The 124,710-nt window shown below is 40.6% G+C and overlaps 1 protein-coding gene across 1 annotated transcript; it reads left to right on the top strand.

The window, feature by feature from the left end:
- Positions 1 to 18,588: 18,588 nt before the first annotated feature.
- TMPRSS15 (transmembrane serine protease 15) lies at positions 18,589 to 120,721 on the top strand. The gene is made up of 26 exons (XM_019476106.2): positions 18,589 to 18,735; positions 20,895 to 20,962; positions 22,425 to 22,576; positions 24,275 to 24,319; positions 26,216 to 26,257; positions 26,732 to 26,773; positions 29,747 to 29,866; positions 37,892 to 38,000; positions 42,255 to 42,364; positions 48,291 to 48,428; positions 48,903 to 49,052; positions 54,692 to 54,797; positions 55,282 to 55,432; positions 57,039 to 57,180; positions 75,799 to 75,888; positions 77,798 to 77,923; positions 78,418 to 78,558; positions 82,875 to 82,985; positions 85,286 to 85,418; positions 102,829 to 102,924; positions 108,946 to 108,995; positions 109,321 to 109,495; positions 113,774 to 113,955; positions 114,232 to 114,327; positions 118,114 to 118,253; positions 119,140 to 120,721. Exons 1-26 carry the CDS (start codon positions 18,634 to 18,636, stop codon positions 119,293 to 119,295), a joined length of 2,973 nt encoding a protein of 990 aa, XP_019331651.1. The 5' UTR covers positions 18,589 to 18,633; the 3' UTR covers positions 119,296 to 120,721.
- The last annotated feature ends 3,989 nt before the right edge of the window (positions 120,722 to 124,710 follow it).

Genomic DNA, 124,710 nt, shown 5'->3' with positions numbered 1-124,710 from the left:
AAATCCACTAATGGCATTTTGAATACCAATTCTCTTGCTTTTTAAGCTCTATTTATTAATAAATTAGAAACTATTTTCAAAATAATAGTCTAATAATCATAATTAGTTTCATACATTTCCCAGGTCAGAAGAAAACGCATGAAATTACACAACAGTTTTAAGAAATCATTCATTGCTTATATAGTTTCATCATCCTATTATTTCTCCAATCTTTATGGTTGCAAAAAAGGCAAATACAGTATGCTGTTTTGTAGGCACTTTATCTAACCTATTCCATGCTGGAAAAGAGTGCCCTTTTTTATTTGTATTTGATTATGCACATGCCTGAACATAGCATAAGTCACTTTTCATTTCAGATAATGCTACTTTTGTTCAGTGTGTGTGCATATATATATCTTTAGTTGAGAACAACCTTCATCTGTAGATAGGAGATTTTTATTTGTCATAGGTAGACATGATCTCAAAGTTGTAAGTATCAAAACTGAAATACTGAAATGTGATGTTTGTTTAACCAAGGCATCAATATCCATTGTCTAATCCTAGTCCCATTGAAGTAATTTTTGCTATTGAGCTTATTGTGGTCACCATTCCTTACCTGGTATACAGACATACTTGTATCTTTTTTCTGTTATGATTAATTTTACTCTGTGTTTAAACTTTTCTGTACAACTTTGTCATTGAGAAAATTCAAAAATGGTAATTTAGATTATACTATATTCATTTTCTTCAAAAAGTGTCAGTAGTCTGTAGAGAAATTTCTCATAATTCTTTGCTAGTGTTCTCTAATATAGTCTCACAAAAGTAAACATGTTTCTCACACTAGATTATTGATTTCTTAAGGAGGAACTGTCTATCAGGAGATATATGATGGGTTTTTAGAAAATTCCTTAAAAAAGAGAGACTTGTTCAGACTGCATGTTAATCATAAAAGATGAGCAAAAAAAATGTAGGACTCAAGCCTAACATATTCTGAGTACTATTTAAAGTTCTGTGTATTCTTAATGTCTGCTGAAATTAGGTAAAAATTGGGGTACCCATATATCATTAAAATATCTAATCCTTAGTAGGCTGCGAGGCCAATTCTGATGATGTACTGGAATAAAAGATTTAATGGAATTACACTGAATTTACACTAGGACATCTAAAGGTAAAACTGATCATTGTTGTTTTTTTAGCCACAATGGGAGAAACTTAAAAATACAAATCCACTCTAAGTCATCTTCTTACCCAAAATACCTAAACCCAATATGAATTCAGAGTCAAATCTCATCATTTTATTTCTAAAACCAACTCTTTACCCCTTCTGTCTCTATAGATCCAGCACAGGTGGGACAGAGGGAACTACTTTTCTACATTTGTAAGTCATTAGGAGTGATTACTTTTATTCCAGATGCGTATTTGTAATTGTTGATTGTGTGTGAATAAAATATTGCAGTTCCCAAATATGTTTGTAGTGTTGGCAGTTAGCAAATCACCTTGCTTGTTCATGGGATAAAATGTTGATGCTCACGAGAAGTGAAAAATTAAAAGGAATTATTTTCCTGATTATGGGAATTTTTAGCTTTTTCTAGCTTGTTAAAATGTTCTAAATCAGTACTGCCTCAGAATACTGGAAAAGTCCATTACATATTTGGATTTTAAGTGAAAGAAGAAACTAAAACTAACCAACTGTACAGCCAAGGTGCGTATGGGAATATTTTTAAACTTAGGAATCCCTATGTGTCCTTCTTTCTTCTTTTTTCTTTGTCTTGCATTGAAATCTCCAGTTTTTTCCCCATTCTCAAAGAGAGAATATTGAGCTGGATAGAACATTGGTCTGATACAATACTGCAATGCCTTTGTTTTTAAGATGGAAATATACCAGGGAAAGGAAATTAGGTAAAGGTTTTAGAATTTTTCTTTGTAGTAGTTTAGGGATTTCATTTTATTTACTTTTTGGTGCATTTGTCTTTCTTTTGGGCAGATGTCAAAATACAGAATTAGCCATCAGTGCCTGTAGTTCTGCAGGAATGCTGCAAGTTTTTACTCTTAAAACCAAGACCACTACAATATTTCAAGGGAAAACAGTAATAATGGTCACCCATATATTTCTGTTCATCCATGCAAGATGTTTTTGTATCACTAACTCTCAGGAGAGGTGATATTTACCAAATATACATAAATAATGACCAAAATGTGAACTGTAATGTTCATAGTAGTCCAATTATATGAATCTCTGATTCAGTAATCTATTTACTTTGTTACACATTCATTTTAGGTGGCCCCTGGGGCTCTTAAACCCCATATTGTCCATACATTAACACCTGAAATTAGTTTTAAGTATACTTTACATGGCTTAAAGTGATGCCAGTCTAGGGCAGGTTTACCTCTGATCCATATTACCCAGCTTATGTTCCGTTATTGAGTGACCACTCCCCACTGAGCCACCCAAGTTGCAGTCCTGCAATATCCCACAATGCAGTGTCCCATCCCCCACCCTTCTGTTCTGTGTAGACAAACTTTGCACCTCTGGAACTCTACTGCCCAGGGGGTGATTCTGGCACCAAGCACCCTTTCCCATACCTGGGGATGTGACCTTCTCAGCTTCTGAGTGCAAACCCATGCAAACAGCCTGCAGAGCACATACTAGCTAATCAGGTTGAAGGGCGTAGATGGGTCCAGTGTGACCGGGGCAGGGAAACAAGGTAGAGGGCTGGATCTGGTCCCCATGAGCTGGAGCTTCCATTCTGGGGCAGAGGCATTAGCTCCTCAGCACTCTTACCCCAGGAAGCACAACCAGCACCTCCACACCCAATCCTGAATCCCAATTTATTAAAACATTAAAACAAGAAGCTCTTTAATTTATTTCCTCTTTATTTCTTTTTAAATTCTTTTTTTTTCCTTACCTCTTTTTATATTGTTCTTCAGTGGCGGAGTTCCTGCATTTCACCACCTTTCTTCCACCACCATTTCCTTTTTACTTCCTATGACATTACCCACCTTGTCCCATTACCTCTCCACCTTCCAACTTCATGTTCCCACCCACCCCAACCCATCTCTCATGAACCCCCATCTAGAGTAAAGATAGAAGCCTGCCCTGGCTTACCAGCCCTGGGGTGGCAACTCACGGCTTTAGCTCCTAATCAGGACTCTGCTTGCCAACCCTCTAGTGGCAAGTTACAGCTGTGCAGGTCAGGGACTGTCAAAGATGGTTTTTAGCCTTAAAGTGTAACTGTTCCAAACTTAAGCTACCACTAACACTGATCAACATTTGAGCAGCCAAAGTGTGACAAGGCCCTCTGATAAAGCAGCAAACCTATATTTTCAAAATCTAAGCATGTTTTCCTCATTGTACCATATCAGTCAGAAAATGTCAGAGCCATTATTTTAACTCTGACCCAAATAAAAATATGAAAATACTCCATATTTTCTTAGTAATTTTATTTCTCCATCATTTTGTCAATTGTCCCCTCTAGGTCCAAGAAGCTAATTGAATTACCACAGAGGTCTAATCTGAATTTCTGTCCACAGGAGGTGTTTTAAAAAATAGAAATTATCTCTTGCTCAGCAGCATGTATTTCCTCTGTCAGCTCTGGATGTTGCAAGAGCAACATTTTATTAAGAAATGTTAATACAACAAAATAATAAACAGCTGTGTGCCTCTGAACCTCCATACTGCCCAAAACCAGACTGGATCTTCATGGGCTGGATCCTACCTCTGCATGGATTAAATTCAGCTCATGTACCATAGGTTTTCGGCACCTGTTGTAGACTGGGTCATACTGGCTGTGTCTACATGAGATGCTACACTGCACAGTTGACTAATCTACTGCACAGTAGAGCCTCACCATATACACATGCAGGCACTTACTGGGCATGTCTACACAAGATGCTATGTTGCTGTAGCAGTGAGCATAGCTTATTGCTATGGTGGCATAGCTCACCGTTATGACAATGTAGCATCAGCAGGCACTAACAATAATGCCACTGCTACTGTGCAGTAGCAATGAGCTACTATGCAGTTGTTCATTATCACTGTGCAGTAGGGTTGAAAACGACCTGTGAGCTGCCAGGACTGTGCAATGCCAGCAGGTACTGGGCAGTCATTTAGTACTTGCTAAAGTACTAAATGATTGTGCAGTACCAACTGCGCATTCAGGAATATGTGTAGATGCACCCACTGCACAGTAAATTAGTCAACTGCACAGTAAATTTACTACCTGCATGTGTAAATTGACTGCGCAGTAAGCCAAATAGCATTAACTGCATGTGTAGATGCACCCACTGAGACTTACAGATTAACTATTTCAGGAATGAGTGATAGCTGAAGAAACAAATGCAGGTTTGCATTAGATTCTGAAGCAAATACTCTTCCTTTAACACAACAACAAAAGAAATATAGGTCTGTTCACCACTTTATGCTTCAGTTTCTTCTCACTTTGGGATTTAGGTTCAGTAACTTCTGTGGAGTCCAGGACCCTTCCTGTCCTGTATATCTTATCTAAATCAGGGAGTTTTTCTCTAACTTCTGCAATCACCTTCTCCCTGTCACCACTTCGGCGAATAAAAAAAGGTCCTCTTTTGGTCCTTTTCCTGATCTTAGTGGCCCGATTTTTAAACCTTTGTTCTTACACATCTCTCTCTTTGTCCCTTTTTAGGTATTTTCCATGCTTCCAAGCTTTACCCCTTCACAGAGAAATTGGAGAAAATGGTTTTATCTAGGAAAAAGGTGGTACTTTGTTCTGCTAAGGCAAGATCTATTCAGGTGTTTTCAAAGTGAAATATTCTCAGACACTGCTGCTTTTTTCATATCCTTAGTACTGTAAATTTGAGGTAAGAATCTAATAACAGACTTCCATAAGATCTAAGGAAACAGATATTTCATAGCATTGAATAGGTATATATCTGCTGTATGCAGATTGTCCAAATTATCCCTAAGATACATGGACACTTTGTATCGTTCACTGTGGTATTCACACTGCAAAGCCCATTATCAGAGAACAATGACGCTCCTTTAGAAGTTGTTTCATTCAGGTTCTCCAACCACTCATCTGCATCTAGTATTTTTTCCAGAATTGTAAATTCTGGGCTTATAAGTGTATCCTAGTAGATTGACTAAGGTGTTGGGAACTATACAAGGCTAAGACTAAGGAAGGAAGGAAAAAACACACACCTACCCTTTTTGTTTCTTAGCAGACTTCAGTATTGGATTTTAAAATGGAAATCTGCATTCATAGGAATGTTGCCATCCTTATAATCTATTTCCTGGTACTTGGGTTTGCTGCTCTTTTTAAATCATTGATACATTAGTTACATACTTGCTTTCATACATATTCAATCTGAGCATGAATGACCTTACTATTTCCTCTTGACCTTTTTCTTTTACCTGATTTACCATTATTATTATCAGTGAAGATAAGAGGCTGATTTCCTCCCATGTTTGTTATATCTATCTATTCCTGTTTATCTTTGACAGAGAGCACTTTGGGCTCATAAGTACTTGTTATCCTCCAGTCCATGGCACATTCTTTTTAGTCCTCCTGAATTCTAATTGGTTGTTTTGATGTTTCACCTTGTTTTTTGCCTTCAGATTTTCTTATGACCTACTTATTCCCTTCCTATCACTTGTCACAAAATACTAAGCACATAGAAATATTTGTTCATTTGATCATTCATGAAAGAAATCACAAGTGGAAACATTTAGGATAGAATTCTGACACCCACTTATGATGAGTAACTCCTAGCTCCACAGTTAGTTCTTCTACAGTCAGGGAATGGAGGGGAGAAGTATCTGATGTTCTGTCAAGTATTGTGTCTTGCTACAGATATGGAACCATTGCTAACAAACATTGAACAAAGAGTTGAAGCTGTGTAATGTCAGGTAAAGTGTAAATATAGTCTACCTAATCTTCTGCTTTTGGATCTGGCACTGTACCTCAATGCAGGCTTTTAGCATTTGGCTAAGCCTCTGCTGAGTATAGTCAGTTAAGACTAGACCTTTTTTTTACTGTTCTGCAAAATTGTTGGAAAGGTAATATATTCCAGTTTTGCTTTATGTGCAATTTTTTTTTCACCCAGCTGGCCTTAATACTTACAGCTGCTTATGACAGCAGTGCATTTTAATTACTTCCCTGATATGGATCAATTCACATTGAAATAGATTAGTTTTTAGCAATTCATTCGAATCATTTCATTTAACAGTTAATTTCAGTTTCCATTTCTGAACTCTCTTCAGAGTTTGTATAATGTCTGTGGGGTTTTGTACCTTATTTTTGTCATAGGGATACTGATAGCTGGAATTTAATTAAATTGTGAATGCACAAAACATTGTTTAGCCTAGTTACTGGCTTATAGGTGATATGAAACTAAAAATACTCAAAACCTATTCTTTAGAGCATGCTCTTTCTTATAAAGTGAATGTATCAGTTACTTGATTGCATTCAGTTACCCATTCTCGTTTCATTTTTGTGCATTACACACTCCATCTGTTCTTACTGCCGCTAAGCAACTCTGCTCCTTAACAATCTTGTACGTAAAGTTTTAGGATATCTTAAAGCAAACTCCTCAGCTAGAACCGTGAATGGCTGGGGATCTCTCAATGTGAGATAGTCCATAGATTTCACCTCCCAGTGTATAATTAATAGCTGTACATGTGTATATGGGGAGGAGGTAAATTGTTTCTAATGTTCATGGTCAAAAATGCCAGAATCTTACTGGAAAATGCAACCATTGCTCCTTTATACCCTGTTGTGAGTTAAATATCAACCTTATTAGATCTTTTACTTGTACTGATCATCTCACAAAATCAGACCAATTACCATATTTATTGAAATCCAAGACACAGTTTCCACCCCTATTATTCACCATGCAAGGGGGGAGACAACACTTATCATAGATTTGAGTATGACCTGCAGCACATTGTTACTGTAGCTCCAACTCGGCTCCAGCTCCAGTCCAGACCCAGGGGAGACAACATGGTGTAGAGCCAGGGGAATTAAAGGAAGATCACATGGTGCTTGGTGAATGGAGTGTAGGCAAGATCGCATGATGGGGGAAGGGAATGCAGGGGAAATTGCAATGTGCCAGAGAGGGGAGCACAGGTGGAGGCTGTGCAGAGGCAGGATTGCTGCTGTAGATCTGGCTTTGTCTCAAGCCCCAACCCAGGACAGAGGCTGGTGCTGGGGTTGTGGCCCAGGCTAGACCTGTGGCCTCTGCTGGTGCCTGGCTGTGGCCAGAGCCATAGCTGATGTACAAAGTAAGCAGCAGCAGGCAGGAGTAGTGGCAGGGGTCAGGCATCATGGGGAGGCAAGTGGCAAAAAAGACAGTTGCCAGGGAGGCAGGTGCCTCGGGTACACTCTACCCAAGGATGTCTACTCCTCCACTGCTGCTTTCTCTATAAAATCAGTGTGTGGGGGGGGGCAATAAACTTAAGGTGAACCTCCAATAAAATGATAAATTCTTACTTTTCTATATAGACAATCTTATTATTAGGTGGTCATTTTAAATTCAAAGCCATTTTGGATTTTGGTAAATATGGTATTTGCTGGATGTTTCTGTATCCTAAAAGACCAGGGACTGAACAGTTGCTCAATTAGCTATGGTAATGTAGTGTATCACACAGGATTTGAAGATCACATCTTCTTGATTCTTGTTAACTCATGCATACTGCCAGCAAAATGTTAAGTTTCAAAGAGTTGTGTTGTGATAACAGAATTGTTAGTGATGCGTATCATGCCATTGCCAGTCAGGCAATAACAAGGCAGAAATTGGGTGTGTCAAAATGAAGAAAGTGTATTGTAAAAAATGGCCATAACTAGGGCATTTCACCATGTATGAGGTGTGTTAATAAAGGATATGTCTATAGAACCTCTGGCTGCAGTAGAGTGTTGCCATTAAAGCACACTCCACCCATTCACTGCTCCTTTACATGAACTAAATGCTGAAAAAATGTAATGTGACTGCTATTAGTGTTGCTTTGGGTGTGAGCCAAATATCTTCTCATTTATAATTTTGGCGGACTTGATATGCCCAATACAGGAGGCAGTGGGCAGCAGTTCTTCCTAGTACACTCAGAGGCAATATAGATACATCCTAGCAAACCATGGTCCTGATAAATCCTCATCAAGTTCTGAAGCTGAAAAGGATATAGGTCTATATCTCTTACTTGTCCTACTACTGTAGTTGTTAGACTTTACCATTATAGCAACCTTAGAATACAGTGTTTGGATGTGAACCATCATTTGGTGCATCCTGTTTTACTTTTAAGGCTTGAGAGCAGGCAGAAAGGTAGCCTGCAGGTTTGGGCTAGCCCTAATGAGGCAGTCAGATGACTGCAGGAGAACCCTGGGATAGGAGAATAGGGTTTAGCAACCTCTATTTTAGGTCTAGGTTCTCAGGACTGAGGCAGCAGTCTGCTGCCAGCAGCCAAAAGAGCAACACCCAGCTGAGCTGTTGCTCAGAACATCCTTGGAGGTAAGGGCAGGAGCAGTGGGGATGACAGGAGGCTCCTGGTCTTGGGTATGACTGAAAACTACACCATGCTGGGGAAGGATGGTCTGGTGGGACTACCTGTGGTGGGGCAGTTCCTCAGAAATGCCAGGCCAGTTTCCTCCCCAGTGAAAAGCAGGTAGGGGTGCCTTATAACCCCAGCCCCTAAATCCTGGTGGTTCACTCATACCTAGGGTCAGGCCTGAGGGCCAGGCACATTGATGGACACCTGAGCCTCATGGGGTGTAAGACCCTGGAGGCCCCAGCAAAGGGGGCAGATTGATAGAGCAGCCCCAGTGAGGGGGCAGACATTTGGTGGCCTGCACAGAGTAGGGTGTGCTGTTGTGACCTGAACAACTGTGCTTGTTGAGGGTATAGAGTAGGGTTGTAAGGGCGAGCTGAAGGGCTGCACCAGGAGGTGTGTTGAGTAGGGCTGTAGAGGCAGCCTGAAGGGCAACACATGGGCCAACCCCCACAATTGTGCAAATATATGAAGTTGCCCAGTGAGGGGCTAGGGACAGAATTAGGCCTGTGTGAGGCAAAGCTGGAGCCATGTAGAGTAGGGAAGCTCGAGCAACTCGAAGAGTTGTATGGGGTCCAGTCAGCATGAGAGTAGGCAAGCCCGATGGCCTGAGAGGGGCTGCTCAGGGGAGCAGGGCAGGTAGAGGGTAGCCCAGTGATGGGTGGTATGAAAGAGGCCTATTGAGAAGGGGGTGGCATGAGTGTGCCCCAGGGAAGGGCAGAGTGCAACAGACTTGGCATAAGACCAAGTCTGCCTCAGCCTTAAGCCTGAGGTGTAGTAATAATCTGGATACCATCTGTGAGGCATGGGGCACAGTGTTGGAGTGGTATGGAGCCATGTACAGCCCACCTTGGCATTGGGGCATTAAAATGGGCAGCCTCCCAAATTTAGCATTGGTTCATGAAACCAGCAAATTGTGGCAGATGAGACTGGGCAGACTGCCTTAGAGAAATGTGGGTGGGCCGAGGTTGAGACATGGCCCTGAGTTGGCCCCCTGTTACAGTGATTTAACCCTAATTAGGTTTAAGAGTAACATCTGTACCTAGCCTCTGAATCTGAAGTCTATTTTAAAACTCCAGTTTGTAAGAATCAGCAAAAGTCAGTTAACAGGTTTTCATCACAGGTGCACTAATTCATGTTTTCACCTTTCTTCACAGCAGGCTGCACAGTAAAATGGACATATCATTTAGATGTCCAAAAGCAGCTGCTACAAGAAAGCTCAGTTTCACTTCATTTTGGTAATGGAGGTCATGCTTGTGCATGTAACCAAATCATTTCCCCACAGATGGATTAACATATTTTCAGGCTCTGGATGTGTTTCTTATAGATGGGAATTAGAAGAATTATCTGAATTCACCACTTTCCTTGTTTCTGTGTCAGCAACCTCTCTTCTTTGTGTGACAGTATGATTACAGTGGAAAATAAAAACATCACAACGAGGTTGTAAATCCCACTTGGGCTGCAGATGTTGTTGGTACAACATAAACTAACTGCACAGAGAAATTGTTAGGACTTCACTCCAGATGTGTAATATATTTCTTTCAGAATGACCTAAACAAGTCCTTGGCTAATAGGATTGGGGAGATAATTATCAAAAGTTATCAACTATCCAGTTGTTAAGTGTAATAGCACAGCATATCATTTCTGGGAACAGATCTCCCATTCGTCTTTAGTTTACACTTGAATATTGTGACTATTGTAATGTTGGCCTTGCCCCAGTTACACTGTACACTTGTTTTTAAATGATTGTCTTTAAAATGTACCTGACTAAAAATAATCTGCTTTATACACCCTTGATTTGTATTGGCCTAGGGGTAAAAAGGTGAAATTAGTTCAATTCATTGCCAATTACTTGCTATACTCTAGTTCTGTCATACCCTTTAAGGACAATAATTTTAAAACAATCGTATAGTATTTAAGTAGAGCAAGGCCAACACTACAGTAGTTATGATATCCAAATGTAAACTAGAGTATAGCAACTAATTGGTAATGAATTGAACTAATTTTACCTTTTTTTCTCCTAGGCTAACACAAATCAAGAGTGTATAAAGCAGGTTATCTTTAATAAAGACAAGGAAGTATTGTGTGTTACTGTTTTATATAGCATTAAGATCTCAGTTAGACTGTTGTCTACAGTCTTCATCAACTTTGTTCAAAAAGATAAATTTAAGCTAAACAAATTAATAAATTCAGGCAAGTTTTACTTTTTAATAGACTGAAGTATGGAAGACCATTCCAGAACAAAATAGTAGAAGCAAGTAACCTGAACTTCTTCCAGATGAATTGTTTTAAGCTTGTGAAAATGAGAGCGTGGTATCATGGATTTGGGCTTCTGCTGGTTGCATGGAGGAGGCAGAAAGGATTTTTGTATGTATTATTTGACTTCTGTTTCTTTCTCTGATTTAAACTTGTTTCCTTCACAGCATTGCATATGTTGTCCTTGGCTAGAGGTGGGAGATGATGTAGAGTGCCATGGTCCTTGTAGTGAGGTGGTAAAACCTCTCAGGTCCCTGGCTGGTGTGTCGTCTTCACATACTCAGATTAGAAATGACCATATATGGAGTCAGAAAGTAATTTTTTCCTTAAGTCAAAATTGAAAGGGCTGTCTTTTATAATTTTTTGCCTCTTTATTATATAGCAATGAGCCACATCTTAGGATCATCTGAGCATATTTTACTAACCAATCACCTGTAATTACAATGACCAAGGCACAGATGTCAGTCTTGTCTCCAGCTTCTCTTGTTCTCTTCCTGTGGAACACTGTAGGCATTTTGTTTTACTTTATTTAAATTTAATTGGGTCTTTGTGACTGTGCTATGTGAGAGGAGCCAAAATGTATGCATGCTCTTAAGGACCATTTTGACCAAATCTTTATAGCCTGATTGTCTGCAAGTGCAAGGTACTGAACTCAATGGCCTTGGGAGGTCCTTTCCAGCCCTACATTCCATATGTTAATAGTTTGCCATTAAGTTACAACATCCCTATTTTATTATTTTAAACTGGACATTGATTGCTAAAGTAAGTAACCAAGTTATTTAGAATGTGAATAGTAAATGTTCACATTTGATCATTTGAATAATGGTACTGAATTCATTCAGTAAAAAAGATAAGGTAGTGTTAATTCTTTCACCTGATGGTATAACTGATACTCAAGTAGCTATTTGATTCATGCAGCTAACCAATCCCGTGCAATTTCTCAAGTTCATAGTTCTTCATAGAAGAGAGAGCACATGTTAAAAAAAGGGGGAGGGGGATTGGGTGGAGAATCCTATCTTTGAAGAGTCCAGGCAAGATGGGGAAAAAGGGAGACTAAGGCTGAAAAGTGTGTGGGAAGATGTGCATAACTGTATATGGAATTAACAATGAAAAAATGGAACAAATAAACAGAAACAGTACATTTTGCAGTTATGGCATATCATCCAGTGTGAAATAGTGCTGTCATCATGAAGTCAATTTACAGCAACATCTCAGAAATTGAAAACTCTTGGGGGAAGTAGGTGGGAAATGGATGATGCTGTTTGAGCCATCTGTGTAAAAATGGTGCCATTTAACTAGTACCTCAATAGAAAACATGGTTTTCCAGCTTTAGTTAAAAGATTAATTTATGTCCTTGACTTATTTCCCTCAGACTTTCTAATTTGGCTTTTAGGATGACTGCAATCACATAAAAGTGTCCATGTAGAAAAGAGCTGATGCAGGAACTGAGCACTGCCCACTTGGCAAGCAAAACAGCTTTGTTCAGTGCATGGTTGTGAACTATCAAATTAGCAAATGGGTATATGGAGTTTTTAAAGTGCTTTCCCCAGAGTGAGGAAGTGAATGAGTGCTTGTAAAAGCTGCTCACCTGCCTAATTTGCTAGGACAATGGATTAATAGAGGCCTTCAGCTAACAGGACACCACAGCTATCAACATTGATATACAGATATCAACATTGTATATTTACAAAGCTTTCTCTCTCCTTCCTATGCTCTGCTTTTTGCATATTCTTTTTACAGTATCTAATGAAGTGAACTTTGGCTCACATAAGCATGTGCTCTCTATATAGATCTTATTTAATTAGTTTATAAAGGTGCATATCTACCCTACCCTCTGACTGACTTTAGACTAACATGGCTAACTACCTCTCTCAACATTACAAGCAATAGTTAAAAAAAGCTTGCATTAAATTTGTTACTAACTTAGCTTTTGGGGGTTGCCTATTATTTACTACCAAAATCCTCATGTTATCAGAATAGAAAATTTAATATTTGCTTAAAAATGTGCTTCATTGGAGTAATCATGACCAAAATTGGAGACCTTACAAAGATTGTCCTAGGCCAAATTTGAATAAACCTAGGAATACAAAAACATTTATGCCATTTGTCCTAAACTTTTAATGGAGCTGAACCTTAGATGACTGCAGCTCTACTGTTTCTCACTTAATTAGTCTGTGAGTTCACTGTGTAAGCATATACTCAGGATTTTGGATGCAAGAAGTCTCCATCTGATATTATTAATTCTTTGTAATTGGTCACAATGGCAATGTTTTAGGAAGGAAGAAGAAGGAAATTGTATAGAGCCAAATGCAGAAGCCATAGCTCAAAATTCACTCAAACTTATTATTTGATTAAAAAGAACATTTTCTAATGTGAGCCTCATATATCACATCATACCAAATAAAGGCTTATCTTTGTTAGAGTTTAAGGTATTCTAATACTTTGCTTCTGATACAAAGTATTGGGTATCCAAATCCCTACATCATTTTGAGACCGTGACAAAATCTCCAAATCCTTGGAAAAAAAACCTGCAGAGCGTGACTACCTCAGTGAATTAGAACTAGTAAATTAGAAATTTAGCATGAGTTAAAAAGTGAGAGGGGCATGGGTCCCATATTAATCAGTCCTACTCACTGCAGTAGGAAAAAGAGGGTGGGGGGGTGTAGTTCCAAGAATGCTGTACTATTGCTTGTAAAAGGCTGCTTTAGTGAAAACTGGGAGTAGGGGGTGCTTGTACATGTGATTAAATTGCCCCTTTAAGTGGTTTAATTGCCCTTTTATAGCAGTTTAATTGCGTCACACTGTACATGTGCAGCGGCATATTGCAATCTAAATTACTTTGTTATGCAGCAAACTAAAACACATCCCGATGTCTTTTAGTTTGCTACCTTACAAATTGTAACAATACATCCATACCTGATGGATGCACCATCCCCGCCACCTTCTCTGGCTACCAGAACACCCAGCTTGCCCCTGGGGCAGCACGGGGAAGTGGCAAGAGGGCAGCTTGGTATGTTGGCGGTCAGAGAAGATGGGAAGGACAATGTACAGGGCACTGGAAGCCTGGGGGTGCTCAGGGAAACTCAGGCTTGGTGGGCTCTGTGCACAATCCTTGCCACCTTCTCCTGCCTCCAGCACGCCCATCTACTCTCCTGCTGCCTTCCTGCACTGCCCCAGGGACAAGCCAGCCCATTCCCAGTTGGGCAGTCCCAGGCTGTTGGAAGGCAGTGAGGACCATGCATGGGCTGCTGGAAGCCCAATCAGGAAAAAAAATAGCAGCAAGGGACATGATGCTTTTTTTTCTTTTTGGCAGAGCCTGCTTGCAGCCGGGGGGTGAGCTGCCAGTGTGCCCTGAGCTCTGGGGGGGGGACCCAGTCCTTCCCTGCACAGCAACACTGCTCCCCTGGGGCTGTCCAGGAAGACTGCTAGTGGACCGGGTGCTGCCCCATCTCAGAGGGAAGGCCTGGGGCTCCCCACAGCTCAGGGCCCATTTGCAGCTCACCTCCCATCCACGGGCAAGCTGCACTAAGAAAAAAAAGAAAGCAAAAAGGACTGGGCCCCTCACCCTAACAGTGATGGAAGTCCCTAAATTGAAACAGTGGCTTTTTAATCGTCACAATTGAAAACTGACCATTTCAATTTAGGGGAACTAAACTCCCATCACGTGTACAAGCAGCCATGGAGACTGTAAGAGTATGGAGACAAATAACCTAGAAAGGTTAGATTGTAGGCTGGAAGCAGGTCAGAATGAGACCCTGATAAGCCCTCCAAAAGGAAAGCATTAAACCAGGAGCTTGTATTGTTTCAGTGCTTGGACATTGGTTCCCAAAAGGAAAAAGTCTTTAACTGATCTTTGGAATATTGGACTGTGTAGAGTTAATACAATTTAGAATGTAGATTAAAAGAGTTGCAAAACTCCACCCAAAAAAGTAGATATTTTTCTCCCACTCCATGAGCCTTCCTTGAGTTTGAGTAATTAAATTCATATGATAAATATAACAGAAGTTTCTATAAACTTCCAAAGCAAACAGTTTATATGACCTGCTCTGGAGAATATGAGAAACTAAATATATAAATCTTGGTTGGGTTTCTACTGAAACTTCTTCTTGTAAACAGCTTTGATTATTAATGCTCAGTGGGTACCTCTCAATGATCTAGGAGATGCTTTCCAGTTTTGTGTACTTATATACATTTACCCTAACAACAATTAACCAGAGAAAAGATTAAAATATAACAATATATACCGAAACTTAAATGTTATCTCTTTTAAGAGGAAGTTGTTTTTTAATCTTTATGATGGTTTAGGAGTGATATAAAATAGAGCATAGTGACTAAGCATAAATAAAGATAAATAATGTAGTTAATTTGCAAACCTATCCTATAAATATCTGTTTGTGTGGATTACTGTCCTTCTCATGAGCATGCATCTTTGTGGCCAGTCTTAATTGATATAAACTTCCACAAAAAAAATGAATCTGAGAAAATCATTAGCTAAGAAAAGCATTCCTCTCAGCAACTATGAAATCTTGTTTGCTGTTCTGCTTGCAGTTTTTGTGTGTGTTTGTGCTGGATTAATTACACTTTCGTGGTTACTAATCATGGAGTTTCAACAAGGTAAGTAATCAAGATTTAACCTTTACAGGGTTTCAAAGCCAACTGTCTCAGACTGTTGCAGCCACTGTAATTATTTTCCACATTTCGTGCTCTGCCTTTAAAATTGTTACTATATAAAAAACCCAAACAAAACAAAACAGAAAAAGATTAATTACTCTTCTCCTCTGAAAATTAGTAGGTTTGAGAGAAAGAAAAATGTAAGAAGGACTTGAAACATGATAGAAAGCTTGATTAAGCCAACCAACATACTCTAATTGACTTCAGGAGACTTAGAAGATCCATTTAATTTAAATTATAAACTCTATGATATTTGGACATGTATGTTACAATGAACATTTAAAAGCTCTGCTGCATTTTGGGGGTTTGCTTATTTTCCAAACAAAGGAGACTCTATTTTTTTTAAAATTGTACTTTTTTTGCCTGAATCCTGTACAGTACTGAGCAATTTCGTATTCAATCTAGTTGCCTAAATAATATTTTGATATTTGTTCTATCATGGTTACCCTCAGGTTATATTCTTTATATAGTATGCTCTTAGTAGTAGGTATTCATATATATTAAAGCCTTTGGTAATCAAGCCAGATTAAAAAAAAAACATAGTTCTTGTAAAAAATTTTCAGTGGAATAGTTTTGGATTGTACCACATTGAATCACGTTGCCTTTTTTTAAATTAGATTTTTACTGGGAAAGTGAAAAAACAAATAGTTTTTTCTTGTTGTTGAAACATTTCATTTAGTGTTTATAGTAAGCATGTTATATTTGTTATTACATTACATTTTGTGTGACATTTATACTTTGTTGATAAGCAGTTGCTTTGATAAAGTTGATTTTTTTTAATGATGTCAAAGTGAAACAAATTTATATTTATTTATCTAAATTCTGTGGATTTTCTGTTCCAAGAAAAGTCATAATTTCAGCTTTTTATCTTAATTTAGAGCTGAAACAAACCTAATTTTTTCCACTGGACATATTTCATTTTTTGATTGGTTCTAGTCACAGTATAGAAGAATGGCCCAGAACTTCAAACCAGGATTTTCAGCACAATATAAAATGGTATATTCTCGCTGTTAAATAGAATAGAGGGGGAAATATGATGAGGAAAGTGGATAGGTGAAAGAATTAGAAAATAAATCTTTTTTTTTTTTTTTTATGGAATGTTTTTACTGCAGGAAAATCTAAAGTTGGTATTAATGAGAATGGCGCCAGCGAAGCCACCGGTGCTATATTGACATACTCAAGCTGAGCTGGCCCTCAGACTATTACTTCCATTTACATCAATGGCAATATACCTTTTGCCTTAAATACAAGCAGGATCAAGCTTTTCAGCTGTGACAAAAGTACTGTGTTGGATATTAATGTCATTTCCAACATGCAAAGGTGCATTTCAACAGGGAATAACAAAAGATGGACCATGCACAGGGTTCAGCTAAAAAAAAAAAAAAAAATTAAAAAAAAATTAGTGTGAATTTAAAATTACCAGTGCCTTCATTGACCAAAACAGATAACAAAAGGCTGACAACACAAAGGCCAATCTTGCAGTAAATATCATGTAGTGGAATATTAATATTCAAAGGAGAAATTATTGTATTTTATGTAAAAGGATGTTTAAATCCCATTTCTCTATCCACAGTCAAAATACAAAGAGGTAAAATTTATTCTTTTGGAGAAGAATAGCAGCATGATATTATAACAAAGTGACTGTCCACATCTACACAAGAGTCTGACTGCGCAGTAGCTTGTTACTACTTTGTAGTAGCATCACATGGCAGGAAGCATGATGTGACACTACTGTGCAGTAGTAATAAGCTACTGCACAGTCAGCATCATGAAGGAACCGTTTGGTGATGCTACTTCCTAGTAATTCCAGTTACTGTGCAGTCATTTAGTACTTGTTTATACAAGTATTAAGTGACTGCACAATAATGACTGTGCAATCTTATGTAGATGTGGCCACTATATCCCCATTTAGTCTCAAGTAAGTCTGATTTTAAGACTTGCTTGGGATTTCAAAGGTGCCTGTTTCTTGAACTGGGCCTCAGGGTATGTACAGCCATTCAGGGGGGTTAGGGAGAGGTTATATCAAGTTAAAAATGGCCACCCAATCTAAGGCAAATTGGGATAGCGAGGCTAGTGGGAGGGGGCTTTTGAGGGATCAGGGCAGCAAGTAGGGTCCAGGGGAAGGGATCCGGGGGACAGGTGGGGTCCCTGGCAGGGAATGGGGAGGTTAGTGAGGTCCACAGTGGCAGGCAGTGGCAGCAGAGTGATCAGGTGGATTGGGGGAGAAGTGGGGTTCATGGGAAGTTGGTGGGGTCTGGAAGGGTTTGGCAGTATCGGGGGGCTTGCAGGGTCTGTGGAAGGCTTGGGATAGAGGGGTTTCTCCTCCAGCCCCAGAGAACAGAGGCTATTTTTACCCCACCGGTGAACCAGCCCTTGCTATCCTGCCCACCCCTCCCCCCACCCCAACTGACTTGTTTGGCTTCCACTAGTGGCAAATGCTGGCTTGTGACATGTGGGGGTTGGTGGACTCAGGATACAGTGGGGTGACTGGTCTGTGGAGGGGGGTTGTCTGTCTCGGGGTGGCTGGGGGGATGAGGGGCAGGGAAAATTCCCCAGTGGCAATTGTACAGAAGTTCAATTAGATCAGTCTCACTGGACCCAATCTAAGTTAGACTACCTCAGAGGTTCAGTTAACTTAAATCCAGTTGGCCTTTTTTAGATGGATCTAATTGTCCTGAACTTCTGTACAGTTTACACTTAGATTCACCTAACTAGGGATTTAAGTGTAACGTCCACACCTAGGTTAACTGAATTATATCAGGTGGCCATTTGTAACGCAATCTAACCTCCCTGGATTTCTGTATGTACCCTCAGTATGGTGCAGAATTTCACTTTGTATAGACAATAACTTACTTTATTACAACATAATGGCATTGGGTTTTAACAGTACTGGTTAGGGTTTTCTTTTTTTCCTTAAATTATTTAGTTAAAATTCATTTGAGCAATAAGCAAGGGAAAAAGAATATAAAAGCATATATGTAAACAAGATTTATGCTATGTTTATACTGTCCTTTTGGCAACTGAAAAATATTTATGATTTAAACAAAATCAATGTAATACAAAAATACCTTTAAATTAAAAAAATTGAAAGAGAATCAACAATATACTCTCACTTGCATTTCTACATAGTTCCACACTTTTAATGTTTTCTTTTGTATTTGGCTGTTTTGTCTTTTTAAAATAATCAAAATGAAGCAGGTGGAAATAGTCACACAGCCATGGGGTCATTTACAATAAAGGAGGGAACATCATTCAGCACTAGTTTACAACAAAGATCATCACCTGTCTTCAAGGTCCTTGCCTTCGATATTCAACAAATGGTAAGAGCCTATCAGACTATGGTAGACAAGGTTCTTTGGATAAATCTGACATTTTTTACCAGACCAGCTAAAATAGTTGGAAAAATTTTTATTTGAAAGTTTTCAAATACAAACACCCTTCTTCAGGCTGAGGAAGTCTGCAGTTGTTCTGTGCTCTTCCGGGATGGGATAGAATAGAATACAAGCCAGAGGCCAGTATGCAAGGATGCCAGTTGGTGAAAATGCAAATTGATGCTGTCAGTGGGTGAGAAACAGGGGAAGCAGGAGGGGAAAGGGGAATGTAGACCTAGTGATAAATATAAGATGGTAAATAGTACAGAGATTACCTGGGGTATCAGATATTAAGCAGGTTGTAATGTGCCATAAATCCAATGTCTATATTTAGTCCATGCTTTTTTATGTCCAGTAGGCTGATGAAGTGACATTCGTAGGCTCATCTGCAAATGGTGTTTTGTAAATTCCCTTTGAGGATTAGAACTGAGAGGTTGGAGAAAGAGTGGTTGTCCTGTGAGAAATGTGGCCCCAAAGTAATTGGGTATTCTTGTCTTCGATAGATTTTCAGTGCGTGTTCATTCTGGTATGCAGTTGTTGTTTGGTCTCTCTTACGCGTTTTCCATCTGGGCATTTGGTTCACTTGAGGTGCAGGTGTAAGATTCAGGAGCATTGATGGTTCTGTTATGGGTTGTAGTTATTGTGGGGATGGGGGAGATATGTTGACAGGTTTTGCATTTCTTTTCATGGCAGTCTGGATACATTTGGTATGCTTTGGACCATAGAAAGCTTTCTTCTGGTAATGAGGTTCATGAGGCTGTCTTGTTTAAAGGCTAGGATAGGTGGTTCTGGGAAGATCTTTTTAAGAATTGGGTCTTCATTTAGTATGGGTTGCAGTTGTTTGAGGATTTTCTGTATAGGCTCCAAGGAAGGATGGAATATCATAATTAGAGGTGCGCGATTCATGGGGATTTTCTTCCTGTACTGCAGCAATTTTTCATGTGGAATCAAGGTGGCTCTTTCATAACTTCAGTGTCTCTCTGGAGGAGTGTCCTGGTTGAGTGAAAGCCCTTTTGAGATGTGTAAGGGACAATCATGGGTGTTCTCCTCAGTGCAAATTTGGTGGTACTGGAGAGCTTGGCTGTATAGTACAACTTGCTAGGTGTGTTTAGGGTGATTGCTGGTTCTGTGCGGATATGTATGTTGGTCTGTGGGTTTCTTGTATATAGTGGTTTGCTTTTTACCATTCTGGATACTGATTGTAGTGTCTAAAAAGGAAATGTTGGTGCTGGAGTATTCAAGAGATGGAGGGGTGATTATTGAATTTCTGATCGAAATTAATCGGTGATTGCAGGTTTTTGTTCCAAATTATAAAGATGTCATTGATAAGTATAGCAAGGGTTTGATGGTGCAGTCCTTGAAGAAATCGTCTTCCAGGTGACTCGGAAAAAGGTTGGCATACTTTAGGGCCATTTTGGTGCCCGTATCTGTGCCCATGGTCTGGAGGAAGTGTTTGTTATTAAAAGTGAATTTGTGTGTGAAGATGAAGTGTATAAGGTCAGTAATATCTTTAGGTCTGTCCTCTGAGTTGTAATCTTGTTCTTGTAGATATGTAAGGCAGGCTTGGATGCCGTCCTGGTGTGGGATGTTGGTATATAAGCTAGTAACATTCATGGTGGCTAGGAGGGTGTTGCTGGGAAGGTGGTTGATGTTTGTAAATTTTTGTAGAAAGTCTGTGTCTTGGACAAAACTTGCTCTTTGGGTGACAAAAGGTTTTAGGATTGATTTGATGAAACCTGATATTTCTTCAGTTAGGGTCCCGTGGTTGGATATAATAGGTCTGTCAGAGTTCCCTTGTTTGTGGATTTTAAGAATCATGTAAAAAGTCTATGGTTAATTCAGGAGAGCATAATAGATAGAATGATCTTAAATGCATTAATTTCCTAAAGTAATCTGTGGTTGGTGCCTTTTTGCCTTCCTCTTTGTAACTGATATTTCTGTTTCTCAGCCCAGGCAGGCAGAATTCAAAATATTTAAATCTGTAAATTGATCAAGTTGTGAAGAAAAATTTTGAGAAGGAAAAATTGTGCACTGTTAAAACTGTAATTGCCATGTGCATTTGGATATTCCTCAGTAATGTACTTTCTCAGAGATTTTTTTTTCTATAGATAAATGAAGTCTTTCAAGCAAGTCAGTTGAAAAATGAATTTAAGAGTTCTGAAGTTTTGCAGTTCAAGTGAGTATAACATAATTAATATTTTTAGTTAAAAGTCCTCACTAGAGCAGTAATATCAAGGTTTCTATGTATCAGGAAGTCCTTGGGAACTCTTCAGTTCTCTCCCCTTTATCTTCACTCAGTGAAAAGCAGTGTAATTGTATTTTTTTCTGATAGCACCTTTCAGAACATATTGATGCTGCTTCCCTTGTCCAAAGAGATGAGGTTATCTACTAATTATGTCCAGAAAAATTCAGTATTGCAGTGAAAAACTGGAGGAAAGAAAATGGGGAGGAGTATGTTGCAGAACAGATATATATATGGTTTTTGTGAAGTTCTGTTGAATATTCGGACACTGCAGTGCTCCCAGACCAGGAAATATTTCTGCTAACCTCAGCAGACTTTGGATCACGCTCCCAGTGTTTTGTAAAGGCTCTCTCTTTTTCTTTCCATTCTGAAAATACTTAAAAAATACTAATTTGGCTCAGAAATCATTTTCTGCTTGACTCTTTTCATTAAAAAGTGTTTACCCTTTTGGGCAATCTGGTTATTATTTCACCCTTGGAACTCAGCTAAGTCACAAAGATAGCAATAATAGCTTTTGTTTGCTCAGCACAGCCTAGAGGTTATCAGAACATTTAAGAAATTAATGAAAAGAGGTTTTTTTTCAATACATTGCAAACTGTTCTTAATGCAGTGATAGGATTAATCACTGCCTATTGAAGTGTGTTGTTGAATCTGTGGCAACCTGCTGCCATAAATGCTTTGAAACAAAGATGGTCACTGCTATTTTTTCAGCAGAGGGAGAAAATCTTCCTGTCTTCAGTAAGCAAAACAATGTATTGACATATTAATTTAATCAAAATCTTTCTACAAATATAGAATCCTTTAACAGGTGAGGGATGGGTAGTGTTTAAGATCAAATCCTTGACCCATGGAGGCTGATGGAGTTTTTGCTCTTAATGGAAGTTTACTGTTTCCTGGTTGGCATCCAAGAAATCAAACAAAATCTGAGTGATCGTGGAGTCCACCTGTGGTGTGATTAAGCTTTGGATCCTAAAAATGTGTACTTTATAATAATATATAATGGCTTTTACAATATGGGCATGTCGATGATATCTCTTATTGTAATGTTCAAAACACCAGACCCAAATCCAGTTCAACTTGGTACAGAAATGCAAGGTCCTGCTGCTTTTCCTCTCTTTCACACCAGAGGGACTCCATGGGTGCCTATAATATCAATAGAGTGACTTTGTACTTATGTGGGTAAAAGAAGAATTGAGTTCCTGCCTTGTTCAGTAACTCATGAAAATCAGGCCTTTTAAGGTGTTTCAAATTGGCCATCCATTATATCACAATGGTTTGTATTTAAAACTGGAACCTATTAGAATGAGATTCTTTCTAGGTGATATGTCCAATATTTTATTTGCTTGGTATATTTGGTAACAAATGTCTTTTGTTCATTATTTCTTGTATTTGGCAGAAATGGCAGTGTTATTGTGATATTCACCCTTGCCTTCACACAGTGGGTGTCTAATGAGAAAATAATTAATGAAATGGTTTCAGGTGTTGAAGCAAAGAAAGCCAGCTTTTTGCATACAGTTAACATTGATGTGAAGAGCATAACAATCACAGGTATTGCTCAAAAACAATTGCTATCTTTAAAATCTGGAAAAGCAGAGTTATATGATTACAAACTTTGATCTCCAGTTAGCCATGGGATCACTGCAGGACTACAGATCTACTCCTGTGTAACTAGCTCCTACATCACAACCTATAAATAGTAATGAAATGCCATCCAGTTAATTTATGTTTTTCACAGTAGTCACCATTTTATCATTCAGTGCCCTTATTGGTGATATGATTGAGTCCTAACAAAGTGACTTCCTAGGTATTTATGGAACAACCTACCCAAGGATACTGATAGGCTCTTGTTTAGAGTAACCAAAGTGCTTTATTTCATTTGTGGGGGCAGATGTAGGGAAGAAGGGCAGCTTTAAAGTGGGTTATCAGCTAATGGGAAAGGAAACAGGGTTTAGGTCTTCTCTGATCCTGGAAATGGATTTAAACAGAGAGGAGAGTCTCTGGTGACTAGGCAATGAAACAGATGATGTTAGTTTAAGTTCCATAAAAATATCAAGGTGACAATGGATGTGAGCAAAGAGAAACAGATCAGGGCCTGATCCAAAGAAAATCTTTCCTTTGATTTCAATGATCTTCAGAACAGGCCCTCGCTGAGGAAGAGGATAAAATGTGATTTGAATCCCTTGAAATGGGAGCTGATTAGCTGACATTTTAAGACCTACTGGAGATAGTATTAAGTAGCTACTGATTGTAAGAGGAGTGGGACATCTGGTGCGTAATGTTTCTTACTTTATTCTAATGGCACATTTCTTGTTAAGTACTTTAGCTATTCAAAGGCTAAATTCAGAGTCTTGACATCTTTATTTCTCTTGACTACTTTCACCATCCATAAGTTGTTCTTCTAAATAGCTAACTGCATATCGCTGTGGGAACTGATTGCTCATTACATCCCAGAAATGCTGTAGAAGAAGATTATGGTGGGCTTTTTAAAAGGTTACTATCTCAAATTGTGAACTTTGGAGTAGTCAGACTTTTCTTTCTGGGAGCCATTAAAAAAAATCTGCTAGTTAAAAGGTTCTCAGCTGTGTATTTCAAAAAGTTTTGGAGAAAAAAATCAGTATCTGGAACTGAACATTCAATTAATAGTAACCACGAGCCTTCATAGCCTTTTATTTCAAAATAACACAATCTGCAAAGAAATGGCTACTTTCCATTTTGTAAATAAGTAAACTAGTGCCTACATGATCACAGTTTCCAGAGAAATGGAAAGCAACTCCTTTTTCTACAAATTATTGTCAGAACCTGTATTAATTTCAACTCATTCATTGATTTAAATATTGTTTTATATGATACAGGTGCAACAAAAAGACCTGTGATCTGAATAATATCATCTGAGATAGTTATATGGCTAGTTTGTTGTAGGTATGGATTATCCCTAGATAAAGAAGCTTTCTGTATAAAGTCCCAAGGAGGGGATAATAAAGAAGGATTGAGATGCTTATGTGAAGAGAGAGAGGGGAGAAAAGGGATGATATGAAGCTGGATTCCTGCGTAAACTGATGGAGAAGACAATCTTGCAGAAGTGCAGGACAGACACCAAAAGAAAAGTAGGAAATTACTAATGGTTCCACAGGTCATTCAAATAAAGAAATCTCAACTGTTTGAAGTGTTCCCCTATTGAATGAAGAATTTCAAAATGCAAAACTGTTTCTAGAATAATAAATTTATGCTATACTTGCTTTGTTGCAGCAACTGCTGAAAATTTCACTCCAAGCTACTCTCCAACCTCATCAGGTCAGTCTCATAAAACAGAAATTGTTTGTGTACTCAATAAGTTATGATACCTAGGAAAGGAGTTGTTTTTATTCACCAGATATAAAACAGCATAGGTTCCAGTTTATAACTTCATCTTCACGTGATATCCTAGCTTGTTTGAGGAAAATTTGTGTTTCATAAGGAAGTCTTTGGGTTCTAGTGAAACTAGAGATAAAACAATTTGCTAAAAGTAGTAATGAATTTAAATATTTGTTAGTCTGCTGAACCCAAATTAACCTTTTGGAAAATTGAGGTTACAGTTCTTGTTTTGTTTTTGTTTTTAAGACAGAGGCCTTTTTATTTTGAGAACTGATTAACTTAATAGCTTTGCTGAATTTAGCTTTGCTGAATTCTATCTCCAGTAGAAACTTGATGGAGTTAGGGACACTTAGATTTACTTTAACATAGGGATACTGGCATAACTGTTGAATCAGAGAAATTCAGTGATGAGCTGGGAGGGTCAGATACAGAGACTGAAATAAATGTTTGTGGTCTAGAGTCATCAGAGTAGCCTGACTCTGCAGGAGATTGCAGGCAGCGAAGATTGTCCTTTTGAATGACTGACTGCTACATATGATGTAGAAATTATAATAGATGGTATACACTTGATTGAGAACTCAGGGCTGTCTTTCTTTAAAGATCAAGTCTCTCTCTCTCTAGAGCTAAAGGAGAATCTACATCATAACAGTTGCTGTTTCCTAGCTGGAGATTACTGTTATCTCATGTACATACTTAAGGACTCATTGGCAGCAATTCATGATACATGGCAATAGTGCACATGTACAATAACCTGGCAGTAAGGAGAGGAAGAAGATGATTTATGGTAGGCCTGTGCAAATAGGGAACTATTTGATTCGGGTTTGGATGCCAGTGATTCAATTCAGAACTCCAAATCAGTTTTCTGCTTCGATTCAGCTGAATCGGCTCCAGTTCAGAGATTTGGCCATAGGGTAAAATGTGGAATCAATGAAATATCTATAACTTTGTTGTTTTTTATCCAATTTGGATGATGGTAGCCTCTGCTGAGAGCATGAAGCCTGCCAAGTTTCAAGGAGATAGGTGCAGGAGTTTGGGGGAAAATATACCTCAAGCTGCTGACAGGTAAAACTTATGACATAGATGACCTTGTGTGTGTTAAGGCGCAGTAGGGTGAAAGCTGCAGGCCTGCTCGCCCCTTTTGTGGCCACAAAGCCTGCCAACTGTCAAGGAGGTAGGTGCGGGGCTTCTGGGTTCTGGGGCCCTGCACCTCTAGCTGCTGATAGGCAAAACTCATGACATGGGTGCTTGTGCAACTGACTGTCTCTGTCTTGGAGCAGTTGATTGTCTGTATTGATTTATTTCTTCTCCTTAGTCTGTGGTTTTGTAGGTGTTAATCCTCACTCATTAACTCATTATCTAGTAGCTACTAGCTAGCTACTGTGTTTGAGCTGGTCTCTGAGTGAATCATGATTGATTGCAGGGGTTTAGGTTGTAGCCGTGTTGGTCTAAGGATATAGGCAGACAAGGTTCCTTGGGTGAATTTGATATCTTTTATTAGACCAACCCAAATGGTTGGAGAATAGTTATTAAGCAAGCTTTCGGGTTCAAAAACCCTTCGTCAGGCTCGTCAGGCTCTGAATCATCTCTGAATCTGAATCATGATCTGAAGCTTTGCACAGCTCTAATTCATGGGCCCTGGGAATCTCTGCAATGTCATGAATAACTGGAAGAAAATAAGCTATTATTAGGAATGTGGTAGTGTTGTGATTGACTACACAGCCAAGTTTTCAAATTTTCAGACTGTTTTGAGCTTTACTAATCTATCATGTAAATCTATTCTGCAAGATATATAGTTATGAAGACTGAACCTAAGGTTGTCTACTTGTCTTGTTTTAGCAGATCCTGTGTTCACTACAATGGCCCTTCCAACAACTTCAGGTCAGAACTCTCGCTGATCGTGAGAAAACAAGATAAGTGTGTTAATAGAAGAACCTGGTTATCTGGCTAAAGTTACACAAATCATAAGATCTAAAACCAGCATTTGTTTTTTTGGGGGGGAGGAGGGGAGCGAGTTGTATTTATTCTGGATTTTGACCTTTTAGAGTGAACTTTTTCAACCTTTTCTGTCCAACTACATTTGCCAAAAATTTACTTTAAAAAGTGAAGCTGGCATTCTCATATAATAACCTGGCACGTACAGCTTGGATTTTAAAAACAGTAAAAACTGTGTGGCTTGTGAAATGGCAGCACTTTTCAAATCCATCCAATGAAACAAATTGCATCTACAGGATCCTAGGGAGGAACAACAATTCTCTAATGGAAAGAGGGTCTCTAAAACAGAAGGCTTTTGTGAAAAGGGGGCTGTGCTTCTGAAATATTTTAACCTTAAAGCCATTTGGTTTGTTTATGCAGGTTCAGCAGAACTCACTACCAGCAAATCCTTAACAACTTCAGGTTAGTAGTAGCTTGTGTGTTACTGTGATTTCCATTTTGCATGGAAGACTTTGGTATCTGTTTAGTTGTATACATTATGGGGTCGTTCTTAACTCTCAAAGTCTCTTTAATTAAATTGGGAGGCCCAAGCACAGTTTGCAGGATCACATCGCATACACAGTATCCATTTTTGCTAATCATGGACTATATGAGAGATTTTGAAAAGCACAAGTAACAGTTAGCTCCCACTAGTTTTCAGTGGAAATTAGGCACCTACCTGCTATTTGAAAATCTCTCACAGATTCATTAATTGGTGAAAAGAGTGCAAAATGCAGACACATTTCCAGAAATGTCTGGGACTATATAATTTTATCTATTAGTTATTCAAACTCCACTGTTATTTAAAGAATCCTTTAAAATAGAACAATTAATAGAAAGTGTAAATGTTTTTGTCCCCAGCAGATGGCACTGCAGTTTAGTTTTCTGAGTTAACAAAACACATGGAGTTGAAAATGTTCTTTGTGAACACAACATGGTTATTCCACGTTTTTTGCACAATAAGTGCATGCATGTGGTGGGTATGTGGTGTAGTTTTGTGTTTGTGTTCTTCTGTGTGTTTGAAATAAATTATGTTTAGACATGTCAGCAGGGAGACATCAATACCATGGTGCAGTTCATGTGTTTTGTTTTACATTGTGTGTAAGGTTGCAGAGCTTATCCCTGGTAGCCAACCAAGAGAAAGCTGTAGTCCCATAGAGCATTGTCAGTGTCCAAGCCAACCTTCCCATTTCGCATAAAATAACTGTTATTACAAACAATGTGTATGGACTACTATCTGAGTGCTAAATGGCAGATAAACTTGCCAATAGTATCACTAAGCAAGACAAATATAGGGGGAAATAGCCTCCAATCTACATACTAGTTAATGGATTGAATCTCCAAGAGTTCTAGCTACCAATCTTCAGGCCTAGTCCTATTCCATTATTGAAACTCATAGAAACTTAATGGGGACGGAACAGGACTCCTGGGCCCTGAACCTACAACTGGATGGACATCTATGTCTATGGGAAGCTGTGCTACTGGGTTTCATACAAGCATGCGTTTCTACCCACAGGTGTCTGCTGGATGGATATCTAAGCCTTAGTTTGTAAAACTGAGCAGAAAATTTTACAAAAAGAGCTTTTTCTCTGTGTTTTCTAACATTTCCAAGGCCTGTCCCGCATGGGTTTTTCTCCTTTATAGGGCAAGTCAAAATATGAAAATTCTTTAGTCTGAAAAATTACTATTTTTAATTAAATGATTGAAGGTGAAGAAATTGAATTTCCATATGACTCAAATCAAAGGCTTTTCTTGCAGAATGCTTTATTTTGATCCATATAACCCATAAGGTATGCTCTGAGGGATGAGAATATTTTATATTGTTTTAAAAGGCTTTCATCTTTGAAGCTTTGAAATATTCTACTGGCCTTTTATTCTGAGCATAGATCCAGTTCCATAGAGTTAATGAAGAGTCTTATTCCCAAAGCAGATCAAGTGATTCCAATAAGAGTTGAGACAAATGAAGATCAGCCTTGTAGGCACTTCCATTTAGGTATTGCAATGCTTAAGAAATAGGTGGTGTTACTTAGGAAGATGAGCTAAATACATATGGTTAGGGTCCTAGCCTTCCTTTAGAGTCAATGGGGAGAGTTTGTCACCACTGAAGGGTGATCCAGAGTGCTTAGATCACGATGACCTATCATTTTTTCATCAACAAAAAATGAGTGAAAGGTAAGAGCTGCTAATGAGGGATTCCTTGAGTCTAAAAAGGTTGAGAGCCACTAAGTTACAGATAGACCTGGCCAATAGGAAACACTAGGCACTCTAGTATATTTAAACTTCTGTCTCTCCCTACAGAGCTTAGATGCCTAACTGAGGACTAGATATAGGGTGCCTCTGTCATCTTTTGATGCAGGCTTGCCAGAGGTTAGGTGTCTATTTGACTTCTGCTTGCAGGGAGGCCCACATTTTCAGTTAACTTCCCAGTGGCTGGAGTACTCACCCAGAAAGTGAAAGATCTAGGTTCTAGCTGTGCTCAGATTGAAAGGGTTCAAACCCACCTCTCCCAGTTACTGGGAGGCTGGCCTAACTATAAACCTATAGCAAAACCTTTGTGGGTTCACTCTTCACTTTTCCTATAGGATCAGAGCATCAAAGAATGCAATTTTATGGGACTGGAAGGACAGCAAGAAAGGGAGGGCATGGCTGTAGCCCAGAGATGGTGGTACTCCTCTGATATGGAGTAAAACAGGTTTTTCATTGTCTAATATAAAATGCATGCACACTCTTGGCAACAAGGAATACGTTCTGACATGTATATGAAGCACTTGTATACTTTTGTGGGCATAATTCTTAGTTCCAAATTAATAAAGCTTGTTTTTCTGAACTTATTCAAATTGGATTGATCATTATCTTTCTGGTGTGTATACAGTTATAAGTGATTAACTTCTAGAACTCTAGAAGTGATTCTCAGCCAGGGTGCTGTGGCAACTTGGGGTACTGTGAGATCCTTTTAAGGGTGCTACAAGTTTCTATGCAACTTAGCACTGTTTAGTGTGCAAACACCTACACGAGTCACAAGATAATCCCAGACATTTCAAATAGGAATCCATAATGTCAAAAACATTCTGACCTGTCATGTTCTTTCTAAGCAATTTTGAGACAGAGAATTGCTCTATTATTTTCCTGTCATCAAAAATGAATGAAGGCTAACATCTGGTATTTTCCAAGGAGTTTTTTGAGTCTAATGAGAGGTGCCTTGAATATAAAAACACTGAAAACCACCAACTTAAAACCTGTAAAAATATAACAAACAGATACTATGATTTGAGCATTCAACTCGAACTAATGGACAAATATTTATAATAAGATTTGTTTTCGACTTCAATAGGTAACTCTTTCCTTGCTTATAATGTCATTTTTCTGTCTCCTTGTGTTTCATTATTTTTATTTCAGTGAACTGTTTCCCTCCTGATGAACCTTGTGCTGATACCATGACCTGCATAAAAAAAGACTTATTTTGTGATGGAGTACCAGACTGCCCAGACGGTTCAGATGAAGCGGAAAAAAGATGTGGTAAGAATGTAAATTAATCTTTACCAATCAATCTTTAAATCTGTTTGAACTGCTCAGTATACTATACAGTACTCGATATACTCTTCCAAACCCAGCCAATTAAAAGTACGGTTAAAGGTAATTTTGTACTTAAGATCATGTGTAAAGATAAAGTATATTCAAACAAATTTGTAAGGTGTAATGATAGGAGGCAGTCAGCTGATTGTCAGGCACCTAACCTGCTGGTACAGGGGGAGCCCAAGGTCATGATCTGGGGCCAATCCCACTATTGCACCTTCTGCCACGCACATGTGCCATGGTAGGAGACACAACTGTCTGGTTCACAGACCAGATCCAATTGAAACTTCAAATGAATATCTATCAGGGGCCTTAAAAATCTTTCCCTAGTATCTCAGACATGTTTTCCCTCTAATTAGAGGTTTTTTATTGGAGTTGGTCAAATCATGCAAATAATAACTAAAGAATACGGCCTTGGAATAAAGGCAGAAAACTTGTTCTGCTGCCTTTTTAAATATATTAGTTATTGTTATTGGGTGCATCTACATGTGTAATTAATGTGAAGAGAGAGAAGCTCCAGAACTGTTTGAATTGGAGTACACCACTCCCAAGCATAGCATCTACATGTGTACCTAAGACAGCTGCAATTTGAGCCTGGGCACAGCAGGCCCAGGGTGGCAGCAGGCTTGGAGAGCCATCCCTTGGCTCCGGGTGGCAGCGTTGGGTGGCAAAGTGGCTGGCTGCGGCACAGGAGTCCTGAAAGTGTGGAGCCATGTGGTTACATGGCAGGCAGGACAAACCAAGAACAATTTATGCCCACGGTCACCTTCCATACGTGCATTTAATCTCAGTTAATTACTCCACTACAAGATAGTACTGTCCCTATCTCACAGTGGAGTTAATTGATTCACTACACCTTAATACCAGAGCATGTGTAGATGGTGATGCTTTACTGCAGAGCTAATTAATATACAGGCAACCCCCGCTTAACAATCTTAATTGGTTCCTGAAAAAGGGAGCATTAAGAAAAACAAGTGTTAAGTGAAACTGAAAATATTTGACCCAAGATGGAGACCACAAGTGTTATAATGAAACTCACTGAGCGCTAAGTTAAATCAGTTATTAATTTAAAACGAGCGTTATAGCGAAACAGCATTAAGTGGGGGTTGCCTGTATTCTACAGTGAAGTGAATGTGTAGATGCACACATTGAGTACTTTGATACTAATCGCATTATTTCAAAATGTTGACAAAATCAACTTCAGCACAATTTTTCACAAATCTTAGGAAATTTCACAAAGTTTTAGTCTGAAACTTTTTATGTTGGTTGTATTTAACCTCGTCTAGCTCATTTAATGCTGGTGGTCCATATTCTTTAATTTTCATGCCTTCTTTTTGTTGTATATCACTAGGATTTTTCAGTTGATCTTATTTTTGCCATCTACCTGTTTCTGGCTATATACTTGATGTATAAGTATGGTACTATTGTAAAGGAAATTAGTTACCTTTATTACTGTCATTATACATTAAGTACAAGCCCGGTCTTTTATTAGTACTTAGATTATAGCATGCAAAACATCTTATGTTCAAATTCTTCCAAAATCTATTTTAATTATCCATGTACCTGATTTTAACCTATCATCATGGAAGCAACTAGAAACACAGTATCTTTGTTATTCTATCATAAGAAAAAGTTGGATTAATAGCTTTTAGTCCCCTGTGTATAACACTTATACAGAAAGAAAATGAATATACAAGAGGATGTTTTTAGAATTTCTGTGAAGAGTTTTATCTGTAAAGCCTCTGTTTGACTAGTGGGAATTGTGCTGCTAAAATCCTTCATGCATTGAACTAAAATTTTACTTTTCAAAATAAGGGTACATTAACTGTATTTTTCATATTAAGTTATTTTGATGTCTTGTTACAGGAATATATGTGTGTGTATTATTAATGTTGTATAGGGTATATATTTATTAAGCTCTGGATGGGATTTTCCAAACAGATGAAGCTGAAATGAAATAAGAATATCTTTCTTCTTATTTCAGGCTAATATAAGAAACTTTTAAAAGCCTTAGCTTCTAAAAGAAGTAACAGTATTTTCATTGAATCACGAGAGGAGTATTTTGTATGTAAAGAGTCCATATTGCATTTAGATATAAACAATTATTAGATATATTAAAGAACCTAACACCATTTCCCAAAGCATTCACGCAGTAGGGACATCCTTGTCCAGTGCAAAGTTACTTCTAAAAGTCAGAAGCAAATTTACTCCAGAAAAAGTAACTCCTTTATATGCATCATATGTTGACTCCCCTTGTCAATTTTACTTTGCAGTAGCTATTTGCTCCCCATCCCTTTCATGCACACAAACATGCACGTATGCACACACACACACACACACACCATGGCTAGGTGCTGTAATAGTGCCTACTTTAGGCAACCAACTTAATAAAATATGGAATAAAATCCACAGTAAGCTTACTGTGTCTCTGCACTCTAAGTTGCATCAAAATAAAAGACATTTTTGGCTTGCCACTGAGTGATAAATCCAGGTTGTGTTCACAAAGTTTGCTTATACTTTGTAAAGACATGACAGTTAACATTTTATTTTTTTTAAATGAGAGGATCTGGTACAAACTTTGACCATAAAGCTTCTTTTAAAAATCAGAGCATTATTTCTCACTCGAAGGATGCATCCAGACAAGTGTGCAAGACCCAACTGTAGTACCACAAACCACATGCGCCACACACTCACACATTTGCCGCGTGGCTATTTTGCAGCTCAGTGTCTTTTTTTGACACCAGGAGATCCTAGCGTCAAAAAAAAAAACTGTGGCAGAAAAAAGTGGGGCATCACACATAGCAGCAGGGTGCACCACCTGAAAGTGGAGCCTGGCCAGCCAGAACCATGCTCCAGCTTCTGGCCAGGCTCTGTGCACCTGGATTGCCACTTTTGGAGCCCTGGGAGGCCCCAACTACCCCAGGTAAGGCAGCTGGGGCCAGCCTAGGTGCTAGTCCCAGCCTCCCCTACACCACCCAAAGTAACTTGTTGCATGCCAAATGTACATGCAGGGGAAGTCCCCAGGGACACGTAGCAACAAAATTGTGTGCTGCTCCTATTTACCTTTGGTAAAATGCATATGCACACTCTCACCTACATGTGCAATTGGCATGCAGCAATAAATGTGTACATGTTTATATCAGGTGTATACACATGCATCCAGGACCACAGAAGTTAGAGCTAGGGTGGAGCAGCCCTGAGCTGACAACAGGCTCATTGGGGAGGAGGGAGGCAGAGAGTAGGTGGGGAGGTTAGCTGTAGGCTCCAGGTCAGGGCATCAGGCAGTGGAAGGGCTTGTTGTGGCACAAGGGTGCTACAGTGTAGGGGCTAACTGGCAGGCAGCCCCCACACTGTAGCACCCTCATGCCCCAGCCAGTCCCGGTCAGCAACTACACTTTTGTCGAGGCAGTGTAAATCTTTGTTGAGGCAACGTAATCTCATCCTAGACAGTACTGTCCTATGGAGTTAATTTACTGTGCCCTAATACGGGCACACTAAATGACAGATGATGACACTTTACTGCAGATCTAATTGTTCAGCTCTGCAGTAAAGAGCACATGTAGATGCACCCATAGTAACATTTTTCCAGATCAGAATGTATAGACTAGATACAGAGTCCATAATTTGTTATGTCTTTGTCTTAAAAAGAAAAGCACATCAATAGCATATTGATAAAGAAAAGATTAAGAGTTACAATAAACTATAGGGTAGAAGCTTTGATGTCCTTTTCCTCTTAGTTTCTGCCTGGTGAATCAAGTATCCAAACTATTCTTTTTAGTTCTGTTTCCTTAAGAACTGTAGTTCAGAGTCTTATGGAAATAAAAGTCTGGCTGGAGGACATGTGCAGCCCATTGCCTTCATGTTAGATTTTGACTCTTAAAATTTGTGTTCAAAAGTGAAGTTTTTCCAAGCTTCCATATTTAGACGTCTTAACAGAGTTTGCAGAGCCAGCATAGAGAATGGCAATAAGCCAGACGCACATTTGGGACACCTGCCAAGTTTTCCACCCCTTTGATTTTTTCTCACTCATATCCCATCCCTAGAGTGACTTAATACAGCTGTATAATAGCTAAAATTGTCTGGCTTTTCAGAAGCACTGCAGAATTTTACAATGAGATTTACAGCTGACTTATAATTCTTGTTACAAGAGCTCTTGCACCCAAAGGCACTATTTCCTTTTAAACAACTAAGTTGTTTGTTTTTTTTCTTTTCCTCCTGACTTATTCCCTGTAGTACTACTGAGTGCAGCATGTGCTAATGGTTTAAAGATGCAGTACAGGATGGAGGAATTCTAAGTCTCTTCCTGCCTTTGACATAGTTCTATGAATTCCATAAGCTTTTCAGCAGAGATTCAGACAACAGGTGACCTAACATACCCTTATTTTCTATTTTTATTGATTAAAATCGTCATGTAGTACTTCTTTCTGGCTCTGCTTGCTATGGGAGACAGCAACTATAGGCTCTGCAGAGAATTGTTAGAAATGGCAATGTAGGGGCTCAAAAGATGTGTGTAAAGTCTGGTCTGCATTCATTAATGGACACTTCCATCAATGCAACAGCCCTAACATCAGTGTGAAGAAAAGTAGTCCAGAAGCTCAGCCCTAAAGGCATGATTTCTTCCAAAGGCTGTAATAGCTATGTTCTTGTCTGCAGCCATATTTTGTCTGTACCTCCTTCTTGGTTTCACTACCTGGCTAGAAATAAAAAAAGTAAAAAATGAAATAACCATAATTTAGCAAACTATACCTTCCTTAGCAGAGGAAGAGCACTGCCAGGGAAATTAAATGGGATTGATCTTTCTCCTTTGAAGTCAGTTGGAGTTTTGCCATTGGTGTCTTGCCAAATGAGGCATCATAAACCCTACGACTTAAACCCAGATCCCAGGGTAAGTGTCTGAAGCTGGCTGAAGACTTGTGTGCTGGAGAGGCATTGAGAGCCATCTCCATGAAACCCCACACTGGACCGGAATGATTTCTTCTCTTCCTGGAACTAGAGCTTTCCTGAGACTCCAACCATGAAGTAGAAATGTCATGATGATAGCCCTGTCTGTTCTTTGCTCTGATCAGCATACCTTATCTCCCCACAGAGGGAAGTAGCTGAAGCAGCACAAAGTCTACAGAGAGGGAAGGGAAGTCAGAAGGGCCAACTCCACCTAGCTACTTTAGAAACTAAAACTAATTGTTAGAGAAATCTCCTGATTGCAGAAGTGGCAGTGGTGTTTGTTTTTGTTGATTTTTGCTTTAATCCCTTTGGAGTGTAGTTCTTTTATAGTCAGACTAAGGTCTATGGCAAGAGTGGCTGGTTTTGGATCATATGACAAGATATTGATTTAAAGAAATGAGAATGGGAGAAGAACAAAATAAATTAATTAACAAAATATCCTGCATGTTATTCAGCTCATAACTTTATGCTATTGTCTGTCTTTCTCATCAATTTTGGCTGTAAAGTCTATGAGAAAGGGGACTATCTTGTTACATATCTGTGAAAAAGTACCATATTAGGGGGCACTGGATAAATAATAATGCCCTATAGGTGCCTCTTTTATGAAAACAGATATAGACTCCTTTCTCTTTCTCAGGCCAACCTTGGTGTACAGGGCAGAAATTACTCAATTTGGTGCTGTCTGCCATTTTCTCCTATTTGCATTGGCTCCATGTCATTAAGATCAGCTCTTCTTCCCTCTCTACTAAGGATTCTTCCTAAGGGTTTTTGCAAAAACCCTTGTCTTGTTACATTCTTTAATTTGCAGTTAATGGCTCCCCATAGATCCTTTATGTCAATATGCAGAAGACTGCCCTAAACAGATCTAGCATCCCTGTATGATTCTGGAGGGAACGAGTCCTGGTTAGTAATTTTGCAACTCTTCATTCTTTCCAAGAATCTTTTTCTGGGCATTTGTTTCCAAAGTGTAAGCAAGTCTTTCTGGAGCCCCCTGGCTACAGAGATAGAACTAAGCGTACATGCCAGTAAAACAAATACGAATAGTATTCTGTTAATTAATTAATATATTGTCCTGTTAATAGAGGCAATAATGAACAAAAATTAAAATACATGACAATATCATTCCTATAGTAACACCAAGTAAAAATCCAGAAGTGTCAAATGTGCTTCTGTTCTGAGAACTGACTACTTAAAAATGTCAGCCTTTTATTCGGACCTATTTTCTCTGTACAGCAAGAACCAAATCCACTTTCTTTACTCTCTACAGCGTATTTATTTTTGTTGTCAGTATATGCAGTCCAAAGATTTGGGAGAGGGAGATGAAGTCTATTTTGACTCGTGCATCATCAGCAGAATGGTTAGTTAAGCAGGTGGTAAAGAACTGGTAAAATAAATGAGAATTTTAGCCATGGTTGGGGGGGAGAAGTTTGAGTCCCATGTTCTTCAAGCACTTTTAGTAGTGATGGCTAGATTTAACTTTGTACTTACAGCCTGAACTGATATAGGTCTGAAAGCCAATGAGAGATTAAAGATATAGACCCCGAATTGTCATCTTATGTAGTCGCTGTTCAGAGTGAGACCATATTTCAAAGAAATATTAATGTAGCTCTCACTATTAATAATTATTAGAGATTAAAATTATATTTCTGGTATTAATGCAAAACTCTTAATTGTTCATCAAACTGAGAAACTTGCTTTTGCCCTCTTTGATTAATCTTGAGATGGGGAATTTTAACATATACTAAATATACTCTGCAAATTCAAAACAAAATCCCAGAAAGCTTAAATAATACAGCACTTTTTTTTTCTCTTTTTTTAATTACCATAAATGTTCCACATAGTTATTCTGAATATTTAGTTTAATTTCTGTGTTTGATTTTTAATAACAAATATCCTATAGATTTCAAAAGCGCATATGGGAGAATCTATCCAGTTTTTATTTGGATTTTTGTTTAAATTCATCGATTTGATTTTATTTTTTTTAATAATAATAATAATAACAACAACATCCATCTAAAAGTAAGGTTTGGGAAATCTGTTTCAGCATTGTTTGTAATGGATAAACGAATTGGGTGTCTGGCTGATTCATTTCAGTGCTATGTAAAACAGACAGGCTGTTAGCATCCAGACAAGTGAACCACTTCAGTTGGTTTTCTTCATGTTGGATCAAATCAATCCTGGTGGTGTAAACATAACTTTATGACTTGAGAGACAGAATAAGCATCATGGGAGAGAAACTCTTATGGCAAAATCCTTCTTCCCCACAAGCAATGTTAATAGTAATAAAACAAGGACTGATTTTAAAATGTGGTTGGATCAGCAGGGATTTCCCTAATTAAAGTGTATTTTACATGTGTTATCTTTGAGGTAAAATGGGATGGGATGGTGTAGTAAGCGACATATCTTGAGGAAGGGACTGCAGCCGGCTGTAGGCAGGCAGTGTGTGCTTACAAGCCTGTCTTGAAGGACTGGGCACAGCTGATAAAGATAATTATATCTGGCCCTGTGAGAGTTGAAAGGCTTCTAGGGTCCCAAGAGAGAAAGAAGAACAAGTGACAGGGAGAGAGTAGGTAGGCCAGCTCCCAGACAAGCCCCAAGCACCACACCACTGTTGACTCTCTCAGAGTCTGCGGCCAGGACAAGGGTGAAGGACTGAGTATGCTGGAGTTAAACTGACAGAGTAAAGAGTGCAGGCTAGTGGGTGCAACACCAAGCCCAGGCAATCTCTTTGGGTCTGGAACAGGGCCATAGGGTGAAAGAATGCTTATTGTTTGTATTGATTCCTGTGGGGAGCGAGGTAGCCCTGGAGAAAAAACAAGACTGTTTGAATGAACTATCCTCAGCCACTACAGATAAATTGTGAGATCAGGAATTAGAGGTGGGAAAAAACTGAATGGGTTTCACTTCTCTATCCCTACCAGCACTGCATTGTTATTTATATAACACTTTCTAGTTGTTGAATGGTTTATATTCAGGCAGTACTTCTGATTTCCATACTGTTATTTGACAAACTTTTTTTCTTTACAGCCACAACTTGTGATGGAAAATTTGTGTTAACTGGCTCTTCTGGGTATTTCAACTCTCTTAATTATCCAAAGCCCTATAATTCAAATATTATTTGCCGATGGATTATACGGTAAGCAGTTTCATCGTGTTTTGTTACCTGTGCTCTCTCTTTGTGAGGCATGGTGATTCCCATTTATTCCTTTATTATACTTCCAGTTATTATATCCTGCAAAGTATACAATAAATTAAAACAAGGCACCATTTTACCACTAAATTGCTATGCCAGTCTATAGCATGATGTGGTCTTTCATAAAAGTATTTCTTGAAATATTACCTTCAAAATAGTTATTTTAAAACTGACATCATTGGTAACAGGTGGGATTTTCAGAAAATACCAACATGATTTAAGTGAACACATCTCATTTGGAAAGAAATGGGTTTTGTGCTTCTAAGTCATTTGGGGCCATATTTTTAAACGTATTTGGGCATCAAACATCAATTGAAATCAATGGAGTTAGGTGCCTAAATACCTTTAAAAATATGGGTGTTAACTTGTCATGGAAATCTTATCATCTTTTCACCAGCTGGCTCATTCAGAAGTAGTGCTTTGAGGAAAGGCAGTGATTCAGTTATGGCTTTGTAAAAGATAGTATACTGATTTTCCCCTTTGAGAATTCTTAAGTTGGGGTAAGACTCTTCAAAATAGAGCAAGGAAATTGACCACCCAAGTCCTGTTTAAACTCAGTGCCACTTAGCTCCTAATTCCCATAGGCTTCTTTAAAATTCCAAGCCTTTGAGAGTGCTGTAGTAAGTCAGGTACTCCATTTCCCCTTTTGTCTTAAATGGGTAGTAATGAATTTAAGCCTTTTGATTTCCTTTTGATGTACGCAGTCCTTCCTCTCAAGAGTGAGGGTTGGGGTGCTTTGAGGTGCCCTCCCAAATCCTGTCCATCTGTTATACACTTAACTGTTTTTGTTAGTTTTGCATATAACTATTTAGTCCCTTGTCCTCCCCACAAAGTATAAAAGTCAAACTCCATCCATGTTTTCTATTAAACTACACTATTTAAATACATAAGACAAGCATGGCCCACTTATCTATGAAAGATGTAATGACCCAAAGGTCTCCCTATCAAAGTCAGCATGGTCTGTCTACAGGAAGGGACTGTTGTGGCATTGAGGCCACAAACCTCAATGCAGGCCTGGAGTAAGATACTCCCCATGTAAATACTTCATGAAATATTACCTTCCTGACATTTTACCTGTAAATTTATATGAACTTAAAAAACAACAAATCAAATTAGTTTGATTACATTTTCCTTTATGGAAATGCTAGGATTATTTTGCAAAGTGAATGAACAGAGTAGCACAGATGAAATGAAAATGTAAGAAATTGTCCTGGTATCTCATGGTTTACCTTGGAATGCCACAATTTAAGGAACAGTCAAAATATAGACTTCTTAAAGTTCATGCTTTATTTCCAACAATGCCTTAATGATGCAAGAAATTTTTGTAGCTGCATGTTGCTAAATTAGTAAAATAACCTTCTAGTTTTATTCTTCAGTACTCTGGCTTAAAAAAAAAATTGAGAGCCTGAAAAGATCAGTGGGTGCCTCCTAACCCAGAGGCTGTTTTTTCTTTAGGACACAATTGTTTCTTTAGGGAATCTTTTGAATTTTTCACTCACCATTGGGATTCATGTTGTTATTCATTTTTAAATCCTCTTTTAGAAACCTTTAAAAAATCAACTTGCAGTACAACCAAGGTTGATCTTTCTCTATCCTCTTCTTTACCAAATAACCAGAAAGCCCTACTGTGAGCCTTTGAGAGAAGATTTTACATTTTCTCTTTTCTTTCCCAACCAAAGATGTAATTTCATAATAAAAAAATAAAAGAGAAGCACAACAGAAACTTGATTGCAATTGTGTAGCCAATTTTTCCCCACTTACTTCTCACAGTTTTCTTCTTGGCCTTTTCATTTTCATATATGATTCTTCACGATTCAATCTACACAAAGATGCAAAAGAAAACTAAAAGGAATTACAAGATACATAAATACCTGTTTTATACTTCTGTCCTTAAGGTTTCTGGCATTCTGGCAAGACTGCTGTCATTAAAACTACATTTGGACTTTTCTTGGGAATTGCAGTCTCGGAGAACTACGAATTCGGGGTGGTCTGAGAAAATTAGTTCACTTGGACTGTGGATTTTTGAAGTTGTAAAATGTTTAATTTTAGAAGGGTATTGAGAGGATCATTTAAAAATATAATACAGGGTATGAGATTGGGAAAATAGGGAGGCATCTTTGGCTTACATTTGAGAATTTCTTGCATTATTAAAACTACTCAGGGAAGGTTATAGGCAAGGAAAAGATTATAGGCAGCCAATTGATTGGACAAACTACAGGGTACCTACACAGCATGCATCCAGAATGTGTTTAGCACACGTTGGAGCAAACTTGATAAATTGAGGGTGCTGGAGCATGTTAATTAACTTTCTTCATCAGCTTCCATGTCATGTCTACTTAGTGTCCCCATACTTCAGAATGGCAGAGGGGGCACTTGATCTAAAGCTCATCCAATGAGCTTTAGTTTAAGTGCCCCAGCCACCATTTTGAAGTGTGGGACATTTGAATACACATGATGCTGTGGACACTTTAATTGGAGCAGCTCTCATAGCCACTCTAAAGTGCTCCCTCTGCCCCCCCCACCCCCGCTCTGAAGCACATGTATAGATACTCAAATTTTATAAGCTTCAATTTGTTTTTGGCACAAGATGTGTTGTGGATATAAGGCAAATTTTGATAGTTTTACTCATGACATTCTGCAAATAGTTCCATTTGACTTAAAAGAGGCTACTTTACATGGTAAAGTAATCCTTATAATGAGCACTGTTTCTAAAAGTTTTGTGTAAATTAATGAGCAGTTTCTGGAGAACTGCCTAGCTGAATTTCTTATTCAAAATTATGCAAAGGTTCAAGCCCTGAAAGACGTATTATGCATACATAACAGTTTCTCTAGAGTTTTTACTCTTATGCTTACACAGGGTTCATGCTCTTTCTCTTTTGCCATTGTGTGAAATCTAAAGCTTAATCTAAAATAAGTAAACAAATAAGTAATTAATTCGTAGATTCAAGGGTCGGAAGGGACCTCAGTGGGCCATCTAGTCCAACCCCCTGCCCCTGACAGGCAAGAAAAGGGTCGCCAAATCTGGGATCATGTGATCCCAGCCAGGTGCTTGTCCAGTCTCCTCTTGAAGACCCCCAAGGATGGGGCAAGCACCACCTCCCTTGGAAGCACATTCCAGATCCTGGTACCCCTGGCTGTGAAGAACTTTTTTTCTTATGTCCAGTCTAAACCTACTCTCCAGTGGCTTATGGCCATTGTTCCTTGTTGTTCCAGGGGGTGCCCTGGTAAACAGATCATCGCCTACTTTGTGTCGCTCTCCCCTTATGAATTTGTAAGCCACCACAGGGTCCCCTCTCAGCCTTCTCTTGGAGAGGCTGAAAAGATTAAGGTTCCTTAGCCTTTCCTCATAGGGCCTTCCCTGAAGGCCTCTAATCAGATGAGTGGCTCTCTTTTGGACCCTCCCCAGGTTGTCCACATCTCACTTGAACTGCGGCATCCAGAACTGGACACAGTACTCCAGCTGCGGCCTGACCAGTGCTGTGTAGAGAGGGAGAATCACCTCCCTGGACCTGTTTGTGAAGCATCTACGGATGCACGACAAGGTGCGATTTGTTCTGCCGACTGCTTCATCACATTGATGACTTATGTTCATCCTGGAGTCAACAGTGACTCCAAGATCTCTTTCTGCCTCAGTGGTGCTAAGAAGGTTGCCCCCCAACCTATAGGTATGATGGCAGTTTTTTTTTCTCCCTAGATGCAGCACCTTGCACTTGTCCTTATTGAATTGCATCCTGTCGCTCTCTGCCCACTTCCCCAACCTGTCAAGGTCAGCCTGGATCTGGTTACTCCTCTCCAGGGTGTTGGCTTCACCCAATATTTTTGTGTCATCTGCAAATTTGGACAGGGTGCTTCCCACCCCTTCATCCAGATCACTGATGAAGATCTTGGACAGCACCAGTTCCAGAACAGACCCCTGCGGGACTCCAGTGCACACATCTTTCCAGGTTGACACTGGCCCATCCCCCACCACCCTCTGAGTGCGACCCCTGAGGCAGTTTGCTACTCAGTCCACCGTATAATCATCCAAGGCATATCTCCTCAGTTTATTAATACATTTAATGCAGTTACTATATAATTTCTGAATGGTCTAGTAAATAACTGTTGTACTTGTGGGTTTGATTTTTTTACTATAGATGAAGAAAATTACTGCTGAACATAATCTTTTTGTTGTCATTTTTTTCTTTTTGGCTATAATAGTGTGAATCAAGGGTTAGCCATTAAACTAAACTTCACCTCTTTTGAAACGCAACAATTTGGAGATACCTTGAATATTTTTGAAGGGACTGGACAAAGCAAGATTTTAAGAGGTAATGTCTGAAAAATATTTCTACCTGATTATATTTTGAAGTGAATAAGATCCATTCATATATTTGTCCAGCTATCTCTTTTATTTAAATGTATTTATTATTCTAAACGACAAGCTAAGGAGATTTTATAGAGCATCTATGATAGAAAGACGTGATTGGCATGTTTTAACATACCCTTTAGCTGTGGCCCAAATGAGCTAGTAGATCAACTGTTGCATGCTATTTAACGTTGTATTGTATTTAAAGATTCTGTCCACATTTCACCATAATAAATATAGTCAAGGCACTCCCATGTTATGATGAGGGTTTCTGCGCAGATTTGGGGAGAAAAAAAAGATAGGGGATTCTTTTTAAATTATATTCATCTTTATTTTTTGTGGGCAAAAGGCAATCCATACCACACATGTTGGCTGGAAGAGTATAGTAGGAATACATGGTACCTAAAAGGAAAATTGTCCCTAAGCAATATTATCCTACTTTGGAAATAAAAACAGTCCAAAAATGTCATCTTTGAAATATACTGGTTAATTTCGTGAAACTGGATAAAGATTACAGATGAAAGAAGAGAGAATCTAAACTCATCTCAGCTTTAAAGAGGAAATCTGGTTTCCAGGATTTGCTTCCCAATAGATATCCTATAATACAGTATAATTGTATACTAAGATTTAGTGTCAGCTTCCTTCTTTCCTTTGACCTCAGTTGGCTATTGAACCATGTGGGGGTTACTATATAACTGCATTGATTATTATATTAGTTCTTTAGTTGCATAAATAATTAAGATGTTTTGAGAGTTTTCTATCAAAGATCATTCATGTTTTTAATTGCATTGTCATTGTCCTTGCACTTTTTTACATTTTTATGACAGATGCCTATACCAGAAAATGGAGTTACAAACTATTAAACTTTAATTTATTCCAAAATTTGTGCATAAATTAGAAAACTTTGGGTGCATCCACACATGCAGATGCGTGCACTTGCAGCAGCTAAAATAGGAGCAGCACAAATTTGAGCCGAGGATTTTTGCCTTAGTGCACATGCCCAGACATGCACTTTGGTGTGGGGCAGGTTGTGGCACTTGAGGCAAAATAATGCTGCCTGGCTCCTCCTGGATCTGTAGCCAGCAGGAGCTGAGCCTGGGGCAGCACCTGTGCTGGCCCAAGCAGTATAAAAAGCTGCCTTGGTGAGCAGCTCATGGCTAGTTGCTCTCAGGAGCTTCTGGGGCCCAGCCACTTGGTATCTGGGGCACTACCTCTTGTGCCAGCTGAACTTCTGAAGCAGCCCTAACCGAGAGCTCCCTGCACCATTTAGCCACTGCAGCAGTCTGGCAGTGGGGGCTGCTGCCTGGCTGTGACCTGCTGTGCACCTGTGACAGCATGTGGCCCCAAGGCTGCACACCTGCCAGACTCATATGGGGGCTGCACAGCCACAGCAGAGACATCTGCACCCCTGGGCCAGCTGCCAGGGGGATGTGGCTACACAGTTGGCCTTTGCAGCGCTACTGCCATGTATTCTGCCGCCCTGCCATCTGGGCAGCTATTGACCAAAAGATGTTGTCAGAGTGGTGGCCTGCTTTGAACTGTCAAAGCATGTCCTCCTGGCCACATACATACGTACACACATACTAGTTGGGCAATGTTTTATTGATATATTTATCATTTTAAAGCCTACCAGGCTTTAAATTTGGAAGCCTACCAGTGTCTTTGTTTATCATAATAAAATAAATTATAAATATTCATATGTTTTGATGTCTGATTTTGATTTTCTTATCATAGAACAGTTGGAACTTCCCCCAACCCCTTCACTAACTAGGAAGTGAGAACAGCTGCTCCTGCAGTGACAGCTCCTGCCAGCAGGTGTCTGGCAGCTAGGCATGTGATGGGGAGATGTGGGGTTTGCAGGTGGGGGGTCAGAAGAAGTGTAGGGGGATTGTGAGGGGACTGTGTGAGGGGGGGATGCTCAGGAGGGGTGGATCCCCTGCCCCCTTCCAGGGCACAGCCCCCCCCACACAGCACATGGGCTGCCCCCCTGCAGGGCCCACATGCTCCCCCCTGCATGGTGCACAGCTCACCCAGAACAGCAGCAGCCAGTGGGGCATTCAGGGTCTCCTGACACAGCTCCCCTCCCACCACCATGGGGCGTGGGGCAGTGCAGCTTGTCCCCTGCTGCCTGTGCCATATCGTGTGGGCCTGGCCTGGGGCCATGCACCTTCAGGCAGCTCAGGGCTGCTCGAGCTGTCATGCAGGGCTCTGCACCACTTGTGAGGACTGCCTGTCATACTGGGCTGGGTCCTACACATGGAACCAGCCTGCCCTGACAGCATGCAGGACCTGGGCATGCAGGACCTGGCCCAGCACGACTGGCAGTCCCCGTGAGTGGTGTGGGGCCCTAGGTGACAGCCCGAGCAGCCTGGAACTTAGTGAAGGTGCACTGGATACCAGGCAGCCGGGACTGAGCCTCCCTGCCTCACACTGTGCAATAGGCCTGTGCCAGGAGGCCCCCAATGCCCTGAAGGCTGCTGTTGCTGTGGGTGAGCTTTGGGCTGTACTGGGGGGGCATGTGGGCCCCGCAAGGGGTGGGCAGGGGACCCACACCCTCCCTCCCCACCCACTACATACCTGGAATGGAGCCCAGGTCCATGTCACTGCAGCCTGCATCGCGGTTTGCCCTGCATGGGCAGGCAGTGTGCTGCAGCATCGGGGCAAGGGGCAGGCATAGAGATGCTCTGGCTAGCTACTAGAGCATCTTTTTGGTGAACCTGAGCCTTTGATTGCCCCACGTTTTTTCTTTCTTTTTGATACCTGGATATCCAGTTATCAAATTTTGAGCCTGTGCTGCAAATATGCAGTGTGGGGAACATTTTTTTAGTTCCCAGTGTGCCCCTTGCCGCATCTCAAACCTCTTTGAGACAGTATGTCAGACTTACAGAGGCATGTGCAGGCTCATCTGGATGCACCCTTTGGGAGAAAAACGGGTAATAAAATCACAAAAAAGTTCTGTTACAGGATTATGCAATATGTACAAGTATTAAAAAAAGCATAACTTGAGATATTTAGTGACACAAACATGAAGTGGATGAATCTGTATATAAACATTTGCTGTTATGAAATATAATAAAAGCATAATCATTTTAATTATTATATGTGTTTTCATGGATATAACATGCCTGTCAGATAATTAATGCCTCTTTAAAAGCACTGTTTGAAAAAATAAATGCTGAGGTAATCTATGTCATCAGAACTTACGTGAGATTTATTAGAGTTACTTAAGAAATAGGTATAGTTGAATACAATTTTCAAAAACGATAGAACCCAAAATGTCATTGAAATCCACTGAATTCTGTATCCTTGCTGTCACTGAAAACATACCCAATGTCCACAGCTGTACTACTTTCTCCATCTGTTTCCAATATACAGTTGTCATTTGGATATAGATTTAGTTTTTCATCTGTTTCTGAAATGAATTTGGCATGTGTAGTTCATTAGAGATTTGCTTTAATATAGTTTTTTGTTGACAGGTTTCCAGGCACCATGAGCCCAAGTGCATACTTCTGCATAAGTTTCAGTTCCATTTTGCCATTCTTCATATATTCATGCACACCATCTGTGCATCCATTTTTCCCATTTTTGACGGACACCATTTTAATACTATGATTAATGGCTATGTCAAGTGGATATAATAATATCGTCAAGTGTCCTGAAATGCTGACCATCTCAGTCTTGTCTTTATAAAATATTTAGTATCACAGAAATTAGGGTTGGAAGGGCCATCAGGAGGTCATCTAGTCCAACTGCCTGCTCAAAGCAGGACCATCCGCAAATATATCATCCCACCCAAGGCTTTGTCTAGCTGGGTCTTAACCTCCAAGGATGAAGATTCCAGCACCTCCATGGGTAACCTGTTCCAGTGTTTTACTACCCTCCTAGTGAGAAACTTCTTCCTCATATCTAACCTAAACTTCCCTTGCTGCAACTTGAGACCATTGCTCCTTGTTCTGTCATCTCCCACCACTGAAACCAGTCTATCTCCATCCTCTTTGGCGCCACCCTTTAGGGAGTTGAAGGCTGCTATAAAATCCCCTCTGTCTTCTCTTCTCCAGACTAAATAAGCCCAGTCCCCTCAGTGTCTCCTCATGAGTCATGTGCTCCAGCCCCCTAACCATTTTTGTTGCCCTCTGCTGGACTCTCATCAATCTGTCTACATCCTTTCTGTAGTGGCGAGGTGGGTGGCAAAACTGGACACAGTTCTCCAGATGTGGCCTCACCAGTGCTGAATAGAGGGCAAGAATGATTTCCCTCAATCTGCTGGCAATTCTTCTAGCAATGCAGCCCAGTATGCCGTTGGCCTTCTTGGCAACAAGGGAACACTGTTGGCTCGTATTCAGCTTACTGTCCACTGTAACACCTGGTCCTTTTCTACAGAAAGGTTGCTTAGCTAGTTGGTCCCCATTCTGTCCTTATGCCTGGGCTTGTGCCATCCTAAGTACTGGACTTCGCACTTGTCATTATTAAATCTCATTAGATTTCTTTTGGTCCAATCGTCTAATTTCTCTAGGTCTCTCTGAATTCTAGCCCCTCAGTATATCTACAAATCCCACAAGTTTGGTGCCATCTGCAAACTTGTTGAGGATGCACTCCATCCCATCTTCCAGATTGAAGATATTGAACAAAACCAGCTCCAGGAGCAAACCTGGGGCAACCCACTTGATACCAACTGCCAACTAGACATCAAGCCATTTATTACTACCCTCTGAGCCCAACAATCCAGCCAGGTTTCGATCCACCTTACAGTCCATCCATCCAACCCATACTTGTTTAGCTTGCTTGTTAGAATGTTGTGGAGGAAAGTATGAAAAGCCTTGCTAAAGTCAAGGTATATTATATCTACTGCTCTTCCTGTGTTCACAGAGTCAGTCATCTCATCATAGAAGAAAATCAAGTTGGTTAGGCATGACTTGCCCTTGGTGAATCCAAACTAACTGTTCTTATTCACCTTCTTCTCATCCAAGTGCTTAGATATATATTGCCTGAGAACCTGCTCCATGATTTTTCCAGGGACTGAGGTGAGGTTGACCAGTCTGTAGTTCAAGCTTTCCTTGACACCCTCTTGGATGTCAGCTCGCATAGAATCCATCACGGGACAGCTTTGTAGATTTAAAAAAAAATCCTCCTGGCCACTTATATGAAAAGTTTTCAGTCTGCCTGCTTCCTTTCATGACAGATAAGGCAAATGATTTTTTTTTTATCTGCTGCCACTCTCAAACGCAGGTTTCATCTCTAGGGTCTTGTCTTCCAGAATGTTTTCTATGTTTTAAAGCATAGTCTACAACCTACCTTAAATTCAGTTGAACTCATGATTTTCTTGGAGCCACTTACATTTTCTTTCCAGTGGTCAAGTAGTTAGCATCTGTGCCACTCCCTCCACTGCAGGTTTCCCAGGCTGATAAATCTTCAGCTATTCTATCCTGCAGATGTCTCTTCACTCCCTTTGCTCTACAGTAAAAAACAAAAAACAAAACAAAACAATCTACTTGATGGAGTATACTTTATATTACCTGCACATGTGTATAACTGGTGCTGCTCAAATAAGTGTTTTTGAAAGATAACCCTCAGATTATATTCACATAAATATGGTAGGATGTTGCTGTTTTTCAGTAGCTGGCATGCGTGTTGAAGTTTAAGTGAGATGGGTGTGTGCGTGTCTGACTGCTAAGCTTAACACTACAGAAGTGATTGGATTGTAGCCACCTACCAAATACTGTTTTTGGTTTTGTGGGAATATGAGACAGAGCCACTACTAGAGTGAAGGGAGATTTACTTCAGCACTGAAAGAATTAGTTATGCTTTCTCCCTTTTTGGAACAGAATTGAACATTGTAATTTGCTCAGAATTACTTTCAGTAATAAATTTTTTTTTTAATTTATTCTTAGCATCACTACAGGGAACTAATCCTGGTGTTGTTCGCATCTTTTCTAATGAAGCCACAGCAGAGTTTGCTACAGACTATTCTGAAAATTACAGTGGCTTTAATACAACATACAGCATATTTAATACAAGTGAGCTAAGCAGTAAGTATTCTTTTTCATTTCTCATTCACAAAGTTTGATGAATCTATATTTTCAGCTTGATGAAGAGAGAAAATTGAGATGAGGAAAGCATTTGCATGACCTTGATCCTGTAACTAGTTCAATGTGGGAGAACCTTTGTAATTCTTCAAAGCTCCATTGACTGCATCAGGAGCCTGCTTCCTGCCTTGGCATGTGGAGAACTTGTTGAGCTGTGAAGAATCAACAAAGTTTTTAATCAAGGGGACTAAAGTCCTTGAAGTCGGTGTTCTCAGTACTGCAGCATCAAACTATAAAGCGAACATATACACCGTCTTGTCTCTAATGTTGCTGTTGAGAGGAGTGAATCCAAAATATCTGTGTGCTCTAGTCTTCCCAGGCACTTTTCAGCATTAATGCTCCTGTTTTTGCTTAGTAAAGCTGAATGAGACATACCTGATGAAAAACATTTTACTTATCTGCTAACGTTATTCACAGATAATGAGAAAATTAACTGCAATTTTGAAGATGGCTTTTGCTATTGGACTCAAGCATTCAAAGATGATGGTGAATGGGAGAGAATCAGTGGACGTACCTTGCCTTTAATGACTGGTCCTAATTTTGACCATACATTTGGGAACCTATCAGGTACAAATAACAATGTATCACTGACAGACAAGTTTCCTTGGGTAAATATGATATCTTTTATTAGACCTATGTCCTTATACCAACATGGCTACAACCAACACTGATATATTAAAAGGAAAACCATCCTTTTCAATACAAGTCAAAATATATTTTAAAAATAAATTGGTAATCTAGGGGGGAAAATTCATCCTGTTTTGGAAGGAATGAGGTATTATATTCAGATGTTGTGTCAAAAGTCCTGAAAATTAAAGTTTTAGAAAACTTATTTTTAATTGTATAATATGTCCAGTTTAAGAAACACACTTACATAGTTGTTTGAAATATTAAGTATTGAAGGGATTAAATAATATTACCATTGATATGATTTATTATTATCTTGCTCCTTAAGATACTTATCTGTGAGAAGTGTCATGGATCACACAACAGATTTACTGCAAACAGGTCATTTATCCATACATTTAAAGAATGACAGATACATATAAAATGCAGTATGACTTGCATAAAATGTTCTCGGATTTGTTATGAAGGAATCTGCAAACATCTAAATATTGACTTAGTTTGTGCATACACCCCAGAAGTCACAGCCTCTCCCCTCTTACACATTACATGTAATGCACAACTGGTTATTTGCACAATTATTTTAGACCAGCATCATGTGCACTGGAGCCAGAAGTCCCACAGCTGAGGGGGGTCTGCAACCTGGAAGAGCTGTGGGGTGGATAGAGTACCCTGCAAGCTGTGGGAATTTCAGTTTTGGTAGCCATGGGGTACTGCCAGGACCAAGAGTCCTCAGCTGTGGGACTTTTTGTCCTGGAAGCCATGGAGCACTGCCACAGCTGCAAATTCAATCAGCTGCAGGACTCTTAATAAGGCATGATAGGATATGATGCTGGATCCCATAATCATGCCTTCTGCCATGAATGTGGTATTGCAGGAGGCACAATTGTGTGGATTGCATATCATATCCTATCATGCTTCTGCCTGAATATCTAGAGGGGCCCACACAGATGCATTTACTCACTGTGCCTAAAACAAATTTCACATCCCTCCCCATAACTGCTGTAGCAAAGTAATTTCATAAAAAGTTCCTTTTAAGCAAATGGAGAATATTTTGAAGTTGTGAATCTTCATGAATTATGAATGGCAGTGCTGGAACACTGATTCTAAAGCTTTAATGCTAGAATCAAAAGTATCCTCATGCTATCTGTCAATGCAGTCAGAACTAACAAACATGGTTTCTGTCCCACATTGAATATTGTATGTTAGATCAAGGATTAAAACACGTATTCAGGGATGATTTAGCAATTGGAGAAGATTATGATATATGCAAGGACAAAATACTTACCGAAAAAGGAAAAAGTAGCTAATAATATTTGGCATAAAATGAACAATCCCAAAACAGTCTTAAGAAGATTATCTTATTTTCAGCCTCAACTCCTGCAATACAAATATGTTGAAGGAACATTACATTCATTTAATAAAACACCTGGCAATGATTTTTGGAGCTATTGAAATTTTTCATTTATTCCCAACATTCTCCGTTTAACTGCGCTGCTTAAACTGACAGTCCTATATGCAGTGTTGCTACTATTTCGACATTCAAATTTCTACTGCCAGTTTGATATAAACCTATATGCTGACATCATGAATATATAGATATTGAACATGTTCAGTAAGACTGGCTATTTTGTTTGCTTCCCCCCCCCCCACAAGAATAACAAGAGAGTTCATCTTCATTCAACGAGCCTATTTCAGACCTAGACTAGAAAAGATTTACTTTCAATTCAAATCAGGTTTATTCTTTACTTCACTTGGTTCACATCACATTATATTACATGTTTTGGCATGAGATGCGATACTAATACATGCTACATAATAATACATTACAACAGCAAAAAGTCCAAAGGAAAGCCCCATGTATTGTCAGATAAGATTCCAAGATAACCGATTTCAGGCATTCGGAGAATTAATGGTACAAAGGTCAGAAAGAACAACATTGCTACAAGTAACTAGAGACCTTTCTCAGCAGTCATGCCATTTTTTCCAGGAGTTGTCCCATTTACTTATTCCTAAAGTTCAGATTTTCAATATGACCTGCTCTAAATCAATACAAAATGAAAGGTCTCATTTAGAGGTCGTATTGAAAAGCTGACCATCAAATGTTCTTTCATTTACTTGAATTTTCCACACACATGAAACTGTCATCGAGCAAGTAAAATTTGGGTCCCTGAAAATTTTGCCATTGACTTCAAAGGGTCACAAAAGGACATTTTTCCTAATACTGTCAAACTTTTGTGGAACTAGAGTGCTTCTCCACATAATCTTGCTCCATTTCACAATCCTACTTAACAGCAGTTGCTTCAGAATCCTAATCTCAAAGATTTAATTCAGACAATACTGGAAAATATACTCCCAAATGAAATATTGCTTGTGTTGATGTTGTTTCCATCTCTTAGAGTCTCAGTGACTACAGTCTCTCTCATTCCTATCTGATGTAATGAACTGTATGAAATGGAAAGCAATCCCCCTATAAAGGTCTGAACATGTGCCAGAAATGCAGACACACTTTATTTACTTCCTGTAAATCCAGCTTGGCTCCACTGAAGAAATGACAGAAGCCCCCTGATTTTAAGGGAGCCAAGAGTCCACCCTGGTATGGTTCCTAAGAATATCCTTCAAGTTAAGAGTTAATTTAAAGACATGAGAGAGAAATAATTTTTTAGAATTGTGCATAATCTTATAGTTACAGGGCTGTAGGTTGTAGCCGTGTTGGTCTAAGGACATAGGCAGACAAGGTTCCTTGGGTGAATCTGATATCTTTTATTAGACCAACCCAAATAGTTGGAAAATAATTATTAAGCAAGCTTTTGGGTTCAAAAACCCTTTGTCAGGCTAAGGAAGTTTCAGCAGTTGGTGTGTGCTCTTCCTGGATGGAATGAAAAGTAAAGAAGCCAGCGGCTGAGCTGGTATGCATACAAGACAGGCAGTCAGTGAAAATGTAGATTGAGGAGTCAATGGGTGAGAGACAGGCTGGGGGTGGGGAAGAGAGAGAAGGGGGATGAAAGTGGAGAGCTACCTGGGGAGTCAGATGTCAGGCAGGTTATAATGTGTCATAAATCCAATGTCTATATTTAGTCCATGATTTTTAGTATCCAGGAGGTTGATGAAGTGGAGTTCATAGGCTCATCTCTGGGAAGTGTTTTGTAGGTTTCATTTGAGGATCAGGACTGAGAGATTGGAGAGAGAGTGGTTTTCTTGTGAGAAATGTGCCCCCACAGGTAATTGGGTATTTCTGTCCTTGATAGATTTCCAGTGTGCGTTCATTCTGGTGCGCAGTTGTTGTTTGGTTTCTCCTATGTATTTTCCATCAGGGCATTTGGTGCACTGGATGAGGTATATTACGTTTCTGGAGGTGCAGCTGTAAAATCCAGGAATGCTGATGGCTCTGTTGTGGGGTGTAGTAATAGTGGGGTGGTGGAGATATGTTGGCAGGTTTTGCATTTCTTGTCCTGGCACGGTCTGGATCCTTTTGGTGTGTTCTGGGCTTGAGAAAGTTTGCTTCTGGTGATGAGGTTAGCGAGGTTCGGCGCTTGTTTGAAGGCTAGGATGGGTGGCTCTGGGAAGATCTTTTTAAGAATAGGGTCTCTGTCTAGTATGGGTTGCAATTGTTTGAGGATTTTCTGTACAGGTTCAAGGGATGGGTGATACGTCATAACCAGCGGTGCGCAATTTGTGTGTGTGTTGGGGGGGGGGGGTTGTACTGCAGCAGTTCTTCATGTGGTATCCGGGTGGCTCTTTCAAACGTGCGATCCACCTCTCTGGACGAGTGTCCTTGCTGGGTGAAAGCCTTTTTAAGATTGGTGAGGTGGCAATCCCAGGTGCTCTCTTCAGTACAAATGCGGTGGTATCTGAGGGCTTGGCTGTATATCACAGCTTTTTTGGTGTGTTTGGGGTGATTGCTGGTTCTGTGCAGATGTGTATGTTGGTCTGTGGGTTTCTTGTATAACGTGGTCTGTATTTTATCATCCTGGATACTGATCATTATGTCTAAAAAGGAGATGCTGGTGCTGGAGTATTCTAGAGAAAGTTGGATGGAGGGATGGTGATTGTTGAATTTCTGATGGAACTCAATCAGAGATCGTAAGTTTTCAGTCCAAATGATGAAGATGTCATCGATATATCTTAAGTATAGCAAGGGTTTGATGGTGCAGTTCTCGAGGAAGTCTTCTTCCAGATGGTTCATAAAAAGGTTGGCATACTGTGGGGCCATTTTAGTGCCCATAGCTGTTCCCATCATCTGGAGGAAGTGTTGATTATTAAAAGTGAAATTGTTGTGTGTGAGGATGAAGTGTATAAGGTCAGTAATATCTTTGGGTCTGTATTCTGAGTTGTAATCTTTTTTCTGTAGATATGTAAGACAGGTTTGGATGCCATCCTGGTGTGGGACGTTGGTATATAGGCTGATTACATCCATGGTGGCTAGGAGGGTGTTGCCAGGAAGGTGGTCTATGTTTTTAAGTTTCCGTAGAAAGTCTGTGGTGTCTTGTATAAAACTTGCTCTGTGGGTGACAAGCGGTTTTAGGATTGATTCAATGAAACCTGATATTTCCTCAGTTAGGGTCCCATGGTTGGATATGATAGGTCTGCCAGGGTTCCCTTGTTTGTGGATTTTAGGGAGCATGTAAAAAGTCCCCGGGTTAGGTAGTGGGGGGATCAAGGTCTGTAGTTTTTCTTGTAGTCTTGATGGAAATGATTTGTTGGTATTGTTGAGTTTTTTGGTGAAAAGGGGAGTAGGATCTTCTTGTACTTCTTTGTAGTAGGTGGTGTCAGAGAGCTGTCTGTTGGCTTCCTTTATGTAGTCTTCACGGTTTAGGATGACTATGGCTCCTCCTCTTTATCTGCTGGTTTTATTACTATTTGGTGGTTAGATCTTAGAGATTCTATGGCCTTTTTCTCTGGTAGAGAGAGGTTGTTGTGGTGGCGTGTGTTGCTGATTATTTCATTGTTCATTCTTTCCCTGAAGCAGTCAATGTAGCGGTCAAGTTTAGGGTTTCATCCACTGTGAGGTGTCCAGTCTGATGTTTTTTGGGGCTTTTTGGTGTTGATCTTTTCCTGAATGTTGTCAGAGGATGAGTTGTTGTTGGGAGTGGGTTCAGTTTGGTCATGGAAAAATTCCTTGAGGCGGAGGCATTGGAAGAATTCTTCTAGTTCTCCACATTGTAATATTTTATTAGGGTATTTTTCTGGACAGAAATTTAGGCCTTTGGAAAGGATAGATTTTTCAGTTTTGCTAAGAGCGTGTGTGGAGAGATTGATAATATTTATGGGTTGGTTGTTGCTTTCAGTTTCATCGAGTCTGAGGTTGGAATGTTGTAAGGTGTTGGTGTTGTTCCTCTGATAATTATTTTCCAACTATTTGGGTTGGTCTAATAAAAGATATCAGATTCACCCAAGGAACCTTGTCTGCTTAATCTTATAGTTAAGTATTAACCTGATTTAGCTCATACTGACTTGTAGCATGCTTAATGCTGTTCACTATTAACACTATCCTTTGGTGTTTTTATTAGCTGTAATAATATAGTTTGATCAGCAAGCATCACAAACTTGATATCCAATAAAAAATATTTTTTATTTTACAGGATTTTATATTTCAACACCCACAGAACTTGGAGGTGGGCAAGCGATAGTCCAGCTTTTTAGTTTGCCTTTAGTTCCAGCTTCAGATCCCGTCTGCCTAAGTTTTTGGTATGTTGCATCTTTAAACTGAATATTTGCTTAATCTAACCATTAAGAAATAATTACTAAATCTAGCTTCTAATTTAAACTATAATTACACTGAAATGTTCTATTTTAATAAATGATATTGTGGCTTGGTGCAAAGTGCACATAGCAATATAAGCCACTTCTGTGAAGAGTTTGGATTTCCATCACAGACTTATGAAGTTTGCCATTAAACTCAATGAAGACTATATTTTGCATATAGAAAAATGCTGGACAAGATGGAGGAAGCCCGGAGTGAAATTTTATGTTCTGGTTATACAGGCAGTCAAATCACTCATTTCTATTTAGAATTTTGCTTCCTGCAGTCCCTTGATAACATCTGATAAAGTGAAGTACTGCTTATGAAAGCTTATGCATCTCTGTTCTAGTTAGTCCATAAGGTGCAATTCTATCCTGACTGTATACCTAACTTCAGACTAACACAACTAGCTACCTCTCTCCCTTCTAGGTATCATATGTATGGTGTTAATGTGTATCGTTTAAGTGTTAACATTATGAAAAGTGACATGATAAAAAAGACAGTTTTCCAGAAGGAAGGAAATTATGGAAATAACTGGAATTATGGTCAAATAACATTAAATGAGACATCTGATTTTCAGGTTTGCTATTCAATTAATACATTTTAGGCCATTTAAACTTCAACTTCTTCCCAACCATTTTTGTCATTTATCTGTAGTGTTCCACATCTGCAAAGATAATTTCCTTTTCTCTTGACTAATGCATACTACCAAATGTTTACTGATGTGTAGAAGAATAGGAATTTAATATTGGATTGTATACCTTCTAGTTTTTAATTATTATTATAGTGAAACAAGAAAACATTAATGATTTGCAACAGCCAATGGTATCATCATAGCTCTTTTCCAAAGTAAAGGAAATTTCAGAACATATCTAAATCTGATAATAATTAGGAATACCTTTACAATGAATGAAGTACGGAGCATATTTCTCTGCTGGAACTCATACCAGGTGCACTAAAGATGTCAAGACCAGATCTCTTTCATTTTTTATAAAATTACATATTGGAACTTAGCTCCAGAAGGTAACATATTTAGATTTAGATGTTAGATTTAGATTTGTACCATAAATCAAAAGAATGACTTTTTTTAGGAGTGAATAGTGGACAGTTCCTTGAGCCATCTTGGACTGGACAATGCAGTCATTATATAAGCATTTAGGGATGGTCTGTTTTGTTCTGGTGGTTTCGATTAGAAGCCATTGGAGGAAAAATACAGAAATAAAGATTATAACATGGTTATGCCAGGTTTTAGGAACCCTGGATTTCCCTGCAACTCCAGTAAAAATATTGGATACCTGCTATTCACTACATTACCTACATTAAATGGGACAATAGCAATGATGAGCTATTGATGAGATTAGTGCAACTCCTAAAAAGGCTATGAAGCTATGCCAGTAAGGCTAAAATAAAATTTTGTCCATGTAGATTTGGTATTCTTTTGCATAAACCATTAAAATAGATGATGAACATATTTTAAGCGATGTGAATCAGATGATGGTAAGAGGTATATGAGAGATCTGTTGATTTCTAAGCATGAGCCATAGATTGCAGTTTCTTGGAGAGCTTTCCAGAAACTGAGCAATTATCATATACCAATTAGGGGGAGGTGAACAGGGCACCAACCACAGGTGCCAACTATGAGGAAGTACCAGAATCACCCCAGGAGTTTTTACTGTGGCAGGGGTAGCCTTGCACTGCCCCTCCCCAGTACATAGAAGCCAGACACACTGCTTGGTGTGGCACTGCACACTCTCAGGGGGAGGGATGAGTGGAGCATGTAGAATAGGGCTCCATGTCCCAGGGAACCTTTGCCAAAGAGGGCACAGCTCTGTACCCAATACGTATACATGAAATGAACAGGATACAAGATACTGGACAGCTGGCAGCAGCATTGGTAGCAGTAGCCCAGGAAGGTAAACCTTCCTTTTCACTCACCCACTTTCCTGCTCTTCCCCCCCAACTTGTTCTACAGTGGTTAGTATGTCGCTTCCCAACCCCCTGCCCTGGGGTGCTTAATGAGCTTACTACATCTCTGACCATCAGTGACCCATTCTGAATGCAATAGTAAAAAAAGATATTAGGGTAACATTTTAGAAAATGCAGGGAAACATTTGAAACTCTTACCAAAGCACAGGAAGTCAGAAAACTTGCTGTTAAATTCTAAATGTTTGTTTCATGAATTTCAGGTGATTTTTGAAGCTCACAAGACACGTGGTCTAAGTGATATTGCCCTGGATGACATCAGTCTAACAAGTGGAATCTGTAAAGAAAGCATATATCCAGAACCAACTTTGGTTCCAACTGTTGCTACTACAACTTCACTTCCCAGTAAGTAAATCCCAAAGCATAGTGTATAATTACTTTCTGATGCTGTATTTATCTTTAAGTAAAGAGTTTTTAAACAATTAGGCCTCCCCAGATAGTTAGAATTGGGAATTTCCACTGGTGGAGAGTATCACTGATACAAATGGAACTAGTTCCATTTACAGCTGTTAAGAATTATTAAAGTATTATTAATGAGGCTGAACAATGCACTCGGCATCTTGTGTCTAACATCTTTAGAAAGTGAAGTTTCTTGATTTATCACCATCCTCCTCATCTTTTTGTTAGCGGTTTTATTTTCAAAGTAATATAGGGAAATATTTCATTAACTAACCATAATATTATGATAAAAACAATAGGGCTCTCATGGCTGAAACTTTATGAATCCCTGAATGTGTGTTCATGTCCACATTTTAAAAGAATAACCAATTGTGCTTTCTCCATTTAAGTGGGCAAACCTGCTGTGGTTTCAGGCTTGTTTTAGTTCAACAGAATTTATACCACCATGATAGTCTCTGTTGTGCAGGCATCACTTAAAACTGTTCATGATGATGATGATGCAGTTTCCTTTAATATTAAAATGGCCAGATTATTATATCTTGTAGTGGTGGAAAGGAACAGGGTCCAAAGACTTTCCTCCATCCTGCTCCTAAGAGACTTGATTTGCAGGTGTAATGAGCAATATCAAAACCTGATCCCAATTCTGTTTTATTGCTTTTGGCCTCTGTGATCCTGAGAAGCATTGGAGTGATGATTTAGAGTTACTTTATTGTAGTAATAATAGAATAATAGACTTTACCCTCCACAGTGAAGATGTGCACCATATCCTACATTCTCCTCAATATTTCTTTCATAACATAGCTTTGGTGTAAAATTAGTAATGTTTTTCCCCTCCAAATCAATTAATTGTTAGCAACTGTTAATAAACACTGTTTATAGTCTCTGAATTCCTGTGCTTTCTTGTCTGTGTTTCTGATTCCTAAAGCACCACATTCCACAAAATGGGAGAACCTTACTGTGGAGGCCACAGATTTAAAGTCCCTGGAAACAGTTGAACCCACAGAGCCAATTTAGTGAATTTATCAGTTTGGTTTTCTTTCTATTTCTTAGTGTGTAGATATCACTGTGAGTTTAGAAAAGATGCATAAAACAAGGTGGCAGTACTGCATCACACATTAACTAAATAGCCTCATCCCACCTAGCCTCATCCTTAGTTACTCTCTGTATAAAGCTAGTTCAAAATGGTGGAAAATCTTTCTTGGTGTTTGTTTTGGGGTTATTTGTTTTTTTTTTTGTGAAAAAAAATTAGTGTGATTTGAGAACTAAATGTAAAGCTCTGTAAGTGGTCTTTATATGAAGTCTGAAAACATTAAAACAAACAGTATGTGCATGAGAGTTTGGTTTCCTACTGAATTCACCATCATACAATAGTGCTAGAAGCTAACATGACAGCATAAATAGTGATAGGCTGGAATTAAAATAACAGAATTAATTTATTTGCTGTGCATTCTTGCAAAAGAATCTGTGCCAATATTACCATTCCAGTAAAAAATTCCATCACTTCTAAATCTGCATCATCAGTAAAGGGAAAAAAAATGTTAAGTCTTACTAAATTCCTTTATTGTAGGTCTCATATTTACATATATATAATGTAGATGGTAAAGCTCAACAAAATATTACTATAACCATAAATTAGACTTGGAAATCAAATAAAGTTGGTCACCAGAGTAAATTAGTTTAAGACTTCACTTGTAAGCCTTTGATATAAAGTTCTCAATTAAATTTTAATAATTGAGTTCACTGGATTTGTGAGTAGGCAGAGGGATTGTTCTTGGCTTATAGCACAATATGGTGTTGTTTGAATTTGCTTCAAGACATTATTTTCCATTGAGTCTGCAATGAAAGTTGTAAGTTTAGATTTTGTTAAAGCACAAGGGTAAATTTCTCCACATCTTGGGTATTGTTCTAAAGAATGTTGATGGATGGTCTCATGAAAATATCACACTGGTCTATTCCATTCATAAGGTAATATTATTAATTTCAGTTTTCTGCTCTATCACTTGTCCATTAGCTGATGTGGTTTTAGGTCCATGACACATTTCTGAATTTCATCACATTTTATCCATTTTCCCACACCATCAAACAAAGTCAAAATATGTGCAGTGATATAATATTAAATTGAATCACTTATCCAAAGTAGCAAAAGCAATGTCTAATGTATAATAAATAAACTTATTATAGAATAGATCTGTTGGGATTACTGAATCTCTCCTACTGAAATGGAGATGGAGATGGAAGCACATTTTGTGTTGACACAGGCTGGGAGAATACCGTTAGCAAACCTTGTTTGCTTTCTTGTATTGTTGATCCATTGAGGATGTACTCTGCAAACTGTTAAAAATAAGAATGTTATCAATCAGCTTCAAAGCAATATTATATTACATTGATGGACTTGAAATTTACTCATGCTAATGATTTCATTACAAAAGTCATGCCAGTAAACAAGAGCTGAGAATCTGAGCTAACCCAGTTTCTCCTCAGCATTATGTTTCTCTAACACGAGGTCATTTTTAGCAGCATCACAAAATCTCATTAAAATACTTTTTTTTTTTTCCTTCCACTTTCTTCAAAAAAGGCATTCTTCTAAAACAAAAACAGGCATCTGAATAGTCTAAGCAGAAATACAGAATGCAGAAATACAATGGAGAAGAATCGGGGTATATGCAACCATTCAAAAGAACCCATCTAAGTTGCATGATTTAGTTTGAGCAGCCTAAACCCCTATCAGTAGAGCACCATGCAAGCATTCAGGGGAGGAAGCAAGCATGACCTGTAGATGGAACTCCTCCATGTACATCCCAGCATGCCCCATGGGATTCTTGGGTTGCTAGAGTTTGCTGAATGCATCTATGTGGGCAGGGCCATCCTGACAGGCTGGCTGCTATAGGAGAACTCTCCATCACAATGACTCCTCCCTCTTTTCCTGCCCAGAGGCTTCCAGAAGAGACCCAAAGCAAGTTCCCACACTTCTAAAGTTTCTTGTAAGTGAAAGCACATCATTTTTTTTTTTTTTCTGCCTGGACCCTGCCATGAATTCCTACCCCTTGTACAGTAGCCGATGGACTCAAGAGCTGCAGCATATTCTTCCTGTTGCCCTGAGTGACTCACAAGAGGTTGAGGGACATCACCTGTGTATATCTGTACATGACCTGGCAGATGTACATACTGCCATGTGCCTCCCTGCCTAGGAACTTGGAGCTCGGTATCCCAGGGTCATTTTACTGGACCCCTATGTCTACCAAGTGCCCTAGAATCAGCCAGTTGCTTCCACCTGGCTGAGAAAACCAAGGCCCTTCTGGCTGTCATTGATTCTGGGGTGCTGTGGGAGCACCTCTAGACTTTTGAGTGGCAGTTTGGAGTCTGCAAAACCATCAGCAATTGGTGGGAGAAGATTGTCTTAGCCACTTAGGATGATAAGCAGTGGGTGCAAACTTCCACACATGCTGGGCTGCCTTCATGGATCTTGATACCCATCTGGCCCTTGCACTGAAGGGCAGAACATTGGCATAAGGCCATCCCTGACTCTGGCAAAGCATGTCACCACAGCCATCTGGAAGCTGGCCATTCCTGAGAGTGTCTGTTGCCAACCAGTTCAGCATGAGCAAGTCTATGGCTGGAGTGGCAGTCTGGGAAGTGTACAGGATCATCCAGGACATGCTGGCAAACCATTTCATCTGCCTTGTCATGCATCTGTCATAAGGGCTTCCCCAACTGTGGAGAGGAGGAGGAGACTGTTAATGGTACTGTGACAGGCTTGGGTCCCACATAATTTCTGCCCCAACTCAAATTCTAGGGGCCCTGACCTCCTTTACTCTCCCGCCACATCTTTGATGTTATTGTTTATTAGGAGGGAAGCTGCCTTAGGGTCTTAGAGTGAGCCTGCCATTGTTCTAGTGTCAGATTTTGACCTTCCCAGCCTCCTCCCTTTTTGCTATTGCTGATCTTTAGCCCACTGACTGGACTGAGCTTCAGGGTTCTGCCTTCCAAGGCCTTATCTCTGTACTCTCAAGGTTAATGAGCCTCCCTGGACACTATCTGTTCCAAGGCCTTATCTCTACTCTCTCTTGAGCTGCTGAGCCTCTTTAGGATTGCACCACTAGGCAGCTTAGTGCACCCCTCATTATTTGTAGGATTACTCCTCTTGGGCACTATGTGATTGCTGCCCCCTCCCCCAGGTACTATGGTACCTCCAAGCCACCCCTCATAATCCCCACAAATCACCAGGTCTTCTCTAGTCTTATCTAGTCCCTCCTGGACACCAAACCCTCCTGGTCTTCCCTAGGCCCAGGACCAAGCTGAAACCAAAATACAAACACAAGCCCTTCTGGCTATAACTAAACTCCTACCCCAACCTTGGTCTAAATGAGTTACTAGCCTTCAGCTTCACTTTCTGCTATCTCCAGGCCTAGCACATTCACAATCTGCCTTTCAGTCACAGGCAACTCTGGAGAGCTTGTCCCTGCTCAGCCTCTATGGCCAGACTGCCTGTTCTGAATCTGGCCCTGCCTTGTATCTCTCCCAGGGCCCTGCCCCCTTCCAGTCAGGTGACTCCCCTGGACTGCTTGCAGGTGCCTGCTAATTAATCTCATCAACTGGTCTCCAGGGTGACCCAGTTGCAGCTGTGTCCTGCCTGCCCAGCAGGGCTCTCCCTAGGCTCTTTCTCTCTAAAGTGACAAAGCACCACAGGTTCTGTTGCAAGCACTCACATCTCCATCCTTTGTCCACCCTAAGCCACCATGGAGTTCATCAACCTGAAGGCTTTTTTCTCCATTATGCTACAAAGCATTTTCAGCCACTATCAGTGCATCGCCCACATCTTCACTAGCTGGGAGGGTAGTGCCCACAAGGCCAGGAATGGTCACAATGTTGGGAGCCCTGGAGAGTACAGTTATTGTCCCACCCACATCCTTAGGGACTCTGCCTACCCTTTCCTCTCCTGGCTCTTGAAACCTTACATGGACCATGAGAGAGAACACTTCAACCACTGGCTCAGCAGGTGCCTCATGACTTGAATGCACCTTCAGCACTTCAAGGCATGCCTGGAGGGCTCTGACTGTGTGCCTCATCATTGCCAAGGAGCACTTGCTACTCTTCATCACTGGTTCCTGTGTTCTGCACAACATCCTGAAAGATTGTTTCAGGCTTAACATTAGGGAAAAACTACTTCACATCTAGGGTGTCCAGACTTTGGAATCAACTCCTTCCAGAGGTGGTACAATCGCCTACCCTGGAAATCTTTAAGGGGAGACTGGATGGTCACCTTGCTGGGGTCACTTGACCCAAGTTGGCTTTCCTGCTTGGTGCAGGGTTCTAGACCCAATATTTTTCCAAGGTCCCTTCCAGCCTTAAAATCTATGAATCTATGAGGCCAGGAGGAAGTCATCTGCATGGGGTACACAGAGGAATCTTGTCAGATGGGATTTAAATTTCCACCATATGTGCCGTTTTTAGATTGAACTAAGAATTGTAAACATTTGTGCACCTTGCATTTCTACCACACTAAACTCAATTCTATCAATCTAAAAGCATTTTCAGGCACTGAGTTGGTTGCCCTAATCTAAATGTTCAAATTAGAATTTGACCCATTTGAAAATAATTCATAGGGTTGTCTTCATAAGTGCTCATAAAACTCTACTGTGGTGTCATCGGTGAGACAGCAAAGAAAATGTGTTCTGATTGTATTTTGTTCCTGGTAACTATCAAGTAAAATAAATTCCAAGATAACCTCACAGTGATTTACTTTTTTAACTCCACTGGTGATTTGGGGCAACAATTTTGTCAGGTGCAAATAAAATCATTTATTTCTTTACTATATATTCATACCAGCATAGAAATTGGGGCACCTGTATATGTTGCAAGGTTTAATCCTCATTAAATTAAATAGGTTTATAAAATTTTAAATTGTTTATTTTAGCACACCGCATCAACATTTGCACCTACTAGGCATTTGAATTAATTAAGCCTGGTGTGCAATTCCCTGTAAATTCCAGCAGGAGGAGCCGCATACCAATACCATACACTGCTGCTATATTCCCTACTGAATTACAGTAGGGGGCACATGTAAACCAGTAATATACCACTAATCCCTCCCGGCCAAACTGTGACACCCCAAAACCACATGAACTCTCATGCCTCCCTCATCTGCTCCCATGCCCCCTAAACCCCCTTAAAGGACCCTTCTTCCCCGTGTAAGAAAATAAATAAATAAATACATATAAGTGTGTGTGTGCATATAATATGAATTTTTTGTGTGTAAGTATATAAATATATTTTTTTTTATGGGATAAAGAGTGGGTTGCCAACTTGCTCCTCATCCTCCTTCTCATTGCCATTCGTGATTGCAGCTGGTGTGGGGGGAGAAAGTACACCACCTGTGGTGATGGTGGCAGTAGATACAATTAGCATTGCAAGTGACCTTCTATCTGCGTGTCACCTGGTCAGGTGTCTGTGTGCTGGGCATTGGTGCAACAGAGCCTTTTCCCTTTACTGTGGTAGATGAGTGTGGGGACAGTGATGTACCACCCACTGCCAAGGAAAGGGGCAGCCCTGAAAGTTGAAATGCTGAAAGTGGGGTGACCTTCCTTGTGCAATCTCAGCCAGCACAAAGAAAAAAAAATGCACCTACAGCATTACATTCGCTCAGGGGGAGGGGAAGATTAGGGGGTGAAGGTGCTGTTGTTACCCTGGCCAGGGCAAGGCAGGAGCAGGCAGTGGAGGGGTAGGGGGGACAGGATGTGGGTCTCACTGTGAGCTGAGACTGCAATCATGACTGGCGGCTACCTGCAATCTCTGCATAGTGCTTTGACGCATGGGTGAGTTGTGGGTAGCCCTTGGGACCCTGTGGGCATCCCTCCTTGGTAAACCCATCAGTACATGGCTCTTTTTCTACCTACACCCCCTTTTGGTGCTTTTCTGGAAAAAAAATTTGCCAGGACGGTGCCAGTATGTCTGCACTGAATGATACATTTTGCGCCAGAAGGAGGGGAGGAAACTATGCAGATTTCAGGCACCCTGGTCCCATGAATCTGAATGTGGGGTGACCTTCTCTGGGCAATTCCAGCCAGCACAGGGGAAAAAAAACCCACAGTTATGGCACTGGGTGCATTGAGGCAGAGGCAGAGTGTAGGGTGAAGGTGCTGTTGTCACACCGGCCAAGGCAAGGCAGGGGCAGGCAGTTCATGAGGTGGGGAGGGGGGCGAGGTTGTGATAATGTGGGTCTGACGTGAGCTGAGACTGTGAAATCATGACTGGTAACTCTCCTTGGCATGCCTGTCAGTATATGGCCCATTTCTTACATGTGGTTTTGGCGCTCTTTTTGCAAAATAACTGCCAGGATGGCACCAACAAGTCAACACTGATGGGTATTTTTTCACTGAAATGGGGGGGGGAGAGGGGCGAACTTTTCCTGACCAACTGAACAGCATCCCTTTAAATTGTGGGAGCAGTGTTTGGGGTACAGGTATGCTGTATTGATCTGAGATGTCTGAGGCCAAGGAGAGAAGACAGCAGGCCAGAGACGGAAGAAGAAAGCCAGCTAGGGCATGTAAGACTAGGGCAACGTGGTCCTATGAATATCTTGGGTGTCTCCAAGGAGAGTTTCCCAGCAGGGTCACAACAAGACAGCGTTTGAGTGCAGGCTGAAGTCTGATATGAGAGCTGCTTTCCGACACGGAGTTGCAAGAAGGCATCGCAACATCCTCCACAACCAGTATGTCTAACCATTGGGAACTGACATTCCGACATGTGAAATGACACCTGAGATTAGGCGAGGCTCTGGGGGAGGGGCAGGGGCGGGATGGGTGAATACAGACAAGTGACATATGTGGGTGGGGTGTTGTTTACTTCAACTGACAACTAACTAGATGGGTGGGGGGGGATTTGGTTGTCATGCAGGAAGGTGAAGGGCAACACAAAGCACAGAGGCTCTGCTAGCCAGTGAATACTGTTCAGGCATTCAGGGCAGCCCCTTATTTATGGTTTACCAAGGAACCTTCCTACCCGATGGTCTAATACACCCCCTCCCCCCCCCACACACACACACAGCCCACACATTCTTTCTTTCCTGTTTTCAGGTATGAATGATATGCCGCCACCGCCACCACCACCACCGCCGCCACCAGTGAAGAAGAAAAGCAGACTATATATGAAGCCTGAGAATGATGCTTGGACATGCCATCACTTCCTGTGTGGTGTGGCTGAGGCACATCAGTGGTAACTTGCAACTGTCCTACAATTGTTTTCCATAAAAATCTCTTGGTTAGGTCCTGATTACTCTTTACTTGGTTGGTTGGTTGGTTGGTTGGTTGCATGGTGTGTGTGTCTGGGAGGGAAGCGGGGGAGGTTGCAGTGGCAGTTTTAGGTCTGTGTGCCTGCCTGCTGCCCCTGCCCCACTGTCCATGGGGTGCCCTCCCTGCTTGCAAGTAAAGGCAATAAATAAAGTGTGATAAATAAGTAAAACAAAGATAAGTAAAAAACAAACAAACAAAAAAAAAAGATGAAGTAAAAATGATAAATAAATTGATTGGCTCCTGCCTTGCCCCCAACATGTAATGATGTCAGTTGGTTGCATAGGGGGAGAGTGTGGGTTGGTGGGTGTTAGTCTCTGCTTGCCTCTGCCCTCTGGTCCACGGGCCATGGGGTGCCTTCCATGTTTAGTGTAGCTTTTTCACTGCTCTCTGCCCCATGGCCAGAGAAGTGGCTGGCTCTTGAAAAAGCAATTGGGAGTGGTTGGCTCCTGATTGTGTCTGTTGAAAAGTAAAAGCTAATGTGTGTGTGCAGAGGTGGGGGAGGGAGGAAGAGGGTTAACCTTTTAAATTTATTTTTTAAAACACTGCACAGTTCATAACATAAAAATAGAACAACCTACCCTTCAGGCTTCCACCTCCACGCAAGCTGAAGGTCACCTCAGATTCCAGCCTTTTTTGAACTCTTGTCTTCTAGCACTGGGGCTACTGGTCAAAGAATATAAAACCTTGTCTTGGGACAATGTAAAAGGAAGGAGCCTCAAACAAATGGCACATAGTACCCATCCTCCATGAAGAACCAGAGATGTATGTGCTTAAATAACCATTTAAAAAAATAACCCACAAATACTATAAATATAAAAAAGCATTCTGTGTACTTGCACGGTTAAAGTTAAAAGTGTTAGCAACTCAATATTATTCTGCCAGTGGGTAACTCTGCTTATGCTCTTATCATTGTTTTAAAAAGATCCCCTGAAAAACTTTCCTGCACGGTAAAACCCCAAAGAGCATCATTTAAAAAAAAAAACAAAAAAAAAACACCCTCTTCTCAAGGTCAATAATTTCTAAACAGGTACAAAAAACATTTAAAACTCACAACATCTTTGTTGCCATTTACTGAGTAACATTTGCTACTTCACAAGGATGGCGAGTTATGAATTTTCTCAAGTAGCTACCTTTCAAATTGAACAAAGTAGTCCTTTATAACTTGCCATTGCAAGCAAGGGGGAGTCTGTCTGCCTGCCTCTGCTGCTTGCCTGCTGCCTCCCTTTACTCTCTGCCCCAATGGCCTTGGGGCCCACTCTCTGCTTGCTCGTCTTCAGATATAACTGTGGCACTTGGTTCCATGGGTTTACTAAGCTGAAGAGTGCTTACTGCTTCTTGCAAATTGTTTACCTTGAAAATTCTGTAACGGTTGGGTTGTTATTTATGCAAGTTAGGGTGAATAAATCATTAAAGGCTAATTATGTAAAAGAATTATCTGTCTCCTTTTCTTTCATGTCTGCTATCCTCACTTGCAAATGTTTGAAACAGCAGGAAAAGTCATTTAATCAGTACTGGAAAACCCAGAGAAAATCCTCAAGTAGCAACAAAATGGCACATGGGGGAGAGGGCAGGGGTAGATTAAGATTCCTTGGGGCCCTGGGCCCTGCCTTGCAGCTGTGGGCTCCGTCCTCAGCTGATGCCACAGGAGCTGCAACCAGAGTGGGATGTGCTGCCCCTGAGGCCCGGGGCCCTGCACCCTATGCCCTGCCCTGCAGCTGTAGGCTCCATCCCCAGCCAATGCTGCAGGAGCAGTAGCTGGAGCAGGACATGCTTCCCCCCAGGCCCAGGGACAGCTGGCCCATGCATTAATCCTTGTATGGAGGCCGGGGAGCCCCTGACTGTGGCTTGGGAGTGATGGACATTGCCAGGGCCAGGGTTGCCATTGCAAGTTAGGGCCAGCAGGATGGGGTGAGACTGTGCAATAGTGACTGACCTGGCAGCACAAGAGATCCTGGCAGCTATGGCCTGGCTGCAGTCAGTGCTAGGAGTGGGCGGGCGCCAGCTGCTATCTTGAGTGCTGCCATGAGTCTAAATGGGGATTGGGGAACCTTGTGCACTCATGAATGATACAGCAGCCAGCACCAAAAAAAAAGGGAGAGGGGGGTAGCTACAAGCGGCATACACTGACAAGGCATGCACCATTTAGCTGTGTCTTACTGAAAGGGAAATTAAAGCTTTCCATGGCTCCCTCCCACCCCTTCCCAGAGGCACGCAAGCAGTTCATTCCTGGACTGAACCTGGGGCAAGTTATGTGCTAACTGTGCCATTCTCAATTAAGGGCTTCTGGCTGCCATGAGTCGGACTGTGAGGTGACCTCTTGTGCAGTCATGAGTGGTGCGGCATGGAGTCGGCACATGGCACAAGGAAAAAAAACCCTTAGCAGCTACGAGTTGCGTTCGCACAGGGGCAGGTAATGCAGTGATTGCGCCATTGTAACCCTGGCAAGGGCATGGCTGGGGCATACGTGGTGGGGTGTCCATCTACAGGTATCCATACAGGAGAGAGAACACTGATGCATGTTGGGCTGGGTGGACCGCTTCATCTGCCATACTACACCTGGCGTAGAGGGAAATGCATAACACCCATTTATCGAAACGGGGCAGCTGCAATTCAGAGTGACATCTGGTAGACTAAGGGGTGAACCACAAAGTTGCAGCACCATCTGGTGAACAAAGAGGCTCATTACACATCTGAGTGCCTTTTTGTTTGCACACAAGGAATCCATGGATGTGACGCTTTAATTTGCGGTGAGCCAAACTAAACTACATCCAAGGAGTTTTACTTTAATGCACCAGAAAGACTTTTAAAGCATCCAGAAAACCTGCTTGTGGAAACAGTCACACTGTTAGAGTGCAAGACAAGACAAAAAGATTATTTATACTTTCCATAAGATTATTTATAATGTCTTGCGTTTACGCATCACAGGATCAAATTTTGCCATAAGCAACTAATGTCGTACCATTTGAACAGAAAGTTGTTCTGTTTGAGCATTAGATCATGAGGTGGCTCATAAACTTCTTATAAATCCTTAAAGTAATTGTGTTCATGAGTGTAACCAGTTTTCCAGAAAGATTAATTTCATCACAATGCGTTCTTGATTATATTTACAGGAACTCTTTCGCTTTGGATTATAACTTTACAAAATTTCTACATTAAATGTGTGTCTTTACATAGTTTCTTTCTTTTTTAAAGTTTTGGTATTTCTTGTAAAGAATTATGAAAGTTCCATATTGTGATGGTTGTTCCAAAGTCCAAAACCTTTCTTGTATGTACTACAGTTTCCTTAAATGGGTAATCTGAACAGGAACTTGTCCATTGTGCAGGATGTCAAAATGGCTTAAAATATTTCAACATGTAATTCTAGTAATATACAGTAAAAGCAAAACAATCAATATATTAGATTTTAATATTGCCCTTCTGTAAGGCTCACCTCTTTCAAACTGATAGAGCCCAAATATGGAATGCAGTGTGATATAGACTCGAAAAGAGCTTCAAAAAATGATTCTTCATGAGGAAATTTACAATATGGCAGGATTGTTTTCTTTGGGGAAACTAAGTCTTACTGTAATCAAATTAATAGTTCTTCATTGTTATTGGAAATTACATTAAAGTCAGAGCGCACACAATTTCTGTAACACTGGCATAAAATGTGCAACACCCCTGCAAATGAAGCCCACAGAAAAGAGGTGGCAATACATTTCATGTGAAAGCCATAATCTATAACTATATTTTTAAAGAGTTTTGACTTCGTAAACATCTTAAAGTAAAAAGAACACTTCACTTTGAGATGTCAGGTGACTTCGCTATCTGAATCTTCACAATATCTGTTGGGATAGTCTCATAGTACACAGATTACAATATCATTTACAAACTAAACCATTCTTTCTTCTACAAAGCTAAAAAGAAAAGCACATTTTCCCTAAGGAAAAAGCCAGAGATTTAAATCTTGGAATGTATTATGTAAGTCTCTTAGAAACACCCAAGAGGTTCTGTCATGTACCAAGCATGCTGAATCAAAGCATGCTAGGTCAGATTAAAATATTTACTATATCGTTCCATCTCCCAAAATGCAGAATATCACACACACACACACACATCCTTCCCTTATACATGTACTCTGCCCTCACATCTGGAAGTTTTATTAGCCTTCCTTCTGCATTTGTTCAGGTGAAGTTTGACAGCAGAAATGATTAAATATGCTTAAACTAAAACATTTTCTTTCCTTCCTTCTTTATTTACTGGAAGCAGAAAGCGCAGAAAATCTCACAAAAGCCTCCTGACTTTTGAGCTTCGGTCTGTGAACTGAATTCATAGAGAGATTCTGAGATAAGAAATGTAATGTTTATCTTACATGAACCCTGTTAATCTTTTAAGGGTTGCTAGTCACCAATGTAGAAACGTCCTCAGGTATTCCTGAGACCTTCACAGTCTTGAAACAGAAGTTTCACATCTCCTAAGAGAGCAAATCAAATTCTGCCCTCAGCTAAAACCCCACTGTCTTCAGTAGCACTATAGGGACTTTCACTAAAGACAATTTCTCCATCTGAGATTTTCCAGTCACTGGATTAAGCCTTAGTCCAATGAATGGAAATGGAAGCAAAATATTGCAAGTAAAATGGATCAAATTTTGGGACAAACAGAAGGGAGCAATATCTGCTGTTTTCTCAAATCCCTAATCTCCAAAAGAACTAAGGGTGTGCAAGTTAATCACCACAAATTGGAGACCAGCTAACTCTAAAATCCATAGCTTTACAAAGTTAGCTTTTTATTTTAGTGGAAATCTCTAAAATAATCTCTCTCAAAGTGTAGCGAAGCACAGTCTATTTAAGTTGCTGACTCTTAAACATTTAAATTTATACAAGAAAAAATACTTAAGGCAAATTAAAATGCTATTATCAGATATTTTGAGCCACCATTTTAAAGCAAAAACATGATGTAGACATGATTATCACATCAAAGTATACTTATCTTCTCTCTTTTTCTTCCTCTGTATGTAAGCACACTTGTACACTTAAGATAGATTTATGTATGATAAATATAAGTAATATATTGTCTAGAGAGCAGACCTTTTATCAGAGGATAGTTCATGAGGAAAAGTTGTTCTAAGGAAAATTAAAAATTGCTATATTATCTAGCACTTCAAAGGATTATGTGAAGCAGCTAATAGGGATCTGATGAAGTGAAAGTAACTGACATAAGTGTTTGAAATATTCATTTTTATTACACATTATACATTTGTAATGAAATTCTGATGCATTCATCTAATAATATTGCCTAACAGGGATATTTGAAATCACATTATAATAGGAACCTATTGCAGGTCTGTTACAGAACACATGTAATCTTTGCTACATAACTGGACCACCATTAGAGTAAATGGTAGCATCATAATTAGAATGGTAGATACTGTAAGTGCTTCCTTACAGCCATTTGTAGCCAGACAGCTACTAATACATTTTCTTAAACCAAGCATATGTTACCAGCTAGCTTTTCAATGTAAAATTACACTTGAAATTTAAAAAGTCACTCTTAAATGTTTAAAAGCAGTGACCTCTTCGCAATTTCCATTTAATGTATACATGCTAGGCATACTAGAAGTTTTAGAAGGCTCACTAATGTCATATGACATCATTTTAGTTCTGACTGTATGTGTGCAAGGGCCTGACTACTCACCTGTTCATAGTTTATTAAAAAACATTTTGAAAATTTCCAGACCTATGTGCACAACTTCAAAGCTCTCAAAACTGTCTCCATATTATATAAATGTGTGTCTATACTGCTGCTTGCACATGTTTAATGTAATCACCCTCTATTTATAATGCTTATTCTCTGAAAAGTGCCTTAGAAAAGTTGGTTAATACCAGCATTCCCCTTTTGCACATGGGGAAATTGAAGTACAATGTAGATGCACTTGAGCTGTCTTTAAGGCCCCTGACAGATGTCAAAGGCACAGTGGGATCTGATGTGGGATCCCAACAATCATGCTTCCTGCCACACCACATATGCATACTTTACTCTGCTGAGAACTCGATGGGGGTGGGGGGACTCGATGGACCCAATGGGGGTCGGACTCGATGATCTATTGAGGTCCCTTCTGACCCTAACATCTATGAATCTATGAACTAAGACTAGTGAAGGAAGGGGCAATGTGTAGGGGGTGCACGTGGGTACATGTGCACCCCCTGAGCCTGGCAGTGCACCTCCTACAAAAAGTCGCTTGCCACCCCACCGCCGAGACCGCCAACCTCTGCAGGCCGCCATCAACCCATGGTCAGTGCTAGCCACACCTTCCCCCCCACACTTTACCACTGCCGTGCTTCTACCGCTGCCGTGCCACGCCAGCTGCCAGGGGCATGAGTCATTCATGAGTGAAGGCATATAACAGTGAAGTCACTTTCCCAGAGTAATGGAATGAGACAATAGCTGACTTGTCAGAAGAATGTGGGTCTATGTACCTGTTAAATCTGTGTCCAGGAATGAAAAGCAAATGCAGCATTACAAGATTAGTAATAGCTCCCAGCAGCAAATTTTCACATGTCCTGAACATAATGCTACCAACTTACCAAGCACACACACAGCTCTATAAATATGATCCTGTTCTTCTAGTCATGTTTTTCTAGTGAGACAAGGTCAACAGGCATGCCCTTTAAAGCATGTCATAATCTAAGCTTCTTAAATTATGCACCTTAGAAATAGGGGGGAAAAAACAGTTTTGCACACTACTGTGCAAGTCCAGTATTATGTTTGTCACAGGGCCTTTTAAATAAATGACTCAAGCCACAAGTGTAGGAAAGAGTGTTGCCATACTGGCAGGCACAGAATATACTGGAAATATAAAGTAAAACTATACTTGTGTTAGCATTATCAGATTCAACAGAAAGTAACTTGAGATTCATACATGCAGATTCAACACATTCACATATTTTCCATCTCATATCCCATTATCCCACCTCTCTCCACCCCAGTGAAGTCGTAGTGATATAATGCACAGGCTACAGTTCCCTTGGGTGGCATGAGTTTTCTTTCTGGGTAACGCTGATGTGATGACCTTCTTAACTGCTTCCTTGAGAATGCTGCACTGTCTCCTATGTTGGGTTCATATTTGTTTCCTTCCTGCACAATAGCTAAAACTCCCTTGAACATCATCTGGAGGAGGTAGCCCTCTTTCACCCATTTGAGATTCAGATGTCTTCTTATTGGATGTAGGTAGCTCAATGTTATCACATCCTGGCTGGTTAGCATTGCTACTGTCTGATATAGCATTATTGGTCGTTACTATAGGTTGCAAAGTAGATGGCCCAACAACAGGTGGGGTTCCAACTTGCTGCTGTGCTCTGTTTAGTAGTTACGGCTATGTTTTGCAATTGGTTGATATGGTTGCATCAAACAATATTAGGCACCACTTGCACTAAACAGGATAAAGGACCTGTTTGCATGCTCACAACCACAGGCTGCCATTTCTTAAATCCCTGATAATCACAGGGGTTTGGCCTTCATTTGTTGCTGTTCCTGTTGTCCTGGTTTTCATGTAGAAAACTTCTGGCCCTTTGGAGTGGGCATCTACCACCAGTAGGTACATTATCTCTAAAAATGGTCCTGCAAAAATCAATATAGAGCTTTTTCCAGAGAGTAGACAGCCATACCCACAGGTGTAATGGTGCTCATTTGGGCATCTTCTGTACCTGTTGGCATATCATACACTCTTTAACAAAGTGTTCTATTTGTGAATCAATACATGGCCATTATACAAAGCTTCTGGCCAATTCCTTCATTTTTACAACTCCCAGGTGTTCCCTGTGTAGCGCTTCTAAAATGCTTGTGACACATTATAGTAAGTTCATCTTTATGTGCATAAAAATTGCTATATTAGGATCATCTATTTTTTTCCAGACTTTCAGAGTGGCGTCATACACTTGTGGTAGTGTGGGATCTGTCTTGGTTTCTTGCCCAGTCTTACTGCAGGTTACTGGGGCATACTTCAGATGAAATAAATTAACAATTCCAGTAGATTCTGCTTGTAGTACAAAAAGTTCTTTCACAAGTAAATGAGAGAGTCCATTAACATTTCCATGTGCCTTTTTTCTTTTGTACTCAGCATTGTAAGGGTGGCCAGCTAAAAATAGAGGCCATTGTTGCATACCTGCTGCACTTGTCTTATACACTCCTTTCTTAGCATGGATTATTGAGACTAAGGATTAATGATCTATGACCAATGTACACTTTCTCCCATATGGTTATTGATTAAATTTCTTTCCTCCCCACACCAGATTTAAAGCTTTTTTGTCTATCTGTGTATAATTCCATTCTGCTCCTATGAGTGAGTGTACCTGTAAGTGAGCATGGTGCAAACATTACGGTCTGTTCAGAACCATTGGCCATAGTTTATGGTATAATAGTCCCAATGCCATGTGAGAATAGAGCACATGCTAGCTTAATAGGCAACAATGGGTTAAAGTGAATAAGAACCTTTTCAAGCACTCACAGTCCAGATGTTGCATGGTAATTTTGGGCAGGTCCTGGAGCTCTTAACATGGACTGTTCACACATTAACATCTGAAACTGGTTGTAAGCACCTGTTACGTAGATTAGAGTGATGCCACTCAAGGCCAGGATTACCTCTGAACTGTGCTACCCAGATCATATTAAACTAAGGTGCAGCCATTCTAGGCTAAACCTAAATGTAAACACTTCTTCTGCCCCCCTCCTATTCCTGGGTCTGGAGGATCTGGCCTGGATCAGGCCCACTGCCACCCACTCCCCCTCCACACTACGTCAAATCCCTGCTCACTGACACCCGCCCCACTTACTTGTGGCTGCCCAGCTGTCTGTCCAAGGGGAGCAAGGCAGGTTAGCCCTTCCCTGCCGCTTTGCTGCTACTGCTGTTGCTGCTGTTTGAGCAGGCTCATCCCAAAGAAGAGCGGCAGCCAAGCAAGCAAGTTAACTCTTCCCTGCCTGCTCCCCTCAGACAGCTGGGCAGCTGCAACTAGATGGAAGTGGGGAGAGTGGACAGGTGGGAGCCATGAGGGGGCAGGGGGAAAGTGCAGCATATGGGGTGGGAATTCTTGCCTTTGTCTTCCAGGCCCCTGCAGGCCTGAAGTGTGACTGCTCCTCAGGCTAGCACTAATGCTCATCAACATTTGTGCAGCTCATGGTGTAAGGTTGTTACAAGGCCCTTAGAGTATGCTGGTTTGCTTACTTGTGTCCAGACTAAAATTAAGTCTTTATTTTCAGATGAAAACATTTCACCTGAAATTTTCAGGTATTCAGATAAGCTATTCCCACTAGTGACTTTGAGAAATTAATTATGGTACAATACAGAATCTATAGGAACCATACAGAATACTATGTTGGGTTGTTGGGGTGCTTTTTGTTTACAGGTGGGAGGTTGGTTTAAATGTAGACAAAACTGACTGAAAAAAGAGGTTCCCACCTCCCCCTTCCAAAATTTCCCTCACTTTTATTCATTTTATTTTCCTCTCAAGATATACTGATGAAAATTGATATATCAGTTTTAATTGTTGCTATTTAAATTGTGGAATAAGCAAAAGACTCTTTATGTTATATAACAAACATTTTCTCACTCCAGCAAAGAGTATATCAAATAGGAAGATGTTAAGAAATAGAGTAAACAACAGAAATGTTGATAAATAAACATGTTTTTACATGTAAAAAATTGCTTTCCAGGTTTTAATTCATGAACTAGTTTAATTAAGCTATACAATCAAACACTAACATAAGCATTTTAAACTGGCTTCTCTGGTATAAAACTTTCAAGCTTAGCTTTCTGATACCGTTCCTAGGAACCTTTGGTCAACAAATAAGGGTCAGGCTGTGGTCCTCTGTCACATAAATAAGGAAGGCCTCACAGGGAATGGTTACAGTTGCATACCTGTTCCTCAGAGCACAAGTACCAGGTGGGACTAGTACCTTATAACAGTAATATCTACAAAAAAGCTATGGCTGACATTGTGGTATTGCTACCCATTTGTATTAACCACTGCACTCCCAAGGAGCTCTGAGATACAGTTCACTGCACATTGTTTACGACTGCCTATTAATAGAATCATTTTGCTTTGAACATTCATACCATTATTACGAAGTTGAATATAATCTCTGTGCTACCCAGCCCATGTTTATAAAGCAGAGGGAAATACAATTAAATGACCATTACTTGGCTGACCTGTACTTTTATTGACTAGAATATGATCTTTCTAGACAATCAGTTATTCAAAGAGGCAAAAAGTGTCTTAAATTTCTAATGTGATTTCTCTTGCAGCTGACTGCGGGGGACCATTTGAACTTTGGGAACCAAACACTACTTTCAGCTCTAAAAATTACCCAAACAACTACCCCAACCAAGCCTCCTGTAAGTCAACCCTTCCCACACCTGCAGGAATTAAGAGTACAATAAAAATGGTTACAAATATGCTTTTCAAATGTGCTTCCTAATGTTGTTAGGAAGGAAGAAAAGCACTCTTAATTAAGGACCATGCTGACAACTTGCCAGATGTAGTAACTGGTAGTTAACTAAAAATAATGGAGAATGTTGGCATCCATGCTGACAATTAGAGCATATTCTACAGTTCTCTAGGACCTGTTGTTTTTCTGCATTGACCCCCCATTAACTGAAGGGTACCATTTCAGACCATAGATGTTCTGTAAGCAGCATGGCGATACTCCTGCTATAAAATATTTAGCGCTAGCCTCCTCTCTTCTTTCTCCCCTTGTCCTCTGCTCCTGGAGCTCTTAACTCTCTCTGTAGCTCCACCCTCATTTGTGGTCATCAGGTCCAGCTTCCCAGCCAGGAAGACTTGTAACTGCTGACTACCTGCAGGCTGAGCACCTCCTTACATTCTTCCTTGGCTACATGCAGACCAAGGGAGGGTCTGCAGTAGGAGAGACCAATATGAATGAAAATGCAGAAGTATTTTACATAGGAAGAGCTCTAACTGGGCACAGTTTGAATAATATAGTTGTTGCCCTAAGAACTATGTGGTGTATCTGGTTCTCCTCCAAAATGGAGAGAGAGCAAACAGTGGGGTGGATATTGCCGTAAATATGCTTCAGTTCTTTCCAAACAAGGACCTGGTTATCTCCTCCAAATGAGGACCTGGTTTACTTTTAATAAATCATTTTTATTGATAGTTATAAAGTATTAGCTCCAAGCATGGCTATAGATATAATCTTAGCAAGCAAGTAATTGCATATTACCAGTCTTAATAATACATGACTTAAGAGCTGGATAGGTATCTCAGAGCAGGCTCTGGTTCCTTGGAGGGAGATCAGATGTCTTTGGTTCTCAGGTATCATTAGGGTGAGGGGAAGGGAAAGGAAGGAGAGGAGAAGGAGAAAGGGAAAGAGGGAAGTAATATTTATAGTTCTTTAGTCATGTAGTTACCAATTAAGCCAATTTTCTGTTTTTCATTAACATCTTAGGTTATGTCTTCACTTTATCATGTTTTTTCTCTTCTTCTTGGTACCTGAAGCCATCTGCTCCAGATATGGGGGGAATGCACCATAACAAACCCTTTTATTTATAACAAGCATTTTTCTCATTAGACTCTTGCAAAAAACGCTTTTCTCTGTAAAGCATGTTCCTCAGTGACATAACCTATGGTGTATGCTAGCTCCATGAATGCACTCTATCCCACTTATGTTACGGCAACTAGGTTTTGTAGGCTTAAGGGACCATTTCAGTCCTGTCAAGTTTCAAGAGACTGAATTGTCTCCACAGACCTAGGTAGTGCTTTCTATTGTTCAAATAATGTTGCTGATAGTTTGTACAGGATTCAAGTGACACTGATCTTATTTTTACTTTTGATCCTTCCCACTTTTAACAGCACCCTTTGTGCCACTTTATGCAGTTTCAAAGTTCAAAGAAGAGGTAATTTTTGAAAAGCGCCAAATGGAAGTGATGTAACTAGTTTGGGACAACTGGGGCAGAAGGACATAGTTACCATTGCAGCTGTGCATTGTGCCAGCAATGTTGGAGCAGCAGCCAGAAGTTGCCACTGTCTCATGTGTGGCAGCTGCCTCAGGTGCCTAGCCACATCATTACTCCTCTGCCAAATTATTTGGTTCTATTGTCAAAATGTACTTAAAGGATCGCTGGAAATCAATGGAATTTAAGGTCCTAAGTCACTTAGAAACATTCTGCCAATTTTGAAAATTTACTAAAGGTCTTTCTTCTGTATGGTCTATAAATGTGCAAAAAGTAGAATCAGTGTGAAGTGTGTAAGTATGTGCTTTGTAAAAAAGAAAATGCTGTTTTTTAGGTATATGGTATTTAAATGCTGAAAAAGGAAAAAATATTCAACTTCATTTTCAATATTTTAACCTGAAAAATATTTATGATGTAGTTGAAATCAGAGATGGAAAAGGAGTGGATTCCTTGTTTCTAGGTAAGTAACACATATTGAGTAATAAGAACAATGGACTCAAAATGAACAATGTGTTGTAAAAAGAGTTAGCTCTCTTTCTAATTGTATCTTACATTAATACAATCTTTCTGGGATAACCCAAAAAACTTGACAGTTAACTAGAAGGCACAAGCATATTTATTGTATGTTGCCCCAATCCTGTTTAACTTCACAGGGAGACGTGTTGCAGTTGAAGTCAGCGGGCCTTCTAACATACATTTTGTTAAGTACAAGCACAAGGGTAGATGGTCAAGGCCTATGTTAACATGTCTTATTTCATGTTTAATTCTTACTGATTATAACTCTGTAGGTGCCTTGTCTACTTGGGAATACTAATTATCTATGGGTAATGGTGTTCTCTCCTATTTTGATTATATATTATAGGTTTTATTCTATGTCATCCCAAACCATTTTATGATGAATAAATAAATATTTTACCCATCACTGAAATGTATCCATATTTTTCTTGAGAGCAGCTGTTTATACAGGACAAGCCTCTTTTCCAGATGTCTTCTCTACAACTAACCAAATGACAGTGTTCTTCATTACTGACAAAACTGGAACTAAAAAAGGATTTTTAGCAAACTTCACTACTGGTTACCGTCTTGGCATGCCTGGTGAGTAAAATAGCTAAACCATTGGATTTAAGAAGTTACATTTATATAAGGTAATATTGAGAAGAAGTTCAAAATGAAGGCTGATTCTCAATCTTTGATCCATGGAGATGTGAAAAAACAAAAAAGCAGAACCAACACATACATCAGACTAAACTTCAGATTTCTGATTATTGACTGCTTGTATCTATTTCATACCAATTAAAACTGCAATATTAAACAAATTAAGCCAAATTTAGCATAGTGTGGACTATGTAATACCTCATGTCAGGGAGGCATTTGACATAATATTTCAGTCATTACCATTTTTTAATTTTTGCTTTTTGGAGAAAAATATAGACTGTTATAGGCAGTTGTTAATTGTGTCACGTACATTCCCAATAATAGAACCTGTCCAACTCATTTTACAGAGACTGTTAGTCAAGGCAGATTTGTAAATCACAATTGACATCACCAGTCAGGAAGCCTCGATTTTAATCTTTATTTTCTACAAAAATACATTCTTGTTTGATATCCTTCATTCATTTAACTTCTTGAAACTTTGCACTTTTAGGGAAAGGTTAAGGACTTGACTGTGTGTACACAAACTTGCAGAGAGACAATAGGGCTGACTGGCAGGTAATCAGGTCTGTTATCCGTCATCTCCACGTAATGTTACTAACAAGGATGTTATCTGTGGAGACACACATCCACACTTTGAGAACTGAAACTAAGCAACACAGAGATGCTTAATGGGATCTTCTAGACTGAGCACTGAGTCCTATTGGGTAGAGTGGTTTTCTTTAATCTTTACTAATCTACAGAGGAGCATCAGGCAACACCAAAGATTGGGCCCGTAATATAGCCCATGGCCTGTTGTGCCCTATTTATAAAACTTTTCTACAAAGGTTACATGAATATATGGTCTCAAATAGTTATAGACTAGTTATGATCCCTAATCCATGATGATATCTTTGAGCTTTAACATATCTGAAGTTAAAACTATCTTTATATAGGTGGTGTGGTTTGTTTTGTTTTTATAAAAAAGCATTTTAACAAAAAAAAAAGTACGATAAAAAAATCCGATTTAAATAAAAATCTGATCTTTTTTCTTTAATTTTTTTTTTTATCCACCCTGCTGTTAGTCTTCTTTTGAACACTGTTTTTTGAGCGTTGATTATCAACCTAATAAATCAGAAATTATTCCTATACAGTACCCAGATGGTACTGTGACAGATCCAGGAGGGTGTAGCAATGCAGCCATATCCCCATTTGGCTGTCTATGCATGCTCATGGAGCTCTAAGCTCATAGCGTGGTCAGAGTGGAATCCTGCCAGAGTTTCACTTGCAGAATTGGCATTTACTAGTTGATCAGCATGACCTGTAGCTGAAGCCACTGCTCTCTCATGGCCCCTGAGCACAGGGGATAGGTGCTGCTGCTGCTCATCTTCCCCCTTCCTCCTTCCCTGCCACATCTCAACAGAATTCAGAAGAAGGAGAAAAGAGGGGATGAGCAGCAGTAGAGCAGGAGAGGTGGCTCTGACCAAAACTTGTTCCATTAGCTGATGATCTCAGTGTCATGAGCTCAGAACTCACTGCTCATGCATGAGACATCCAACATTCCCTTTTAACCCCTGAAGAGTCAAACATCCATAGTTGTGACTGGCTAAAAACACATTTTTTTCCAAGTCATGGATAGTGTATGGTTTATTTCATGCAAATATAAAATAAACAAAAGTATGCAAATCTAAAATACCAAGTAACTGCTGTTAAATTCTCATAAAAATGTCCCTTTAATAGTCATTGACTTCTGGTGTTGTAGGAGTAAGATACTGCTTAATCTCCCTTTCGCTCTGATTTCGATGCCACATTTATTCAGAGTTTTTTTCTGTTTGGGGTTGGGTTTTTTGGTGGGGGCGGTATTTTTTTTTCTATTTCAGCATCTTTCTCTTCACTGTGCTTTAAAATTACAATTAAGTTTAGTCTTCCTGCATCATGCTACAATCATTGCCACTTTTGGCTTATTACAAGAAAAGAGTTCTATAGTACTTTCATCATAATTGAGCTTAGTCATGATCTCTGTAGCTAAAGGACACAGGCTTATCTCCAAATGATGTAGGCCATGGTTAAAAAGAATAGTTAGTAAATACATGAATTATATAAAAGAAGCAAATTTATGCATTTATAAAGCCATTCTGTCAACTGAAAGGGAAAATCCACGTAATCAATACCGTTGAAACATACTGAAACTCTGTTTCCCTACAGGTAGCAAAATTAGGGATAAAAGCACCACTCCTGGATAACTAGATCTTTTGAAAATCTGTCTGTAAGTGTCTCAGTGTAAGCTACTGAAAAAAGAGTTGTACTGAAATATGGACAGCACTCCTTTATCACAACAAATTTTGAGGCTTCAGAATTTGTTTTTGTTTCACATGGGAATGAAAGCAATATCTCTTGAATGTTTTGTGAAAAGAAATTAGGTAAAACTATCAATTTTCCACTTAGAAAGATCTGTTTTTTGCTACTGGCTCCATTCTGTCATCAGAAGTGACCAGAGTGCCCTGGACCTCAACAGTTGACCAGAAAAAAATGTCACCAAAGTCGATACGTCTCCATGAAATGTTTTGACCTATGTAAAACAGCATATTTTGATAATAGTACATCTCATCAAGAATATTCTTAGCAACCTGAACGTTGAGCGGCTTTGAGCATCTTCTCCTTATTGTGCTGCTTAAATGAGAGCTGAGCTCTTTTGAAAAATCTAGGCCCAACTATAGGTTTTGAGCTCTTAAAAATCTGGTTCAAGGAGCCCCTTGATAGCCCATCAACTGACATGGGGTTCTGACCACATCAGTGTACCACTTGCCACCAACTAGGGTGGCCATCATAGAGGACATTCTGGTTTTCTGCTACTCTGTCTGGTATTCTGCTACTTGGGAGGCACCAGTCATCCATTCCCACCAACATGAGCCTTGTCAGCTGTGAGGTTGGTGGTAGGGTCGCCATCAGTCTGGTTGTTCTGTATTGATATGAAACCCGATGCCTTTATGTCCTCCTGTAGAGGAAAGAGGACAACCAGACTGATGGCCACTCTACCACCAACCCCACAGCTGACAAGGTTCATGCTGGTAGGCATGAATGACTGGTGCCTCCCGAGTCTTGGTGGCACCAGATCAATGACTGGGGAGGAGGGGGGAGGGTCCCTCATGGCCCCAGCACTGATCACCAACCCCAAAATCACCAGTGGTGAGACCAAATGTGCGCTTCCATTGGCCCTTCCCATTTCACAGCTGTCATTTCCAGGGAGTGCATGGGCAATCTCAGTGGGTGCATGTGGGACCCTATGGATTGCCAATGTTTGTGGGAGTGTTTCCAGTGCTGCCCCCACTGTGAACCTCATCAACTGCATGGCTCACAGCACGGAGAATGCTGCTCCTGCTGCTGCTGTGAGCTTCATTGGCTGTAGGGCTTGCAGTAATGGCAGCATTGTTGGTTGTGGGGCTCACATCAGGGTTTTCCTCACTGCTGCTATGAACCCTGCACCTCACGAGGCTTGTAGCGGTGGCAACATTCTGCCCTTTGTCGTGGCTTCAAGCCCCACACCTCACGAGGCTCACAGCAACTGCAGCATTCTCCCCCATTGCCCCTGTCATGAACCCTGTCAGGGACCACGATCCCAGGCTCCCTCTGCATTGGTGATAAGGTGTGATAGGATCTAATGTGCAATCCCACAATTGCACCTCTGTCATGCATGTGTGGCATGGCAGGAGACACAATTGTGTGGATCGTCTGTTAGATCCCATTGTGCCTTTATTTACATGCGTAGAGGGGCCCTTAAGATACCTACCTTGTGGTATGTTAGAGACCTTTTTAAAAAAAAATGCTAAGAATCTAGATGCAAAATTACAAGTTATTTTTGAATATTTTAGGATGAAATCCAAGGTACGCTAAAAGTTAATGGGAGGTTTGTCCTTGACTTCACTGGAACCAGGATTACACCTGTGGGTTTTATCTTTATATAAATTGTTACACTCAAAGCCAACTCAGAAGCTACTCAGAATTAACAGAATGCTAGAAATGCTAGAAAGTAAACACTGTTATCAACAGCAATATACTTCACATTGCAACACTGTTAATTGCTTCCCCTTCATTAACTTTTATTTATATATTATGTTATTTTGCAATGTATGTATATTTATATATACATATATTCTAATGGCAGTAGGATACTAGTAAAGAGTCCTTTTTTTTTCCCTCCACTGGGTTGGAAGATCTGTGTGGAAGACCAGGCTCGCACTGGAATAACAGTTTTGTTTTCTTTGCTGATAAAACTATTTTAGAGACCTGTGAACACAATGATTATCACTGTGGAAGTGGGGAATGTATTCCGCTAGCCAACCTCTGTGACAAACTCAAGCAATGTAAAGATGGATCCGATGAAGCAGAGTGTGGTAAGTCTCCCTTAAATGCAAAACCTGTCCATGTATTTTTCAATAATAATGACTTTTATGTTTGATTTAAGGAAACAAAAGAAAGATGAAATATAAAGAGAGAGACCCTCCACTGTTTTAAATTGACCCAGCTCTTAATGACACAGTGAAGCTGTAGTGATTTATACAAGTTTAGGATCTGGCTCAAGGTCTCTGTCAGAGACAGTAAAGAAAGTGACTCACTCCAAAACTTTATATCTGAACAAGAAGATATCCCTGCAAAATGCAGGGAGATGTCTCTAAATTTAAAGGTGCAGGCTACTTAAAACAGTTTAAGAGCATAACTCTTAAATTGAAGAGTTAAGTCAGCAGTATTAGCAAAAACATGACTCCTTTAAAAATAATTCTCTTGCTGTTGAAAACTCCAAAATGATTAGTGCTTGTAAACCCATGCCCCAAAATCTAGCACTTCCATGACTGCCTTGACTCCAGCTTCTTTAAGAGAACAAAGGAGAGGACAGCTGTGGGAGCAGAAATTGGACCAGCTTTTCAGAGCTGCTCACAAAGTATATGGAAGTTACTATGGCAAGGGAAGCAACAGCTGCTGTGACTCCACCATCTGTGAAGCTCCTGTTTACTTCAGCAGCCATAATGTGCGTATATGCAAACATGGGCAGATCTAGGATTTTGAAAAGGGGGCGCAGATGGTTGTGCATTATCCCATGTAGTACAACATATACTTTTCTCCGGGTGAAAAGGAATTAGAAGTTTTAATAATCTTCAAGGGAGCTAGGACTCTATTATTCACAGATTCACAGAAGTTTGGGGCTAAAGGGACCTCATGAGATCATTGGGGCAGTTTAAGATCAAATTAAAAACAAATACAACTTTACTGGAATAAGTTGGAAACAGTCTGCAGGGTTAAGTAAGAAATGTGTTACCAGAAGCAGCCAACAGCCAGAAAGGCTAGCTTAATTAGTGGAACATGAAGACTATTAAATAGGAGAGACGGTAATTACCAGCTGTGGAATGAGGAGTTTAGAAGAATTCACATGGATTTTAATGAGACATTTATTAAGGAAGTAATAAACTAGAAGCGCAGTATCTAAGGTACATTAATGAACATGTAGATGCACCCAATGCTGTCTGACTAGAAATGCTGCTGCCACTGCCAAGTTATTAACTTTGGGTAGAGAAGGAATGAAAGGGGGGTGCAACTGGATCTGCTCCTATATCTAAAAGCAAACATTAACTTTTCTGTTTTAGCTTGTTATTTTTGATGGTGAGAATATTATATATTAAAAATAGGTTTTTTTTAAATTTAGTTTAATATTAGTTTAGCTTAGTATTATATATTAAATATTAGCTTAGGTTAGTTTAATATTGTATATTAATATAATTTATAATAAAAATAAAAACTATATTAAAGTATCTTACAGCAAAAGCTGTGAATATAATTATTTAACAAAGAATAGATGAAAAAGATTTTTAAAACATTTTTAATATAGGCATTTTTAAAATATGGCTAAATTAATCTCTGTCTGGTATTCTGTACTTGATTCCAAAGATGTCTTTGCCATAACTTGTTCTAATACCATGTACTAGAATATGTAATTTAATTTGAGATAAACTGTTTCTAGTTAAAAAAAACAAACAAACAAACAAAAACCCTAATGCAAAAATTGGCTTCAATATTAGTCTGCACCTCTAATAATGAGGTAAAAGATTAAGTGACTGTCTCCTCTTCAAGTTGCTTTTTATAATGTTTCCAAATATTTTTTTCTGAATGTTTTCTTCTTCAAAAAGCTTTGATGTTTTGTCTTTCTTAGTCAAGATTTGTGGCAAAGCAAATGACAAAATGATAGCATTTCCCACAAGATGAAAACTTCAGTTTTTCAGTCAGCTACTCTTTTTATGGTAATCACCAATCTGGTTGCAGTGACACTTGGGTAGCTAAGTCCTTGCATCATGATTTGAAATAAGGTACTGCTGGCTGAAAAAAAACCTGAAAAGAGGTTGGTTGAAATCTGGGCTTATCATATCAATTGAACAGCTGTCATTGATGAGGCTTTGGCAGTAACTTTGTTGGACACTGTCTCCCTTCCTCCTGCCCTTGGGATTAAAAATGCAGGAAGATGTGTCAGTAACAGGTTTGCCATCATTGGGCTATATCATTTTTATGGCACATATTTCCTCTCTGCTGCAAGACCAAGTAACTTAGAGTTCTGTGGTCTAGTACTAATGCATCTAGTCTGTTGTCTGCATTATATTTCCAGTACTTTAGCCTAGCTGATAATTCATATGTCTGTTTTTGTCCATAGTACGTCTGTTTAATGGTTCTTTAAGTGTCAATGGGTTGGTACAATTCAGGATTGAGAATAAATGGCATCTAGTATGTGCAGATTACTGGACTGAGCAGATTTCAAACAATGTCTGCCAACTGCTAGGACTAGGGTAAGTACTATTATTCATTGCCTTTGTCAGTAACTCATTAACACCTCTATTGAATATAGAATGCATTTATGTTTTTCTAGTCAGCTTGACCAACCAAAATATTGGGGGGGGGAAATAAAAAGAATGTGCCCAGCTGAAAAACTGCAGTATTTTGTCCATTCATCCTATTCCTCAAACAGCATAGTGCAAGTTTCTGTGGCACATACCTTTGAAAGATTTACAGGAATGAGGATGCCTGTTTGAATAAACTAATTGGTTATGCATAAGAATCACTCCCAGGACTATCACTTTTATGATGATTCCAGAAATAATGTGTTAGCAAACAGGAGTCTTCATTATTCAACTATCATACCGATGTTCATTTTACATAAATTGCAGACAATTACTTGGTATTGCACACCTGGCCTGACAGTTCTAGTTGTCATTTGACCTTATTGTACCACTTCAGACAAGAAATTGAACTTCTTTTGAGGCTTGGAAAATAATTTACTACTAAAAAATGACACTCTACCCTTTTATTAGCTGAATAAATGTATGGAAAAGCCAAAATACTGCAACAAAGGCTTCCATAGATTCATAGATGCTAGGGTTGGAAGGGACCTCAAAGGATGATCAAGTCCAACCCTCTGCCAGTGTCAGGAAAAAGTGCTAGGGTCATGTAACCCCAACCAGGTGCTTGTCCAGTCTCTTCTTGAAAACCTTGAAGGTAGGGGAGAGCACCACCTCCCTTGGAAGCCAATTCCAGATTCTGGCAACCCTCACCGTGAAGAAGTCATAATGTCCAACCTAAACCTACTGTCCATCAGCTTGTGGCCGTTGTTTCTGGTTATTCCAAGGGGTGCTCTGGTAAACAGAGCATCTCCTATTCCATGCTGCCCTTTCCCTCCCCCTGCCCCCAGAGTGAATTTGTATACTGCCACAAGATCCCCCCTCAGCCTTCTCTTGAGGAGGCTGAAAAGGTCCAGGTCCCTCAGTCTTTCCTCATAAGTCCTTCCCTGCAGGCCTCTAACCATACGAGTGACCCTCATCTGGACCATCTCACAGCTATCCCCATCCTTCTTGAATTACGGTGCCCAGAATTGGATGCAGTACTCTAGCTGTGGCCTGACCAGTGCTGCATAGAGGCGGAGCATCACCTCTCTGGACCTGTTTGTGATGCGCCTACTAATGCATGACAAAGTGTGGTTAGCTCTGCTAATTACTTTGTCACATTAACGACTCATTCATCTTGAAGTCAACAACAACTCTGAGATCTCTTTCTGCCACTGTGCTGTTGACAAAGTCATCCCCCAGCCTATAGGTTTGCTGGTGATTCCCTCTCCCTAGGTGCAGCACCTTGCACTTGTCCTTGTTGAACTGCATCCTATTGTTTTCTGCCCACTTCTCTAACCTGTCCAGGTCTGCCTGGATTTGGATTCTTTCAATCACTGTATTTGCTTCACCCCATAGTTTAGTATCATCTGCGAATTTGGACAGAGTGCTTTCCACACCCTCATCCAGGTCGCTGATGAAGATATTGAACAGCACCGGCCCAAGGACCAAGCCTTGGGGGACTCCACTGCCCACATCTTTCAAGGTCGATACCCACCCATCCACCATCACTCTCTGGGTATGACCCTTAAGCCAATTTGCCACCCACGTGACTGTGTTAATCGTCTATGGCACAGCAGCTCAATTTGTTATAAGAATAGGATGGGATACTGTGTCAAAGGCCTTTTTAAAGTCCAAGCAGATGACATCTATCTCGACTCTTGCATCTAAGCATTTAGTGACTTGGTCATAGAAAGAAACAAAGTTAGTCAGGCAGGATCTACCTGCTATGAACCCATGCTGGTTGCCCTTCAGCATATTACCCACTGGATGCCTACAAATGTAATCCTTGATAATTTTTTCAAGAATTTTCCCAAGGATAGAGGTGAGACTAATCGATCTATAGTTACCCTGATCCTCCTTCCTCCCCTTCTTGAAAATAGGAACCACATTGGCACTTTTCCAGTCCTCAGGGACCTTACCTGAGTACCATGAGTGCTCAAACAGTTGTACCAGTGGTTCTTCTATGACACTGGCTAATTCTTTCATCACGCTTGGGTGGAGCTTATCTGGTCCCACTGATTTAAACACATCCAGCCCCTCCAAGTGTCCCTTTACTAGGTTGGCACTGACAGTTGGTAGGCTGATGTTTCTCCTGCTTCTGTCAGTAATGCATTTGGGAGATTTGTCTAGATCTGAGTTCAAGAATACAGAGGGGAAAAAACTAATTGAAGAGCTCTGCTTTGTCCCTCCTATCTATCACTAGCTGCCCTTGTCTAACCTGTAGGGGTCCTATGCTGCCCTGCTCCTTCTTTTTGCTCCCTGTATACCAGAAGAAGGACTTTTTGTTGTCCTTAATTTTTGTCACCAGCCTGAGTTCTAATGCTGCTTTGGCCTTCCTAACTGATTCCCTGCAAAAGCAAGTATACTCCTTAGTAGCTACCCCCTGCCTCCACAGCATGTATTCCCCTTTTTTGCCCTTAGGCTTTCCTGGATTTCCCTGTTTATCCAGGAGGGTTTCTTGGCCCCTTTGCCCCTTTTCTATGCAGTAGGATTGCCTCCTTCTGTGCCCGAAGGATTACTTCCTTGAGGAACGACCACCCTTCCTGGACCCCCATTTTGTCAATGCTCTTGAGCTTTAATGACCCACTACCTAATCTCCTACATACCCTGAAGTTAGACTTTCTGAAGTCTAGCGTTTCTGCCCTGCTGGTTACTTTTCCCACCTTTGCCAGATAGTGAATTCAATCAATTGATGGTCCCTATCCCCTAGGTTGCCTTGTACCTGCAGATCCTCCACCAAGTTGTCCCCTGTAGCCAGCACCAAGTCCAGCAAGGTGTTCCCCCAAGTGGGATCATATACCTCCTGCATCAGGTGGAGAACCTGTATGCAGGTTAAGAACCTGTGTGAGCAATTAGTTCTGGATTACTGATCCTCCCACGACATGTCAGGGTAGTTTAGGTCACCCACAACAATCATATCTCTTGACCGTATGGCCTCTGAGAGCTGCCTAGAGAATTCCAGGTCTAGCTCATCCTCCTGGTGTGGCAGTCTATAGTAGATCCCCACTACCAAGTCCATTTCCCCTCGAGCCCCTTGTATCCTAAACCACAGTACCTCAATTTGGCCCTCCTCTGATTTCATCTTGATTATAGATGTATATTGCTCCTTAACATAGGGAGCAACACACACACACCTTTTTTTTTCCCCCCACTATCCCATCTGTACAACCTATAACCTTCAGTGCCTACTGCCCAGTGGTGAGTAGGGTCCCACTAGGTTTCAATTACCCTAACCAGGTCAAAGTTGTTGCTTGCAAGCAGGAGTTCAAGTTCCTCCTGCTTGTTCCCCATGACACATTAGTGTAGAGACATTTAAGCCCCCCAGTGAGTGCCCTTGGTACCCCCTTGTCCTGATGTCTGTCAGGCCCCTTAGTACTTACCTGGGCTGATCCATCGCATAGCTCATGGTTCTCAATGTTCATTACCTAACTGAAACCACAAATTTCTGGAAATCGCACTAAAGAGCTGTGTCTCATTGATATTCCCAACCTCTTTTTCTCACCACAGAGACCTGACTAAGTCTCTGAATGTTTGTGTATGATAATTACTGACCTGGGCCACCACAAATTATTGATCTGGGCCTCCTGGGCTTACTTATTCAAATATGTCTTATTTCATCTATCCAAAACCAGCTTCTTTATAAACCACCTGTCCTGAGGGTGAAAGAATCAAATCTTATATCTTTTTCTGTGTGGGATATTGATAAGTTTATTACAGGGTTATATAAGAGAGCATTCAGCACATTATGAAACATTAGAATATTCAGTAAAGCTGTACAAACTACATGAAATCCCCAAGATCCTTCTGCAAAATATAGGTAAAATGCAATTCCAGCAATTTTAGAAGAACTCCCAAATATATAGAGAACCTCAGATGTTAAAAAAATTAAATGGGAAAAGCAAGGATCTTTTAGGGTGGCATCTTTCATTGGATCAAATATAGTTGGTCACCCTAAGAAATCCTCGCCCCTCACAATTTCTGGACTATCATGGCTACAACATCAATCTTACACTGCCTAAACATTGTTGTTTTCTGTTTGTTTGTGTTTGGGGGGGGGGGGGTTGCCTTTTCAGGTCACTTTGAATTATTTTACATATTCTGTTGTAAAAAAAAAAATGTTTTAAAGTTCTAAACTTCCCTTGCTGCAACTTGAGACCATTGCTCCTTGTTGTGTCATCTGCCACCACTGAGAACAGTCTAGCTCCATCCTCTTTTGAACCCCACTTCAGGGAGTTGAAAGCTGCTATTAAATCCCTCTCAGTCTTCTCTTCTCTAGACTAAATAAGCCCAATTTCCTCAGCCTCTCGTAAGTCATATATGCCCCAGCTCTGCCTCACCATTTTTTTTTGCCCTTCACTTGATTCTCTTCAATTTGTCTACATCCTTTCTGTAAATGGGGGGGGCAAAATTGAAAACAGTTCTCTAGATGTGGCCTCACCAGTGCTGAATAGAGGGGAATAATTACTTTCTTGGACCTACTGGCAACACTCCTAACATTGCAGCCCAGTATGCCGTTGGCCTTCTTTGCAACAAGGGCTGGCTCAAATTCAGCTTATTGTCCACTGTAACCCCCCCAGGTCCTTTTCTGCAGAGCTGTTGCCCAGCCAGTTAGCCCCCAGTCTGTACCAGTGCATGGGATTGTTCTGTCCTAAATGCAGGACTTTGCACTTGTCCTTGTTGAACTTCATGAAATTTCTTTTGGCCTAATCCTCTAATTGTTTTAGGTCACTCTGAATACTAGCCCTACCCTCCAGCATATTTTCTACTCCCCCGGCTCCACCTCCCCCAGCTTGGTGTCATCTGCAAACTTGCTGAGGGTGCACTTTATGCTGCCTTCCAGATCATTGATGAAGACATTAAACAAAAGCAGCCCCAGGACCAACTCCTGGGGCACTCCACTTGATACTTGCTGCCATCTAGACATTGAGCCATTGATTATTGATTACCCTCTGAGCCGAACACTCCAACCAGTTTTCTAACCATTTTACAATCCATTCATCCAGCCCATACTTCCTTAGCTTGCCTGCGAGAATGTTGTGGGAGACTATATCAAAAGCCTTGCTAAAATTGAGGTATACCACATCCACTGGTCTCCCCACATCCATAGAGTCAGTCATCTCATCATAGAAGGTAATCAAGTTGGTCAGGCATGACTTGCCCTTGGTGAATCCATGCTGACTGTTCCTAATCACCTTCTTCTCCTCCAAGTGCTTTGAGATTAATTCTTTGAGGAGCTGCTCCATGATTTTTCCAGAGACTGAGGTAAGGCAGACTGGTTGGTAGTTCCCTGGATCCCCCTTTTCCCCTTTTTTAGATATGGGTACTATGTTTTCCAGAATCTCCTAGATGAAGCAGTAACACAGGCAGGGGAGAAGAAGCTGGTAACAGCAGAAGGGTTTTGCAAACCTGTTGCCACTGGGGATATCTTCCATCTCACCCTTTCCCCAGCTGTGCCATGGCAGCTGAAAAGATAACAGTGGAAATAGACCTTTGGATACAGCATTTCCAAGTATTCTGTGTGCAGCTCAGATAGGGAAAATAGGTACCCTTATAAATTTATCCCTTTAAGAAAATCAATGTAAATTTTGGGCAGGAAAACAAAAATGTAGTGCAAGATGAGGTAAACATCTCTAGTTACCCTATAATGAAGAGTAGGGTAAGCCTGAACATTTTCTGTTAATGTGGCATTTCAGCCCTACTAGTCAGCTTGATAATGGGTTGAGAAGCTTCTGATGAATAAGAGCACTTAAATATGGTGCATAGATTTACCTGTGCATGTAAACAGAAACACGTGGAGAGAGGGGCAGCTGGAGTGCCAGCATTAAGAGTAATGGAGTAAAGAAAATGCCAGTGGTGCACTTTGAAATAAAACACATTTCATGCGCATTAGTTTGAAGTGCCTTGCCTCCATTTTCTCAGCATGAGGATGCGCTGCACTGCTGATGCACGTGATACATAGGAACTTTTAATTAGCACCATACGCTAATTAAAAGTGCCCAGCACCACATTGGAAATGCATGTAAAAATGTCTTTAATTCCCACTGGTTACAGCAGGAACTGGGCATTGTTGGATCAAAGAGACCAAACTGCTCAGCAGATTAGGTCAAGGAGGTCTGTTTGAGGCAGCACTCAAAAGTAATGGTGAGTTCCTTCCCACTATGAAGCACGTTGCAATAATGCTACAGCCTCCTCCACCCTTGATCATTACCAGCTTCAACTAATCCATCATTATACTGGATATTTATATTTATTCTCTTTCTTTTTACATATTCATTAACTCCTAATTTCCCTGTTAAGTCTCCTCCCCTGCCACTACAAGATTTTTGCCAGTTTAAACCAAAAGCTCCTAGTTACATACCTGCTTTCTGTCATTTTGCTCTTTGATAGTAGATGCTTGCTTGCAGTTTCTTATGCATATGCTTGTGCTAAGCTCTCAAAGGCTGTTCCCCCTCCCCGCCCCCGGTCCTACTCCCCAGGGAATTGGGGGTGAGGCTGGAGCACTGAGCTGGGGAAGGGGGATTTAACCCCTTTTCCCTGGCCCCAGACCCCATCCAGAGTTTGCCTAGCAGGCAGTCCCTCTCAGGATGATCTCCACCCCCCTGCCAGCACCCCAAGCAGATCCAGCTGTGGTCTCCATCCCAGTTCCCCTCCCCCCAACCCCTTGTCAGTCAGCCCTCACTGCTCTGGCTAGGGGGCAAAAGACTAGGGCCAACCCTGCTCTCTAGACCAGACAGAACAGCCCAGCCCAGGGATGCAAAGCATCCTGGGATGCTGGAAGACTTTGATTTAACTTGAACCAGGAAGGAGTCTGGGACAGAAGTTTCACTATCTGGTTTGACCTAAATTAGTTACTAGGTTTATAGTAAACAAGTTTCAGCCATTTTGAAACTGGCTTATGTGCACTGAACTTCTGTTTTATTATAGGTTTTAACCAGTTTCTGATCACTCAAACTGGTTTATGTGTAACTTCTGTCCCTAGCCCTAGAGAGTTTGAGAACCATTTTTGGCGATTACCAAAAAAATCTATGTTTTGTGAATTTCGTTTTGATCATTCATTTCAGATAGCTTATATTTTGTAAGTGCTCTTATTGACTAATGCCTTTTAAAAGGCCATAAAACCTCAGGAATAGCAATAACCTAGTTTATGTGATCTGCTTGTGGCTTGTTGGAAGTGAACAGCAGTGGTGCTGATTACAGCTCTGTTAGGAAAGCTGAAGGCTAAGGGGGAAGAACTATTTCTTCAGTTGTAAGAAGATAGTTGGCAGGAAATGAAAGAAAATTGTTGGTAGGAAAAAATATTTTTAGATTTCTAAAGTGATATTGCAGATTAGGGACATATAAAAATGTGTATTTAACAGTGTAGAAAGAAAGGAAGATAGAAGCCAAAAGTAGCATTCTGTTTAAAGCAGGATTGTCTTTGTATAAATGTAAACTTTAGTAATCAAGGTCCATTGGGAAACTTGGTTCCCACACACATGAACTTTTTGCTTGAGGAAAAAAACCAATAACTGATGAAATTGGAAAAGTCTGGCCTTTATGGGGAGGAAAAAGTCAATCAGAGGACAGTGGTCACATCTAATTACCCTGATTGTGACCACAGGACAGTTTTTCTGTAGCAGCAAACTGCAAAGTAAAAAGAAGTTGAGCAGTTTCTTGTCCCTATACAAGCAACTCAGTTCATTTTCTGTATCATTCCTGTGGTTTGAGAAGAGATTCACTCTTATACCACAGCAAACTCTCACTGTCAGCTCATCTTAATTAAACTTTGACATCCACCTCAAAGCTTTTTGTGGGTCCTGATTCTGGTTAAATATCTCAGTAAAATGTCACCGATAGATTGATTCATAAAATTAGAGATGTAAAAATTTAGCCATTTTATCTGCCCACCTTCCAGTGCTGAATTGTTCCCTACGCTGTACTTTTGTTGCTTGTTATAGTCTATTTTTAGGTCCTGGGTGGAAGATGTTCTCATCTGCTTCATAAGGCTATTCCATAGTCTATTTTAATTATAGTTCAGATATGTCAATGTCTGTCATATGTTTTCATGTATTTTAATACCTACACAATGTTTACAGCAGGATCTGCTGAGTCCTGCTCCCATTAAATGCTGAAGTAAATAACATTTGTCTTCTCACCTGCAACCCAGTGATTACAAAGTTAAATTTGATTTAAGCCAGCAGAAAGTAGATTCCATGAGAGTGAAGACTCAGCAGGAGTTGTTGGGGGGGGGTTTCAAAAACTGAAGGAATATTAAAATTCAAGATTTTCAGTACAATTTATAACTTAAATTCTGGCCTCTCTTATGCTCTGTGCAATTGCATTGACTCCATTGTCAACCACTGAATAACAAACACTATTCCCCAGCAGTTCTTCAGTTTTTAATAGATATCACTCATCCAGGTAATAGCCAAGTGAAATCCTTAGTTTGTGATCTATGATACTAGGCCAGCCAAAAAGGGATGACTGCAGATGCCTTTCTGATGAACTTCTGAAATAGAAGGAGGGCTTAAGGAAAACATATGGCTAGAAACACAGGGCCTTATATTTAATCACGGGATGAGGAAAGGTGTGCAGGTTTTGCCTCAACTATTACTGACAAAAGATATCAGGTAACTGCATGCACAGATCATGACAGTAGTTTTCACGTGTAATCATTTTTGCGTATAAGTGTAACTGTGTGTTTAAATATGCAGTTGCACACCAACTTATTTTAAAGAAAATTTCATCAGCTAAGTATAGACATTCAAAAAGCCCAAGGTGGAACCCATTCAATCTACCCAGGTTACTCAGACCTTCATAGATTGAATCAGGAGTGAACAGAAGGCACATTTACTCATAGGTGGGGGTGGGGAGCACACAGATGCCAGCACTGACTAGGCCAGAAGGCAGAGAGTGCACTCTTATGCCTCTCAGCTAGGCCTCTTTCCTCAGCCATGCCCCCCTCCCACCAGCAGCCTTGTCAGTGCAGGAGGACACCATCCCAACTGTGCTTTCTTGGGTGGAGGGGGGGTGGCTGGGCTGGGGGTCCTCTGCTCTCCCACCCCACTGATGCTGCCTGGCTCACCTGACAGTCCAAATAGCTCTCAGCCCCACTCCTATCTAAGAAAATAGTTGGCAGAAAATGGAAGAAAATAGTTGTAGGAAAAAAATATTTTTTGCCCGTGTCATCAGAGCTGGGCAGGTGGGGAGGTCTGCTCAACTCTGCCTCCTGCTGCTGCCCAACTTGGCCTATATGGGCAGGCAGGAGTTGGGGCTGAGAGCCATGCCAGGACTGTCAGCTGAGCATTGGGGACAGAGTGGGGTGGGAAAGCAGAAACTCCCACCCTGTGGGCCAAGCCCTCCCAGCCCTGAGCAAGCACAGCTGGAGGGGTGGGGGAGATCCTGTGCTCCCTCACCCTTCACCTCCCCCCGCCTCCCCACACCCAGCTTGAGGAGGCTGGGCGGGGGGAACAATATTTTTTCCTACCAACTATTTTCTTCCCTTTCCTATCAACTATCTTCTCAGGAGCAGGGCTGAGAGCCATTTGGGCTGTCACCTGAGCTGGGCAGCATCAGGGGGGTGGGGGAGCAAAGAACCACCAGCCCACAGCCTGGCCCTGGTTCCCTCCCCACACGCCCTCCTTCACCAGAGCTGCCTGGCTCAACTGCCAGTCCATGCAGCTCTCAACCCTGCTCTGGCCTGCCCCAGGTCAGTCGTGCTGGTTAGGGCAGGATGAAGGGTGGGGGAGTGCAGGCTCCACCCAACTGTGCTTGCTCAGGCCTGGGGAGGTTGGGGCCAGGCCCGTGGGGCAAAGGCTTCTGCTCCCCCACCTTCTTCTACTCCCAATACTGAGCAGCTCAGTTGGCAGTCCTGCCGCAACTGTGTCCTGGCTCCTGCTTGCCTGCCTGGGTTGGCCAAATGGTGCAGCAGTGGGGGGGTGGGGAGGAGCAGATCCTCCACCCTGTGGGCCTGGCCTCAGCCTTGCCTGACCTGAGCAAGCACAGCTGGGGGGAGCCTGTTCTCCCCAACTCTTCCCCCTACCCTGCCAGGCTTGGCTGGCATAGGCAGGCAGGACCAGGGCTGAGAGCTGTGTGGGTTGTCAGCCAAGCTGGGCAGTGTCAGGGGGTGCAGAACAGAGGCCCCTGCACCATGGCCCACCTCCCCCCTGCCTCCTGAATCTGACAGAGCACAGCTGGGAGGGCCTGCATGGTGGGGGGTGGGGGTCTCTTCTTTCCTCCTCCCCACCCCACACTGCCACTGGCAGGTGCAATCAGGACACAGGGCTGGGGACCAGAGGCTTTGTTGCCTCAGCAGGGTGACAGTAGGGCTGGCCCAGCTCCACAGAGGAGACAGCATGGGCATACATAGAATCACGGGATGCTGAAGAACAGCAAGGTAACTTGAGTCAGGAAGGGATCTAGAACAAAAGTTTGATAGACTGGTTTAACTTAAATCACTTAAATCTGATACTACATCCATCCAGCTCTATCTTAAATTTGTTTTGGCCATTTTGAAACCAGTTTATGTGCACTGAACTTCTGTTGTGTTACAAGTTTAAATCAGCTTCCAGTCACATAAACCATTTGATATGTAATGTCTCTCCCCACCCATCATGTTTAGCTTTTTATGTCAGTTCCTTGACTCCTTTATTCCTTCTAACACATCATCTATAGAAGATGTTAAAACCTAAATAGTACTGTATTCAGTAGCTCTGGTTAGTATTTTGGTTTTAGAGTCCATGCCATAACAACAGATTTCTTACAACATTTTTGTATAGACAATTTAATTAAATTCTCTGGTTTTTCTTTAGAAAGGAGTGGAAAATCTGGCTGAAACCACTAATTAATTACATATAGGCTATTAGACTACTATGATTTTCACTCACTGCTGACCTGTCAGTATTTATGCTCTGACATGGCTGTGAAACTCCTTAACTATTGTCTTTCCTTTATGACACCTATTCTGACTCATCTACAGTTTTGCTGCCAATATTACACTAAATTATATACTACAGAAGTAGCTGTGCTGCAGGCTCTGAAGGAAAGCAAATATTGGTTAAGTTCATGACTTCTTCCTGCCTGACCTCCTTGAGGACCTTTCTATCATCACTTTCTTTGTACCATTACTGTAGCACTTTCTTCAGTAAGTATGTGACTTGTCGTAATAGATCCATATAGTGTACAGCTTTCACTGCTAAAAGTGGGCAGTTACCTAGAATTATGCATTGAAGGAAAGAGAAAGAGGTGCATGTGGAATGATTTACCTTTGGTTTTAATTGCTTATGTATTTGCTAGAGTCATTTACTGCTCAGCTTATGAACAGTGATATGCTATAACAGTCATGTAGCATAGTCTGATAGCTGGGCCAGAAAGTGCCATTTTCTACCTAATGGCTTATAAATCACACATGTGAATCATCTTGTCAATCAATATGCAGTAATGGTGTGTATCAGGTAAAAAGCAGAGTTGTCCATGGGTTCCTTCTGGTAATATTATAATATAATAAAAGCCTTAGTCCAGCTGTTTGTCTGTAGGTCCATAACACTTTATTCATACTCTGATTGGTTGTCTTGGCAGCCAATCACAATCCTAACTGAAACAACCAATCTGAGTGCTCCAAGAGCGTTTTGGACAGGAGGCAGTGTCAACACGGCAAAGCATCACCATGACCGGATGGTGGGGATGGAGGGGACGGAGTGTGGGGGCAAGGTCAGCACCACTGGCCTTCTCCTCACTGCCCCCTCCCCCAGCCTTACTCCCTGGAGGTGGTGGTGGCATGGGGTGCTGGCCAAGGGGTACAGAGGAGATGGCAAGGCAAGCTTCCACCACCCTCCCCTGCCCGTGGTGGTGCAGGATAGTGGGTGGCAGCAATCCATCCCCACCCCACCCCCCCCAGTCATTCCTGACAGGCAATTGGCTAGTAGTATTTATAAAGATATTTAATGCATTCTTGGAAAGAGCCTATGCTAAATATTCATTTTAGAAACAATGATGACTTCTTCCCCAGATAAGCCTTGGAACCGTACAGACCTGAAACAGCTCCAAAATAGATTCCTTTTTTTTTAACCTTTTATGGATTCAAAACGTATAGTGCTAATGAGAAGGAACTTTGAGAGAAATAGTTGCATATTAACCATGTACAGTGCAAGCAGGACCAGTGTTATGTTCTATGTTGTTGTTGTTGATGCTCTGTTGTCTTGGTTAGAAATGTATTTACTCTTCCAGTGATGATAACTCCAGCTGAGCAGCTGCTGAACTGTAAAAAGTCACTTCCAACAGTCTTTTTGCACCCAAGAGCTCAACAAGAAATGCAGATTTAGACCTAAAATTAGCTATCACACTTGCAGTCCTTGTTGTTACTGGTGATGAATGAAAGAAAAGGGACAACTTAATTTGGATTATAATTTTCAAATATGTCTAAGAAAGTGGGGCCCTCAATTCCCTGCTGAAAGTCTATGGAAGTTTGCTGCCAAACTCCATGAGAAGTGACTGACAAATTAATCTCTGACAGATTATATGGATTCCTAAAGTCATTTTGCATTACAGCAAATAGCTTGAAATGGCCAGTGCAGAGTTCTGCCTGTGCAGAAAAAATTCCCTTTAGTGGGACCTGGCTGAGACCGCCAAGCTACCCCCAACACTTTTCAGATATGGGACTGAGGAAAAAATGAAGAGAAGAGGGCATGCCAGAGCTACTCTTCTCCACTGGCATAAATGAGGGCTACACAGGAGAACCTCCATCTCATACATGATAAAGCATCTGTGAATCTGAAAGCTATGCCCAGAACATTGCAGTCTCCACTGTGTTCAAATACTGCTCAAATATAGTTTTCAAATAAAGATCTCAGAGTCCCAGTTCAATTCTCAGTGCTGGCTATTAAACTTAATATCATTTGGAAAAAAATGATTCCAAACTCAGAACTATGTTGATTACCATCAGACGAGGACTGTTACTTCATCTTGAATTCACAGAGAAGTTTCAGTTGTTGGTGTCCAGCTCCTCTCAGGATCAGGTTTTATTTGGGTAACTGGATAAATAAACCAAGTGGATATTTGAGAGGCTTCATTCCAAGTCCCAATTCTTATCTTTATTTGTAATTTGCTAACCTTCATGCAGATAATAGATGTGTGATTCCAAAAATAAATAAATAATAATTAAATTGTGAAATGGGTGTTCTGCATAGGCATTCACATATATATTAACAGGCAGACTGTGGTGCTAACCAGACTACTTGCTACTCACTATTTGCTACTGTTCTTCGTATTTTTCATTCTCCAGATTTAAAAGTTTGTCATTGAAACAGGGAGAAGAGTAGAAACATTATTCTGTGACTCATGCACCACAGATAGGGATTACTCAAAGTGAACAGATTACAAGCAGCCCAGAAGCTAAAAACTGCTTATCATGTTGTCCATAGATATTTCACTTAATATACATTTGCTTAAGTATCAGTTGTTTGTGAACTGGAAAAAGCTTCATGTTACCCACCTGAAAATACAATCAGTTCTAGTGCCCTGTCTTACTCTGGGTACTTTTGTGTCCCCCAGTATTATAGTATTGGAGTGTGTCACAGTACTTAATGGTACTTAAGTTTATTACACCACTATGGAATAGGTAGCACAGGGCATGTCTACCTGCAGCAGCCTGGGGGAGCTCTCAGTTCACCATGGCTGCTGACCCAGGGGCTAGCAGGGATAACAGGGCCAAGAGACAGCTGTCTCCTGGTCTTATACACATCGGGAGGGATCCTGATGTGCACAGGGCAGGAGAGCTGCTGCTGCAGAGCTTCCCCATCTGGGGCAGATCCCAGCCAGCTTCCAGATCCACAAAGACTCCTCTGGAACCTATTCCTCCCCCTCCCAGCTGTTTCCCAGCCCAGTGATACAATCCTGTCCCCACCCCCCACACACCCCCCAAGCTGTTTCCCAGCTCCCTGCCCTGATCCACCAGTGGGGCAGCTAGCAAAGTGTCCCCAGTTGGACTGCATTCCCCACCAGGCAGGGGCTCACTGCCCCTTTGGTGGGACAGCTCCTTGCCATCTCTGGCTGAGCAGTGATTCCCCACCCAGATGGGGGCTCATTGCTAGCTGCCCCACTGATAGATCTCCAGTCTCAGTGCTGCTCAGCAACCTGCCCCTGTGGGAAGCCAGGAACCCCACAATGCTGGGATAGGAGGGAGCAAAGATGGATCTGGTTGCTGTCCTGATTGGCTCCCAGTTCCTGTGCAAGCTAGGAGCTGACCAGTGCCAGGACCAGGACACCTGCTGGTGTGGCTGACCTAGAGCAGATTCGTTCCCGGTCAGCGTCTGCACAAGCCCTACTGCACAGTATCTACTAAACTAACTGCACAGTAGCCTAATGTACTTCATAGTATCTTATTAGTACAGTTACTTAGTGATGCTTTACTGCACAGTACATTAGCCTACTATGCAGTAAAGAATCTCATGTAGACATACCCACAGGCATAGAAAAGTTAGAATTATGTTTATGCTACTTTCTTTCCAACTCTGGGTCTTGCAGCAAAAAAACGAAACCGAAATCAGAGACCAGAAATAGTCTGAAGAGCTTAAGACCAGCAAGTAGCTTCTATAGAGCTTAAGAGCAGCTGTCTCATGAGAGGGAGGAGAGGATGGATGCTGAAGTTGTTCTAAACTTTTCAGGGATACTAGTGACCAGTCTACTCTACCTACAAGTTTGTACTCTAGTGCCCCCTGAGAAGTGGGTGGATTGGGCAGACCCAGGATCAAGAAGGAAGTCATATAGATATATCTTAACTGATTTTTCCAAAATAGCACATCAAGCCTGTGTCAGAAAAGCAGAGAATTAAATAAAAGAGCCCCCTCTCCCCACTCAGTCCCACACTAAGCCTGAACACTTTCTTCAATAGGTAAGCACGTAGTCACAATTTTAGAAACTTACAAAAGTCTGCTTACATCTGGATGTGGTCCATTATATCAATGAATTATATTTTTAAATTAGAATATAAAATCAGTCATAATTTTACATAATTATGGCTTTTCTTCTTTATTTAAAGAATTGTCTGTAGTTTCTGAGTACTGATCAGAGCTCAAGAGCACAATAAAAGAATTTCTTCAGAAGAATACTATGAAAACTTTCTGAGCACACATGATCTACATCTTGTCTGTCCTAGATATGTTCATTCATCTTGAATCAATGAATTTAAAGAAGCTGAGAAAATGAGGTCCTGAATCTACACAGTGAGACATTAGTAGAGCAGCAAATTTCCAAGACAGCCAGTTGTTTTATCTTTTTTTAGGACTAATGAAATAAAATAGTATGCCATAATTACTTTTTAATGCATCAGTGGATGTTCAACAGACTATGGATCAGGATGTGCCTTGTTTCATATCCATTTCTAGGTTTTTGGAATCAGCAAAATATGTATATATGTTCCAATAAGATAATCTAAAGAATATGCAGTCAACTAACTTGTTATAATGTCCATTAACTCAAGAAAAATAATTGAATTCTGACTCAAAGAATTGGTTTAAACTTGATTTCAGGAAGTGAAAAAAGTACTTGTTTAACATAGGAACTAGAGAAAAGTTGAGGGGAATAATCTACTGGTTTGGCACCTGAAAGGCAGAAAAGTGAGAGGGGGAATAGGCACCTCTACCTGACTTACTTTGAGAAGCAGAGTAGATATTAAAAATGTTTTTGGTGCATATTTTGTGACCATTGAAGGAATGACAGAATAGGTCCTATTGCAGAATCTCTTAAACCAATCTAATTAAAAATAAATGTTTCAAGGAATCATGATCTAAAAGGTCAAATAGGATACAGGTCAATAATGTAAGTAAATGCCCATACTCATAACTTCAACTGGTCATATTTTATATTGGTAAAAACAGGCTGTGTTCACTAATGAAAACAATCAAAAACTCAGTGGAGTTTCTTTGTGGCACTTTGGGATCTTTTAAGAGTCAAGCAGGGAGAATGTACCATCTGCAGTTCAGGGCAGAATTTGATTCAGTATATCTTGCCATGACTCTTAGTCTCCTGTGACTGCCTGGAAGGCCAAGTAACTGATAGAATACAATTTTTAAAGTGCATAGTGTGTCATTATAGGAAGACTGCCTGAGAAAAATAGAACTGCATAGAAAAAATGGCTCATAGAACAGGCATATTTCAATCGTGAATTTTGTTTTTAGGCAATTAAAAGAGAACTGTCTGGTGTTTGAATGTGCATGCAACTAGAAACAGGACCAAATATAAAAAGAATCAGTGGGCATATCTATGCATGCACCTATAAGGTGAAGTAAGACTGTTAATGTTGCATTAGTTGCCATATTTAAGACATATTAAAGATGGGTCTACACGTGCCCATTCTTAATTTGCCTTAAATATGGCAACTTAGGTTGATTTGGCACTAAATTTGATACCTGCATAAAGCAAGTATCAAATTTAGGCCTGATTAGTTTACCCACCATAACCCACGTGTAGACATGGTATGGCACTTTAACACTATGTCAGCTGTGTTGGCCACAGCAGAGCCTGCAGGGCCACACACTGCCACCTGACACCATCAAAAAGTAAAAAGTGTTGGGTGCTTTTGCAGCTGCTAGCATCTCTGCCCCAAGGCAGATGCATGAGGTTGCTGGCTAGGCAATGCCACCCCTGCAGTGGCAGGATTCCTTGCTACCTGCCCAGGATTCAGGCACCCTTAGAAGTTGGTGCTGGGGCTCCTACCTGAGACAGCAGATGGGCTGGGGCTGCATCTGACCCCAGCACTTAGTGTGGCTCTCCCTGGTCCAGCCACCTCCATTTCAGGCAAGCACCTAGCTTCCCTGATGGCAGGACACTCCTGGGGGCTCTGCTCAGCTCAGCCAGGGCAGGCTGGGCAACAAGCCCCCATCTGTGTTGCACCCAGCCTGCCCAGGCTGAGCCAAGCAGAGCCCCCTGGAGTGTCCTGTCAGCAGGGAAGCTGGGCTCTTGCAACCCCATGCCTCTGCCTCGGGGTGGGAGAGATGCTAGTGGCTGCAAAAGCACCTGCCACTTTTACTTCTTGGCAGCGCTGCTTTCATTTGCTAGGAAAGAAGGAACAAGGGAACAAATTAGAATTGGCCATAAGGGAAGCTGTCCAGGGTGCTGACTAGGGCAGGCTGCAAAGCCATGTTAAGGTGCCTTAAGGCATCCACATGTAGATACACACCTTAGGTTAAGGGGCATTAAGTTTATGCATGCATAAATTCATGTGTAGATGTGCCTAGTATTTCAGGAAATGCATGCTAGTGACATAATTGTTTCTGAAACAATTTTCATTTAGAGAAACAGAATAAACATCTGAAAATCTTATTTCATTTTTTTTTCTTCATAGGAATGTGAATACATCATCAACCAAGTCATCCATTGGAGGTGATTCATTTGTAAAAATCACTGAAGCAGAAAACCACAGTGTAATAATGACACCAAGGTAAGGATTGATGTATTATTGTCACACAAAGGATTAAATGAAGAAGGTGATAATAATAAAGATAATAGCTGCTAGTACTTTACTTAAGAGATGGTTGACCTAATATTTGGGGCACTGGACAGGAAATGTGAAGGTCTGAGTTCCATTATATCTTTACCACTGATTTTGTGATCTTGGGCAGAGATGATCACCAAATGTCTGTATGCAGACACAGTTAAGTTGGGGGGTGGGGGTTAGATCAAGTTAAAAATGCCCACCCAATCTAATATAAGTTGGGGTGTGGGGGCTACCACAGGGGGCTGGGGGAATCAGAGAGGCAAGCAGGCTCAGAGAGGGTGAGGTGGTCTGGATGCAGATCAGGGATCAGTGGGGCAAGCTGCGTTCATGGTAGGGATTTCAGGGGAAGGCAGGGTCTACAGGAGGGATCAGGGGAATTGGGGACAGGAGGCATCCAATGGGAGGCTTGGGGGTAAATGGGGGTTGGGAGAGTCTGGGAGAGTTTGGCAGGATCAGGGGGGACTCGTGGAGTCCACAGGGGGGATATAGAGGCTCCCTCTCCTACCACCCAGGACTAGGGGCTATATTTAGCCCCCCATCCTGCCCACCCTTCTAAATCCCACCCAATCTAACCTCCCTCTAACCTCCCCAAATATCTGTATACAGCCTATGTGTTTGGGTACCATCTAGTACTATCCTAAGTATGGCCTCTTGGGGCTTCTGTGTTTAAAAAAATACTGTCATTCATACTTATCACTTTTCATTCATAACTCTCTTAAGTGTTTTAAAAGTATGTCAGTATTATTATCCACATTTGGTAGATGAAGAACAACAACCAAGAAAGTTTTGTGAGTGCCAATGGAGTGTTCTTTGCATTAGGCCATTCTTCTCATATATTTAAAATGCTTAGGAAAAACTAAAAGTTCTGGTGGTTTAAGATCAGTCCCTAACGGGACACTGACAAACATGTAAATGTTTAGTGCAAACCATAAATGAGCCAAATCTTTCTCTTCCTGGCTGGATATACTCTAAATGGCCCTAATGAAAACAAAATGAATGTTTTGGGGTTCTTTCCCAATACTTTGCTCAATTAAATTGAGAATGTGGTAGATTATATCCTAAACACTAATGTCTCTCACTGTAGATTATAACAAATGTGTCTCTGTAATGTCCTATATCTCTGTCATGACTATTAGCTTTTCTTATAAACAGATTTAGGAGGTAATAGTTACTAAGTATTATATTCATAAGAGGTCCTAAAGGTTTAGGCCCACCCAGAAAAGGAGAAATGATCAGCTTGGAAAAATGCATCATGGTCCTGAGGCTTCTCCACAACCAACTGACTGTGACTGTTCTTTTTAATGGATTGGAGACAGATCCATTTGTCATCTGAACTGGGAACAAGCAAGGATACATCATCTCCCCAATTATGTTCTCCATTTTTTAGCTGCCATCCTGGTTTTTGTTATGGATTACCTCCCTTTCAGAATCAACACTGAATACTGAACAGATGGAGGGCTCTTCGGTCTAGGATATTTTCATTTGAAGACCAGAGAATCCAAAACAACTATCCTTGACCTTCAATATACTGACAACTGCCTCGTCCTTCTGAATACTGGGCACATCTACACAAGACTCTTTCATGCTCAGTAGAGAAAATTATTGTGCAGTAAGCATCCATGTCTATCCTTGCAGATGCTTTTACTGCACAGTAAATTGCTCTACTCTTGAGTAAATTTGCTATCTGCAAATGCAAGTAGCAAATTTACTCACAATTAGTTACTGCACAGTAGTGCATGTGTAGACACTGAGTGGGAGCAAATCTGCTCTCAGTCAGCCCCACTGTGAGGGGGCCAGCCTCAGGCTAGACTCAGGGCCTCAAGGCTGGGAGCCTCTCCTGCTCCAGGACTGGATGGGCTCTATACCTGTCCCAGAACCAGGCCCTTAAAAGCCTGAGACGATGCAGGGGCCCTGGGACACTTTCTGGCAGCCTGTGGCCACTGCATCCCCCAGGACAGGCCCCAGGGCAGGTGCAACAGCCTGCCTGCACATCAGGTCCTGGCACTGCATCACCACACAACTGCTAGGGCCACTACTGCAGACACATGCCAGGCCTGGAAGCACCTGGATCCACCTGCAGCCAACTTGTGGCTTCCTGGTTCCATGGCAGCAAGCCCCAGACAATCCACAGCAGCCTGCCTGGACCCTGCCCCTGGTGCCTGGCATTGCAGCCCACATGCCTGTTTGTCCCATGCCATGACCCTGTGCTGGGCGCTGCAGGCAGCTTCCCAGGCCCACCAGCAATGGGGAAGGAGGGACAGGGTCTCTTGTTGGGAAAGGAGGGAGGAAGGGGATCTGTGTCTGTGGAAGGGAATAAACTACTTTTGGAGAACTGTCCACCATGAGCATGGTTCTGGGGTGTGCAGTGGGGCCAAGGGCTATGGATGGCTGTCCAGGCAGGCTGCAACAGGGGAGTGCAGGAGGAGGTGGTTGGCTAGCACCTCTCCTAGCACCCTGGCCCCTACTGATGGGTGTCCACCTTGCAGGGGGGCCTGCCAAGGCCAGCAGGGCCAGCACCATGGCCAGCAGGAGCTCAGGGTGGTAGACATCACTACTGGGGCAGAGGCTGGAACAGCCATGGCACATGGAGGGAGAAGCTGAAACAAGAGAGCCATCTCATGCTGTATCCACACTGTGCATGCTGCTCCCAGCCAGAAAAGCAGCTGACCAGGGAGCAGCATGCAGGGCTGCCTTTTAAAGATGGCTGCCATCTGCAGTCACCTGCGGCCAGAGCCTCCAGCACCCCCTGGTGGAGGCAGGAGCCCGGTGCAGGGCCACAGGGAGCAGGAGCAGTCTTCTGCTAGGAGCAGCAAATCTTCTCCCATGTCCCTGCATGTGTAAATGCATGGCCAGGAGAGTTTACTCTAGAGTAGTTTACTCTAGAGTAAAATGCTCCTGGATTATTTGCACATGTAGATGTGCCCACTGAGGAGAACCTTCAGACTGCACTAAATTTATTTTCAGAAGCCTACTCTGAGCCTCTCTCTCAACACTGAGAAGATTAAAGTGCTCTATCAGCCTATTCCAGGCCAAGAATATGACCTGTCTCCTCAAATTATCACTGAGGCAAAGATCTGGGAGGTAATCAAGATCTTGCCTTATCTCAGTAGCTACCTCTCTCAAAAAGTGAACACTGATGTGGACATCCAGCACAGAATCCAGTGTCAAAATGCCTTCTTTGGGAAATTCCATCAGTGTGTTTTCATTGCTTGCAATCTCCGGAAAGATACCAAGATCCAGGTTTCAATGCAGTCATCATTCCCATTCTCAGTTCAAGATCACCCTCAAATTGAGGGATTGTTGCTGATCATGATGGCTATAAAGTATACTTAATTTGCTGTCAAACTGTAAGAAGACTGTTACATTTTATGCTATAAGTATACTGTGTAACTCCCAAATATTTATCAGTCTCACAGGAGGCTGTAATAAATTAACTTTTTCAGCCATTTTCCATCTTTTTTTATAACAACAATTGATATATTTTAAAGAGCAGCCTCTGATTTCAAGATGTCTTCTGTTAGGCACAGAAAAATGAGAAGAGCAAGAGGACATGGAAGAGAACATTCATCTTAATTGTGTTCTTTTTTTACAAAAATAGATTGCTTGCATAGTGAAGGATATGGATAGGGATTGCTTTATTGGGTGAGACCATTATATCCTAAGGAAGTTGTTCAGTAATTGATTGAACAGATGATTAGAATGTGCTTATTTTTTTAATCGATATCCGTGGACCAGTTCCAACATTTTGCATTCAGACCTTATTCAGACAAAACTCCTGAAGTCAATGGGAATGTTGATTGATTAAGGACTGTAAGATTAGATTCAGAAATAAATCTACTATTCTTGTCTGATTGACTTGGGTTCCTGGCAGAAGGATAACATTTGTATTGGGCAAAGTCTTACCATAAAGGCATTGCTGAAGTGTAGTCCTAAACAGATCTTAGGATAATATCTCCCCAGCAAGTTTGTTACTAATGGTTCATAGCCACAGATACTTCCCAAAAGGAAAGGGTCACTAGTTTTATAATGCCTTAGTGTCTCTGCCCAGCCCAAGACCCATTTATATTGTGACAAAATTGCCATGGAGAATGAATGGAGGAAAGGCTCTCCACACGTACTTTGCCTCTTCAGTATCTCAGTGGGAAAGCAATGCAATAGATTCTTCTCAGCTACACAAGTGGTAGCCAGGGGAATGATAAAGGAGAAAGCAAGTTTAACACCAGGCTCCAAGCTGACAGCTTTGAAAGAAGTCAAAGCTGGGACCTATTTACTTGAAATCCTTTCTGTCATATCAGTTAGTGAATGCTGGTAGTGGAAAAGAGATCCCAGTGAGCCTCCATCCCTATTCACAGCTCCTGCTGCTGGAAATGGAGTGAATAAGAAATTATCCAACACACAAGATGTTGCATCAGCATGAAAGCAGCTCTGCACTCTGCTGAATGAGCTAATATGCTCTGTCATGCAGCCTGCTTTCTTTGCATAAGACAGGGGTTTTCATCCTTTTTTTAATAAGTGTACCCCTGGGAGCCAGATGTGGGGGGTTTGGGGGGCATGCCGCCGAATGTGGAGCAGTGCTGCGGGGTGGTGGATGGTGGCAGCAGTTGCCGCCGCATGCAAATTTCCCTCCCCCCCACTCTGACTGGCCAGGTGGAGCTTGTGTGGCCCACAGAAAGGTGTTGCTGCCCTCGCCCTGCCCTGGCCTGGCCCTGCTCCTGGGAGGCAGCAGTGCTCTGTCCCTGCCTGCGCATACTCCTTAGGGCCTTCCCAAGTACACCTAGGGGTACATGTACCCCCGATTGACAACCCCTGGCATAAAGGGTAGATTGTTCATGCATCTTCTGCATCCTATTGTACTGATGTATAGCACTTTTATGAAGAAGTAATTAATTCACAAAAGTTCCTAGGTGTTACACATTTCTGCAGGATCAGATATGTTCCCCTCTCACATTTCTGCACCATCATTTCCAACTTTCCTGGCAGGTGACTAAGTGCCCAGGGGGGTTGCATGGTCTGATGAAGTCTATGGGAATTTGGATAAAAACAACAGAATTTGGCCTTGCCTTTGTAAATTACATTTTAGGGATTATGCAGAAGATTTGGAATAGAATGAGGCTGAAATGCAGAAATTATAAACTAATGCTAAATTACAATATTAGTTCAGATGTTGTTTACTGAAGAAATTTTAAAACATACATACATACATACATATATATATATATATAATTACCCTATTTTAATCTATTTAGAAAAAGAGTGTAGAAAAACTTGTGCTGTAAACTCATCCTTGGCTGACTTCCTTTCCTGATATATTTTTGTATGTATCAGATTTAATTGGTGGCACAGGCACTGTCCCAGTGCTCAGATTCATTACAAACTAAGGAAATAATATTAAAGCCTCTGGGTATCAGAAATGCTTGAGTAGTTTTGATCTGTGGTCTCTTGCTCTTCAGGGGTCTAGTTTTATATCTTTGCTAAATATTTCTTAAATTTCTATGTGATATGTGCCCACATATAGTCTACACAATGCAGCAGCATCTCAATAAAAGCTACACAGTATCTAACTTATTTAAAAATTCTTTGGTTACACTGATCTCTAGTGGCAAGATTTTGCAAACACCTAAAAGTCATAAGAAAAAACATACTGGGTTGCTTTTATTTTTAAAATGTTATATAGGGAGAACTTGTTTCTCTAAAACATTAGGCTACTCATTGCTATAATATACAGCGTTTAATCCAGTGTCCTTTAAAGGGGAAACTTTGTATGCGATAGCCATGTTTTATATTTCCGATAGGAAAAATACATATTTCAGGACTGGGTAGTACAGCTAAAATACCATATATTACTGGTATGCTATTAGTGTCAACTAAGAAAGTTTGGTTGTGAAAAATAAGGTTATATGAAGCTCATGTAGTGTTATACAGTCTATAGCCAGTTAATTGATTTGCCTGTGTTTTTCATTCTAGCAAACAGTGTCTCAATAACTTAGTGATTCATCTGCAGTGTAACAATAAACGTAAGTAAATATGAAATAATTTAACTTTCAAAATCAAATTATTCCAGTCCAGAAAATCCATGTATACATGGTTTCAGTGATTTTAGTGGCAAAGTATAAGAGGTACTTGAACATTAATTAAAAGCAGGAACATTTTGTGTTCCTTGAAGTTACATTAAAGATCAGTCTAAGCCCAAAACAATTATTCAAGATCTCCCATATATAAAGGATGATTTGTTCTAATCCCAGTTTTTAAATGGACATCTTGGACTCATCTTTAAAAAATGTTCAACTCATTTCAGATTCCCCCCGCCTCCCCTTCTTTTTTTATGCTTTGTCCTTTTAGCATGTGGAAAAACACTGATAACTCAGAAGAACAGTGCAAGGATTGTAGGAGGAAATGATGCCAACATAGGTGCTTGGCCTTGGATAGTCTCACTACATTATAATAACAGACATCTTTGTGGAGCTTCCCTTGTCAGTGATGAATGGCTGGTCTCGGCAGCACACTGTGTATATGGGTAATGTTTACTTTGTCCTTGAGTTAATACATCAATCATAATGACCCCTCCTCACAGCAGATGCAAATACCCTGACAGAACATGGTTTGCACAGAGCAATTCTTGTACTTATATAGATTCCAACTGCAGAAAGGGGACCTATGTCTCGATTTTTAATACCACACTATTTTTTTTCCTGCTGCTAAGTAAATTTTCATGCTTAAATTATTTTTTTTTAACCACTGTTATTGTTTATGTATTTCCAGACTTGAAAATGAATTATTTAATGGTCTAATAGACCCATCAGATAAATTATTCAGATCAAGTTCTTGAAAATCCTATGAAATAATAAAACCGATTGGAATGCAATCAGTGGAAAGTTACTGGAATAAAAAGGCTAAACGTGTAACAGATTCTTGACATTTCTGGACATGTGGTTAGCCATGTTAGTCTGAAGTCATGCAGACCGTAGGGCAAGGTGGCACTTTAGAGACGAAAAGGTTCATAGAGGCATGAGCTTTTGTAGGCAACACTGTACTTGTTCAGGTGCTTAGCGTCTAGGGGCATTTTTACACATGCTTTGGGAGTTGGGAGGGGGAGCGGAGCTTCAATTAGACTAGTTTCGAGAACTGATCTAATTAAAGCATTGCTGCATCTCATGTATCAGTGTTCCCATGTATGTTCCCATGCTTTAAAATGACAGGGTGGGTTGAACTAAAGCTCATTTGACGAGCTTTAGTTCAAGCACCCCTGCCACCATTTTTAAGTGTGAGGATGTTGATACATGAGATGCAGGAGGCTGTTGGAGCACAGCAATTGCCATGCTCCAACAGAAGCAATTAATCAAGTCTGCTCTGGTGCGCTGGAATTCCAGCACATTGGAGCAGCCTCCATACTCATGTATAGGTGCCCTAAGATGCCACTCTGCCCTACCTTTTGCTTGACATTTCTGTAGCTTTTTCAAACATTTCTCTTGTTCTTTTCCTTCTTCCCCATTTAAAGTTAATATTGTGATGATCTCGCGTACAGCAAGGTCATGGTTTTGTTCCAATTTTTGCATCAGAAAGTCTATAGCAATATAAGGATAACATGAAGTCAGAGATATGAACACATAAGAACCCAGATCATCATTTAATTATGATCTGCATTGTTATTAGGCAGTGGAGACAAGCTCGTGGTTCTTTCACTTGTTCATAGCCACATTTCTTGAGCTATAAGAGTGTATATATATTTTTATACTGGAATGTAAAAAATATATGTATTTTTTTTAAATGGAAGGCCATGTGTGTTTAAATATATGAAATTGACACTGAAACATTTATAATTAATATATAATTAAGGGGGTGCTTTCTTTACTCACTTACAATTTAACTTGTTGTGTAAGGAATGTTGTTATATCTTATCAAGGTAGATTCCATGTTGTCTGAAACATGATTGATCTGTACTGATGCATAGATCAGCTCAGAACAGGGTCTCCCAGTATGAATAGCTATTCATTCTTAGTGGTAGAGCCTTCTCAGAAATGTCCTCTGCTAAAAGTCTTTCTAGAAGAAGGAACAGTACAGACATTCAGCCTGCAGGTGCCCCCTCTCCCCTGCTCTCAACCTCTTTCCCAGACTGAGGAGTGGCTTCTCTAATCCTCCTATTCCTGGAAAGTGGGGAGTGTAGCAGCAGAGATCGATTCCCTAGCTGCATCCAGACAAGGATGGCTGTGCAGTATGTGGTGCCGCAAACACATCTGCAGCACCACACACTGCACACTCGATGTTCTCCGCGTTGCAAAGGAGCACTGCCCATGCATACACAGCTCAGCTTTTTTTTTTCCCCACAGGTATTTTTAACCCCTGGATATCCAGGGGTCAAAAAATCCTGTGGGGAAAAAAAAGCAGAGCTGTACATCCATGGGCAGCACATGCCTCTCAGAAATGGAGCTGGGCCACCCAGAGTCACTCCGTGGCTGCCAGCCAGGCTCCGTGTGGCAGAATTGCTACTGCTGCAGCTCTGGGAGGACCCCAGGACCCCAGGTAAGGCTGCTGGAGCCAGCCCTGGGCTGGCCCCAGCCTTCCCTATCCCACCCAGGGCAACTTGCTGTGCACCAAAGCATGCATGGCACGGGTGTTCCCTGAGGACAAGTAGCGGCAGTTCAAGGTGCACCGTCGCTACTTGTCCCCAGGAAACCAAACACTCACACCATGTGTGGACTCAACCCCTGTGTTTCCCCAGACTGGGGACATCCTGCCTCTCTACTCTCCTCCCATAGACTGAATCAGGAGCAGAGTGGACCAGTGGGACAAAGCCCCCAACCCATTCCTCAGACTGGGGAGTTCCCAGTCTGGTAACTCCTCTACTCTCTTCCCAGTCGAGACTTGGAGGCAATTGGAGAAGAACAGCTTTTCCTTCTGTGCAGTTTTTTTAAAATCCCTTTTCCTTCTGTGTTCCTGGCCAGCATGGCATTAAATGACTTATGGTACCCAGACACTCCAAATCCAGAGAACCTGAATGCAGTCCTGATAGCATACTCTATATGCCTCAGTTTGGGGATTGTAGGATAGGTAGGTTTAAGCTCCTCTTCCTGGTTTAAGCTCCCCTTCCTGCATTTTCCAGATTTAATGGTACGTAATAGATCTAACAGTAACTGAATGGCAGAACATCAAATGGGAAATGGGTGAGCTGGGTAGGACCCAAAGCAGACTCAGAACACCCTTTTATTCTGTTCTATCCCCCTGGGACCTGAGTGGAGGGTGGAGTAGAACTAAGAAGCCTTTCCAAAGACCCTGAACAATCAAGGCAATTGGGAGTACTTGAATGAACACTTGTATGTTCCTAATTTCAACCTGGAAAGCAGCAATTCTCCTGACAAAACTATAACACCTGCATGTCACCTGTCTTTCACTATGTCAAAAGAATGTCAGAAGGTGAAGCATGGTTTAAAATGCTTTTCTACAATATGTTATTTTTACATCTATAATAAGAGTTGAGGATGGGGGTACCCTGAATAGGTAAACCACAGTAGATCTACCATTATATATAACTGGGTAATAATAATAATAATACTACAAGGTGATTCTTCTTTAATTCTTGCTCAGGTAAGACCCTAATTATCTTCAGAGTTTCTCAAATAAAGTTTTAGTGTATTTCACTGACTTCACTGGGAGTATTTAATAAGTAAAGGCTGCAGGATTAAACACTTATCTCTGAGCATTAAAGTAAAACATAATCAAATTGAAAGATCAGCAAAAATCTGTTCAGATGTTCCAAACTGACCAGACTAAAAACATATTTATAATTTTTGGAAACCAACTTGTATAAAGGGCACTCAAAACAAATCCAAATGCATAGCAGTCTCTAAATTAAATATGATATATACAGCTCAGCAATAAATGAACGTGTCAAATTTTCATCACTTTAAATATTGTATTTCTATTTCATTCTAATAGTTTTGTTCTTTGTTTTTATACAACTTATTTTTTGCCAGTTATAGGTGAAAAGACAAACTCATTTAAGTCTATCATGCCCCTGTGTAGCCTGGCAATGCTCAGTCTTCATAGTTATATTACATTACCATATTTACTAAAATCTAAGATGACCTTGAATTTAAGATGACCCAAATAATTATTCATAAATTTAGAACTGAATCATTAGTTATAAATATGTATAAATTTGTTATCATGTTACATGTATAGAATCTAATTTTTGGAGGGCCCTCCCCTCCTCCCCCCTAGCCTCTGCTCTCCCACTCTCCCCCAGTCTCTACTGTCCCCCTCCTCCATTCCACCTCTGCACCCGCAGCCTGTCTTCCCCTGCAGCCTGTGTTTTACAGAGCTGGTATAGACATGCTCTTATGGTACTGATACACATACGGAAAAGATGTGCACACACAAACCTCATCTTAGTATGCAGTATATTTGTTAAATTTCTATGGGGATGAAAAGGAGATTATGAATTTCATGGGGATTTTTAATTTATATGATTAAAGAATAGTAATACTTGAGTTGGAATATATTGATAATTGTGCCATCATCTGAGTTGTTAAGTGTAAATAGTGTACAATTACCTCAGTGGCAAAAATGTACCAAAAAGCCAGTAGTAATAAACTGTAAGCACTGTCAAATTACAGGATACTTTTTCAGGTAATGTGACACAATGCACTATTTATAAATATAAATAAAGAGAGAGTAGTGTGTGTGTGTGTATTTATATACACACAGTCACAGGTTTAAAAGTTAACACATTTAATAGGACATTTTTCAAGATCTTCATTATTTATAAATAATTGTGAATATTCATTTTATTGTCTAGGAGGAATTTAATACCATCTAAATGGAATGCTGTACTTGGTTTGCATACTGTTTTGAATCTGACATATCCACAGACAGTAATTCAAGTGATTGATCAAATTATCATAAATCCCCATTATGATAAGCGCACAAAAAACAATGACATTGCTATGATGCATCTTCAATACAAAGTAAATTTTACAGGTAAGGGTATTAGTATTTTCTTATATGATACTTTTAATCTGCATGATTTAAACTGATCCAGCTCTAATTATCCTGATTTTATTTGGATATTACAGGATTATGGAATACATGTACTATACAAGCTAAAGATTCTTTGTAGACACAGTCCTACACTATTTGGGAGCCTTGCCTAAATAAGGAAAGGAGTAATTGGATTGATGTGAATTTTGCTTAGTGATATAAAAAAAACCCCCAGACTACTAAAAGCAAGAAAAATTGATTAATTTTCTTTCACAGATTACATACAGCCTATTTGCTTACCAGAAACAAGTAAGAATTTTTTGCCAGGAATTAATTGCTCTATTGCTGGATGGGGTAGAACTACAAATGAAGGTGAGTCATAACATTTTGAAAACTATTATGCTATACAAATTAATGTGGCAGATTCTGGTCTTGATTTCAAAGGAGCTGTTTTTATTTTAAGATTTGAAATGATTGTTATGATCATCTGTTTGTGCAGAGAGGGGAACTGAGGTGAGAGATATAGTGATTTGTTCAGTATCACCCAGTACGCTAGTGGAAAAGTAACTATAGTAAGGAGTTCTATGTAAGGGAATAATATTCTATTGGTGTGTCTACACGAGACACATTAGTGCACATTAGCCTAATGTAATGAGCATTACACATCTACACGTGCATTCCCTTAATGTGCATTAAAAATGGCAAAATTAGGCTAATTGCAGAATCAAATTCAGGAATGATTAGTTAAAGCGCATCATCATTAATGTATGTGTAGACATGACCCAGCACTAACTTAGTGCCAGTTCTGACTTGCCACTAGGGGTACTTGGCAGGGCTGCAGGGATTGGCACTAACTTTAGTGGCAAGGGCACTAATTTTAGTGCCAAGTCTCTGCATGTGTAAACACCTGCCAAAAATCGCTTAACGCACATTAGCTTAATGTGCATTAAATTTAGTTGTCCTTAAATGCACGTGTAAACACGCCCTTTATGTCTATTACATGTCAACATATTAGTGAAAGGCACAGAGATGTGCAACTCACATCCAGATTTCAAATACTAATCTCAAGGAGAATTCACATGGAAGGATTTGGTTTCAGCTCATCTCTAAGAGGACGCCATTCTCCTTATTAGTTAATCCAATAATTTTAGTTTGAATGAGCACCTAGTTTTTCATATGTTGTACTATGATCATGTAGTAGTAGAAACCAGAACAGAGGCTGTCACATTCTGAAAGACGACAGGGAAAGAGACCTGTTTATTGTACCCTTTTTCAAACTTAAAAACTGAAATTCAGGTTTGCTTTTAATGTTTCTGAACTAGGAAAGGGTGCTCCTTGTGCACTGTCAAGCTCCAGTGCACCAAACAATGTCAATGGAAAGAAAATGTTATGTACACATTTTCTGTGGCAAATATTTTAAAATCTCTCTAATATTTTTTTCTAATAGAATGAAAGCAAATATCACACACAGAAATTTTATGCCAGATTTCAGTCTGCATCTGACTTCTAGAGCATCATCACTGCTTGTTGCCATCCTTGGGAGTGCCTACATGAAACAGGCCGCAGCTGTTATCACTTGTAGAGATATCCTAAGAGTATGCCTTGCACAGCTCATAGGTTCTCTTTCAGGCACATTTGTTGGTGCTTACTCTCTCAAAGCTTCTCCAAGGCAGCTACATTGCTTAATTGTGGGAACACAGTATATTGAATTCAGTGCAGGATCAAATGAGGTAGAATATGAGGTGAGGTATGTTTCACCGAAACAGTGTAAACATGCCCTTATGATCCTGAGACACACGCATGGAGAAGACTGGGGTGGGGGAGATTTGATAACAGTCTTCAAATACCTGCAGGGCAATTATAGAAAGGATGGAGATAAGACTATTCTTTGTGGCTCTTGGAAACAGGACAAGGAGCAATGGCCTTAAATTTAGGTTGAAGATTAGGAGGAACTTTGTAACTATGTGGATGGTCAAGCATTGGAACAGGCTACCTAGAGAAGTCATGGAATCTCCATCCCTGAAAATTTTCAAGAACAGGCTATACAAATACTTCATGGTTTACGGATGTTCTTTACTTGAGCAGGATACTGGATTAGATGACTTTTTGAAGTCCCTTCCATCCCTACTTTCCTATGATCTACCCCTATGATCCTATACACAATGAAATTTTGCCACTCAAAAATGAGCAGACCCTTTATTGCATTTGCACTGTACTGCCAATTCCACTGCTTGTTGATTATTACTACAGGCCAAATTTTGCTCTGAGGCCTAGAATTTGCACTGAGACATAGACGAGGCTATACAGAGAAGTTAATGGCAGCACATGGTTTGTGAAGTATTTACTATTAGCAGTGAAGCTTATGCAAGAAAGACTCTAGTTCATTTACTGGAGCTCAGGCAGTTTTCAAGACTGAGAATTTGCATTTTGATTTGTAAAGCAAACATCAATCTGGAGTCACTGGGCACCTCTACACAAGATGCTTACTGTGTATTAGACTAATTAACTGCATAGTAAATGTCTCTGCATCTACACATGAGCCCTTATTAGTCTGGAGTAAACTAATTTACTTGCAGCAGGATAGTAGTTGTAGATAAACAGGAGTAATAAACTCCGCACCAGCGCACGTGAGCTCCCCAGGCTCCCTGCCAGCCAGGGCTGTTCTGGCTCAGCTCAGTATGCTGTGATCCCAGGCACACATTCAGACACACACCTGGGACCAATAAACTTTGGAGCAATAAGATCCAGAGTTTATCGCATTGCATTAATACATACGTGTAGATGTTCAGCTCCACCTTTGCTGAGCTATACTCAAAATCATAAGGTTTGAACATACAGTACAATAAGGTTTTTAACTGACCAATCAAAAGTCACATACAGTAAAATCCCTGTTATCTGGCATAAATGGGGAATGGGGGGAGGTGCTGGTTACCTGAGGGTTTCTGGCTGGATGTAGAGCGAGGGGAGAGGGGTAGCAGCAGCTGCATGGGGGCAGAGGGGAGTGGCTGGAGCCACTGCCTGGGGGTGCAGGGCTCCTGACTCTGACCCCAGATGGGGTGAGAGATGCTGGTGCCAGGGTTGGGTCCCCCCCTTTACATCCATCCGCGTGCTACTCCCCACCTCCCCCCAAACACCAGGGCAGCCCAGCCACAGGCTGCTGCAGCAGGGTGGGGCGGTGGGGAGGGATGCGCACACAGCCAGGGAAGGAAGTGACACAGCAGACTGGAAAGTGCCAGGGTGTGGTGCCATGTGCATCCCACTGCTGAAATTCCAGTTAACAGAGTATCCTAGTTAGTAAAATCCCGGATAACAGGGATTTTACTGTAATATACTCCAAGTAACAGAGTCCAAGCCACTTTTTTACTAGCTATGAGATCAGTGCAAAATATAGTAATTTATCTTAATGATTTTCATTAATATTTCAGAAAACTCATTTAGTAGTTAGCCCTATTATAGAAACACAGAGTGTCATTACCGCTGCTACTCCAATTTTATACCAGAGTTGAACAGGAAAAGTATCTTAACGAATGTGATCCAAGGTTGGGACTCAAAAAGCCTGCACTGAATTCTTAGCTCAGCTCACCTCCATCCACAATCATGGACCCACATGATCTACTCATGCCTGAATTCCCTTTGTAAAAATGGGAATAATAATTCCCTACCTCAGAGGGCAGAAAATCCATTAATGACAGTGAGATATAGATACCATAGTGACAAGGATCATATAAGATTCTAAATAAATTTCACTGGAGTTATACCAAAATATAACTGGAATAACACAGAGGTGAATCAGATCCTCTGTGGTGCTTGTAAAAAAAGTAGACTCCTGGAATTAGTGGCTGCGTCTACATGAGACACTGACTGTGCAGTAACCCATGACTACTGCACAGTAGTGTCACATAGCAGAAAGCATGATGTGACACTACTGCATGGTTTATCTCAGGCTACCACGCAGTCCGAGTCACAAAAAAGCCATTTGGTGATGCTACTGCTCAGTAACTCTGCAGTATTATTACTGCACACTTGTTTATACAAGTGCTAAATGACTGTGCAGTAACAACTGTGCAGTCAGCATCTTGTGCAGACACAGCCACTAAGAATGATGATTACTGAGTATACTATGCATTTTAATCAGGTATGCTTTGTATTTTGAATAAGGTGCCCCTGCAAGCATATTGCAAGAAACAGAGGTGCCTCTAATAACAAATGAGAAATGCCAACAACAGATGCCAGAATATAATATCACTGGACATATGATGTGTGCAGGTTATGACAAAGGAGGAATAGATTCCTGTCAGGTAAATAACAACAATATATGTTCATTACTAATATAACTCTGTTTCTAATTGCTAAATAACTCACAATTTTGTCTTGTACTCATTAAAACCCTACCAGTCACTGTCTTTGAATGTAATTTCTTCTCACAGAGGCTCACCTATTTCATAATGTATCGAGATATATGTTTTAAATCTGGCAATCTATTTTGGAACCTCCTCCCATGAAAAAGAATAGGGGGAAAGGGGGAAACATCATATTGGATGAAAAGGCTGGAAATGCTATGTATTGAACTACTTAGGTTTTGAGTGACCATCTCACAAAGAAAAAGTGCGTGCTTCTGGAAATGAAGCATGCAGAGCTTAAAATGCCAAGCTGATATGTCTGCAAGAAACCTCTTATGAGAAAAATTACAAAAGAGATTGAGGAATACTCCCTTCTAATAGCATATAGCACTCTTCCATCTCCTAGCAGGAAAGACTGATATAAAACCATGAAGGCAGCAAAGAGTATTAAACAAGAGTATCCTCCAAAATGGTGGCAGGGGTGCTTTATCTAAAACTCATTCAATGAACATTAGATAAAGTGTGCCCACCGCCATTTTGAAGCACAGGGATGCTGATACATGAGACGCTTCAGGCATCTGGCTCTCAGAGCCGCTCTAATTAAAATGCGCCCCCCAACTCCTGGAGCACATGTATAAACACACTAGGAGTTTAGGATCACACGCATTTAAAACACAAAAAACAATAAAGAGGTTTTCCTTCAAGTATGTCTTCATGTGTGTCCTATTTCTCGTGCATGAGAATAAGCTGTGGCATTCATAAAGACAAAACTTTGTGAAGAATGAAAATTATCTTAAGGATGGTACATTTTTAATTTTTTTAACCCTTAATTTTAATATTTCAGGGAGATTCAGGTGGACCCCTGATGTGTGAAGACAATGGCAGATGGTTTTTGGCAGGTGTAGTATCCTTTGGCTATGAGTGTGCACTGCCCCATCGTCCTGGGGTGTATGTCAGAGTCACAGAATTTGTGGACTGGATTAAAAAAATTATTCATTAGCTTGATTTAAAAATAAAGGATGGAAATACAGTTTCAAGGTAAATGTGGAGGAAAGAAGCATATGCAACAATGTATAACAATGTAGCATTCAACCATTAAAAAAACTGAAAAACTTGTCTAAACGTAAATTTGCAGCTGAAAAAGTTGAATATCAAGAACTCCCATCATGAATAAAAAGCATTTCAAAGCAGCACTTTTATCAGTGATTCTTACCATTTTACATAGATTGTTATATAATACCTGATTTTACTGTGTCAACATTATTCTTTAGTAACTTGAAAAAATGTCCATGCCTGATACACTAAGGAAGCTTGTAAAACAAAGTCCTGGAAGCAATACAAAAGATAAATTCCAGGCCAAATATGTTTGCAGTTTTTATACTCTCCTTCCCAATGGGCATTCTCATTTCAAAGCATAGTGAATTCTGCTGAACACTTCCCACACATCAAAATGAGTTTTTACACTCGCTGTTTAATCTGAGATCATGACAGATTTCATCTCTCAACTATTACAAAAAGCTTTGAAACGAGTTTTATACATACATGGTGTGTAAATCAATCTGGTTGCTTTATAATGGATAAACTGATCCCTGGCCAAAAATTATCCTGAGTGTAACAATTCTGGAATGAATGCTTTGAAACAAAGGGTGAATGTTGTGCCTTATACTTTCTTTTTTGGCAAACATCCTGGTATTTACTACTGAACAAACTACAGATATGTGCCTGTGTGCAGGCATATGCATACACACAAAATTCAAAGCTCTTTTTTCATAAAGTTTAATGTTCTAAAAGCATCTAATGAACATCAGCCAATTATGCAAGTTGAAAAAGAATGAAGCAAATTGCTTCCTTGGTATAAGAGCTGATTTGGGTCATCACCCTAGTCGTTTTAAAGCATTTTTCTGTTATATTGGTTAGGGTGAACAGTCTATTAGATTTCAAATGAGGGAAGTATTAATGTGCTTCACAGTTCTAATTTCTTGGGTCCTTCTCCAGATATTGTTTACTTTAAATGTAAACAAAAGTCTCCATTTGTTAATCATTTTATGTAAGTTTTTTCAAACAAAATCACTCTAGTGTGATATGGTATATTTGTTTCTGATTGTTGGTTGTTATAAATTAATTCAACTCTAATTAATTCATGAAGCCACATAAAAGTTCAAAATATTATAAAATTTTTATATAGGACTTTGCACTGATGCTTATGTAACTGAGTGTTCCTGCATAACTGAGCCATAACTGAGTATAATGGCTTCTGAATAAGAGGCTTATTGCTGTTAATATGATATACGAACAAGAGTCAATGATTTGACAAACAGTCTTTTTTTTTTTTTGCTTCAGCAGCCAAAGTAAAAATGATGATGATGACATTTGGTGTCAACCACAATTTAAATATTTCAGAGTTTTCAGTTATTAAGAAAAGATGCTTTGGGTTAAATTAAATGTTTTGTTTGCCACAAAATGAAGTGGATTCTTTTTCTTGGGTAAAGTGTTTTCTTTCTTGGAATTGTTGATAAAAGCAAAGGACTAGCTTCACAAGGAGACTTATGCACCATTTATAAAAAACAACAAAAGGAGGAGGAATGGATCTATACATGTAGCCAAGAAGTTAGAACATTTGTGTGGGGGACAGACTATGTGGGTTTATATCCCTGTTCTGCCTGGTTTAAACCTGTAACAGAACAGATGTTCAGTGCACATAAACTAGTTTGAAAATGGCTGAAACCTGTTTGAGATAAACCTGGTTGAATGTAGTATCAGACTTAACTGATTTGGGTGAAACTGGTTTATGCAACATCTGTCCCAGATCCCTTGCTGGTTTAAGATACATCAGGCTCCCCCAGCATCCTAGCTTGCTGTCTTGGCTGGGTGGGGCTCTCTGCTCCACAGCAGGGCTGGCCCCTCCGCTCTTTTCCCTGGCTGCAGCTCCATGCTCAGCCCCTCCCCCACACCACTCCCTGCTAAACAGGAATTTTCCCCTCCCCTCTGCCTTGCTGAGGAGATGTCTGTGTATTAGCTAGTAGACCACATGCTGGCTAGGTCCCTGCTGAATCAACAGGCAGAATCAACAGATAGCTGATAATGTCCCTTTGTTGTTTTCTTAATTGGGTGATAAATACTTTGTTAGGGGATGATAAATATTGTTATCAATTCCTTGCTGGGCTAATCAAAGCATCCTGCTGGGGTCTGGCCATGCCCCTCTCCCCACCTCATCTAGTTCAGTGCTATGAAAGGGATGGGAGGGCTGCTCTAGTGCCCCCCCCCCAGCTTCTGGCCTGAGCCATGTAGACATTTCTGGGATGTCTGTCTGGTTACAGAACTGATTTAGCCTAGCCAGGTTAGACTAACCTACTAGGATTGAATCATTTCAGGCTCAGGCTTTTTGAATGTCTGCATCTAGCCTAGCAGTCTGGGGGTTATCACAGTTTCTTTTGGAAGCATTTTTATTGTGTATGGACTGATTGAATATTCCTTGACCTAGAAAGGCAAGCAAAATTACCTTGTAGCCTGCAAGTTAGACTTTATATTTGGGAGGAGGGATACATATATCCCAGTCTCTGCTTTAATGAATATTTAATTATTTTATACACACAGCTTCCCTGGGAGAAAGTGAAAGACACCTGTCTCCAAATTTATAGCCCCTTCCATACCACTAGGTGGGTAGTTTTTACCTGAGTTGAGCCTACCCTAGATTGCTACTATCCAGGTTTGTAGTTCATTCAGGTGTTAGAAGAGCACAGCCCATCATAGTACATGTCTTTGAGAAGGTGGAGATGGATATCTTATGTTTCATTCATATATTTATTACACTTCAGCACAGGTAAGCATGTCTCTTTGTCTCCCTGAGTGGCCCTACTTGTACAGTGAGCAGGAGTGTGACTAGGTGGAATACTCTGGAACCTGTTGTAGAAGGACCGTAAGGTGAACAGAGTAAATATTAATTTTTAGGCTTTTCAGTCTTTAAAGAAAGATCAAAGGGCAGAAGGATGGCATTTCATCCATTTATTTAAAGTTCTTCTGAGAAGTCAACAAATAGTTTAGTCCAGATCATTAAAATAATTTTGATGAAGACAAAAGAAATGAGTTAGCTATGTTTAAAAACATCTTATCTATGCTTAATCCATGTCTATGAATAGCCTGATAGGAGGAAATTCTGTGCCTAAAATGAGAATATAGTTAATCCCCAAATCAGTTTCTCAATAGTTTTACCTAAACATTCTGTGTTAAAGGGTAGGAAATGAGAGAGGTAGGCAAGATTCTTTGGGTAGATGTGATACCTTTTATTAGACCAACTAAATAGTTGGAAAATGTTCTTTGCAAGCTTTCAGGCATAAACACCCTTCTTTAGGCAAAGGGAGACGTTGTTGGTTTTATGCTGGAAATGAGAGAGCTTTTTTTAAAGAAGCAAACTAACCAGCATTCTGCCATCCCAAAAGGAATGCTATCAAATGGTCTCTTGGTCTTCACAGACATGAAAGCAAATTGTCTAGGTCAAACTGAGCAGTTTAATCAACCCATCTGTTGCCACAAGAAGAAAAACAAGATGGAACCAAGTAAGAGGATAGTTACTGTTCTTGTAGGCTCCTGCTTTATACTATACTGACTGCCTGGTGCCAATCAATTCAGCTTGAGATAAGACCTCTGAAGAAAGGCCTAATAGATGCAAATTATACTCATGCTGACCAAGGAGTAGCAACTGTTTCTCTCTCCTTCTATATGTTTTTCCAAAGCTTAAGAAATAATCTGCACAGTATGGGAGAAAGCTGTGTGCAGCCTGTTACTGGCTAGACTACTGAAGGACTGTAGCACTATTTTGCCATTCTGCACAGATGTAACCTTCCATAGCATGGGACAAATCTACTGTTTACCACTTAATGAAAAGCCAAGGAGTATCTTCTTCAATCAACACATAAGATACTTACATTCATAGGTACAGCACCAATATATATGTAACCCTTCTGCCAGGCACTAGTCGGCAGCAAAATGGTTCAGGTTCACATTATGGGGTACCCCATGAATTATATCAGTGGCTTGAGCCCCCAACCAGAAATCTGGGAGCACTAAATTTGCTGGGGTGTGCCATATAAACAAAAACCCTTCCCCACAAGCAGTGTAAACACAAAAACCCCAATTTATTACAGAGAATAGAAACAAACAAACAAAAAAAGAAAACACTAAATATAATTTAAAAACACTAATACCTACAAAGCAAAGTCTATAGGTAGCACCCTCTTGAAGGAAGCTCCACTCATAAGCAGTCTGGGACTTGGGGCTCCCCAATGGGTAGTTCTGGGCGCCTGCACCCCTATACCTACCAGTTCAGCAATGGGCTGAAGACATGGGCCCACACCAGAGTCCTGAGCTGCTCCTTGGGTTCATTGCACTATGGGGAGGTGCTCAAGAGCATGGATCCTTCTACATTGCAAGAGGCTCTGTTGCTTCTGGAGACAGTATAGAGTGCTGACCTCCACTTCTGCATGATGGCTTTGAGGGGTTATCTGCAGCTTTTATCAGTGTGCCCCTCCCTACCCCCCCATGGAGGGAAAAAAACACCCTGCATTCTCCAAATATCAGTGTGGAGACTACTGTCAGTAACGTTCCAGTGTCAATAACATTTTTCTGTCAGTAACATTCCAGTGCATTGCATTTTCTTCATGTACTGCCAAGAAATAGGGGCCTTATTACATGGTAATTTTGGGTGGTTCCTGGAGCTCTTAACACCTGGATTGTCTGCACATTAACACCTTAAAGTGGTTTTAAGCGCTCGTTATGTGTCAAAATGATCTCCAAGGCAGGATTCTCTTTCATTCACACAACCCAGTGTGGCCACTCTCCACAGATGTGCTACCCAAGTTGAAGTCTTCCATTATCCCAGGATCTCTAACATCTGTAGAGAAAAGATAGAAGCCTGTTCTGGTTTAGTAGCCTGCTCGTGGCAACTCACACCTACAGCTCCTAGTCCTGCCCCTGCTCAGCAGCACTCTAATGGCATGTCACAGCTGGAGAAGGTTTCTAGATTAAGGGTATGACTGTTCCAAACTCTAAGTTAGCACAAACACTGATTGACATCTGCGCAGCTCACAGCATAAGGTATAACAACGCTGTAAGTTTGCTTTACAAACCAGCACCATTCCTTTCCACTATGGTTCAGCACTCCCAATGTCAGTAGGGGAAAAAATCATTAGTCTTGGTGGTCACAGGACTGTGGCATTTTTCTTAAATAAGAAGAAAAGTGAGCTAAAGGAATGGTAGAGAATAAGTAGGGAAGACCATTTGAGAAATGCCAAGATGATATAAATGGGAAAGGAAACAATTGTTTGGGGGTGAGAGTTGAGTCATTATCAAGAAAAGTGAATGAGCAAAACCTATGGCATAATCCTGATCTTGAGTTTTTGAATGTTTGCAATAATATTTT

This window comes from Alligator mississippiensis, chromosome 1 (genome assembly GCF_030867095.1).
Source record: "Alligator mississippiensis isolate rAllMis1 chromosome 1, rAllMis1, whole genome shotgun sequence".
NCBI lineage: Eukaryota > Metazoa > Chordata > Crocodylia > Alligatoridae > Alligator > Alligator mississippiensis.
Note: the sequence above shows the minus strand (reverse complement) of the source record. Positions and strands in the feature narration are given on the sequence as shown.

Bases quoted from the DNA above. Each gene is read 5' to 3' on its own strand.
- TMPRSS15 (XM_019476106.2), top strand. From the start codon at position 18,634: ATGGGGTCATTTACAATAAAGGAGGGAACATCATTCAGCACTAGTTTA. The intron at 49,053-54,691 runs GTACAAATAACA...TTTATTTTACAG, and splicing joins TACATTTGGGAACCTATCAG to GATTTTATATTTCAACACCC. The intron at 108,996-109,320 runs GTAAGTAAATAT...TTGTCCTTTTAG, and splicing joins TCTGCAGTGTAACAATAAAC to CATGTGGAAAAACACTGATA.